This window comes from Sturnus vulgaris, chromosome 15 (genome assembly GCF_052056855.1).
Source record: "Sturnus vulgaris isolate bStuVul1 chromosome 15, bStuVul1.hap1, whole genome shotgun sequence".
Taxonomy (NCBI): domain Eukaryota; kingdom Metazoa; phylum Chordata; class Aves; order Passeriformes; family Sturnidae; genus Sturnus; species Sturnus vulgaris.
In genome coordinates, this window is record NC_142257.1 from 13,467,747 (window position 1) to 13,603,635 (window position 135,889).

A 135,889-nucleotide genomic window follows, 5' to 3' on the forward strand; every position below is an offset into this window, starting at 1 on the left:
ACAATTCTGTAAAAACTCTCTCCTGTACATCTCACTTTTAGATAATTTTGGGTGAAGCAGGTCTCCTTTAAACAGAGCCAGGGTGTGAGGAGGGGTCATCTGTAAAAGTGAAAGAAGTAGAACAAAAATTATATTAAATAGTGCAAATTAATCACAACAGAAGTATGCGATGAACTGCAGACTCATGAAAAGAGTTGTTAACACAGACCTGAAGTCTTTAAAAGGCTCACTGCTTTTGTCAAGCTAATGGCACACTTATTTTAAATAAAAGTGTTTTTAAAGCAATTAAACTTGCAGTTGTGTTATTCAGCTTTTTTTTTTTTTTTGAGAATCAATCAGAAAATTTGATCTTTGTTCATATGTCTAAACCGGTATAATTGCACTGCCCTTTATAAACCAAGCCCACCTCAATTAATTATTGCAGACATTTTTACTAAATTAAATGAGGAAAACTAGGCATTTGGTAGAAACCACGCTGCACAGAATCCTTTAGCAAAGATCCTTTGAGTCAAAATTTGAAGCTTTATTTCTACCGTATTGAAAACTGAAACTACGACCAGCCTGATTCAGGCCACTATTTATAAAATAGCACAGCAGTGACTTTTAGACATTAAATGTTATTTATTGTCATGCAGGAAGTTATTATGCAGCACATACCTCGTCTTGACACTTTTGTGAGAAAAGTGAGTTTATGAGAATTGGAAGATTTTGCTTGTCTCAGCTCCTTTTCAGTTGAATTCTATTCTTTAAAGAACAGAAAAGCCTAAAGTCAGTTCCTTTGCAATTAGGACACCCGTTGAGAAAAGATACCATCACCTACAGGGTGTACAGGAAAAGATCTTATTTTACTTCCAGAATGTTAGCTGTTGTTGGAATACTGATCAATAGCTATGTTTTCGCTGGATTGTGCAGTTCTTAATGCAAAGTCTGCAGTGATATTTGCAGAAAATCAGACATTTTGCCCCCAAATTATGCTTCAAGGATCTAAGAATCAGTTGTACAAGTGCTTTGAAAATGGAGAGATACAGTTAATGTTTGATGAAGAAGAACATGTCAAAGGGAGAACAAAGACACAAACAAATGAAAAGAGCAGACTAGAAATAGGTCCTTTACCCAAATAGAGAAGAGAATAGCATAAACTGTCCTAACAGGAAATTATAAAAAAATACCCCTTGCTTTTCTTGCTGCTCATTAGAAGATACCAAGTTCATAGGATGAACTGGAAACTGAGAAGCACATAGTAATTAAGTATTGATGGAAGTATGTAATTAGTTGGTCCTACTATATATGATTAGTTCAGAAATCAAAATAAGTCATCTACTGCATCATTCTAAAATTGGTTGAATTGACCCTTTTCAGTACTAGAATTGGACAAGTTAATTGTAGCAAACATTAGTTTAATTCATTCTTTTAAATTATTTTAACAGATTAATTGGACTGACATCTAAGCTATACAAATTTGCTCATTTAAAATTATTTAGTGAATGATTTATGCAATATAATTATCCTGAATAAAGGTAAATATTTAAGTTCATCATCTAGATACCTTGAACATATTGACTGTGTAAACAGAATGACAGAATGTATCCTGACTGTTGGAAGTGGCCTTCTCCTAAAACGACTAAAGAGAAAGATTATATATTTTTCAAATTGAGATAATTAAATAAATGAATTCTAAGACCCTCTCTCCATGAATGGATATTGAAGAATGAAGAACCTTTCTCTTTATAGACAGCAGCTATGAGATATAACAAGTTGTAAGACCTAAGATTTGGTATGAATAAACATCCAGGAAATGCATATTATTCAATGCCTATTCAATGCTTGAAAAATTATACTTCATGACTACCCCTTAACTAACTTCTGACTCAAATTGTGAAGATGCAATGCTCAAATGCAGATGAAGATGCAAAGACTCAAATGCAATGCTGTAGTCTGCCTGGTCTGGATTTAATCCCTTTCTCACATTGTCCTCTATTTATTTAACTATCAGACCATTAGAGATCCTAATACACTGCTGTAACTCAGTCAGTGTATTTCAAAGAAAACTGAAAATAGAATTGGGCCTACTGTGATTTAGCTCAAAATCACCAGCTGTCTTCAAATTCTGACGTTGGGAACATATGCCATTTTTATTTATCACAGCCACCCTTCTGGAATATGTTAAGAACCAAACATATATATACATTTTGGCCAGGAAATTAAAAACACTAATGGAAGAAGTTAGTGAACAAATTTGTGTTAAACCTGTTTTTTACCTTGCACTCCTCTCACTATGCAAATTAGATAGTGATTATCTAAATAATGATATACATTACAGGATTCCGAATGGGTGGAGAAATTCAATATATAGCCATACACAGCTCTTTTGTCAGCTTTCAGGAGAAAGACATCAGGTATGAACAGGCTTCTGATGGTGTCCATCTGTTAAATAGCCCCTCAGAGAGAATCACAGCTGGATGTGAAACAACAGTCACCAGGGAGCTCTTATTTACACATGTGATTGAAGTGCCCAGCAATAACATTGTGATAGAAAACAGCTTTTGCCATAACTGCCATCTGTTTCTTGGACAAATGTAGTCCCACTGATTCAAATGGCCCTAAAACTTACCACACTTTTGCACAAAATATGAGTCTTTAGTCACAGCTTGTAGAAATCACTGAATTCATTAGATTACAATAAATATTTATTTTAACAACATGTGATTATTTCAAATTTGTTTCAAGGTGACTGCTCTATATTAAAAAGGAATAAAACAAAGAAATAGAATAAAAGCCCAACAGTCTCTCCCTATCAACCTACTCCAGGCTGTTGTACCCAGCCAGCCCATTCTTTTGCTGACAACAGCTTGAATTAAAACATGCTCTCCATATTTGTGGAGAACATGTTATCCTCTTTACTCAGACCAGTGAGGCACACATTGAGCTAAAGTGAAAAAGCACTGCGATCTATAGGATTGGAATTTAGAAGTCTCTATTATAAGCCAAATATTCAATTTAGTCCAGCCATCTTTTCATTGTGTAAATGCTCCCTGCATACAGATTTGACTTTGCAAAAAGAGTAGCTTTGCACACAAGTTCCCGCATGTTAATGCGGGCAGAGAAAGGATGCATTTGTGATCAGCTTAGTACCACACTCAGTGTTTCCAGCGACACTCCCTCAAAAGAAAAATGCACCAGCTTTTGCACACACCTGAAGTGTATTAGAGCACTTTTTTTCCAGTATCTAAGTATGGATTTCACAGTAAAACAGTCCACAGAAGAAATGCATACTTCACTCTGAAACATTCCATACACCGTCTCAAAGGTATACCAAAGCCTTTCACTAACGTGGCGAGACTATTCAAATTAGGAAACACAGAGGAACAAATGCAGGAAAATTTTCCCATGTTGTTTTTCTAACATTTTTTTCCCTCTTTTTCCTTTTTCTCCCCCCTCCCCCCCCCCCCGCTCTTCTCTTCTCTTCTCTTCTCTTCTCTTCTCTTCTCTTCTCTTCTCTTCTCTTCTCTTCTCTTCTCTTCTCTTCTCTTCTCTTCTCTTCTCTTCTCTTCTCTTCTCTTCTCTTCTCTTCTCTTCTCTTCTCTTCTCTTCTCTTCTCTTCTCTTCCTCTGTTAGCTCCATTAGGAGGAGCTCTTGCAGTATTTGGCCTGGATGGGATTCTGGTTTATCTAGTACCATCCAAACAGATCTTCACCCAGTATGAAGGGACACAATGAGGTTTAAAATTCAGACAGAATACATTGCAAAAAGTATGACTTCAACCATACAGCTTTCATTAACATTACTTGCAGACAGTAGACTGGCCAGTAAAAAGCAAAATCCCACTATAACAAAATATTTTTGTGTTTCAGGGCATATGTACACCTTCAGATATTCCCACAACATATCAGCCTTAAAGCAGCATCACATATCTATTTACATATATTCTGGAAACATAGATAAATGCTAAGTCATCAAATACAGAAACGGTCACTGATAAAGCACGCCACACCCTTTGCATGACAACAGTGAAAATATATCTTCATAGAAAAGTAGCGAGACATTCTGGCATTGCTACAAATACTATGGCACTGTATGGTCCAATTTCTGGTATATTTGCTCACTGTTTTACTCCTTGATGGCACTGAATTGGCAAAGCTCAATGGACAATATTCTAAAGGTGGTTCTGAGAGATGAAATGGAATTCAACCAGCTCCTACCAAACAAAGACAAGGAACAAATCTGCAAACTAATTTCTGCACACATTAACCACAGCACATAGCATCTCTACATATTGATGGGTTGATGAGACAACATTCAGTTCCAAAAATGATTATTTCAGCACTACTGACTTCAGCAGACTTAAATTGTTAAATAATGGGTACTGCTACCCTGGGCATGTATTTCTACTTATTTGACTGACACTTCTTGAAGAAGCAAACACTTCCCTCCACAAAATATTCAGCTGCTGAACAAGTTGCTTCAGATGCAGAACTGTGTGTAAAGCAAAGGAGAAAGGATGAAAGGAGATATGTAAATGTCAAACCACATGCTTAGATGCTATTAAATATGTTACCAAAGAGGTGTAAACCTCTTTCTGAGTCCAATCTAGAAAACCTCTAGATGGAAGGGAACTTAAAGGTAAATTTAATATTTTAAAAACAATTTTCATAAAAATTTTAGCTTTGGCTGTGCTTACATTCAACCACATGTTGGTTCTTTTTATGTAACTCCACTTGACAGAAATGAACAAGTCAGCTTTTTCAGTAAATTAACATTTATTGTACTTTTTTGAGAAAGGTAGTATACAGTGTCATAAAACTGTCAGTCTGATGAAAATATTTAATAAGGGGGTGTTTCAGCTAGTGCTTGTTTTTTCAAGTATCTTATTTGAAGAAGCTTACATTTTAAGTTTGCCAAAATAAGGATTGATAGTAAGGAAGAATAGTGTGAAATAAACATTAGTCAGTATTGGGAAGCATTATGTAAGTCTAACTAAACAAGTTTTTCTTTTTTTTCTTTTAGGCAATAGACAGTTTAATTTCAGTCTCAGGATCAGGATTCTGTTTCCACATCATAAATAAGGAAACATGGACCTCAGCTAGATTAGCAGAATGCTGCATAAGTGAGGAAAACTGAGAGTTAAATTTGATTTAGCAGCTCTGTAGCCTTAATTTGAACGGCTCCCATTGGTAATATCTGATTCATTTTCACAATCCTTTTTGTTGTAATTCTGCAGAAAAGATTTCCAGTATTATTTTTACTTCTCCCTAATTGCAAAAGTATAATCTGATAAAGAAAGAACTGGCAGCTTATGAATGGAGAAATACCTAAAGCTACATGCTCTAGACATTTTCTTCTCAGAAGTTATTGGCTTAGACATTTCACAATATCACCTTGGGATGATAAAATCACATAAAATCCTTCTCTCTGTGCAATGCAGAAAGGTCTACCTTTATTCTTGCCAGCAGGCCTTCCACACCACCTCAAAATGATGTCGTACACAGTTACCAGGAAAGATCTACAGGCTAAGCTAGGGAAGGAAAAATTAGATAAGTTTTTACCTTCTTCAGCTCCTGCCATCTGCTGTATTATACAAAACCTCCACAGATCTCACAAATTCAATGCTTTAATTCAAAAAGGAATGTGATTGAGGGCAAAATTTGTGTCAACAGCTTCTCACAGTCTCTGACTGTATTGTTCTTTTTTTCTGATAGACATAGTAAGTAAATAGTGGGATTTTTTTTTTTTACTATATTTGCACCATGTAAAAAGAAATTTTAAACGCATTTCTTCATCTTCTACAGACCAAAGAGAAATTGACATTTACCTCAAGGAATTTGTAAAAACAAAGTCTGCGTTACTGAAGTAACTGCGTAACTTCAAAAGCAAGAGTTTTCATAGTTTATCTCAAATACCTATAAACAACCCTGCAAAATACATACCAAAATTTGAAAAACAATAAAACGAAATCTTTTCCAAAGGGCAAGAGCTTTTAGGCTAACAAGGACAAAGAATGATTTAAACTCTAGCCCTCCTAGTGAATTAATTTACTCCTGTTAGTTCAAAACAAATTTTTAATGTAGTTGTGTCATAAGTTTTTGTTACCTGATGTAACTAAATAACAACAATGTTAATTTTAGCTTTCCAGTGTCCCATTCATTTTAAAAAGCCCAAATATATCAGCTAGAAATATATATTAATATAATTCAATAATCTGAACATCATTTCTTATATGGCAAGTTACGAAGAAAAGGAATTAGCTAGGTGCTGTTTTTCTCATTGACTCAATACTGTTCTGAAAACCCAGAGTAATTTTATGCTTGATATTTTTCAGAGACACTGTTTTCATTAATTAAATAAACACAAAGAGAAATCTAATGAGAGATTGTATCCTGTGAGTCAAGCTTAAAGAACATTTCTGCTATCAGGGCTGTGACTGTTGGTAAATAGTTTATGGAGTGCCATTGTCAAGTACTATGGAATAAAAGCTCCAGTCATAGGGGGATTTGTATAGCAGTGCTTTGATTTACCAAAACCCCTCCAGAATGAAGAAGACAGTGATCCACTGCAACCTCTCAACAATTAAAAGCTTTTGAAAGAGAATGAAAAAATATGGTATCCTGAGAACCTCCACAAAGGCTTAGTGTAAAACAATTTCATAACTGTCTGGAAATATTAGGACAATTCCTGTCTCAAATAGCAAAACTGGAGATCGTTACAGACAATCTTCTGAAAATTAATTTAAAAAAAATTGACATAACTATGCATAATATTTCAGTGGGTCTGAGTGTGAAATGCTGGAAGACAAACGAACAATGAGATAATATTAACCTGCAAGTTCATCAGTAGTCATAGTGTTTTAGAAAACCATAATTGTGTTCCTGTTAACCATTTTCTGAAGTAAATTCAGAATATTTAGTCATGACAATTTAGTCTACAAGAGTTTTCATACCTCAAAGTTGATCTGGCAAAATTTAAAAATTGATATTATGACAGGTAAGTCTGTCACCACCATTATATGAAAGAATTTGAAAAATCATTCAAACAAAAATCTGAGCTTAGACAGAGGCATGAGATCCCCAGAAAGGTCTGCCTGGAGTACTTTTGAAAGTATGATCACACCTAACAATCAATAGAGCATTTCTTTGCTTGAACATGTAGATTACAGGCTGACATCACAAGTGCAGGATGTGATGACTGATCTCTTGGTTCTGACTGATTGCTTTTGGGAAAGTTGACTGTAAAATGAAAACAGAGATAAGTAACTTGTGTTTGATGAAAGAGGAAAGGAAGGGCATATCAATAAAGTTATAGGGTAAGGAAAAACATTTGTGAGGCAAATTACTTTTCACACTGGTATTCTGGATAACTTCATTAAGTATTTTAGGCCAATATAAATTACAGCAACTAGATGACAGGAGATTGGAAAAAAGCATTACTAATTGCATAAATAAGTGCTGCAGTGAGGTGGCTGTGACAAACCTCTAAGGTTCCCTGACTTCTGGTGAGGGTGGCAAAAATAAAGGAGTGGGAAAATTAGAGTTGCCCCAAAAAGAAACACTTTAATTGAAAACAAAACAGGGACCAGAAACGAAGTGCATTATAGGGACAAGCTCCAAACACCAGGAAATGGGGTAGGCACAGCAATATATAAGGTAGGTCTGGGGACGGGCTGAGAGGAAGAGACCAATCACAAACGGGGATTAGGACTATGTAAAACAATACGCAAATAGCCAATCAGGGAAGAGAACTGGGACTACTTAGCATAACAACCTCAAAGTCTTCTGGGAGAAAATCTCGGGGTTGCCCTGATTTTGACAAATTTCCCAGGGCTTTAAGTTAATGCCTGGCTTATTAAGGGTGAAATCCTGCTGACTCTGAGTCCCAGGCAGGCTGATTCCTGTAGCTGTGGGTTAGGGACTTAACCCTTTTGAAGCGGCAGAAATAAGACACACAGCTACATGGTCCCTCTTATGATAAGAAAGAGACAACTTTATTCTAAAACACACTGCTTAAGTAGAGCCTTTTGCAACTCTAAGGACAGTACTTCAGAATGAGTCCAGCTGTTGGCACCGGGTGTTAATCTAATGTTTATTAATTCTATTCTATTTTGACTAAATTATCATCCTGGGAGAAGGTCTCCCTACCGGAGCTGAATAAGCTGTCAGCTTGGGAATGGATCTGTGAGAGAACCAGGAGAAACTCCAGCTTGGGAATGATTTTCCTGGCTGTAGTTTTCCTAGGCCTCTAACAATGTGTCCACAGATTCCCACAGATAAGTAAAGCCTATCTTATAGATGTCACATTGTACATTGCCACTGGTCTAAAAGCTCCAGCCTGAAACTCAGCCAACCTGTAAGTAGGCAGGTACCTCAGTGAGAATGACAGGATGGATTTGAACAAAACAGAATATCCCAACCAATCCATTGAACCCTAAGTGCAGATGTATCATTGGCCAAGGAAATGAGTGACTGGGGCCATAACCAAGGAAATTCAGATCCTCTTTTTAAGGAGAATGCAGAACAATAAAGAGAGTTTTTTGTCACATGGATCACAGAGGGTTGTGCTGTGTCTGTCTCCAGCAACAATCCCAGTCAACGCTATATATAGATCTTGGTTCATGATAATCATGACAACTTAAATGCAAATGCCTTGATAAAAGCCTGAGCAAAAGAGCGATGCACAGGAGACAAAGAGCTGCTGTCTTTGAGAACGTATACAGCAAAAGGAAAACATGTATGTTTTTGTTGAAAGAGAGTTGTGTGTAAGGACAAGTCAGAAAAACATGCCATGATTTTCCATCGAGCAGGTGGAATCGTCACACTGTCATTCTAGAGGTGGGTTGAAACATCTGTGCTTGTAAATAAGAGCCTCCATAAATCTGGCATGAAGCTAGAAAATAAAAAGCAAAAGTTCTGAGAAATGTGAAAAAGATGCCGAGGAAATGAGTGGCAACAGATCAAAGGTCAAGAGAAGAGGACAATTACAAATAGCATAATACATTTTTACACATGGAAAACAAGAAACTAATAGAAATTTTTCTCTAACATTACTTTGCTAAACTACTGGGATGCTTACTTATGCTGGCTATAAGACAAGTTACTTCCTACCAAGTGACTTAATTTTTCCACACTCTTTAATTATTACTGAATGCCAGTACTTCCAAGGCAGATCATCCAATTTCTGCAAAAATCTAATTAAAGACATTCACTTGACCTTCTTTTGTGACATTAAATATTTTATGCTGTTCTTTTACAGAAATCAGTGATGTAAGATGCATCATCAGTCCCTGTGTGAACATTCACAGTATCAACATTTATTCTTGTAGCTGTGTGTAAAAGCTACCTAACACCTATATAAGATAAGCAGACGTATACATGAGAAATACACAAAAACCTTCAAACTGATTATTTTGAAACATTTTACTAATCCTAAACATTTATATGAAATAACTGTCTGATTATTCTATTAAGAGTTTGTCTTCAAGAAGAAGTGAAGGGACATTGCCCAAGAGGCATACATTGCAAATGAAATGGGAATGGCAGTGGCAGGCCAGGCTTTTAAGAAAAAAAACCTCCAAATCTCTTCACCCAAAGGGATATTCACAGAGGGTATTAACATATACTCATATTTAATGATTTCACATTCCTTAAAAAAACCCCAAACATCCCATATGACAACCTCAACATTTGGTAGAAAGGTTTCATTAGTCAAATTAGATGACAACTGAAGAACTGGTTTTCATGAAAGTCTGCTGGAACACTTAATCCCTTGAAAAATATTTTGACAGTCTAAGAGTTCTTTTTTTTTCCTTAAAAATAATGTTGGTAAATTCACTTGCCAAGTTAAGCTAAAATAAAAGACAAAACAATAATACTTCAAGAAATTCTTATGAATAATTGAATCCCATTATAAAATATGAAAACACAAATAAAGAAAAAGTATTTAAAACCACACAAAAACCTGAAATCTCCCAGCAATCCCATTTGTTACAATCTTAGAGCAATCCTATTTGAATTAGGTTGAAAGATGCTGATCTCACTCTTGCACATGAACACAGATGCCTCAGACACTGAGATAATTTTGCAAAAGGAGTCTTAAGTGTTCTAGTGGCGAAACACAATCCTTTATAAACCTAAAGGAGATGAATGGGATCAGATCAGATGCAGCCAAATTGCATCTGCTATGGACACTACTATCCTTAGACACCAGTAATTGATCAGCAGGAATTTGCTGACCCTGCCTGTATTATTTTGAATGTCCCTCTTGACTCTGGTAGCAACACAAAGCTTTAGCAAGTGCAATTCCATGACACTGTGTAGCTTGGAGACATAAATCTTACTGCAGAGTCCAGAAAGGACCATATAGATCCAGAGAAAGAAATTAAGAGTTATAGCAAAACCATAAGCAGAAAGCAGTCAAAAAGGAAAACAGGTGCAGTTCCACAGATTTTGAAGACAGCCATGATTAGCATTATATGGGAACCAAGTTTTCAATAACTATGGTTTCCAAATCTACGTAATTTACAAAATTAAAAAATTACCTACTCATCAGAAGATAAATTTTCTAAGTTTGCTTTTTTCTCAGATTTTCTTTAAAAGGATGGTTAGTTTGTGCTGTACAGAAAATTATTTTAGTTTTCTCAGTATTGAAGTAATGAGAGAGAAAAATCTCATACATGTCCTTCAAGCATCCAACTTCAGAGCCTATTGCAGTGAAAAGGCTGGACTCTAAACATGTCTTGATGAGATACCTACACTAAAGTAAGATATACTTGAAAGTGAGTGCACTTATAGGAATGGGAGCAGGAAAGCTGTTGTTTTAAAATAGAATCTCACCCATGGTGTTTACATTAAGAGTGACAGCAAAATTACAGAATGACTTCAACATCCATAAATTGGGTGCCTTCAGGGTAGTCAGCATAACAGCCACAGCACAAGTGCTAGACTGTTTACAGGCATTAGAGTTCAAGGGATTCCTAAAACTACAGCAGACCTGGTTTTTTTTCAGTAACTTTTTTCAAGTAGAAGACAAAAGATTTACAATATAATGCATTTCACAAAATCTGCAAAGGTCAATGAAACTAGAAATCACTATTCCTACAGCCATAACAAAAGCTATTTCAAACCAACCATGGAAAATCAATCACCTGTAAAACCCAGAAGTAAAATTTTGCTTACTTTGTGTTAAATTGTGCTGCTAAATCACTGAAGTAATACCATAAGTCTAATTTGCATTTTCTATTTCCCTTCTCTTTAACAAAAATGTTTGGCTATTCTGTTTTCAACCATGAAGTAAAGAATTCTCTAACATGATTTTCCTTTCTAAGCAGTCTTTGATTTACTATCTTGATGCTAAAGCTTCACTATTTTTCTTTTAAGCTTTATAAAGTTTAAAGAGAAAAGATTTTAAAGTAATTTCAGAGGAAGTTGTTATCCATTATTACCCAACTGGACATTCATTCCTGAGCCAAGACTTGCTATAAAAGAGCATCCTGACCTGAAAAGCCTCCATCTCCCAAAGGTGAGGGACACTAGGCATTTGGATAGACTCTAAGTGCCTCCATATGAAGTTGGAGGAGCAGAAGTCACAGTAGATTATAAACAGTAGGGAAAACTAAGAGAAAAAAGATATTTGAAAGAGCATTTTGAAAATTTTTTCAAGCATCTTCAGCAGATGAAACAAAGCTGGTTTTGCTTTCATATCAGATCAGATTTAAGTATAAAAAAGTCCCCATAATATATTAACCAAGACAGCAAGGACAGAATTGCGTCTAAAAACCTGTAATGAAGTTACTTAATCTTTAAAATGTGAGAATGCACTCGTGACTTCTATTAGTATAGTCAGTGGGTTTCTTTCCCTGTGATAGTAGCTTCAAGGAAATAATTTTGCCATAATTTAACATTGGTCATAGAGTTTTCATTTTACAAATGGCAGATATCTCTACTTTCTGCATATTATCTATATATAAAAAAAAATAGAGAAAAAGCAATCATAAGACTTAGTTTTTAGAGCTACAGCCAAACCTCTCATAAAACATAGAAGTGATTGGTTTCTATCACCTGCATCAGGTTTTTCCAACTAACACCTAAACTATAATGCTCAAGTGTTTTCTGGATGCATGGCGCTGGCAGGGTTTTTGACATGCACACTTACTGCTGGTACAGTGACAACTTCTGTTCAACAGACTGGCTATGCTCAGGTGAAGCTCTGAGTAGCCTCAGGTCCACACAAGAATGTGACGCTGGAGTAGTTTCTCAAACCCAAGAGGTACCAAACACCACATTTTGTAGATAATGCCAAAGAAACAGCAATTCTGCTGCCTATTTTTTTCCCCAGACATGCTGTTACTTAACCTTCTTTTATCAAGAAGCTACAGTAAACAAGACTATTAGAAAAAAAACTCATCCAGATTTTTGGAAAAACAGTGAGCCAGTCCAAATGAGAAGGATTAGCTACACTCTATATTAAAAGATAAAATAGACCTATATACCACCTAAAGAATAATAAAACATAAATAAAGCATGTCAACAAAATACTTTTTACCATATTTTTTTCTATTCCAGTGCTAGTGACAACCGAAATTTGAGCACTTGCTTTCTTTTAACAGCCCCCAACCAAGTCCCCCAAAGCCCCACACTGACTTTGCAACACTTTATAGCTTTCTCTCTCCTCTTAGCAACTAAATCCTGCTGCTGTACCAACCCTTTTGCCTTGGTAGACTCTGTAGTTCACCAAAGTGCCTGCACCTGAACTCACTTTCACTGAGGACACAATCAGCCATCTGCAGACATGACCTCCTGGATACAAACTACTCCTAAGGAGGCACTCTCAGCCTTTCCCACAAGTATTTCTATAAACCAAACCTCTACAGGAATTAGTTTTGTTGCAAATGACCAGAGGCTAGATTTCAAAGGTATTTAGGGGTCTGAACATAAATATACATTTAGTGCACTTTCCAAAGCACTACCCCTCACCTGGTGCACGATTACTTGAGCCATCAGCAAATTCAAGGACTGATGTGCAGCTAACTGCAGACAAGTGATAGTAATGAAAGGCAAGGCACTTTTCAGGCCCATAGAAGCAAAACCAGCTCATATTTATCTTATATTGACCTTATAATTCAATGTGAAGGAGCAGGTGATATATTTGTGGTATGGTTATTGCAGGTCTTTCAAAGGACTCAGATGCAGAAGAGAGTCCATGCAAAGAAGAAAGTTATGCCCAATGTGGTTGTCCAGAATAAGATTTCTCTCTTCCATGTGACTATCACAGCAATCATAACCACAAATTAACTTGTGTCATACCAGTCATGACTAGAACTGACCCTGCATTGAAACGCTAGAACACTGAAGAATAAATTTTCAAGACTAATTATTTTCTTTTTATAATACTTAATCATTTATCCCTCCCTAAAGTTCTGTATTATTAAACATTATTTATTAAATCAAATCCTTATCCATAAAAATATATTTATTGTTTCCCAGTCTTGTTGAACTTTTCCCTACCTTTGGATCATTTTCATGTTAAGTGACAGGTAAAAATATTTTTCCCCCAAGTCTTTTCATTAAGTTCAGTGAATAATTACATCCAAAGTATCCTAGAGGAGCACTTATGCAACTTGTCTTATAAATACGTAATATTTAATTAATAATTTAACTTTATGTTTATGTATTATGACAATTTTCTGGAAAAGACAAGAAAAATTCCAAAGGATAAGCTAGTCACTGGAAAAAAAACAATTCATCAGGAAGTGACCTTTAATACTTAGTGATGATGGCCCCCAAAGGAAGCTAAACTTCATTTTAAATGTTAAAGAAAAATGAATTAAAATTTAAAGAATTGTCTCATTGCATGCATAGTTTTATTCTACCAAGAATAACTTTTGCCAAAGGAATGAATGAATCAGGCAGACACAGAAATCAAAATAATTTTTTGGATGTCTATTATTTAATAACATGGAATGTTCTCTTGTCAAGGTCGCCTTACTGTTGTATATCATTGTTGAAGGGGAATATTAATCAAAATCACTGATGATGAATACTGCACCTTTAGATATTAATAAATGACGCTAAATGCTTGTTAGATTTCTCAGAATTCAATCACAGCTTTAAAATAAATATTACTCTAAATACCCGAAACAGGCAGAATGCTTTTCTAAGACCGGTATTAGAAAATAAATTAAACAGAATGGTACATTAATATATCATTCTGAGCTGATTTTTTAAACTTACTTTTCTTTATTCATTTGAATAACTTTAATATTTTTCCCTTTTATATAATAGACTGATCACCATTATCAATGTTTCCCATGAATCACATATCTAAAGAATGGTAGGTGCCTCTTAACCTTGGGCACAATACTGTCACATGGGATGTGATATTGTTATGGAATACCCTACAATTTCCATTTATGCCCTCTGGCCTTAGGAAAAAAAAAATAGAGCCAGTGCATTTTTTCCTCTTATCTTTTTCTATTAAAGTCAAGCTTGCAGGATTCTGCTTCTGGTTCCTTGTATTTTTCTTCCAAGATATGAAACATTCTGTGGATCTCATCAAATTCAACCATTCCACTTTTCACTCAGTTCTCAATTGTGCAAAGTAAGGATTAAATCTTCTAGAGCATAAGCAAGTTTCTTACCCTTGCTGCCACATGTGCAAGCCCAAGAGTCCCAGCCAATGACAACCCCACAGAAGAAAATAACAGGCTCTAAAATAAATAAACCACCAGAGTTGAATATTTAGAGGTTGTGTCTGTTCTCACTAACACTGTATAGCATCTTTCTTTCATGCTGCTTTCCTCCAGTGTCACTGTTTAGAATTCAGAGGAAGGAACTGGCAGTCAGGATATCAATTTATTACTTGAGGAGCCTGATCTCAACTACATTCTCTGCTACTGACTTGCTGGTGACTGAAGGCAACACATAGATGCCAAAACCCAGCCTGTTGTCTAGGTCCTATTGATTTCAACAGATTAATAGACTACCAGATGATGGTATCTCTAATTATATGGATTTACACTTAAAAATATCCCATTTTTCCTGTGACGGGCAGTCCCATTCAGACACATAATTTATTAGGGTTCTGGAGCCCTAGTGAATGTTGCAGATAGTTATTTTCTCAGTTCTTAATTTTTTCATGTTATATTAGTACTTGGGACTGAGAGTCAAATCTTAATCTCAAGTCCAAAGGAATGCATATCAAAAGACAAGTTCTGCCTTAACAGGAAGATATCATGCTCTGAAATGCTTTTACTAGGCTTTAAGAGCTTTAAGTGCCTCGAATTCTTAGATTTCCTAAGTAACTTCCAGTGCATCACTTTGTTCATCGAGGTTATTATGCAATGATATAAAAATAGTGTGAGATGTTATATAGTGATTCGTGTCATTATGAAAATACACCATGGAATTGTTATAAATGAGAGACAAAAGTCTCGCTATTTAGCAAAATTTAGATTGCTTTATTTGATATAGACAGAGCAAGCAGCATGCTAGGGAATGTGAGAGGTCACCGCCCACACCACGCTCCACTGAACCCCGGCCCATAACCCCTTCTTATACTATGGTTTCCCGCCATAATCAATAATTTTTGGTTTTTTAGCTGTCACAATTTTGACAGGTAAGCAGTGGTGGTCGAATAAACATCCTTATCCCAATTCACAAAATCTCCAGCGATAGTCAGTTTCACAGATAACCATCTGGTCTTTGTAGATAACCACCAGCGACATTCTGGAAGTCTTGTCCTTGAGATAGGCAGCATTGATCAGACAAAGGCAGGAAGGGCTATCGAGAAGTCTGATTTTGCAAGCTGGTAGTAGATGCAACTTATTTGGAAAACATAACCTAACATAGCATAATATAACATAACAAGGTGATTTTAAACAGAATGATCTTATCATATAATTTCCTTTATCTAGTGTCCATGCTTCACTTCGGAGCTTAGTATTCTGGTTTATACAAACCCCAACGTTTTTGTGATTAACAGGAATCTTTTATCAATTATCACAGGATCAATATAAACAAGAATGCTAAATCCAAAGTAAAGCATGGACAAGACACAGAAAAATCTAATGATTTCATTGTATTTGTTTAAATCACTTTGCTGCAAATTGTTGGCTTTTTGTTTTCATTTTTTAAAATTATTTTGTCACTATAATTATGAATTGTATACACTTTTTATCTATAAGGAAAAACGCGGGCTTGTGTGGACATGAACAGACTTGTTGTTACTGTTACCTGCTTGCTAGGAGTGTAGCCTGACAACATGTTCGAGCCTTGTCCAGACCTGGTGGGGGCTTGTAGCTACTGCTACCTGAATGGTAGCCAACATGTTTGGGCTTGCCCCCCAGCACAGTAAGCACGACACAACCCCACCAGAAACTGCCTATAAAAGGGGCAGTGACCAGGGGTAGGACGGACGTGTTGGCAGAATGCAGACTCCCTGCATCCCCAGCGGTGTTTGCCCATTCCTTATCAATGAATTAATAAACTGCCTTATTGATTCACCTACTCGATTGTTGTGAGTAAATTTGTAACAATAGGATCTATTTCTAATTTCCCTACCTCCCCAGCTGTAAATAATGGCTCTAAATCAATCAGGTTCACCTCCCTCATTAATGTGGCTTATCTCTTATCCCTTGACTATTCAGCCTTCCCTTTTGTTAGCTTTCTTTTTTTTTTTTTTTTTTTTTTTTGATAATACCATTTTAGTGTTTTCCTTTTTTCCACTTGTCAGGAAAATTAATCCCCAAACACCAGAGGTTTATGTCCAAAAAGGAGACAGAGGAGTCCTTTTTGCTTTATTCGAATAAAGGGAGAGGCCATGGGACATTCCCCTGGGATCTCTCAAATTTTCGGAGGACGCAGCCTCCTTTTTATCCTATTTTCCAGGCCGCATTTCTCTCTCTCTTTCCCCATTGGCTTAGGTACTTGAGAGGCACAGACTTCCCGGAACGCCTGATACCTGAAATTCCCCTCTAATGTATAACCCTCCCTTTTAATTTTTAATTCTTACAGAATTCATAGTTTCCCCCCCGTTGCTTCTTTCATCTTTCGATATCCAATTTCATTTATCAGCAGCCCTACAGTTTGTTTGTAAAGGCAAATATCTCTTTCCATTCATCAATCAGTGGAATCCATCCCATTGTTTCTTTTATCTCTCAGTGCTAGCCTTATCTACAGGCCGATCCACAACTCATTTGTAAAGACAAATTCAACATTCCTCTCACACTCCTCCTCCTCAAAATGAGAAAAAGAATTATTATTTACCCAGTGGTATCATAAGGCAAGCAGTTAATAGGAACTGTCTGCAATTTAAAGACCATTATCAAACACTACATTCGCCTTCCTTGTTCCAGCAAGATCATGTGAGTACAGTACAGTTGGGCAAGTTATTCAGGAAATTGTGAAGAGAGAGAAAAGCTGTGTAGGATATGATGAAATTACACTTTCTGCAGGCTGGACTTGCCTAAGAGCATTGTGAAAATAATTCCTATTTCCGTTTCAAAACCTCCAGTTAAAGGAATGCAATACCTCAGGATATTCAGGCGGAATATTTCACTCATGTTTATTACTGTAGAGTGGGATTTTTAAGAAAGAACTCGTGAGTAAACTCTTAAGCAATTAAAGTTAAGGAGTTTTGCCAGTTTTGTCACAGCTGTACACAAGTCTTCAAAGCTTATCCATAGTCCAGGATTTCAATTCTCAGCTATGTAAAATTTCCAAACTGCCACCTTTTACTACACTGTATCAGACCTCTGGCGTCTGTAGAATACTACTGGTCCCATAGTTAGTAATTAAACATTTTCAACAACAAGAGCTGTGAAATTACGGTAATAAAAGGGGGAAGCTGGGGAAGATGAAAATAAGTTCTCAGAGAGAGCGCCTTTGTCTCCTCCAGCCTTTACGTGGTCACCTGGACATTGTAAATGTCCTTGTGTTGAGGGTTGGTTTTGTTTTTTTCCTTTCCTCTCTGCCTGTGGAATTTCTTCCCATTGACATGCTAAGGGACATTGATGGCTGAGTCCTTGAGACCTTGAGATGGGGGGAAGGAGAGCCTCCCTGATTTTTTGGAAGTCTCTCTCCGAGGGTGGAGGGAAGAAGAGGTGTTAGAAGATTAGAAGCAGGTTAAAGGAGGCTGGGATGCAGCTGCTTGCACACTCGCTCTTCAAGTCAGAGGAGGGAGGCCGCAGGTGCTACCCCCACCCCAGCCATCCCAATGGTTCCCAGCATTCTGTTGTGGGACTCTGCACTTACTATCTCCAAGCATCCTGTTGGAGCACCGGGACCAACGCTGTGAGCAAAGTCTCTCCTCCATCGCTTTCCCATCTGGGACACTGCTGCCATCATCCCCAGCAGCCCTGCAGCTGCTCCTGTCCACTCGGGAACCTGCCAAACTCAATGCCAATGGTGACGGTAACTGCAGCGCACAGAAGGGCGCCTGCAGCTGAGAAGGACTGGAACTGGCTTACTGTTCTGTTCTCTGTTAATTTCATAGTTGTTGTTTTTGCTTGTCTTGTTAGATATACTAGCAAACAACTGTTATTTCTATCCCTGTATCTTTGCCTGAGAACCCCTTAATTCCAAAATTATACTAACTCAGAGGGATTTGTTAGCTCCATTTCGAGGGAAGGCCCCGCTCTTCCCTAGCACACCTGTTTTTGTCAAACCAGGACACCTTGCAAATAAGAACGTTTTCCTTAGTGAACTGCAAATGTGGGATCTTGTCAATACATGCTGAATGATGTGCTGTTGAATTTTGTACCAGCTGGCCTAGCTCTTTTTGCATACTCTCATCTAGACATCCTAATGACTCAAAACTGGAAAGGCATTGTGCATTTAAGGAATCTTGCACTGTCATCCAGGAGAAGCTCAAAATACCCCCATGAGTTCCTGCCTGAGGACAAGGCAAAGCAAGAAGGACATCTCAAATTTCTTCATTTCCTCACTCACTCCACAGGAAGAAAAATAGTAAGACAGAAAGACCACAAGTTGTTCCTAAATAAAATGTGATAGAAATGAATGAATGTCATTGTCGATAAATTATCTGAGCCCTCAGATAAGTCACTGACCATCTGGCAGCTGGCAATCAGTAACTCATGAAACTACTTTGGGGAAGCTGTGGATTGAAATAAGACAATCTTGATTTATTTTGCTTTTAACTGACACATAAAACTGAACATCTTACAAATTCTGTCACAACAACTTCAACAGTCCCTATCTTCTTCACCATCTTAAATTCATTTTTTAAGTAGTACTTTTCAGCAATCCACAGTGACATGCTGTAGGTGGGCTAGTGGCTCAGAATAACTTTTACATACTTTCTGATTTCATGAAGCATTTGAAATAGAAGCCTGTAGGAGGGAAAACCCTTTGCTGATACATTATTTGCAGGTCATACTGTATATACCCCTATATAATTGCAAGATGACAATGTTAACAGTGCTAAACTTAGGTATAGAAAAAATTTAGAAAAAAGATATGCATAAGAGGTTTAGCAGTTTCAGCTTTCCAGAATATCATGTGCTTGGCAGTTGATGCCAAGAATGCAGTAGATAATTTTAAACATGATCTAAAATTGAAATTGAGCTACAAAAAGAACCATCAAGTAACAGACTGCTGTGGACTTTTGAACAATAATACTATGTTTTCAGCCAACAGAACAGAATTTTTAATATGTATATGTTTCTCTAATTTTTTAAAAGAACTGATGAAGTTAGATATTGACTAGTCAGCTCTGAAAACACAGACATAACAAAGCACTTAAAATTGATAGAAATTTTCTCTGATTAGTATGACAGCATTTGTCATTTTAGAAAATCCTTCCATAATTTTTGGAGTTTTCCAGAAGCTTGTGTTGAATACATCACTAAAAATAAAATTGAATAGACTTTAAGGCAAAAAGCAACAAAGGCTGAGTAAGCAACAGAAATACAAACATATTGTAATTGAAATGTATAAACAGGAGCAAAGATATTCTGACTAATGCATAATTCAGGATTATGTGATGCAAAAGCAAAATCTCACTGATAAATTGAATAGATTACTTGTTTTCTTAAATTCATCAAATTTTATGTATTTACAGCATGATATACATTTCTTTCACTTCTTAGTCAGGGTCTCTGCACTGCTACATTGTGTGTAAGCCTTTGACTTGATAAAGCTGGAATTCCTCCTGACTGTACTTCTGGGCTGGAATTGCTCCACTCACAGACTGTTGGTCCCTTTGCTTACCCACTCTCCAGTATGACCAGAGACTAACAGGGAAGCATCTCATCCATCTTCCCTGAAGTATGCAGGAGCTGATATGTTGGAAACACATAAACCACATCAACCACAACTGCCTTCGTAAATGTTCTTGTAAGATGTAACTGGTGTGTCAGATATCTAGAAAAGGGGCAACAAAAGTGATCCAAGTCAGACTCCTGCTAGTGCAAAAAAGGCCAGAATTTTACTCCATGTGTTCCAGTGTAAGATTTCTTAGTAGGAATTTTAATTGAAGATTTGAAATAACTTCTTTTTATAAAACCAGAAATTCTAGCCTTTCCAGCTAGAACAAAATAAACTCATCCAAAATATAGAATATAGTGCTCAAATAATATAAAATGGACACAGATGCTGTTCTCTGTTTTCTGCTAATAAAATACGTCTGATTTCCTTCCTTCTATGATTAAATCTTACCTGTCAAATTAATAAAGAGCATTTATCATTGTAGCAGCTAGAGCTGTTTATTTGAAGAAAGTAAAATTCAACTCTCTTGCATCAGAGAAAAACAAATATATTTGTGCTTGAAATGTCCATAGTCTGAGTTGCTGCTATTTCTCACACGTCTGTTACTAAGAGGGTTAAGAAATCATATATTTTGTGTTTAATTAAAACTACTAATAAAAAGATTTGAGATGGCATAATATCAACTGCCTCATATTTTCATAAGATCTTCAATCAGATTGAACAAGAGGGATAACAAGATAGACTTTTCTTACACTGAATAGCATTTAAGTGTGAGAAACATCTGAGTCTGAGACCTGAACGAAAAACATTTCTACTGTTTGTTCATATGAGGCTTTTAGAATAAATTTTTTTAAATTTAGATATCACTTGATATCACAATGATGGTTGGTAATTCCAAAAGGAACCAATACCACCAACTTTCTCAGCACATTCACCTTCATGTTCTTCTGGTCTGACTTGCAAAAATAATTATTCACAGTTATTGTCAGAATTGCCTCTGGGAGCAAAATAATTCCTCACTACAAAATAAAACTACAGAGAAATACATACTACAAGTGATGGAAACATCTTTTTAGCAGATAAAGAAGGAAGTAAAACTCCAGACAAATTTTCTTACGCCTGGCATAACTGTGACAAGTAAAGAATATTATGTCTTGATTTGAAAGCTTCATGGAAAAAGAAAATTACGTGCTTGTTGTGAAGAACAGCTCATTTAATCATCAAAATTACTTTTAAGTGTCACTTAATAATGCAACCAAACTGATAGAGGAAATGGTGATTTGATTGTAAGTGGCAAATCTGAATACAGTAACTCCTGTCATGATGTCATGGTGTTATTAACAGGATCCAGCTTGATTTTGAGCTTAAGGGAGAGCCAGTGGGATCCAAAGCACAGGAGGAAAACTCAGATGGTTAACAAAGATTTCTATGGCATTTATAAGCCTAATCTTATTTAAATTCCTACTATTTAATTTATCTCTATTGCAATAGGACTCATGACTGAGAACAGAACTGGCACATGTAGTTCATGTGCATCACACACTGAATCACAAAATTACTAGGTTGGAAGAGACTTTCAAGATCATAGAGTCCAACCCATGCCCTAACATCTCAACTAGACCATGGCACTGGGTACCACATCCAGTCTTTTTATAAACACATCCAGGAATGATGACTCTACCACCTCCCCAGGCAGACTATTCCAGTACTTTCTTATTCTTTCCATGAAAAACTTTTTCCTAATATCCAACCTATATTTTCCCTTGGTGCAGCTTAAGACTGTGTCCTCTCGTTCTGTCAGTTGCTGCCTGGAGAAAGAGACCAACCCCATCTGACTACAACCACCTTTCAGGAAGTTGTAGAGAGTGATAAGATCACCCCTAAGTCTCCTTTTCTCCAGGCTAAACAACCCCTGCTCCCTCAGTCATTCCTCATAGGGCTTGTGTTCCAAACCCCTCACCAGCCTTGTTTCCTCTGGATGTGCTCAAGCATCTCAACATCCTTCCTAAACTGAGACTAAACAGAACTGGACACAGCACTCAAGGTGTGGCCTCACCAGTGCCAAGCACAGGGAAGAATGACCTCCCTGCTCCTACTGGCCACACTATTCCTGCTCCAGGCCAGGATGCTGCTGGCACATTGCTGGCTCACGTTCAGCTGGCTGTTCACCAGTACCTCCAGGTCTCTTTCCACCTGGGCACTGTCCAGCCACACCATCCCCAGACTATAATATTGCAGGGGGTTATTGTGGCCAAAATGCAGAACTCAGCACTTGGACTCATTAAACTTCATCTTACTGGACTCTGCCCATCCATCCAACCCTTCCAGGTCTCTCTGCACAGCCCTCCTCCCTTCCAACAGTTCGACATATGATCCCAGCTGTGTCATCTGCAAATTTACTAATGAAAGACTCAATATCCTCATCCATGTCATCAATAAAATTATTGAACAGAACTGGCCTCAGCACAGATCTCTGAGGGACACCACTAGTGACTGGCTGCCAGCTGGATGCAGCACCTTTCACCACCATTCTCTGGGCCCGTCCATCCAGGCAGTTCTTAACTGAGTGAAGAGTGCTGCTGTCCAAGCTGTGGGCAGCCAGCTATTCCAGGAGTTTACATTGTTAAAAGCCTTGCTGAAGTCCAAACAGACAACATCCACAGCCTTTCCCACATCCACCAGGTGGGTCACCTGGTCATAAAAGCAGACCAGGTTGGTAAGACACAACCTACCCCTCCTAAACCCATGCTGGCTGCGTCTGATACCCTGACTCTCCTGTAAGTTCTGCATGATGACACTCAGTATAAACTGTTCTATTACCTTACCAGGTACTGAGGTCAGACTAACTGGCCTATAATTACCTGGATCCTCCTTCCCACCCTTCCCTCTTTCCCACCCTGACACCGTCTACCAACCCAGGAGGACAGTTGTCCAGAGGACAAGCTGTCTTCCCACTAGAGACTGAGACAAAGAAGGCTTTAAGCACTTTTGCCTTCTCTTCATCTGCAGTTACTAAGTTCCCTCCCTCATCCAATAGGAACAAAGACTGGTCTTACCCTTCCTTTTACCATTAATATATTTGTAAAACCATTTTTTTGTTATCCTTTACAAAAATTGCCAATTTAGTTTGAACTGAGCTTTGGCATCCCTAATTTTTTTCTTACACTTCCTTAAATATTTCCTGAGAGATCTGACCCTCCTTCCAAAGATGATACATTCTCTTTTTATTCCTAAGTTCCTTCAAAACCTCATCGCCCATTCAGGCTGGATGTTTGCCTCATCAACTCATCTTTCAGCACACAGGGACAGTCTGTTCCTCTGCCCTCAAGATCTCTGTTTTGAAGCATGTCCATTTTTCCTGAAATCCTTTGGTTTTCAGGCTGCTTCCCAAGGAAGTCTATGAATAAGTCTCCTAAATAGGTCAAAGTCTGCCCTCTGAAAGTCAAATGTAGAAGTCTTATTGATGTTCCTCCTGATTTCACCAAATATTGAGAATTCTATCATTTCATGATCACTGTGGCCCAAGTGCCCTCCAACCACCACATCTCCCACCAGCCCATATCTATTTGCACACAACAGATCTAGCATAGTCTCTCTCCTGGTGGGCTCACTCACCAACTGCGACAAAAAGTTATCCTCCACACACTCTAAAAACTTCCTGGACTGCCTTTTTTCTGTTGTATTAAGTTCCCAGCAGATGTCTGATAGGTTGAAGTCATCTACAAGAACAAGGGGTAATGGTCCTGAAACATTCTCCAGCTGCTTATAGAAAAAGCTGTCTTCTTCCTGATTGAGTGGACAACAGACTTCCAGTAGGATGTCAGCCTTGTTGGCCTTCCCCTTATTTCTTACCCACAGGCATTCAACTCCAACATCATTAGTTTCAATACCTATGACATCAAAAGCCTCCCTAATATAAAGGGCAACCCCTCCAACTCAACTCTTCTCCATTTCCTGTTTCTTCTGAAGAGCTTGTAGCCATCCAGTGCAGCTCCAGTAGTCCCACCACATTTCCGTGATGGCAGCTACATCATAGCTCTGCTGTTGCACCATGGCTTCCAGATCTTCTTGTTTGTTACCTATGCTGTTTGCATTGGTGTACATGCACCTCAGCTGGGCTACTGATTTCACCCCTAGACCAGGCTTACCACCCTTGGGCCTGCTCCCAGACAGCCCAGCTGCATCCCCTTCCCCCTTCAAATCTAGTTTAGAGCCCTCTCAATGAGTTCTGCCAGTTCATGAGCTAAAATTCTTCTGCCCTTAACAGAGAGGTGCAGCCCATCCGGTTCCAGCAGGCCAGACGCCATAAAAGTTGCCCCATGATCAAAGAACCTGAAATTTTGCTGATGACACCAACCCTTGAGCCACTTGTTGATAATATGGGCTCTCCATATTACATATCTCTCACCATTTGCCATCAAAGAGACTGAGGAGAAGACTACCTACGCTCCTGCCCTATCAACCACTTGACCCAGTGTCCTAAAGTCCCTTTTAATTGCCCTGACACTCCTCTTTTCAGTCTCATCACTGTCACCCTGGAATATCAGCAGTGGGTAATAATCAGAAAGTCTCTCAGTGATATCCCGTACCTGGGCCCTAGGGAGGCAGAAACCTCTCTGTGGGATGGGTCTGGTCGACATATGGAACCCTCTGGTCCCCTCAGAAGTGAGTCACCCACTATGATTACTCTTCTTTTCTTTTTAATGTTAGAGGTGGTGATCTGTCCTACAGATGAAGCATGATTGGAAGGCCCAGTGGGCAGATAAATTTCTTCTAAATCATCTGGCTGACCCTCCAGTTCCAGGGTCTCATACCTATTCTGAAGTGGTGCCTAGTTATGTGATGGGCGTCGGGAGGAATTTTGATTATTACCTCCCCAAGTAGGGACCCATTTCCACTCCCTTTCATCCACCAGATGTTCTCTTATTGCCTAACAGTGGGAGGAATGGGAATCCTCTGGCTCCTGGTGGGCCTCCCTCAAGGATGGAAGGGTGGAACTACACCAATCTATTTCCCTTGCACTTCCCCTAATACTCCTTAGTGTTTCAGTTTCCTCTCTAAGCTCAGCCACCATTAAAAGGAGATCATTCAGCTCTTCACACTGCAATCAGGCTTCTTCTGCAATGGCCCCTGGAACCACTGATAAGCTCAAACACTCCATACAGGAATGGGTCAGGACAGACTCATCCTTTTTGGAAGGTTCTATTTGATTACATACACTTGTACTAACTGCAGTTTTCGGTCATGTAAAAACCATTACTAACAGAAACCTCAAAACCAACCAACCAACAGAAACACAGCAAACAACAAACTAAAAAAACTAAACTAAAAATCTTACTAGCAGGAAGGAACCTGCAGTCCTGCCTGCTTGCCCTGCCTGTGCAAACTGCCGTGCCTCACCCTCAGACACGTGGCACACCCCTGTTTGCCCCCTCCCGTTTGCCATGCTCCCTAGAGGCCTCTTGTGATCAGTCTGCTGCTCACCCCTGCCCTGCACCGGCCTAACTCCATGACCTCAATGAACTCAATGAACATATATCATCAACTGAATACTTCTTCCGAGATCTTAAAATGTACTTTGAAAAACAGAGAAACACATGATTTTTAGCTGTCTTTACAGAGAGGGAAATGAGACATACAAAATTGGTGGCAGAAGAGGTAACCCAAATTATCTCCCTACTTGTATCTCCCTCCTTCATCTTTTAAGCCTGAATCAAGCCTAGAAGTACAGCATCTTTGTTTTGATTGATTAATAGAATAAATATTAATAACAAACAAACAAATAATAAATACCTGATATTTACCAGATACTTTCATAGGAGGTAGATGCTCTATTAATTTTTCTAGTTTTATCTGTTTTAGAATGGGGATTAGAAGCAAAGAGCCTGATGGCAAGACTACAGATCTGTTCTTCCTTAGATCTTACTTTAAAAAAAAATAATTCCACAATCAGTAACATGACACAGGGGAAATGGTGAACATCTTTCTCTCTATGCCTTACAATATGCTACACAGAAGGCTTTGCAGGTGTCATAGGTTGAGGTCCTTGAGATCCACCTTTTTCTTATTTTAATTTAAAATTTTTTTTTATTTCCCCTTTTTTTTTCCCCACAAGAAAAGAGAAGAATCTTCCCTGTGTTTTTGTCAATTTGTTAATTGTTGCCTTGCTAATGCTTCAAGTGTTGGATAATTAAAGAAAAAAAAAGGAAACCTTTGGCTTATATGAATATTTGTGCTAATTCACATTTCCTTTTCTATTAAATAGCTGAACTGAAACCATAGTGTTTTATGCAATTTTAATAAAAAACCTGTATACGAAGTTCTCCATTCATTGCTGGAAAAAGTGGTGCTTAAAAAAACCATAAACATAATGTGAAAGTAGCATTGATGAACAGGGAAGAATGTACTGTAAATTATTTAACAGATGGATATTTCATATAAACTCAAATGTTCCCTTGTATTCATTGTGAATATTTCATGTTAATATTGATTTAGATTTGGCTCATAAAGTATTCTGATGCCTAAAATCATAACAATAGGTAGTAATATCTTTTCTTGAAACGTATGACTTGTCATGAAAATTTCTGTAGCAAATTTCTCTTCCCAATCACAAAAAAAAATTATTTGTTACAAGTTTATTCACATTGCAAGTTTATTCACATTACCAATTTTTTTAAATTGTGATTTAGTGTATTTTGAAATGTTCTGAAACTTTCCATTCTTACCCTCCTGCACAGAATCAGTCATTGGCATTGTAATTGCTAATGGAGTTCATGTGAGAATGGTAAGTAATCATGGGAAAAAATTATGTTATTGATAAGTTCCATTATAGTTGTCGAAAATGAAAAATCCTTGTAGTTAATTCATGTCTCCCTTGTTTTCATTATTGAAAAAAACTATTCAAAATAGTGGAAAAGAAGCTATTTCTAATAAACCTGAATTATTACCAAAAGAAATAAAAAATATGAGAGTGATAATAAAACTAAAATGTATGTAGGAATTCAAAAGCAACTAGAGAAGAAAAATGTAAATGCAAAGACTCAATACATCAGTCTCACTTTTTTTGCTGATGTGGCCTGATCATCAAATAATAGATATAGAGCTATCCATATTTGTTGTCACTGTATTTACAAACCCTTTAACCCATGACTGAAAAGAAGAAAGGAGTTGATTTGGCACAAGAGAGATTTGTAACTCCAGCAGCTATTTGATGGATTTGCACACAGCAAAAACTTTTAAAAGTTTCTAGGACCACAGGAACCAAATAAAAACTTCATAGCATGCTTTTTACTCTTTTTTACTTTTTTTTACTTTTTAGTTTTATGTCATCAGTTGTTTTGCAATGCCTATCCAATCAAAGAGAATAAACTGAAATAAAATTAAAGAATAGAGTGTATGGTTCCTAAACTATAAGAGAGTTTATAAAAGAACTTTGAATATTATTTTTAAAACATGATATGAATGGTCTATGGCAATGAAGCACTCTTTTCAAAAAGAAAAATACACCTACAATAACTAACACAATTCAGATGGCAACTCTATGGATGATAACTGACATGTTAAAGCTCGTTTGCTTCTCAGACCCACTACTGGATCAATAATATAATGGTAGATTCTTCACCTTGCCTTAAGGCTTGTTTATTGTATTTCCACAGGTATTTTTCTCCTTCTGACAGGATTAATATTTATTGCAGGCTCAGCAGAGCCTGAACAAAGTTTATGGGAACATTTAAATACAAATCAGTTATATTTAACAGACAGTGTTCAATTGCTATAGGAAAAATATTCTCTCTTGACTTCAGTTTTTCTCCTCTACCAGTAGCCTAAATAGGAATAATTTTGCAACAAAATAAAATGGGCCTCCCTGGAAATAAATCATCAGCATTATTATGGCCTTCTAGGAGGGGAGCATGTGTAGATAAAATAATAGTTGAAAACATATATATTTGTTTTAATTATGATATATTAGTGTTATAAAATGCTATCAATAATAAAATAAAATAAATAAGGCGCACAGCTAATAAATCAAGTAATGGTGTGCTGGATTCTACCTGGATGGCTACTTTTTACAGATTCTTGCCTGGTCTTGAGATAGTAGAATATTCAGATAAAGCTTTAGGGAGAAAATAAGAATTTATTGCAGAATTATAATCCAGAAAATCACTGGTGGAAGGGTAGCTCTTGCTCTGAACTTACCAGCAGAACTCTTTCAGTGAGTAGGCAAGAAGGCCAATGAAAAGTCTTCAAGAAAGATTATGAATACTGTGAAAGACAGCTAAAAACTGCTCAAAAATCTGAAATATCCTGCTCTTACTGGGCTAAAGCTTAGAAACACAAGGTTCAGCTGAAGCTAGGCCGTGGCTTTAGCCTGCTACAGTAAAGCTTTATTTTATAATGTATTTAATTTTAGTTCTTAATGTATCTACTAAATATACCAATGAATATATATACTTAATCTAGATAAACCCCTTTGTTTATGTTTTATCTGAATCATGCTCTTATCAATGTTTGCCTATGCATTACACAAATGGCATAAGTGGAAGCAAACGCAGAGCAAATAGTTTTAAATTTTTTTTTCCTGGTAGAGACAAAGCTTCTAAAAGAAGAGACGGTTTCTCCAGGCAGCAAGAAATGTTAATGATGAGCCTCATTCACAGCACTCATTAAAATCATGTTATCTTAAGAAATTATTTAATTTTATTACCCATTATCTATTTGAAAATACTTATTGGGAGATATATAATACAAGCATGATATTAAACATAATTCAAAAACAAAATATAAAATGACATAAATAAATAATATATGCATTCATTCTCATTGCACAGATGAACATGACCCAACAGAACTGCTCACAGAAGTACTTTGATTCCCATGATATTCTGACTATCGTTGCAAATGAAAAATTCTTGGAAAGGTAAAGACATCAAAAGGTAAAGGAAAATGACTTTTTATAATGTAGGAGAGCATTACTTTGTTCAAAGCCATGAATATAATGACACTATCTGATTTTTGATATGAAGTAGGTACAGCCATAAAGAGGATTATGGCTAAATTCTGACCAGCTATTCAGGTGTTATCTAACTGGAAAGATGCATTGTGGCCAAATGAAATGGTTCAGTGATATGTGTTTGATACTTGTATTAAAAATTGCTTTAGACAGGAGTAGAAAGGCAGGATGTCTTAGATTAATAAGTAGAAAAATGTCTCAATAAATTCTAATAAATTAGTGAAGAACATCTGACTTCAATACTAAGTTGACTTATAAGATTTAACTTATATTGTGTTTTGGGCCTTAATGGATTTACAACAATGTTCAACCATTGGTAGGTATTATGCTTATCATAGAACTATCCTTTTTAAATTTTACCTTTTCTTTGTCTTCTGTTCTCAATTATAACTTCTGTGTATTTTGCCAGACTTGTAACAGGATTCAAGGACCATGAAGGAGCATTGATTTTAGGTGGGAGCCTCTATGTTTTTGATAGTTGACAGCAGTCATTGTGCTCCTGTGTGACTGGGGTGGGGCCCAGATACTGTCAGCAAGAGATTCCTGATGCTTCTTCTGGTTCTGCTTTTCTCCCAGTGCCTATTTGGACCATGCTGACCAAGCAGTACCTGTTCTTCCTAAGCATCATCAGAAGCAGCACTTTATCTCCTGCTCCCAGTCTCATCCTGGGTAATCACACTGGTAAGTGAGTTTGGGGCACAAGTGGGGAAGGGTGTTTTGAGAAATCTCAGATACGGCTGATTTCTTCTCTAACATTAAAATACTCCAGCTTTAACAATTCATTTCTGCCACAGATTCAAGGCCTCTTATACCTAAATAAATTGAAATCGACATTGCATACTTCCAAAGATCATATCCTAACCTGTTGTCTAAATACTGAGTACTTAAAAATACCACAGGGTTTTGGATTGCTACTTTCTGAACAATGATGGGATAATTAATCACTCTCCCAGATCGTTTTCAGAAACATTGCATCTCTGGGACTCTCTTTTACACTTTCAGACACGACCTATATTCTTAAATCTTATATATATAGTTGTGTTCTAATATGATGCCAATGATAATTTAACAATCCCCTGAGGATGCATCCAGTTTCCACATACTCACACACATACAAAGAAAGTTTTTGTCTTGTCCCAGCCAGTATGTTGAACAACCTTCCTCTGTTAAAAAAAAAATCAAGTGAATATACTCTGCTTTTCTTTTCACACAATAAAATAAGAAGCACTGCCAGCATTCACCTGTAAGTTTCTTGGCAGTGTTACAAAAGTTTGGGTAGGAACTGAGCTCCTAAATAAAGAATCAAGCATAGGAGAATTCACACATGAAGCGTGGTAGACAGCTTCAAGCCAAAAACTGCAGACACTCCTTTGAAGATACATTGTGGCAGAAAGACTCTGAAGAATATTACTGTGCATTTAATTTGCAAATGTTTCCTTTCAAAGAAATGCAGAAGTCTTAATAAACCACAGAGATACTCATAATTGTTGTAGGTATCCTTACATTTCCAATTTAACCAATTAACCAGCTTAATATTGAAATTTGTATTATTTAGCAGTATGGTTTTCAGTTTTCATATCTATACAATACAGAGAGAGTATCAACAGAACGCTTCTACTATTAAAAAGGTTGGTATTTACCTTTTTAGTTTCCCTCCTACCACTTTATGTAATATAATATCTAAAAATGCTAACTTAGGCCATCTGTTCTTATTCCTGTTTCCAGCCCACTCCTTTTTTTTCTCTTTTTCTTTTTTTTTTTTTCCTTTTTTTTTTTTTTTTTTTCTTTTTCTGTTTCATTCCCCTAGTTAAACTGATTTTAGCAGCACAGGAGCTCGTTCTGTGACATTTTACTACAGGGGAAATCCATGTTTATTGCCATGAAATTTAATTGACCAGATCAAACAATGAATATGTAAAATCCAAAAATAGCAAGATTTTTGAAAAATAGCTGTGAAAAAAAGAGAAAACTGTCTACTTATAAAAACAGAACCAAAATGTTAGAGAGCAGTTGTAATGGATATTACATAGAACAAGCAGTGGCTCTAGACCCTATAAGAGTCACTGCTCAGATCAACAAATAGAATAAAGAAAATATGTTTTAGTTTCATTAAAAAAAAAAGTTTGAGAAAAGCACTAGAACTCTGTGAAGTTTTACATATTAATAGTTTGTTCACTGCCAAAAGGAGAACAGAAGTGATGAGATATATCTGCATATGTGGATGGTGTTGAAAGCAAGAAAAGGGAGAATTCTCTCAACATTTTACTTTCCATGTTGGTGAGAAGGACAACGAAAAGTGGCAAAAAACATGGCATCACCTTGGCTGCTATTGCCTTTGAGTTGCCAAGAATTCCCCAGCTGCTTAAGCAAATTTCTGCCCATACTTTGAAGCAGTGCAAAAGAACCAGGGCTGGGAATATTATCTGACAGAACCAATCTGAAAATTCAGCTAAACCATCCATTAAGAAAATGTAAGGAAGTAACTAAAAAAATTTTGCTGTGCATAAATAACTACAGGCAGTCATTTGCCTGTTTAGAAGAGCCTAATTTATTTGTTTTCCCAGGATTTCCTTTTACAGATGCTGCAGAGATTTTTTTCTCCTCCTTCTTTCTGCAGGAATGGCACTGCAATGTCCATTAGGGAAGATTATTTTCAGAAGCAGTCTCCCCATCTGTTGTCTCTTTTAAATGCTGTTAAGTAGTATTTTGCCTCCCTGGAAAAAAGCTGTCCACATATCCCATTCCTGCTGTTCAGCAGCAGCAGCCTGGAATGAACACCTAGGAAGTGCAACTGAGTGGTGCAGGTTCAAAGAACAACATTTGTTTAACTGAAGGTAAGAGTGGGCTTACATTACAGGACATAATACTCATAAGCCCAAAGAGTGAACTGTTCCCTGTGACTGCAATCCTGTCATACCCCAATGATGCACAAATGCTGGGGTAGGTGCATCTTTCCCTTCCTGAGCATTTCAAAGCCAAACTGCGCAGTGGAGTGAACTCATCTATTTCAAGATGGCCAGTAGTATAATCAGCTTTAAAACAAGTTAAAATTTCTGAATTTTTAATTTCCCGTATCTCCTCCGAGGTCTGTGAAATTTCAGTTTTGATTCTCAACACGTAATATTCATCAAACCTCTCTGTATTCCTATAACCTGTAACATAGATCCTGATGAATAACACGTAAGTAATGTTTTGCTTGTGATTATGCAAACTTATTAACTCAGAGGCATAAAAAGCTGATTCAGTTTTATTTTCCTCAGGATTGCTATGAAACAATATAAAACTTAGTTAAGTATCTCTTAACAACCCAACCGATTTAATCTCTATTTGACTTCTAACTTAAATGATGGAGCCATACTGCTCCAGGCAGAAAAGCAGCAGGTGGACCTGTATTTCTGGATTCACCCTGACGTTCACCGGTGTTTACATCATCTGACAAAGATCAAAGTGTGCAGTCCATCAGTTTCTTGGCTTGTTCTTTAGGAGAAGTATGAAAGATTAAATCAATATTTGTTGAAAGGAAGAAGATCAAAAGTTTCAGTAAAATAAATCTTGGTTTACAGCTCCTGAGACACTATTCTAAATTAAGAGGAATGTTTAACATCTAACCAATAATTAAAAAGCATTTGAAAGCCTGCTTTGAATGGTTGCTTTCTCTATCAATTCACTGGTGAATTCGCTGATATGTTAGAGTAGAGGATACTTAGTTTTCAAGTGGATACATTTTTGGATTATCCTAATTTAATTTCTACCTGGTTCTATATATCTGACTGTGACCATAGAGGAATATTCAAAATGAAGCTTTCTCATAGTATTTGGTTTAATTAAATTTTTCTTAATTTGCTTTGTTATTAATGTGGGAAATGCAGGAACAGAGAGGTCTCAGGACCTTGTGCATACAGGCTCAGAGATAGAGATGGATACAATATTTGACCTAAGACCTTGGAGAAGGCTTGGAGAATTAGAGCATTTAAAGTGAAACAGACATAAAACAAGAATATAAGTTTGTAGTTTAAGCAGAAATACATTTTAAGCAAACAGAAATATGGATTATGTATGCAAAGCAATATGTTAAGTAAGATAGAAAAATATTTTAAAGTTTAGCAACAGAATCTGTTAGAAAGTTAGTTAGAAGCTTAAGAAGTATCAGTGTAGGTTTGTGAAGTGTTACATGATTGGTTGAAAAATGATGCATTGTGGTAAAGCCACGAAAAGCAAAGCAATTAATGACTGGTGTAAAGAGACGCTAGCAAGCTTTGTAGAGGTATTTGATTGGCTAAAAAATGAACATAAGGCATTGTAACTAAGAATTAAGTGGCTTCTGATATTATGACATTGGATGTCACACCTTTAATGTCTCACCCTTCTATGAGACTGATGTCATGAGGCAATAAACCATCTTTTAAAATGTCTCTCAGTTGCCCCGTCTCTTGTAATTTTAACCCCCGATAATTAATATATAAAATAATAATTCAAGCCCCTAGAATGATAGCACACACATAATTTCAAACTAGACAATGCTGCCTCATTATGATTATCACATGATCAACTTTAATAATAGGACAATTTTTAAATAATTATCATTGCAATAATAATATGTAACTTTATCTGACTTTGTGTTCAATATTTTTTATATTTATTTTTCTTGGAACTTTTTTCAGTTATTTTTGCATCAAAATGCAATTTAATTTAGTGAAGTGTTAATTGGATTGTGTTGAAACATGAGCGTAATGCTATATGGTCTCATTAGTTGTAACAGCCCCTCTGATAATAAAGCCTTTAGTGTAAAAGAACAAGGAAACTAAATGAGCACTTTTTGAAAATAGAAGATTTTAAGATTAATTGTTTTAAATATTTTTTCCATGAGAAGATGTACAAACAGGTAGCATTCAAAGCAGGCAAAAATAAATAAACTAAAATATACTCTTGGGAAGCTCCCAATGATGGTATTTTACCGTAATTTTTTTACTTTTAATTTTTTAGTGTGAAAGGAAAATTAACATAGCTATTATCCATCTAGTTTAGCTAGAGCCTTTAGAATTTGCATTTTATTGTTTATAAAACTGTGCACTAAAGGAAACTGGATGCAGCCCCATCAAGTTTGTGGATGACTGCAGCTAGGGCATGGTGTCAATGAGTGAGTAGGGCTGCCATTCAGAGAGCTTTCATTTGGACGGAATAACATGAAATTCAGTATGAATAGCTATAAAGTTCTGCATATGGCATGAACTAATCCCTCCCCAAATAGTGCTGGGGACTGACTGACAGGGAAACAGGAGTCATGGCAGGGATGAAGGCAAACCTGAGGACATCGTCACTCACCTTTATCCGGCCTTCATCAGATCACATCTGGACCATTGTGTCCTTTTTGGGGGCTTCAAGACAAGAAATTGTATAGTTATTCAACTGATAAACATAAGTGAGCCCCCAGAGGACCATGGAAGTGGCTGCACACGGAGCAGCTCCCTGGGGTCAAGAGGAGGGGCAGAAAGTAGTGACAGAGATAAGGGCCATTAATCAAAGGGGGAGAACAAATGACTCACTGTCAGCACAATTAGAGATTAGAAAGAATGCACAGAGAGGTTGTGAAATTTCTAACCTTGACACTTTTCTAGACCTGAATAGCAAGGTCTGATTTAAATTCAATCAGCACTGACACCTCTTTTGAGTAGGAGCTGGATGAACGGATATCATGCCATCCCTTCCTGCCTGTCTAATTCCCTGTGTACATCCCAACAACAACGTACCCAGGCCTCAGGCTTCAGCCTGGTGATGCTACATTTTTCTATGACAGGTTTTTAGAGAGATTTTGTGTTCTCTGTCCCGGTTCTCAGAGCTTCATAGTACTGAAAAGAGTCAAAAGACCCTTTGGTATTTAGTGCTGACTGTGCACATGGTATTTCTTCCTTTCTTATTAGTAAATAGACAAAATATACAAGTTACACGCGGGTGAATATCCAAAACAAGCTAAAGAGACATAAAGTAGGTTGAATGGTCACGGGTAATAATCATATTTATGAACAACAGAATTCAACTTGTCCCACTGAAAGTGCAAATTATGTAAAAAGGGTTCCCTTGTTCCTTCATACAGAGATTCTGTCATCCCCCCAGAAAGAAGCCCAGCATTGCCCACCCTCTCTCAGCCTCAAGAGTGAGAGGTGGACAACTCCAGCATTCTTCTTTTCTCTTTGGCTGGTGCTTGAGTACAGGAAGCTGAGTCTGGCTTCCTGGAATGGTTTTGAAATGGTCTTAAACTTAGAGATTCAGCACAAGACAAGTATGAGGAGGAAGCTGTAATTTGAACACAGGGTTTAGATCTAAGCTCTTAGTATAAACCATGTGGAATATTGCACATGAGACTGATATATGTGAATACACATCAATGAATGACTCCTCAAAATCGTGCTTCTTCAAAATTCTTGTAAAGCAGAAACTTCTCCGAGGCATTAATAAAAACATTCAGAAAAAAATAATAAATAATATATTTCTCAGAAAGTACCTTAGCATTGGTTTCTTCACATAAGAATTTAGTGTGAAGGAACTGGGCCCTCTAGGTAATGTGAAAGGGTAAGGAAGCTTCATCAGGTCAGTAGCAGGAGGATAGGGAATGCAGTTTGCTCCAAGAGTTTTGTGATAACAAAAACTTAGATGTTTACAGTACAAAATAGCATTTGGTAAGTCTGTTCCTAGCAGAAGCCTGTAAATCTAAGCACACTGTTAGCTGTTAGCCAACAACTTGTTTTCTTTACTGTTTTATCACAAGATCAAAGCATGTAAGCAAACAGAGTATTTTAGGGCTGTGTTTCAGCTGTATTAGGCTACTAGAAGTTTTTCTTTTAAGTCAAATACTTGGAAAGCAATTGCTTTGAACAGAAACCTGGTTATACAGATTGAATAATATCTATCTGTAAAAATGTTCACTTTGTGTTAAATCCTGAAATATCACTGTATGTATGTCTGTCTTAAGAAACACTTCTCAATTTTAATCACTAAGCTTTAAAGTAATTCTTTGAAAATAATAATTTCCTAAGCAGCACAAGATTTTGGCTTTTTAACAAATGCAGGGGGTTGAATACTCTAAGAAGGTGGCTTCAGCTTGAAGGGTTTCTTGAAAGAATTTCTATTTTAACTTATTTAGTCTTTTCTTTTTCTTCTATTCTGACAGTTTAAGTGGCTCATCTTCCATATAAACAGATTGAAATAATGCTTAAACAATACTTTTTCAGTTAGATAATTAGATATATTTATCTTTGAGTCCTAATTTGAAATTCTGTGGCATCTATATTCTACACAATGATAGGCAATATTTCTGACTCCATGCAATATTTACCAGGGAAAAGTAGCAGTGAGATTCAATATTAAGATGGCACTGTTTTTTAATACTGTAACAGTTATATTTAGGGTACATTTGGCAAAATAGACAGGATTATATTTGGATACACTGTGCGCTATACTTTTGAGTTAATCTACTTGGTACAGACATGAATGTATGTTTTTATGTAGATGCAATAATGGCATTGGACTTGGTTTACAAAGCTCTTTGAAAGGTCCAGATTTCATGTTGATTCAGTCAATAATTATCTCTAAACTATGATTTTAGTCTAGCACTTACCTAGTACAGTTTTTGTTCAGCCCACCTCCATACAACTCCTTCACAGATTCACTGTATTTGGAGCACATGGATTAAAAGACAACTAGGTGTCTGGGTATTCTAAATTAAATCCTCCCATGCACAACCATGAACACACATGTACAGTAAAAAATGTGTAAAACCATGACCTACCTTTCTCCTAGAAGTGTTCATAGATTAATTTTTAGGTTTTCCATGTTATAATATACATCTATACATCTGTTCTTGACCAGAAAATGTGTTAGAAGATAGACCATGGGGAAAAAAAGGGAGATTATATCAATTCCTAGAATTCCATCCAAAAAGGGAGATTATATCAATTCCTAGAATTCCATCCAAAAAATGCTTTATATTGTATGCTATTTTTCTCAGGAACTCAGAATTAAGACATTTACCCAGGGCTAAAATATGCTACAAGAATCTTTGAAAAGGCAAAATGTTATCAAAGTTATAACTACTATTATAAAATATATATTTATATATAGCTTTATACAAGCTATTTTTATAAATATGTGGATTCATGCAGTTCAAAAGTATTTTTATTTATAACTAGGATATTTTATTTCAGAATAACTTGAAACAGTAGTTAATGTGTTTTTATAAGCATCAAAACAATACTTGATATGCAATAAATAGTCTCATAAAGCATAATTATAGAAAATTTAATTACCCAGATGTTTCCTTCTTATGGCTTTAAGAAAGCATCCTCAACATGACCCATATAAACCAGTTACCTCTACCCAAATCATGTGCCATTTCAGACAGAGTGTAATTAGCACTTTATTTTTGGTGGTTTTCTTGTTTTTTTCTAAAGTAGCACAAGGAACAACAAGCTGAAAGAGAAAGAACTTCTAGATAGGAACATGTGATAAAAGACAATCTGGCAAGATATTGACATTGAGAGTCCTTTTTTGACTTTATGCATATTTTGTAACACCTACTTTTGCATTTCCTTTATTACATGTATCTTTTTCTTCTTCCTTTCTGATGTGTGATCTAATATTTGACACACAGAAAATGAATAATTTTAGGATAAGGAAAAACCATGTTTTCCTTGGGCTTAAGGATACAGACACATAGGGAAATCACCACCCTTGTTAACGAACAAGGTGCCTGCGAAATTAACTAAGATACTCTTATTCTCGTCTGATACAGAATGCATTTTTTGGAACAATGACTTCTGTGTTTAATTATTCTTCATAAGACTTTTTTTTCAAAAACTTGAAATTATTTGTTGTGAAGATACCACATTTGTGCACAGGGACAAGTTACTATGGTTTATCACACAAAAGTATCAGGAAAACATTGCACACTAGACAGTGTCCTCATGTAAATTTGATCCTTTGTAATAATTTATTATGATGGAATCCTAAAGCATCAGTGTCTGATAGAGCTTGTGGGCACAGAAAGAGCACTGTACTTCAAGGACAATGTGTGTTCAGAGAGAAAAGAGTTTGGCACATTTTTGTTTTCTACAGCAGTTCTTCCTAGCAGAGGTTTTAAGTGCAATATAATAATGAAATTCTTTAAGCATAGAATGTGAATTTACTTTCCCTTCCTTCAGACCGAGGTTGCAAAGAATTGCAAGGACAAATTTACATTTAAAATTACTTAGAGCCAAAATTGGTATTGCTTCATTATTGGTGGATAAGTTTTATGTATTGGGGTCAAGTATTTTAACAGTGAAATGATCTTATCTAGGAGCACTCAGAAACCTGACCTGGCCATTGTGTGGTCCACTGACTGTATCAGAGGTCGAAGATCCTAATTACCACTACACCTAAGTAAATGCCTAAATGTCAATTGTAGGCAGCTGAAATTTAAAAAAAGGTCAAAGCGTCTGGGATGAAAAATTTATCATAATATGGTGATGCAAGTTTTAATATGCAGAAGAATCTACACAATCATCAGAGTATGCTTGTCTTCCAAAATCCACTGATATCCAATTAACAATGTGAATAGAAGTTATAGCTAATGAAGTACCTACAGGAATAATTTTTTCAATGGTCTCTACATCTTAATAATCTCTGAGCAATCAAGGATTAGTATTAAAGTATCCAATTCTCTTTGACATACCATCTATGTGATGGGAAGCCTGGAAAACTCTCTCAAGCTTTTACACCTGCAGACTTTTTTTCTATTGCAGACCTCTTGCCTCTGTTAGCAAGAAAAACAAGCTGACCCTCTGGAATGAAAGTGCATAAGAATTTTGTAGGAAGTACAGGAGCCCTTTTCAGGCATGAAGGTTTTGCTAATAGAACAAATTCTCAGTAAAAAGAGTGCAGAGTAAAGCTGACATGCTTGTGCAGACACATTTGCTGTAGCCAAGAGAATAAATAAGTGTTTGTACAGTTCAAATTCTTACCTAGCAACAATTTTGATTTCCTCACGAAATATACACAGCATTTTCATCCTTCAAAGGAATATTGTGATAACTGATGAGATAGCTTACAGTAATAAAATCACAGAAGTGTCATGTTTACAGGTAATGAATTGAACCATGAGCAAATGTTGATATTTAAACATGCATACATATATATATATATAAAATAAACACTAAGAGGAAAACAGATATGGGGAGAGTATTTAAAATATATTTTAACTTTCTATCACTGAAGAGACTGTATTTCACATGGTGGTGGAATGGATTAATTAACAATAAGACCATTGACTGGAAATATTAAGTAACAGGTTTGCAAGTTGTTACTTTGTAAACATGATAAAAATATAGTGACTGTGTTAGGTATTGGCTCCAATAATCATTGAACTATACAGGAACCAAAGGGTATTTAATTCAACTAATAATATTGATCTATTGATTATTGTTAAATGCATTTTTTTTTGGAAACAGAAAAAATTAACTTGATGGCTGAAGGCTCGATCTATGTTTTTAGAGACTCTGAGAAAGCAACTACTGTATGTAATTCTGATGGATAAATTTCATTCTGCTTTTGGACATTGGGAACTAACCAATTGTCCAGTGTATCAAAAGGTTTGAGCAGAATCCAAGGTAAAATTTGGTTCAAACTAGACTAAGTCCGGTGGGAAATTTCTATGCTTTTATTTTATTGGGAACATTTAACTTTCCCATCATTTAAGTTTTCTTTAGGATAATTATTTATTTGTTTCTCCCTTAAGTTTTAGAAAAGTGGGCTTGGGATAAAAAGAAAATGTTCCTGATGATTAAGTTTGCCTGATCTCCCAGTTCATAAATGAAATTGGGTAGGCTTGTTATTGTCTATATTTACTTCGATCTGGACATAAAAAATGGGGGAGGTAAAAAAGATGTTATTGTAGGTTGTAGTCCAAGTACCTATTTTAGACTGAATTGCTCTTACTTTAGGAAATCATGAGATTCCCTGGATTTTTTACTCCACTAGTTGTTACTAAATTGCATTTTTGGACAATGGAAATTGGGATTCTGGTTCCAAAATTTGGCAGTGTTCATATTTCATAGTCCTCTAGTGTTTCCCCTCTGGCCAGGAAGTGTTTCTTGTGTCTGTGTAGCCTCATTTTATTAGGGGGAGGGGAGATAAAAACCTTGCACATTCTCCCTAATCCTATCACACACTAAATCACCTCATTCATACTGACTCCACCAATGCTGCTTTCCCCATTTCCCGAGTTACTTAGCAACAACCCTCCCTCCCTTTTCCATTCTCCCATCCCACCTTTCATTTTTTTCCCCCTTTGCAATCACGATTTCCACACTGTTTAGAAAAATGAGGATGCTCAGCAGCATAGCGCAAGCTTTTCCTTCCAATCTCCTTTTTTATGCCTGCCAAATCCTTCTCAGCTCCAAAATGAAAATCCAGGCTGCCTGCATATGTGTAATCAGAGGTTAAAAAGCACCCTGGCTGACACCACGCATGTGTTAATCTGTGCTGCAGTAGAGTGCATCATTTCCACTTTGACCTCAGTTAATCTGCATTCACGCAGAATCTCCATTGCTTTATTCTTTCTTTTTTTTCTTTTTTTCTTCCCCCCCCCCCCCCATTTACTCTTTGTTGCTTTATTTTTGTTTGGATTTTGCTGCATGTGTGTCAGCAGTTTCGTAAGTGTGTATGTGCTCCTTTCCTTGACTGTTTTTATTCTGTGAGTGTCTGTGATTTTCGCTTTTTGTTTGGGTTTCATTTTTTTTCCTTTTCTCCCAATTATATTATTCCTCTAGATTTGGAAGCTGCTGCCTGCTGCCTGGGCTGACGTTTTCTGATTATATCTGCAAAGGGCTTGTGCAGATCTAATTTCTCTCCCCCTGCATATTAATTCCTGCAGCTGGGCGCAATGCCTCATCCCACTGACGGGACCTGGTAGGGAGGAGGGAGAACTACTACCAAAAAAAAAAAAAAAAAAAATAAGGAAGGGGACGGATCCATCTGCAACCGAGAGGAAAGGGGGAAAAAAGCTGGGGTGGGGGGTGGGGGGGCTGGAATAGAGATGATTCCTCCAAATCCAACAATCCTGGGGAGCACTGCATTCTTGAATCCTGCATTTTCTCTCAAAATGATGGTGTGGGCACTTCTCTTCCTCTCTCTCATCCAGTGGTAAGATGTTCTTTCTGATTCTGTTTGGGAGGGTGGGGGGAGAGGGAGGGCTGGGGGGTGAAGAATCTCCAAATTTGCTGAGCTGTCGTGAGAATGCCAGAGGTTTAGATAGTGGCATTGCATTCATCTACGCCTAGTAGCTGAGATCTTAGAATGTTTTATTTCTCCTACAATTATTGTCGCTCTGACATGGACAGGGAGGGTGAGCAGCGCGTGTGTGATGGTGGTACATGCCGGGGTGTTCATAGAATTTGGAGCCATATTAATGAAGCCTTTTATTTCTGAATTAATTTCTTGCTCCGGTGCATGGAGTTATACGGCAGCTGTGTTTTGTGGCAGAATGTCCGCTCAATCCTGCTTGTTTTCCCGGAGCGAGCAGCCCCATCATGGCTGTGCGGGGCTGCGCGGCGGCGAGCGCGGGCAGGGCTGAGCACCAAGGACAGGGATGCGGGTCCTGCCCAGCTACCCCGGCTCCGTGCAGCTCCCCGGGGGCCCTCACATCCCCCCGTGTCCCTCACAGCCCCCGGACCCGCACATCCCTCCCGTGCTGGCAGCCGCGGCTCTCCAGGGGCTGCGATAGTTTTCGGGTTCACATGAGCTGAATGTTTCCAACAGCATTTCCCCTCACGCCCGACGCGTTCTGCTGGCAGACACCCGGCGTGTGCTGCATATGTGCATCATGCACCGAAATGGAAAGGGGTAAAAATCCCAACAGCACAGGAAACATGAGTTCATATGTGGATGAGCAGAAAGTGGAGGGCGGGAGAATTGCTGCAGCGCCAGGCTTTGTGCTGGAGCAGACATTCCTGCAAAAATGTGTAGACTGTGCATTTAACAAATTAGATGAGAAGGTATCTCTGCACGGCAAAGTGTGTGGCCTTTCAACTGGCAATAGACTGCTCCCCACAGCTGCATAAGACATGTTGTCACTAATACCTTCGAGAAGTTAGTGCCCACTCTCTTTGCTACTACTAATGCTGGATTCACACAGGCTCCTCAAATTTACCTTCTTTCTCCTTCCTTCCTTTTACCTCGACACTACCATACCAACAAGTGGGTTCTTTCTGGGTTTTTTTTGTTGTTTGTTTCGTTGGTTTTTTTAATTTTTGTTTTTATTTAAGAAAAATCGGACTTTATACCTGCAATTATAGGATCTTAGTTCTAAGCCAAATAAAAGGCCAAAATGATTGGCTGGGGAAAAGAAAAATTGCTAGGTTTTCAAGTAACTTTTTTCACACAAAAAGAACATTATAAAGAATTCCTCTGAGAAGAAACTAAAAATGGTTGAAAATTGAGTTGAAAATGAGATAAAACTCTATGAGCCTATCATGAGGGTACTTTGATGTTCAGAGTAAGACAGGTGTGAGGTATTTTTGACCTTTATAGAATCAGTTATGGTTACTATCTGAATGCAGAAATAGAAAATTCAATTTTTACAGGATTTTATGACACGGGCTTTCATATTATTTTGACATAAAACTTCCACTAAAATAATCCCAGATACTTATTTTAGCACACTTACTTCTTTTCACTCATCTTTCAGAAAAGCATCGCCTGAGAGGAATTTTGCCAAATTTTTTTCATAAGCTTTAAAAGAAACTCTTCATAATACAACTTAAGATTTTTGTCAGAAAAAAAGTCCTATATTCTGTTCACAACTATCTGAAAGCCAAGATGGTTTTCTCTGACAGCTTCCTGACCTCATAATTTTAAAGACTAAATCATAGACTGAGAAATAATAGCCACAAGTAAAGGGAAAATTATTCTTGGTACTTTACAGAAACATTTTAAATGAGTCAATATGCATATATGATTTTAATTCTAACAATCAGGACATTTTCCTTCCTCTCATTTTGGAAGAAGCCTTGTTATTAGTTTTAGAAACTCAAGGACCAAGACAGAGTTATAAAAGTTAAACTTACATACCATTTATTTATAGCCAAGATGAAAAGTTCCCTCTGTTATAAACTCATCAAACACTTCAGAAGGAGGGTAATATTATTGTATTGTGTGTCAATTTTCTTGGACACTAAAATTCTGAAGGACCAACTGAACACTAACAAAGGTGCTCTATGTTAAACATCTGAATAAATGTGTTGCTATCAATCAGAATACACACAGAAGTTTAAGTATCTGAATCAAAGTAAATATTAGAATCAGAATCTGATCAAAGTAAATATTAATGTTACTGTGCAAAAGTTGAATTTTATTAATATAAAAAAAACTATATAGAGAAATTGTTGCAAAATCATTAATATTTATAAGATTGAAGCAAGAAGAGGAAAGTTAAGACACCACTCAGGCATTAATGGAAGTAGCTAAAATTCTACCATTGACTTCAGTAAATCATGAATGAATTCAGAAAAAATGTCATTTTATAACACTGAGGTATTTTACCTTTACAGAATTTCTATCAGTTTTATTAAATGCAGAAAACACATCCTTACAACTGGGCATGCTAGAGTTTTAGGAAGTGCCTTCTTCCAGTTGGTTTCTCAGCATTCATAACTAGATTTCAAACTTCTTGCATAAAGTTCCCTCCTCATCTTGCCCCTTAGATTAGTGTAACAGCAGTGTGCAGTCCATCACATGGACTTGGAGCTGTGTTCAGGGAAAATTAGTCAGAACAAGCTCCCAATTTCTGAAAATTGTACATTAAAAATCTTCGGATCAAGAGACAATTTAAAATTATTTTTAAAAAATATATTTGTACACATGATGTGGCTTAATTGGAACTAATTATTTGATTGTCCTTATTGAACATATAACATGTATTTAAAATAGTACATGTAATAGAACTCAACAGTAAAGTTTCAAAATTACTTAAAGCTGTACTCTGCACACTATTTATATATGGGGTTTAACAGTTATTTTTGCAGAGCTTTAACAAATTGCCAGCAAAAGCTACATAATACAGTGAAAATTAATGTTCAGATGGGAAATGTGAGTCTTCTTTTTTCACTTGTTTGTGCCCAAGTAGTTTCACAGAAAATTTTTTATGCTCAGCTACATGCCTAAAATTGAAGACTGTCAGGACTGATCAAAAAGACCCCATAAATAAAGCAATCATTTTAGCATCAAAATAGTCTAGTGCCTAAGTGAGTACATGTCTTTATATTGGTAAATTACTGAACATGGGTGTAAATAAGATTATTTTGCTCTTGTAAATGATGCAATATAAAAACAAGGATGAAAATAATATCCTTCAGATGGACAGTCACTTAGAATTACCGTAAAACTTGTTCATATCAGTTTGGTGTTAATCCTGCAGCTATAGTAATTCATACACTTCCAATGCTTTCACACAGTGTATAACACTAACACTAAGCCAGAGGTCCCATTACTGGAATAGGTAGTTGCTCAGCAAGAGACAATTCCTCATCTCACAAGGATTGGTCTCCTTTAAAGAAGATGATATAATAGATGTGGATCTAAGTGCTATTAAAAGATGACTTTACCCTTATCTATGATACCATGAAACTGAATATTTTATATACTCCAATGTTTGTATCAGCAGAGCTAAAGCTGTGTAGACACAGGACCTGCACTGCTTGAGCATGTCAGGGGAACAAGTTCTGCCTATGTGTTTTTCATAGCCATGCTGCATTCCTGACTGCTATGAGCTGTAATGCTGGCACATAAACTTAGAACAACTATTACTGTCATAAAAAGAGTACCAAAACTAATGACCTAAAGTAGATTTGAAAATTAGGTTAAATTCTATTATTAATAACATGATGAGGCAAAAAAAGACTACAATCACTGTTTCCCCACTTGAAAATATATGATTTAGGACTATGGATGCAATGCTTTAACTAACTGTAGTGATTAAACCACCTAAACATAACCTGCATGCCAAAACTCCTGTGTTCCAAAATATTCCAATGAGTATGGAAAGCAATGTTAGATGTCTTTCAGAAAGTTTGAATCTTTGAAAATACAAGAAGTGAAAGCTGGTAATAAAAAACTATAGAAACTAACTAAAGTAAAAATATATTAGGAAATTAATCTGCTCTTTTAATATAATATTTTCCATATTATTCGTATTATATGTCTTTTTCATGACCATCCAAATCACGCTTTAAGGTCCTTAGGGTTTAAAATGTTCATGACTAATGGTAATCTGGAAAAGGTATCTTGTTGTTTTGGATTGTGTTTGCATTGTTCATTTATGCTGCATTGGCTCTATTGACATACGTCACTAAATTCTGTAACAGTTGCACAAAAATTTAAAAGGGAAGAATAGGAGTGACTGGCTGAAACAGAAAGAAACAAGTATCTTGTCAAGGGGAAGTCTTTCCAAGTTTCAGTCCTAGTACAATTAAACTCCTATATGCTTAATGACGACCACTTTCTCCAATAAAGAATTGAATTGTGAATTGAATAATGAATTATTAAATTACTAGATAAAGCATTAGACATAGGTGACAAGTAACAGATGCACATACTTACGGGATGGTTGTTTTTTTACAGTACCGTGTAGACATACATTCAAGTAAGCTCTAAAGCAGAGACAGTTTTAAGGTCAATACCTCTGCCTGGAACTGTTCTGCAGAGAGAGATGCACTGCCTCATTTGAAGCTGGCTCAGTACCCTTTAGCCTTCCCCTTGTTACAGTGAACATCAGCTACTCCAGCTGTAAACATTATATGTATTCCTACATATATATTCCTACATTCTATTAGGGTGATCATTTGATTGCTTATTTTTTAGCATTCATCAGGATAACTGGAGTGTATTGAGGTTCTCTGTTGGTGCAGTCTGAACTGAAGCTTTGCAAACCATTGTATCTGCAGCCCCACTCACAGAAAACTTTAATGGAGAAAAAGAGGTTGCTTGTGTGAAACTGGCAGTGACTTGTAAAAGACTGCAAGTGAAGGACAAAGTGGAAGCTGGGGGCTTGACTAATGTGAATTCAAGCTCAGAAAATCACAGAATCACTGAAACATTATGGTTGTAAAGGACCTCTGGTGATCATCCAGTCCAACCCCCTTCCAAGGCAGGGTCACCTGGAGCAGGTGACACAGGAACATGTCCAGGTGGGTTTGGGATGTCTCCAGAGAGGGAGACTTCAGGAACCTCGCTGGTAAGCTGTTCCAGGGCTCTCCCACCCTTAACATAAAGAAGTTCTTGTGCATGTTGAGGTGGAACTTCTTGTGTTTCTGTTCACGGCCATAACTCCTGGGCACCACTGAAAAGAGACTGGACACCTAAATACAAAGATTAAGAAAACGCCCCCAAAACCTTATACAGGATGTCACAGCTGAAGAGGGTTTTTTTCATTGTCATGCTCCATACCCTATTTAGTGTTGTATTTTTTTGAAACAGATTTCTATTGCAATATAATTTTTTTTAACATGAATAAGATATAATTGTCCATTTTCCCAGTTTTGCCTACTAAGAAGCCAATATCCTATCCAACACCCAATGCTGAAAATCTCAGCAGTTCTGGGAATCTTCTGACATGACAGGCCACTTTTTATCCTTTCAGTAATCCCTGTTCCACTGAAGTCAGTCCACTGCTGAAGGAAAAGCCAGGGCATACTCAGTATAGATCCTTACAGGTAGTTTTGTGCTCATCTAAGAACTGGGAAATCACCCAAAGTTAAATTATAACTCAGTAAAGATCTTCAAAAAGTGTTTCCTACACTGCATAATGCTTTTGCAGAAAGCTCTCAGTCTACATTCCAGCTAACTGATTTACAGTATCTCTAAGTATTTTTTCTTTCATTTCTTCTTTTTTATTCTGTACAGATGATCAGCTAAAACTTTATACTCCAGTTCAGCCCACAGACTCTAATGTAAATTGATCTTAAGTAGCACATAAGTCCTTTCCTGGCCCTCTGGACAAAAAGAAATTTCTCCATTATAGAAAATGAGCTGTTTTCTGTGAATGAAAGTTCTGAACAAGCACCAGGGAGGTTTTTAGACAATATAGGAGAAAGAGATGTATTCATTTTCATTTTAAAAAATGGACATCCAGATAATTTCACTGGAAGCAGATATAAATTTTCTGGGCTCAAAGCACGAAGCTGTTTACTTAGAACAAGATATGTTCCTTATGCAATAATTAAAAAGACTGCAGAAAGTACAAGGAAAGAACCATACATTCCAGAAAAAAAGAGCCCATCACTATAGTCAGGTAACTATAACTATTATTTAGTAAGGAAGATCCTGTCTCATAGAATGGGACTAAAACTGATTGAGCACCAATGAAATTAGGGACTACAACTACCCCTAGGGAAAATATCCAATACAGAAAAAGTAGGGTAAAGAGATAGTTTAGGTGATGGAGAGATGAAAAAGGAACAGAAAAGTGTCCGTTCTAGATATACTGATCTTTTTAGAATCAGTTTGGTGAGTGACTTCTGATGACTTTAAACTTAGCATTCACTGCATGCTTCCTTGTAATAATGGATTATAGCCTAAATTGTCATGATGATGTAAAAAGCAGAGCGTGAGAGTCTGAATTCACCTAGAGTGTATACTCATGGAGGTGTAATGTTTTCATAGGCATTTTATTTAGGTGAGCACTTGCCTCAGAAGAGCTCTAGGTGAAGTAAGTAGGGGTTTTGCTGTTTGAATTGGGTCTGGTTTCCTATTTTAATGCCCAGAAGCAGCCTGCTTATTTGATTCTTCCAATTAAGAAGAAATGTAGCTTTGCATTAACCTAAAAAGTGAAGAAAACAGCAAAACAGAAAATAATATTACTTGTTTTTAACTTTTTCTTATGAAGTGGTTAGAATCTAATTTATATCAGAATGTGTAACCATCTCCTTGAATGTGGGAAATTTACAAAAGGACTATATTTTTTTTCGTCCATATGAAAAAAGAGTGGGTAGAGGGAGATACATATATTCACAAGTTCCAACACCTGCCAACTGCCTCAGACAAATTGAGGTAAAAGAGGGGTGATGGTAGTAGGTTGAAGAACGCTATTGAGAGAATAGTGAGGATTACATCTAGTGTGACTCTGGGGTATTTGTATAGTTGTGACAGAAAATTAATATGTGAGTCTTGTCAGATTGAATATTGGGTATTCAGTCTGAGACACAGTGATATCCTCTTATTTATATAACAGTAATATTTTTAACACAACACTGCTGTCAAAAAAGGAGGCTTTAATGCTGATGAAAACCACCAGTGACTGCGTAAGAAGAGAAATGTAACAAATATGAAGGTATTCCCATGTAAATGACTACTTCAGCTGCATAATCTTTTTTCATGTGATGTCCTAAGCAACAGGGAAATAGTTGACTACAGCAGCTTTACTTGTTCTCTCTTATATAAAGGGCATAGAGCATGCAACCATATTATCCCTGGCCGAAAACTTATGAAAATGTTTTTTCTTTTTAATAAGTGAGGTGATGCAGAGCCAAATATTTATATAGATTCAAAGAGAAGAAAAATATTTTAAAATCAAGTAAACTCAGTGATAGCATTTCATTATAGGAAATCTCTAGCTGTATATTTCTGGAAGAAGAGAGATTTTATCAGGGATATTTCTGTCCTTATCTTTTGCTCTTATCCTCTGCTATTGGCAGCTTCCAGATGCAAAGTACCACCAATTTGACCCAGAGTAATGACTATGTTATGGTTACTGCAAAGTGATAGCAGGCAATAGAAATTCAGTAAATCATACAAGAACCTTAGTGCAACAGATCACCACTAATAAAGAAAATAACTATTGTTTAAAACAGATTTTCATATCTTGAGGATCAGTTCTATTTTTTTCAGATCTAGTGGAAGGACATTTTCACACATATTCAGTAAAGAAAACCACAATGTGTAGGCCTAGCTGTGAAATCTGACCATTGTGTATGAAACTAAATATTAGTGTTGCAAGATAGAACTTAATCTGTTTGCAGACAGCCAGCAAAACATTAACATTATGGTAAAAAACCATAACATTATGGTAAAAAAACATTTTTACCATACCTAAACCATCATACACAAATTATTATCAGAAATAAAAGGTCAATATATGTAAAAAAGCTATTTAAAATAAATGAAAGATAATAATGATCTTTTGGGCAGAATGGAATAAGAAGTTATTTACTTTTTATGCTTGCATTAACTCTTTCCAAATGATGCAGGTAGTTATGTATGAAATTGTATTTTTTGCTGAGTGTCATCTTGGACTTTAATATGAACCCTTGAGATTAAAGGCTACCTTTCTTTCTGAGCTATTTATCTTCGTCAACTTTTTGAATGCTCTATGTTCCGCTGAAAAATACTTCTGGTTCTATACATTGATGAGAAATGCTTAAGGGGTATCTCATACATAGCCATAATAATCTTCTGCCAGAATTCCTCCCCCCAACAAAGAAGTGGATGATATGAGAAAATGAGGATTTTCCTTCACTAGTGACTCAATGTAATATTGTGTAACACAAATAGCATGTTCTGGTCATATGAAGCTTTTGTTAATCTGCAGCAAGATATCTTCAGATTCAAATAGAACTCTGCCTGCTGCAACAGATTGAGGATTATCCACTAAATTCCACTTTCATTTAATTCCCTTAGATTATTTTTCAAGAGAGAGTAAAAGAGATAGCAGGAGAAAGAAGGAGAAAGAGAACCATTAAGAGCAATTAATCAGATAATGCTAGAAAGCCTTACTAAACTAATCAATGTATTAGTCAATATGTTAAGTGATGCACTTCTGGGACCTACTGAACCATGCATATATTTGCTAAAGGTGGAGAAGCGTGTCATCAAAGCAGAATGAGATGCGCCCATGATAATCAGACACAATGATCAGTTATCTCCTGGACATTTTGTGTACATCCATGGAAGGATAGTAGAGTTTGTACTCTGCTTCTCCTCTTCAAAAACTGAAGACACAAAAGACTTCACACTACAAATTAACACTAAAAGGGCTTAAATCAAGTGCACAGCAGATACTGAAGCAGGCAAGAGAAAACAGTTTAGCAAGGAGTTTACAACAGCTTTTCCCCTCTGCTACCCCGGTCATTGCCTCTACCCTGAGAGCCATTCTTCCAAAATTTAAGCTTTTGAACTGACTTTCTGTTCAGAAAAAGAATCACCTGACCCTCCAAAAATCAACAACATAATTCTATATGTAAATCATTAGCTCATTCTTATTTTTGGGAATGGACAATATTTTCAAGACAACTGTGATACCATGGCCCAAAAAGATAAAACAAAGGAAAGGCAAACAAGCACACAAATGTCAGTGAATGAAGAATGCCACAAAATAATTGATATATAATTAAAATTACAGTCAGCTTGACCTTCTTAGATGAATTACTGATAGCCCTTAGAGTTACTTAATTCAAGGAGTAAGCACTTCAGCTATGAGTCCAGGAAGGCTGTACCCTTGCTATGAATAAGAGGCAGCACTGAATGTGGTCTGGAAGCGAATTATGAAGACTGGAATTATACATTATTAACATAGTGACAAGAAGCCTTTCTATGCTATAGAAAACAAGTGAAGGGATTGGGAAGATGAGTTATTATGTTCAAATTAAGAAAGATGAGAAATGCAAGGAACCATTTGCATGAAGTGAAGACAACCTGGGTATATGTTTTGGGAGTCAGAGACCAGAGACATTCTGCACCTGAAGAAGAACACAAGTGAGAAAGTTGGTCGTGGCTTCAGAAAGAAGATGGGGTGTGTGACCCTTGTAATAATATTTACACTGCCAAGAACTGTCTTAGTAGCTGAATTTGAATAATGAAAAGACACATTTTGGCTTCTTTATATGTAACTTAAAGGATGCATTCTGCTCCTCTGCCCTGTTAGGCCTCAAACGTGTTTGAGTATTAAAATTTTGTTTCGTAATGGAGTAAAGAAGTCACTATTTTCTGGGAAGGTGAGAATTTGGAAGAGGGGAAGGTTACCAGCAGTGAAATACTTGGAGGTCCTTAGAATGCAATTACAAATATTGTTACTGTTTTACTGAAGCCAGATAATTAACCAGTATCACAGACCACGTTGTATTGAATAAACATATTGGATATTTGTAAGCTCTTTGGGGCAAAATCAACAATACATTAACAATGTCTTTTCTCATTTTATTTCCTGTTTTCTAAAGGAAATGTTAAAAAACCTCACTAAGCTGATTTAAAGACTTATAGCATGCACTTTAAATTACTTAAAACCTTAATAAAGTTCTAATGTAGCACATGAGATTAAAGTCATGACAAATCCTTTGGGCCAAATTAATAAATTCCTTGTCCAGCACTACTAACAAGGCTCCAAAAATCGTATTTAAGAATCAATAGTGAACAACATGAAAATACTCTTCTCTGCACTGGTTATTGTGATCCAGATCCACAGCTCTGCCTCCTTGATGTCAAAAGGTTACAAATCTAAGGTACTGCTATTTTGTCCAAGTGAGGATGGTGTATCTTTCCTCTCAGCACATGCCACCAGCACCTCCAGGGAGAGTTCATTGCTCTGAAATTAAATTAAGCAATTCCAAATTACCTGCTATTAATATTCAACCACTTTCAACCACTAGTTTTACCCATTTAATGCATTTTAACCACTTAATAGACAACGACTTTTAACTCTGGTATACCTCTTGATAAGGATTATTTCTATAATGAGTTCTAAAATTTACTATTCTGTCATCTAGGGAATATATGTGTGAATACAAGCCATATATAGATTTGATATTTAAAGGGAATAGGAATAATTTTAGCCTTACTGATTTCGAAGAGTGGATTTTATTTAAGGCTTTGAAATAAAATTAATCTTTGGCCAGAAACCAAGAAATTCAGCTCTTATGCTAACTTTGAAAAAGTTCTGAATGAAGGCTCTTGGAGAATACTAGAAGGGAAAATTGTTACCAGCTTTAATTATGCAATTTGTTAAGGAAGGCAAAAAAAAATAGAGAAAAGATACTATATTTGTGAAATAAATTCTTCTATTACTATCCTCAAGGCTCTGTCTTCATCTCTCCATAGTAGATAAGCACAGATGTGAGTAAATTCAATGCAGCATATATTCAGACTAAAAAAATGAGAAACATTTGTTATCTGCAATCATTACTTGGATATGTAATGAGCTCCTCAATAAAATAGTTATGAAAGAATTTAATGAAAAACCTAGAAGCTTAATAGTCAAATGGCCTCCAATCATAAATAACGCATATTTTAAATAGGACCTTTCATTTTAGTTAACGAGCAACAGTTCCAAATGGTATGTAAACAATGTGTTTCTTTAACAAAAATGTCATGTCTGCAAAGACACCTTGGAAAACAGGCTGAGGCAGCTAAGCTGGGCTTCGGTTTTGCAAAGTTTTAAGCATTCAAGCCTTTATCCAGGAAAATACTTTCATTTGTGTTTAAATGTTTACCAACATGGTTTTCTGCACAAGGATCAAAATACTGAGCAGCTGGCACTATGGAAAGCATAATCCTGGAAAATCTGACAGATATAAGATAAAAAATGCAACATTTGCCAGCAAATGTATTCCATTTATGTCCTCTCTTCTAAATTATTTCTTTGGTAATCTGTCCTGGAAAACTGTAGAGCTTAGAATAGCACCTGTTTTTTATTAAACAAATTATACTGAGGTGTGTTTGCCAAATTCCCCAGGATCTCAGGGGGATAAATTGTAAACAAAGTTTTACTTCAGTAGCTTCCAGTGGAATTTCTTCTTATCAATACCCTGTCAGTTATTCTGCATAAGTCTGTAGCTCATAAAAAGCTGCTGGATCTGTAGCAAGGGAAAACTGAAGATGGATTTATCCATGTGGTCGGTATGCCATGATTAGTAAAACGTTTTCATCCTTAGCTTCTGCTCATCTCCCATTAATTTTAGGGGTTTGAAGGTGCCCATTCTCACCTGATAGTCCCATTGACATCTGCTGAAGTCATGAAAAGACTTGTTTTTAAAGAGTTCCTGAATATGTAGTTTGGGTAAGATCCATAAAGGAGCAACAAAATCTCTGAAGCTTCATGGTGCCTCCTCTGTATTATAGAAAATGGGGTCTGAAACTGTCTGCATTTTGCCAATGAGCCTCTTCTAAGTTGCCATAATGCTTTGTACACCTACCCTAAATTCCTTTGTAGGCCTTGCTTCAACACTCACAACAAATGCAATCTCCATAAATGACACCACAGGTAGCTGGTGCTTACATGTCTTCCAAGGAGACCCCACAGCTGGCCATGGATTAATCCAAGATGACTTAGTAATGCCAGATGGAAATATCTGCCTATCCCTGCTTGGTCTTATATTGATTCACCTTTAAGGCTCCTTGCTGTTGTGCCATAGTGGGTGCTTTTCAGAGTTCTGATGGAGCCAAGGAAACCTGATGAGGAACTGGACATTGTGGCCTGAATATATGGACAATTAGGTTTTCCACCGAAACAGTCTCTGCAGCACATTTAGTGGATCCTTTGACTTAGCCACAGAACAGAGCTGCAGGAGATAAGGACACAAGGAGAAAAGAAAATCCTCTTATATAATCTTATATAATGAACTGAAGGGAACATTTTTACCAGTGTATGTCTTTCTGGACTTTGTATCATTCTCTGTGGCATCTTCAGCATCCTCTATTATTCCATTGCTAAACATATTTTGACACTCTAGTCACACGAGCCTACATCTCTTAGACCTTAATATGGTTTCTTCTCTCCAGAAATTTCAGAAATAAATTGGTAATAGTGCTGGATAAACTTGACTCCCAAAGCAGTGTTTCAAAATAATGCTTTTGGAATATGTCTGCAGTTACATCCATACTACTTCTGACCCTTGTAGACAGTTATGCACGATAATCAAACCCACTCATAGCTTCTGCTTGTACTTGGTTATTGTTCTTATTCTTGGTCTCTTTTACAGTCATGAGGCATCCAGCCTCTAGCCCTGAATAACATCTACTTATAAAAGAAGTTTCTAGTATCTTTCTCTGTAAAATTTTCATTCCTTTTACAAGGAAAAACTTCTCTGACCATAATCAGAACAATGAAAATTTATAAAGTAAAATTCTATAATGTTGATGAGAGTAAAAAAAGGTATGCCAAAATATTTGTGGAGGAAAAAGAGAATTCTGGGAGATGTATGTTTGTATTTGTACAGAATAGAAATTGCTCCTACTTTCCTGGTGTTTTGACGAGCCTTAATAGTCACATTCAAATGCAGGGGATGGGAAGATAGGCTTTGCAGTGATCATTATTCCTAGCCCACTCAAGTGTCAAAAACTTCAGAGCTAGGTAGAATTTGCGTGTTATGTGCCTTACATTTTACTTCTTGAAGACTGACAGAAAAAGAAAAAAGATAAGACACGGAGTGAGCCCATACATAGTTTTTTTCTCACTAAAATGAAGTTACAGGGTCACCATATTATTTATTAGTTAGGACCTTTAAAACAATTGACCATTTTTTCAGAAAAAAGATTCTGAAATTCTTTCATATAAAGCTGAATATAGTAAGATAACTGAATCTAGTTGAACGGTGAGATTTTCTTTCTATGGACTACATATCCAAAGTAAGCTTTTTAGAAAATGTTCAAGACCTCAGCATTTCTTTTTGAAATTGTCTTTGGAAAAGTGGGGCATAAATAGGCAAGTAAGATGTAGCAGCTTTGCATCACAATTTATGTCATGATTTTTGGAAGCACCATGTGTGAACTGCAGCTGCAGCCCAGCAACCCCCCACAGCCACTGTTTTGTACTGAGCCTGCATGGCCTCAGGACAGAGGTTTGTCAGGGTCTGAACTCCTCTTGACCTGTCCACAGCTTCGTTTTACTTGGTTTAGCTGTCACAGCCATTTATCTAATTGACCAGACATCTATGGCTAATTTATTTGACTTCCTGTATGGTACAACCAGAGTTTTATTTAGAAAATAGTAACAAGCCATGACTCCGTGGAGAATGAGTTACCTATATCACTGTGCAGTGCAGAGAAATACAAGGCTACTACAACAGCAGAGGCATTGATAAGTAGACTTAGAATACAGCATAGGAGGGTAAAGGCACAGAATCATGGAATCATTAAGGTTGGAAAAGGCTTCTAAAATCATTGAGTTCTATCATTAACCCCACACTGCCACATTCACCACTAAACTATGTCCCCAAGTATCCACATGGCTTGAATACTTTCAGGCTGGTGACTGGGCAGTCTGTTCCAACGCCTGACAACCCTTGCAATGAAGATTCCTAACATCCAACCTAAACTTCCCCTGGTGCAACCTGAGGCTGTATCCTCTTGTGCTATCCCTTGTTATCTGGCAGAAGAGATTGACCCCCACCTGGTTACAACCTCCTGTCAGGGAGATGTAGGGAGCAATAAGGTCTCCCCTGAGCCTCCTTTTCTCCAGGTTAAACAGTCATGGGGTGAGTTGAGAAATCCTGCCTGGGTGCATTTTAGAGTAGAGGTGCTGACAGTCGTTACCCAGAAGCTCGCATGCTTATATGGATTAAGCATATACCCTGACACGTAGCCATCCTGATAGTACCAATCACCAAAGAAAATCCATCAAAACAAATAAATTCCATAGGGGAATTGCAGAACATTTGTTGACGATTTTCCTACTCAGCTGACATAGAGACTTTAGTTTGCCACTTACATTCTTAATGTATCATACATCTACCCTGTTATCAGAACTAAATTCCACATCCACCTCTGCACAGTCTGTTCTATGAGCATGAGTGCAAACAGCGTCTTGCATGATATAAGTTGGTTTATGCAGGAACACATGGGTTACTATTGGTTACCATGCATTAAAAATAAAGTTAAATCAGAAGCATTGTTTAAAAAAGAAACAACAAAAAAAGTTTCATTTTCTCCATTTGCTTACTCTTATTTTGTGAATGATTTAGCTGCATAATCATGTAATTAAAGACGTGTATTGAGCAGCTATTTTCTGTTCATTCTGCTCTTTTTTCAGATGCCTTTCTATGCACGTTCCAGTAATGATACTTCCATGATCTGAAAGAAGTAAGAATTATTAATACACTCAGAATAAACCTATACTGGTTTCACATTTATTTTTGATTGGCTCTCTAAACATTGAGGATTTACCCGACCCATTTTCTTTATCAACATTACGGGCTTTAATGTTGCTGATAAGCACAATGCAAAGTCTAAGGAATGGCTAGGGATTGTTTCCTCCTCCATCATAAGGTGGTTTAGCATCATACCCAGTCTGCATCAACACAAATAATAACAGACATTTATGTGCTTATTAATAATGGTTGTAAAAATGGTTTACACTTACATGCAGAGAAGATATCACTTGGTTTAGCATAGCAAGTAGGACACTAGTCCCTTAGCTGGGGCAAGCATTCCATGTTCCTGGCTCCTGGCCCAACACCAGGAACACTTCATTATAGAGCTCTTCTGTGTACTGAGATGTAGAAGATGAGAATGAAAACATTCCTTGATATGTTTACTTCTAATAAGGATTTATATTCAGCTTAACTTGAATTTATGTTCAGCCTAACTTGAATTTATAGCTCATGCTGGTAGATCCATTAAAAAAATGTATTTTAAATTTCAAAAGAATGCTCAGGAGTGTTACTCAATAAGCAAAACTGCTGACATTTCTAGCACCTCACATGTTTGTTTTTAAACATTGACAGATAGTGATGAGAAGATGACTATATCATGAGTGATTCATTCCAGAAGTGACTTCCTTCTGGGTGAAATTACCATGCAGACAAAATACAGAAAAAGATTTTGCAAGAATTTTGAAAAATCACAAATATGAGTGCCTCATAGGGTATTACAAAACAAGAGCCTATTTCTTCATTTCTCAAGTCTAATTGAGCAATAGGATTGGAGGTTTTGAGTTAATGTTGTTTAAATAGAGCGCTGGAGGGCATCCATGTTTTCCTAATCTTTCTCACTGAGAAGAGAATTGAACTTTTTTATTTATCATGAGATTTTAAAGCAATCATTTATAAAAGCAATGCACATCATTGAGGAAGAGAGATCATACGGAATACTAACAGATGACAATTATAGACAATAAAACACAGCCGGAAAAAATGAAGTGAGCTCAAGCTAAAACCTACCTAGTCAAATCACATTTCAGTAATGATTGTTTACACCTTCTCTTGAGATTTGCTAGCTATAGTGGACATCTGCAGGAGCAGAGTAATAGCAACAGGCAAAAATCATGCTCCAAGTGCCTTAGATTTCACATTCAGAGATTCAAAGAAAGCTTAAATTTTTTTTTTTAAATGAAAGAAGGGGATGGGAGGGGAGAGGAGTGACAAAAAGAAGACTGCAAAGCAAAATAGAATCCTTCTGAGGTTTGCATAATTCCAAGATTAAACCTTTTACACTTAGATATAGCTAGATACATTCAAATAAAGTAGATCAACTCAAGCTAACCCTATGATTGATGCAGAATAGCTGTAGCTGTTACTCCCTTTTCTGTTTGTTTCTAATGCTTTTGCTCACTGCTAACACAAATATCCATAACCACAGTGAAAACAGATACAGAAGTAGTTTATATAACCTCCAGTAAGCAAAATATAAAGAAACACAGTCATACCAAATTCCAGCTCAAAAAAAAAAATGAAATCATTATCTCAAATTATGGAACCTTATATGAATCACCTGATCACATCTTAGACTCCTCTAGAGCTCTAGTAACTATAAATGCTGCACTTCAAGCTCAGACTGTTCAAAATTAATGATGTGTGCTTGTTTCTATAATTATCTCTCTATTCCTTACTGGCCTAAAGTTTCCTTCATCTCTTTACACTTTGCTATCCTCCCTCGGGGGGATACAATTCCTCTCCATACCCACAAGTTTTATATTGTGGTGAAGCCTTGTAAAGGTAAAGGCCTTGTCAATCCTCTGAAGGGGGGAAATGATGCCTTGGGTTTTAGCTTGTATATTTTTCAGATTCTCTGCTGCTTGGTTTGTAACTCCTACACTCCATATTAGGTGTTAGTAAGTTCTCTTCACAGGGTAGTTAGGCAAAACAATCCCTTCCCAGCTAGAGAATCAAGGACAACCTTTACCCTAAAAGCATAAACAACGTCGAAGGGAAGGGGGCAAGCCAGGGGGTTGAGACTTCATAATCTGGGGCTATGGTCAGAAAATTGACCCCAATATGTAGATGAACCAAAACTTATAAAAGTGTAAAAATTTGTGACTAGGATCCATCTTGGTTCAACCTGAGTGTAGCTCCAGCCAGGCTCTTGTACTGCCCAAAGTGTATCCTTTTAAGGCCTTTCAGTAAATACCTATTTTATTCCTTTTAACTCTGTCTAGTCTCTGTTCCACATCAGCCTTTCTAGGCATCAGTTCTGTAATTCAGTTTTGGTTAATAATGCCAATGTGTTCTGATTGACCTGGAGTTGTATATCCCTTACCAACTTATTTAACAATATATCTCAGTGTTCTGCTGAAGAAACAGATTCTAAACTGGGTGCTTTTCAGCTTTTGGTTCTTTGCCAGAGCTGCTAACACTGGTCTCTGTTTCTGGTAATTTTTGTGGCAACTGGCTATGAGCCCATTTTGTTGCAACTAGAAATATTTTAAGAGGGACAATAACCCTCATGGTCACTCACGACTTGAATCCAATCAGTTATGCAATGCAAAAATGGCACTACAATTTTTCAGCACACTGAGCTAGAAAACACTGTAAATACTGCAAATGAGAAGTTTTATTGTTTATTGTCTCAATAAATGCACTCAAAAGGGCTTTTTAAAAAGTGTTTTCATGGACTGACAGGAATGAAAAAAACCCATAAACCATGTTAAATCTTTCATTTTATACCTTTCTTTATAAACACTTGCTGTAGCCAAATTCAGTTGAATCTGAAAATATGGAAAATAAATGCTTTAACAATAGTTACAAAGAGCTAAAACTTCCTACAACTGAAGTGCAGTAGTTAATGTGAGTGTATGTCTTGGGCAAGATGTAGAAGGACTGTAAATAAACCAGTCTGCTATGATTGACAGTTTTATAGACACTAATACAAAACCACCACTGCCATATAATATTTTAGAAGTCTGTCTGCAAAGAGGTTTAAGAACTGGACTGCTTTACTCAAAATGGCTGACAAACACCAGTGAGGGTGCTGGCAGTTGCTGAATGACTACAAGAAAGCTTTTAAAATCCATAGCACGATCCATAGGTGCTGTGCTGCCAGGTATCATCCCTTCAGGGGAACAGAGTGTAAATGTTCACAGGAATCCAGACAGCCTTTAAATCTCAGGGTAGGCACAGTTTTCAGAAATAACTGATTGCTGGTAGTGTGGGGCCTTCATGTTCAGTAAAGACGACTGAGAAGTCATTGCTATGAGCATTCATTTGTGCTCCCCTAGTAATTTTTGCCTCTTAAAGAACCATTTTGAAACTTGTGTGCTCAGTCCCATAATCTGTTTCAGCTGTACATATTTCTTTATGAGAACTGTAATATTATTTTAAAAATTATTTTCATATACACTTCAGTCCCTCTGTAACTTAGGAATGACAGAAAAATTTAGCTTTGCTTTGTTTTAAATAATCATTTCATGCCAAGATTTTAACTACATTACATAATTTGAGTAGTACATGGAATGATAGCTGCAGCAGAAGCAGTGCCTAGGAAATAATCTTCTACAGGTAACCTACCTAAAATTCACCCCACCCAAACCACTGAATAGAGGTCAAAACTATTTGCTTTCGTCCTATGAATTTCCTCAGTCTCCCTTACTACATGACTATAACAAATGGCCAAAATACAGCTTATACACCCTTGTGGCCACATGAAATCCAAGCTTTGCTGAAAACTCTGTGAATCCAGGATTTCAAGCTCTTCTGGAACCTTATAGCGTCCTCTAGAATTGTAGTTACAGCAGCACCACAACTCTAGGTGAAGGGAGTAGGACTACAAGACAGTTTCTCAGTGATGTCTTAGTCCAAAATTTTTAACTTTATTTTCTATTATGGAACTTCTGATAACTGATTGGATCTTTTTCTCCTTAAGGAAAGTATCAGAGTTCCTATCTTTGATGTGGGAAATTATTTGGGAAGAGATTAATATTTGCATTACAGGATTTGCAGTCCTAATAAAATTGAAGGTTGAGTATTTGTGATGAACATTTAGTAGTAAAAGAGAAAATCGGTGCCATTTTTATGGCAAGAACAGAAACTCAGTCCTGTGCATAGCCTTAGGATTTAAATAACACAAATGCACAGAACAGAAACAAAAACACAAATAGGACAAAAGAATCCATGGCACAGCTTTGTGAAAACATTTTCTGCTTCAATCAAGATACCTTTACTTAAAATGTGAGTCAACATGGGAGAATTTAGACACTTAGATTTCCAGAGACACTGTATTCTCTTCCACATCTGCTATCTCCACGTATTCATAAGTCATATCTGCATACAGCATCTCTGTATCCACAGTGGGAGCCTGGAATACATCTTTCCTTCCCACTGACCTTATTATCACCATGAATAATGTATGACCTATAGATTATGGTAATTTTTTATGCACATCAGAGAATGAATCGAACTTGACTCTTCATTAAATTAAACAGTGCTACTTAAACTGTTAGGTGAACTGGCAAGCCTCATTTCAGTTCTTTCCTGAGAGGTAGAAAATATTGGTGCTTTCAATGGAAAACTCAGTTTATGTTCAAGTAGTTTTATTAAATCTTTGCTGAAACCTCTATAGCTACTTTGTATAAAAGATGAAATTGCCCAAATTTTTGATAAATAAACTTTAGATTTTAATTAGATTTAAATTATTTAGTCATTAGCTGTTCAATACTGATAGAAGTCTTTCCCTTTAGGCACTTAGTGGCTACTCTGGTTCTGCTTGTAAACAGCAATGAAATATTAGCAATTCACTCTTAGGTGAAGTTTCACAACAAAATTCTTGGTAGTAGTTAAAATTAATTTTGTATATTTAGAAAAATTAGAGGACAGAGCCACAGCAGGTACAAACTGGCATAAATCATTTAAAGTCTCCGGAACTACAGAGATTTTGACAAATTAATATATGACCTCATATCTGAAGCCTGAAAGACTGACCAGCCATGGAAGGTTTTTGCCAGAGAAGAGTATTCTTTCCCTTCTACTCCTTGTAACAAGTTGTGAAAATCATGTTATTGTGGATTAGGAAATAATACCTTATTTCAAAGGGATATCCTTTGTGAGTTACTGCTCACTACTTAAAAAAGATGTGCCCAATCTGTCCCCCACTTTAGACTGTAAAATTACTGCTGCTGTCTGTGATATTAAATAATGCATGGCCTATCTCTACCAACACATGGTAGCATCTTTCCAAGAAGCATTACATATGATTCTCCTGGAAATCACATTACAATGTCTCTGATACAGAGATGACAGCAGAGATCATCCAAAGTTATAGTATTGACTTCATGTTAGCAATTAACTAAAACACAGTAGTTTTGAAACAGGTGGCCTATGCTTTATATTAATCTTTGAACTAAAGAACTTTAGCCAAAAGGCTTGAAAGCATAACAGTGAGGTTTGTGTCCCCACTGCTCAACACATACTGGGTTGCATCTGGCAGCGGAGCTAAAACTCCCGCTCGTGAAAGCACGGTACCAAACATGAGGCACCAAACGTGAGGTTTTGTGGACCTCCGGGTGCTCTGAGGCACCCACACTATTGGGTTAGGCTCTTCTTTAAAAAGCGAGGCAGCTAATAGTTGCTATAAAGCTATTTATTGTAGAAGCACATATATTTTAAAGGCAAAAACAAAGCAAAGCAATGGCATAAAGGTAAGTGACAGAAAGCAATGGCAAAAACAGTGGCAAAATGCAATGGCAAAATGCACATGGCATAAAGCCATGGCATAGAGCATCAGCTCTCCCTGATGCATGTTCTTTTATAGAAACTTTCCAACTAGCTAAGACACAAACTCGGACCACCACCTATTAGAATTTTAGTTTCTTAGCACGCTAGGCTACGTATAAACTACGTACATGGCTTATGTTGTTTTAACTGAAAAATGTAAGCAATATTCTTAACTCTAACTATATTATGTCTGAAGCTAGATTCTTAGAGCCTCTAAGGAAACACTACTATGTTTTCAACCTTCACTAGAATATGTATTACTTCTCAAGCATCTAAGACCTTTTTTTACACACTAAAAGCACTTAAAACTTACTCCATTTACTTACTTACTTATTCACTCCATCAATTCACTTACTCATTCCATCCAAAGACTTTAATTCAATCCCTGCACTCTGATTTCTCTCAGAATAGATCAGAGAGACTCCTGACTTACTGACTCCAACACATAACAATGTAAGGCAATTATATACCGTTAATATAATTATTTATTAAGTTTTACTGAAGTGCAGATTATTTTTACATAGGCATCAAACTAACTTCTAGGGAAATTAAAGCACAAAAGAAAAGAAATCATGTTGAATCTATTAAAAAAATATATATATTCCCGAACCATAATGTGGACTTCTGTGTCTTTGGGCTGCTAAGAGAATGGTGTATCAGCACATTAATGAAAAATTAAGTAACTCATTAAGTAATGAGTTTGACCATATCTTCTGAAGGATCAGTAAGCTGGAAAAAAATTTCCTAATGCAGCAGTGATTTCCCAGCAGAGATATCCTTTTCAACAATTGTAATTGTATTTCCAGTATAAATATAATGTCTTTAGTGCTAAGGGGCCCATATAGGAGACTATAACGATAAAGTGAGTATCGTTTCATTAATCCTTTTTCCCTTGGTTGGTCACCCCAGCTCCACCTGCAGTGGGTACCTCTGCCCACAAGGATTATACCTGCACCAAGAATGATTAAATGTTGCCTAGAGAGCATTGCAAAGAAATGTATGGATCAAATGCACTGGCAAAGATTTGAAGAATAAGTTCCTGAACACTTAGTTTGCATCAACCTCCATTTGTGCTAAAGTTACTCCTCACCAACAAGCATTTAAAAGAGCTCTATAAATGTTATAAATTAAGTAACAACTTCAATGCAGGATTAGGATTAGTATGTGTTTGTTTTAGGAAGGAAGATAAAAAACATTCGTTCAACCCTGTTTAGCCTGACATGGTAAAAATCTCATTGGCAGAATGAAGTTTCTAGGTAATTGTAGAGTGAGATACCATTTTATAGATCTTTGCATATATTATTAAGAAAATCACATTTAAATTAATAAATGCTTATTAGGACCAGAAATTTCTGCCCTCTTCCTGCTTTGTGAAGATGTATTTCAAATAAATAAACATCCCTCTGAATGTTAAACACTTGTGGTTACATATATATGTACCTGCCTTTATAAGTGATTACCATCAGAGCCACCACATGCAGACTCCACTGGCAAGCTGAGTAGGGATTGGGCCAGATGACCTCCAAAAGTGCCTTCTAACTGTAATTACTCTATGGTTTGAAGTTTCAAGCTTGGGTTCTGATCCTCTTAAGTAATCTCTTTTCCAGCTAGGGAAATGTATGGATTTATGTAAAGCAGTGTTGCAGACATCTTGCAGTGGCATTAATACCACAGTGGGAATATCTCAAATGGTGAGATCTTTTAGTCAGTGTCTGAACGATGAACCTTCAAAACATTATGGTTTAATCTGCAGATAGGTAAAAATATATTTCTTTTCATATCTATATTACTAGATTTGAAAATTTCTAGCAGTCAGAAAAATAAAAATAGATTTCAAGATGCATTTGGGTATAATCTAGGCTTTAATAAATTTGGGTTGGACATTAAAAGCACTTGCAAAATTTCAGCCATATAATCTGAAGGACTGATCTGAAAGTCTTAAGGAGACGAAAAGGGCTTTGTCGTTATAATTTTCATTGTATTAATGGCATTGCATGACTAAAACTCTGCTCATTTGGATAGAGAAGCATCTTTGATTTTTCTGGCTGGAATGCAGGTTTACACAGACAGACAATTGCATACCCATGCTAATTTATGATCCTTGTGGAATTCTTATAAAAGCTGGACTTCAGTAACATTTTTCCCCAGCTACATTGGCTGTGTTTTCTCTCCTCTGTCTCCCACTCATTTCATAAAGCATTTGCTGGTTTGGAGATGTGGAGTGCCAAAATGGCTTGAGATGAGAGATGAACAAACAAACAGCTATTTCTGTCATACAAACAATTTCCAAGAAGGAGTGGAAGTTTCAGTTACTATAGGCTGCTGTTCAATAAGGTTGTTCTAGATCTGAGAAAACTTCTAGACAAACATACTTCTAATCTTGCACCGTCTAGTAAACCAGACTCTACTAATTAGCTGGTTTGAGTTTTGAAGTTTTCTCACTGTGCTGACACTCACTAACATATTGCCTTTGTGAAAAATGCGTTTGATTTTATTTTCGTTTTCCATTCAGCAAAAGATATTTTTTCAGAGGATGGTTGTTGAATTGGCTATAAAGCAGGAATAAGGTTTTTTTAAAAATAGTTATTTTCCTTCATTCACTTTGCATAGTTTGAAAACATATAATCTAGTGCCTTCTGTTTGCAAAGATTTTATTTAGAAGTATTTCCTTTCCTTCAGGGGAAAGAATTTTGTTTCAATTATTTTTCTTTGAATTACAATTAGATCTTTGAACTGATAACTGAATTTAAAAAAAAAAATTCTCCCAATTTAATTAAATTGGCTTGTTTGTCAGTACCAGCAGAATACTATGGACCATATTGCTAATTAAAACTTTGCTTTTGATTCCGAATAAAACACTACAGGTCCAGGCTTGTGCAGCCAGAATGAAGAGGTCGGGTTGCAATTCTTGATCTGGGAAGTTGAAGCTCCCAGATACCCACAGCTGGTGCAGAGCAGATGAGGTAGTGCCTGGAGGCTGCAGTCGGTGGCTGTTATCCAGGACATGTAACAAGGGTGCAGATCAGATTCATTAGCAGCTTCCAAGCTCAACTCAGAGCAAGACTAGCTCTCTCTCCATGCTACTCATTCCTAGTTGCTACAGCCCTATGCAATCTCGGGCTTCAAATGTCCTTCAGCACCTCCTGGGAAGCAGCATCCTATGAGCTACGGCTCTTTCCTGTTAGGCTGTGCCCAGGGGAAGAAATAACCCAAAGCCTCTTTCCTAGTGAGATTGTATTTGTGCAGTTGGCTTACAGCTCCCAAACACCCAACACAGGAAAGCCTTTGGGCCATGCACTCTGAGTAGGTACAACCTGGATGCAGCAGGAGAGCACTGAAGGGAAGAGTGAGCACGACATCAGTTGGGTGAAGATTGCTGTTAATGAAATGGTGCTCTTGGGCTCTGGGATGAGTCGTCCCTTCACTACTGCACCCACCACCATGACCAGCTGTGCCTCTTTCAATCTTGTGTGCCATGCAGAAGATCCAGCCCCCATGAGAATCTGCTTCTCTGTGCTCTTTCCCACTCCTTTTCAGATTCTGGTTGAAACTGGAAAGTAATTAATTTTTCTGCTTTTCACCCATTTGTATCCAAACTCTATCCACTGGCTTAAGACATTTGTAGTATCATCAAGATTTTCCATATCTAGCCAGCAGGGTTCAAACTTTGTCACAGAAGCAGGACAGGAAAGAAGAACACTGGCATATTATGCAAAAAAACATACAGTTGCTTAGCACTGCTCAGCTGATTACAACTAAGAGTCTGAAATGAAAATATCTGATTATGTCATATTCTAAAGTAGTTTCAATGTTCTCCTCTAGAACTGGAGGCACTTATTTTGAGAAAACAACACATCCATTAAGACTAGTCTGCACATTTCTGACTCCGAACTTGCTTTTTTTTACTGTGCTAAGCAGGTTGAATTAGATCTGCTGTCGCTTCTGAGTAGCAGAATAACCCCAGTAGACAAACTTTTTATCTTCTGTGGGTTCTGGTTAGCAAAAGTGAAAAGGAAAACCCTTGGCAAAAATTTGTGCTCAACTTTCCAAATGCACAATAAATTCAAGTTCATCAGAGTGGAGATAAACTGCATGAGAAGTTTGTCTGAATAAATCTAATTATTGGTCTTGTCAGTAGTGTGTTTCATCAAATCATTCTCTCCAATAGAAGTAAAGAAACAACAATGTGTACACAATAAATGATATTTTGGTGGAGAGTTGCATAAGCTAAGTGACAGATTTGTTTCATAACAGGTCCCACCTGAGTCAATGAGAGAAAAAATAGCCATGACAAAGGTGATAAGCACTGATGTTCCTCTGAAAAGACAGAATGTGATCTCAACCGTATTAAAAGGAAATGCTGATAAAGTGAACTGTAACCTCAACTGTTATTTGGCATCTTACTGGGGGTCTAATTTTGAAAATGGAAAATTTTAAGAATGTTTTTACAGTATTATTAAAATCTAAAATGTGTGTGTGTTGTATTCCAGAGAAGTTACCTCCAAATTTGTATTTTTCAAAGCTTTTTTCTTCATTTTTGTTTCCTTAATAGTTCCACCCAAAAGGGAGATGATGATTATGAAGATTACACTTCAAATAAGACTTGGGTTTTGACTCCCAAAGTCCATGAGAGTGATGTGACTCTTATTTTAAATGGCTTGCTGGAAGGATATGACAACAAATTGAGACCTGATATAGGAGGTATGTTGATTTTGTTTTTATACCACTTTTGATTAAACAGTGAAGAGAAAGAATTGTCATGTCATATTATCTTACTCAGGAAGCAGAATCCATTCAAAGTAGTTACGAGAATAAAATGCAATGCAGGAAAACATCAGAGGCATGTAATATAGTCATGATTTTGGAAGCTGACATAAATTAAGATTGCTGAATTTATCCAAAGACATCTAATAAGAGTGATAAAATTTGCTGAATAACGCAGCTTCTGATAATTTACCTGCATAAGACATTCAGAATATAACTTCTGAGGAATGAAAAAGCGAGTTTTTGTCTTCTTTTTGTACCTAAGAGATGTTGTTAGAGAATCACAAATAACGTGTTGATAAAAAAGGCCCAAAAGAGGCTAATACAGCCTAATCCTTGTATGATGTGATGGATACAGAGCCTCCAACACCAGCATGTCTGCACAGACTGATGCAGCCTGGGCCCTCACTTACACAGCAGTGCAGGAAGTGACAAACTAGGGCACAGAGGAAGAGGTTCACAAAAGATAACTGCAGTCAAGCAAAGCCAATCTGCCCAGATGATTCCCACAGCCAACGTAAGTATATAGAGCCAAACCTGGACTCAGAATAGAAGTCTTATTTGATGGAATCACATTTTGGAGGAATCTTCCTCTCCACTGATTACTGAGGTAACTTGAAGGAAAAAAACCTCCCTGAATTGCTGCAAGTCAGTCTGAGAAGCCCCATAAGTGCACAGAGCAGGCAGACAAGGATACAGAAGTAATAAGATTATAAAAAAAGGCACAGATTTCATGGATGAGGCAGACAGAGGAAAGCAGAGAGCAGTAAGGTTAATAAAGGAAGCTTGTTCCTTCAAGTTTATAGAGGCTTATAAACTAAGAAAATTTTCACAGTGAAGGATAACATGAGTCATTAATCTTCAGTATATGTATGCAGTGTAAATTAGCAGAGGAATTTGTCTTGACTTAAACCAAGATTTTAAAAACAGAAGGAAGTAAGGCATTCTTAAATCATTTGGGGAAAAAACAATCATGCTGTAGCCAAGATATCTAAGAAGAATAAAGTTGAAATAGAGTAATTTCAAAATGAAATTACGTTAGTTAGAAATTAGTTAACCTTACAACTATTCTTAATTTCTGCCTTAGAGCCTTAAGTATTTTGTCTTTGGGATCAAGAAATTGTTACCTATCTACAGCACCTATGCAAGCAACAGTAGTCATGTTGCATTTGGCATTATAATGTAAATCAAGTGATGTAAGGCATCGTAAGAGAAATGTTTGTTTTTGTTGATAGTGTTTTGTTTTGACGTGTTGCTGTGGCCTGACAAAAATGTAGATCCTCTCAGTCAGACAAGTCTCTCTAAGCTATCAACACCGGTTTCAGTACTTGTTCTCATAGCATAAGGGAATTTGTTTTGATAGAATAAATGATGTAAGAATTTGTCTCAAAGTGTCTCCAACTGATTTCAAACTGAAGACATTGCAAATTTGTATTTATTTTATATGCACATTTAAATGTAGGGCAACCACAGAGGAGAGATGCCATAGTAACATGCTTGTGCTTGACTTTCATGTAGTTGATTTTGACCTTCATTGGTTACTGATTCTTGTTGTTTCTCTTGCAGTTAAACCGACAATAATTCACACTGACATGTACGTAAATAGCATTGGCCCTGTGAATGCTATCAATATGGTAGGTAAAGGATTGCCCATTTTCCTTGTTACAAAGTCTCCATCATTTCGACATTACAAAGTTTTCATTAGTTCTTAATGTTGTGGCATAGCTATATTATTTTTAAAATCTCATTTTAATTGTGGATGGGAGGACTCTATGAGCTATAAATCTGTACAAGTCAGAAAACTGAGCTACATGCTGAAAAAAATGTGAAAATTATAGTTTTAAGATATCCTCACATTTTAACGTGCTCTGCTTTCGAATGCTTTGCAACAGTTTAACTCCAGTAAAACCAAGCTTCCAGATTGCTACAAAATCAGGAAAACCATTCATGAGTGATACTACCACTCTTGCCACCAAGAGATAATGAATAAAATGCCTAGAATTTCTCCAGAGACTTCACCATTTCTTAGATTAACCAAGGGGCAAAGGCAATTAAGTCAGCTAAAGCTTTTCTTGTCCTAGATCCAAGGAAGTAAGTACTTGTTGTCTGACCTGAGCAGGTGCAGGTGAGGTATAGGAATACAGAAATAGAAAGGTGCATATAACACTCACTTGTATCTTAGTTTTATCCTCAATGGTAAAACAGTAAATTGTTTTAAAGCAATAACCTTTGGTAAAACATGCCTCAAAACTTTACCAAAAGAGATTGGTTTTATCAGTTCTAGTATCACCTTCTGTAGCCCACAGTTTTTTCATATGAAATTAAGGAAAGCCTGTCAGGAGTTACGTGGAATGCTGAGTGCTATGTTTTCATCAGTATTTCTGGTTAACACAACAGGAATATACAATTGATATATTTTTCGCCCAAACGTGGTATGACAGACGTCTGAAGTTCAACAGCACTATAAAAGTGCTCAGATTAAACAGCAACATGGTTGGGAAGATCTGGATACCAGACACATTTTTCCGAAATTCCAAGAAGGCTGATGCTCACTGGATAACAACTCCTAATAGGATGCTCAGAATCTGGAATGATGGCAGAGTCTTGTACACATTGAGGTATTTATACTTAACTTTAGTTTCATTTTCTCTAAGGAAAACCAAAGAGAAAAACCCTGTGAATTCAGGTCATTTGACATTAACCTAAAGGAAAGAAACTGGGTTTTCCTACATATTTATGTAAACAACTCTGAAAAAGGGTTGAGAATTTAGAATTTAGAAGATATCAATTGTATGACATTTATTTTATATTGGCACAATAAGAAGTTTTATTTCTTCTTACAGATTGTACTGTCTTGCTCCACAATATTCACCTTCCTATATTAACATTAACATTAATAACATTAATATAGGCATTTTTAGTAATTAGTCTTCATTTTCAGATATGTTTTATTGTTTTCCTTTGGTTTGGTCTCTAACTTTTTTATTGTGTTAAACTGATAAATGTAAAATATCCATGAATTAAGTAGATGGTATAAAAGGAGTTATTACATACATCAAAAGCCTCTTATATTCTGAATTGGTTACATTTTAACCAGATGAAATTCCACCCTGAAAAAGCAATTTATTCCTCAAATATCTTAGGCAAATAAGATTTTGCCATCCCAGCATTGAATATTTAACTCAAACCTATGGATATGCCCCATTACACCAAAATTTTCATGGATCTGAACTTGATATGCTCAACCTGTCAAGGTTCCTCAGTCATGTGTATAGTTTTTCTTTTAAGACAAATAACCTTTTCGATAATTAAGTTATGCATATGCCGTATGTAACAACTCAAATATCATATTCCAAATTATCATAAAATACTTCCTAAATGTGAAAATCCTGTGGAGGTTTCTTTATATTTTTTCTTGAATGTGATGTGATATAATATTCTGGTTTATGTAAAATATAGATAAACACAGCATTTTTTCAAGAGAATTTATAATTTAAAATAAGAGTATAAATTCAAAGATGATAGACGGAAGATAATCTGAGTTTTAAACTGTATTTTCACAAAGTTCTTTTTGCTTTTACTTTATTGGGTGCCAAAAATAAAGTTTTGAAGAAAAGTACACATAATTTTAACGCATAGATGTGAAGCTTTGGTTAAGAAAACCTTTTAATGTTGCAACTGTCTGAATCACAAATAGGAATTTTATTTCATAGTTATTTTAAATTTATTGCATATTGCATTTCCAGAAGAGATAATAGAATAATCAGAATTGAAATCCAATGCAAATCAAAATCAGTCTGATAAAGATGAGCCTAGATCCACTTTTTAAATGTTCAATTTGGACTTGGCTACACTACTGTCTGGATTTTATTACCTTTCTCTTCAAATTCCTCGGTTTCTCTTACTAGAAAGTGATGTATCTGGTAAAACTTGGAAACAAGTATCTGCTATGAATGTATATTTAGTTATGTGATGAGCCACAGCAAGGGCCAAGGATTCAACCTCCATTAACCCAGAAATGAAATATGACAGTATCACACAGCTGGGATTCTGTCCTGAAGAGGGATCTGGAAGGACTGGTTGATTTTTCTCAGTCACCTTCCCCAGGTTTAAGAACCACCCTGCCCAGCAGGAAATCAATTATCTGTGGTACTGAAGAAGAAGAGAAACAGGGAAATTAGATTTCTTCCTAAATCCTTAATGCAGAAAGTTTGCCTTTGGACTGCATTACCTTAGTGGTCCCAGTATTCCTCTGCATCCCACAGGATGAAACTCAGGGTCATTTGCCCATGATACCTCCATTCAGGAACTTGGAGACAAACCAGGGGTCATCATTTAGATGCCCCAGAATCAGCAAAGACCAGAAACCTACAGCTTTCCTAGAGACACCTTGTGGAACATTTTACCCCACCCTTTTCCATTTTCCATCTCTCACCCCACCTCTTCCCTTTCTTCCAAAGTCCAAGTATCCAGCAGCTCACATTTGGGCTGGGAGTGAATGAAAAATGGTAGAGGTTTTAGCAGGAACACCAGAAGGTACATTTCATCTTACTTGGGATTTCTAACCTGAGCTTAGCACCTACACTACTAATAATCAGTGGAGACAAACTCCTTTTGGTACATTTTTCTTCTGATTAAATTTAAATGTCTTATTTTGGAGTGAGAGGAAGCGTATCCTCAGAGCGCCTCTGCACTAGCTGTGAAAGGAGTCTAGATGGCTGTCTTGGATGCAGATGCCTAAATTTGGACTCCTATCCATCATTTCTGAAATAGAATCTTTGTCACATAGAATACATTTAGTGCATTAAGGCATGTTGTGATACAAAGATTTGTTACTGCTCATGAGATGACCTGTATGTCTACCTACCTACCCATGGATTTGTCAGTCATGAGTAAAGCTGCCATTTCAGATGCACAGGAACAGAACTTTAATACCTTCTTCCATTACATACACAGTCCAGAAAGTAAATGATCAGGGTCTGTGGAACCAAAAAAGATAGCAGTAGTTTACTTTATATAAATATATATATTTATATATATATATTTTACTAAGAATCTTGCTTTGCTTGCCATGATGCAGCTTTCAGGACAAACTTTTCAAGTGCATTCCCTATATACTGATCTCTTTCTTCTCAGGCTGACAATTGATGCTGAGTGTCAATTACAGTTACATAACTTCCCAATGGATGTCCATTCCTGCCCACTGGAATTTTCGAGCTGTAAGTAACATGCTTAAAAAGATTCCTTTTTCTGACCCACACTGAATTTCTTATTATAAATTTACTTGTACATACTTAGAGTCAGTGAAGGTTATGTTCTTAATTAGACATACCCCACTGGTTTTTACTTTTATTTTGATAATTTTTTTTGGTACATGAATTATATATGCTCACAAATATCATTAAGGACCACTATTTAAAGAAAAAAAAAAAAAAAGAAAAATATCTGGACCCTATGTGATAAATTTATGCTTATATCTGACCAAAACCGAAGAAATTTTTGCTTTCAGCATCAAGGTGTCCTCGCCTTCCACTTTCTCTCTGTGCAAGGGTGTTTTACTATTACACTAGTTGGAGTCAAGAGTTTGACATTCTGAGGTTAGATCAAGGTGTGAATTCCTGGTCCAGCTGCAGATATATCTGGAGGATGGGCAAAATTGCATCCTATTAGGTCAACAAAACTGGAAAAGCTATTTTTGAAAAAATTCCCTCAATTGCTATTATAATATATATTTAATAAAATTTGACATTACATAAAAGGTACTAGTAAATAACTTGAGAAAAATGTATCTATAATTTACTTGCAATATGCTTCTCCAGTTTTTTTCCAGAAACAGATAGTAGTATTTTTTACTCCCCAAAGCACCCTAAACCCTAGCAGTGACTATGAAACAAAGCATTCTGTATTTTCCATTGCAATAAGATGGTTACCCCAGAGAAGAGATAATTTACCAGTGGAAGCGCAGCTCGGTGGAGGTGGGGGACACCCGGTCCTGGAGGCTTTACCAGTTCGCCTTTACAGGACTAAGAAATACAACCGAGGTGGTGAAGACTACTTCAGGTAAGACAACTGAAGGGTTTATCTCCAGGTTCAGTTACGATTTTATTAACAGAATTAAACCAAGAAAGATATCGCTGATTAGAACTTAGCATTTACACTACACTGAACAATTACAGGCTTTTCAATATCTATGCAGACTTTGGCATTTCTGAACTCCACACGGGAAGAAAATCTAATTGTTGTCTACTGTCCGTTCTTGTCCTCCAAAAAAAAAAACCTCTGACTGTCAGGAGAAAGCCACTACATGTGGCATCTAATCGGGGAAAAAAACCCAACAACATAGTGGCTGACATGAATCTGGTCTATTTCCTACAAGTATTTTCTTAAAGCCAGCAGAGTCTAAAGGGTCTTCATGGCTTCCTTAAGTGACTTATTAGCATGCTGGAAACTACATTAAGTCCAGTATTCCTCAGCCAGACCCACACTCTACCTATAATTACTCTTAGCATTTTCAATAGTTTCATGAATAGCAAAGACAAAAAAAAACTATTCCAAGTTTATTAGCAACCTAGGTGCAGCCTGAGTATTCCAGTTAAATGTTTGAACACCCATACAGCTAAAATAATCTTGATACTTCATGCAATTACTTTCAGTGCAGAATTTCAGAACAAACTAATACCAATGCTTTGGTGGAGATAAAATCTAAGGTACAGTGGAGGAGGCAATGGAAAAATTAATGAGATGTTGGAAAGAGGCCTACAAACTCCCACAAACTCTTCCCCAAAATTAAATTTAGGAAAAAAAAAAAAACCCAGAGAAACCAGAACACAAGAAGAGGTGTTAGAGAATATAAAATTGAACAATTAGAGAACAGAAGGATTTTGGGGCTAGTGTTAAGGCATTTGAAACTGGGATAAAGTTTCAGTGTCTTGATTTACTAAATTTCAAAACAAATTCTTGTTTCCTGCTTTATACCTCCCAGCAACCAACACCTTCTCATCCTTGAGGGCTATGCTTGCTTTATGTCTGGAGAAAGAATCAGGATGGCTGAGATTTGGCTATTACAAACTCCACTTCTCTCTTTCTGTCATGTCAAAGCTGAACATTTGAGCTGTGGGCTGGGTTATGGGCAGAGAAGGACAAGGTTTGTTTCAGTGTAAGCTTCCTAAGACCTGAGGGTCTTGCTGAAATGAATACATTTATCTACTGCTCTTCCTCTGCACACACTGCAGAAATATGAGATTAACTCAAAGGGCCATATGTCAGAATTCTCTCCCTTAGTTAGCAAATCCCAGCAACAGCTGAAAAAAACCAACCGGAATATTACAAATCATTTCTCTTATCTGAAGTAAGTAATCCTGAATTACCAGCTTGTTTCTTGTTCTCCAAACTGAACATTTACATGCAACTACAATTTTCTTCATAAGTCACTGACTAAGCAGTAAGAAATAATGTAGCAAATGGAATCCACTGTTCAGTAATAGTGAGGACTCTTAAAAAAAGTTAACTATAAAACTTCTGTCCTATGGACATTTCATTAAAATAACTAAATAGTCCAATCTGAGTTGTATAAACTATTGCAGTTGGCTTCACACTGAGATGGGTTTAAGATATTTTGTATTATTGATCTATGTCAATAATCACTGCTCAAAGAGTGCATATCTTATTAAGAAATTATCATTTCTTGTTTGTGACCTTTTTACTCACAGTATAAGGCTCCTTTCACTGAATGGCAATGAGATTCTCCAATAAAAAAGGGATGAACTTATGGAAAAGTCTTGAGAACAAAAGCTCACCAACTTGCAAAATTTGGATGCACATTGATATGAGTAGTACTTACAAAGAAAGCAATAAGTGATACAGAAGGATAAGATTTGCGAAATATAATGCAAACATGGATTATATCAAGAAGGACATGTCGCACTTTGGGAACAGGAAAGTAGGACATTTCAAAATTTGTAATTAGTTACTTTAATTTAAGAGGGAAAGATTGTAGGAAGGAAATAATCAATTGCACAAATATAAAAACATCAGTTGTTTAAAAAAAAAAATAAAAATGGGGGATTGTAATATTCCACCAAGGACATAGAACATGATATTATTGCAAAAACCTGCCTCTGGGATGTATTACTCAGCGTTGTGTATAAACTTGAGAGAAATATTCACTGTGCTGCTCTGTGAAAAAATTATGTCAAATGGTTATTGCATTCTGCTTGATTAATAAAAAAATCACTTTTAAGTGCAATGTTTTGAGAAAGGCAGGGTAGTGCAGAGGAATATAACAAGTAAAGTGTTTAGAAAACATGACTTACAGAAATACTTGGAAATATGGAATGAATCTGGAAGAAAATATTAATGATGATCAAGGGAGTAAAATTATACTGCTTTTAAATCATAACAATGATCAACACTCATAGAGAGTATTTAGGAAAATAAAATCAGAGAGTTTATGAAATCATACCACAGACCATGAGGAAAGGAGTAACTTAAATCTCGAAATTCTTTCTATCAATAGTTTTCCATGAATTTCATACAGCTCCTAGATAGATTGCACTCCTACTCACTATTCCAGTTGTTTTGAATATACAAAATATTGTACTATGCAAAACAGTTCGTGATTTTGTAATTATTCAGGACAGATGGAGTTTCTAGTATTCCCAGTTCATTTCTATGACTGGGTAGTTCCTTTTCTTAGACCAGACATTGTCTACTGCTTATTTACAAAGCCTGTCCTGAATTTTTAATTAAATACAAAGGCATTACCAGACTAATAAATAGCAATTCAACAAGCTGCATAGGACTAGTCAGGCAATATTTATAAATACTTTTTATTTTCTTCTTTTCCTATGTTTTAGGGAGCTAATTGGAGCTGTGCAATAGAGACAGTGCATTGCTCATAATTGATAAACAAATTGGTAATTAAATATTCATCTTACTATACATTTATTAAACCACATAAGTAAATCTGGGTCTGGTTTCTGTTTTATCAGGAAAACATGGTCAGGGCTATTATTTTGTAGAAGAGGATGTATTTTCAGGCTTTTATACTTTATTTCAATGTTGTATCCTAATGAATTGAACAGTTGGCAGATATGCAGTCTCCAGAGGTTTCATAATGCTCAAAACTCCCAGGAGTCTTCTTCTACTTCTTTATTAAGGCAAAATATGACAGCTGAAAATCAGATTTGTAGATCTGCATTGGAAAATAGTCCTGACATTAAAAATGGGCATAAGTGGATTGCCACTGCACCTAGAAATCCCTGCCAGCCCCATACACAGCCTCAGGTTCTAAGATGGGTTGACTATAGCATATGGCATTTTCAGGGAGATCTGTCTGACAACTCAAAACATTTCCTGTCTGAAGATTTTGATCTAGTGAATGGGTACAAGGTACTACTACCTGCATCTTGCTTTTGGCAGAATTTAAACACACTTGTATCCAGTTTACAGAGGAGCAAATAATAATGTAAGCTGTAAGTCAGAAAACCCAGATGACTATTAAAGTGTTGTGTGGTGTTACTGTTCTCTTTATGGTATGGGAAAATATTTATCTCAATATCCTTATTTTTGAAAAAGCTATATTAAATTATTGCCTTAAACATGTTTGCTAAAAGAATACTGTCTCTGTAGGACAGTGAAACATTTAAAGCAGAAGGCAGACACAATAGATTAAAAGGCCTATTTTTCTGTTTGCTGCCTCAATGGAAATCCTCAATTCTAAGCCAATATCCTTAAGATAGCCCTAAAACACTTTAATAACTACACCTTAAGATTTTACTCCCATTATGAATAGCCACCTATCCTAGTAAGAGAGTCAACGGGATATTTTTGCTTATAAATTATTTTTTTGTTTTTTATTAAAACTCTTCCTTATTTCAACTTGCATGAACCATCACATTACTGCATCCAAATATCATAATTTGAAAGAAAACACAGGAGTTGAATTATTTGACTTTCATATAATACCATTAAAAAGAGTTACAGACACTTTGTGTGAGCAGGAATTCAGCTATGGTGGCAACTTGCAACAGATTGATATTGCTTTTATTGTATAAAAACCAGTCTAAGGTAACTACACTTGTATATTCTTTTGGAGAATAATGGATAAGTGATATTTCTAAAATGTGAACAACAAATTTTTCCTAAAATAATCCACATACTCCTACTGGTCAGTCATGCATCAAACTATAGTAATGAATGAATATTTCCTAAAGTTTAACTGTTGAATAATTGGTTCACTGAAAAGAATCTACATTTCAGGATCATGTCTTCCAAGAGTAAAACTGAAGTACAGTTCCATTACTTCCCTACCTTTTGTATATTGTACATTTTTTTCAGTTGGTTAGTTGTGTGGCAGATAAGAATTTGCATAAAAATGTATATGTTTGAATAAGCAAACTAATTCAGTATACAAGCATTTTGAATCCTCCCTGTCATGCAGACTTCCAAGATCTATGTACGTGTACTTTTTTAGAACTAAAAAATCAGAACTCCTCAGTACCATTTATCCTTATATAATCCCTGTAGAGACAGACAAGACTAGAAGGACAAACCAAAGGCTTCCCGGGACACTTAACAATGAAGAGAAGACAAGGACAGAGGCCTGACCTGGAATGGCTGGGAAGAACTCAGGGCAGATACATTTGAGTGTCTTCTGTACTGACTGCTTCAGCCCTTGGCTAAAAATCTACAGAGTTGCTTTCTCACTTCTTTAGTCATTCGAATACTTTTCTGTTCATCCTCTGCTCTGTAGTTTCCTCTGCTCTGTAGTTTCTTTTCAAATCACTATGGACCCATCCTGTGGCAGCAGAGTAATAGGACAACCAAGGTGATCTTAACACAACAGGCCAAAGCCATGGAATTTAACACAAATGCCATATTCAACCAAAAAAGCCTGTGTATCCAAGCAATACAGATAATTGATAGCTAGGATTTGCCTGTTTTCAGCTCTATGTTCAGTTATGACCACAATAAAAATGGTCTTGCCACTTTCTGTGGCAGGGGTAGTTGCACATACACTCCCATCACCCTGCTGGCTTGACTCCTTGAAAAGATCTGGATGGCAAGCAGGGAGAGCCACCCAGCCATGGCAGCAGCCTTGGAGCCACAACTGACACTGGAGGGACATCATCCTTTGGAGTTAGTGCAAAAAGCACCTGGAGAAGAAAGTCCTTCACTTTGCAATCTCTTTCACAGTGATGGGTTAGATCCTTTTGGTTCAATAAGCGAGAATAAAAACCAAACACTATTCCTAGAGAATCGTTATGTTTAAAATTCTCACAGACTGAGAGAATCTGACTTTTCTGTTCAGGTTTGTATCTATAGAGATTCAGGGTTAGGCATTCAAATCCGCCTGCTTCTGCCTAATCATATAAAGAGTTGAAAGGCTCTTTGATGATTACTTTTCATCTTTTGAGATTGGTTAAAGACTTTCTTCAAATTCCAGTGACATTAATTCAGCCTCTTTTTTTCTCTCAGTTTTTCCTAGACTCAATGCCAACTAACTCACCTCAGCAAAACAAGATCATGATTGTCCCTGAGGAAAAGGGTTGTTGGGGCCTGAAAGCCTCCTCATAAAGACTCCCCATTGAACAAAGATTCGTGAGGGTCAAGGTTTTTTTCTGAGTCTGTCTTTTGTAAGGTTTTCTATATCTAAAAGCATGGCTTGCTAGAGCTGAAACTGAGCTTCAGAAAGGTCAGATAAGGATAAAAAGAATTAATAAACAAGTAACCAGAGAATAAGGGATAATGTGGGATCTTACAAGCATTTTCACTGAACTTATTGCTAGGTAATTACAAAAGCACAGATGTTACAAGCAAGATTGTTTTTGCATTAAATATACTTGTGTAGATATGATAGAACAATGCCATTACATAATATTTGTTCATTTAATGAAACAAGCAAAAAAATAATTAGATCTTTTAGAATATCTGACTTATTAATAAGAAAGAAAAAACAGAATTTTGATGGTTTCTAATTTTATGATAAAATCAGCAAGTTAGGAGGGTGAGTCTGTATCTTAAAACACTTTCTGCACATAACTAAGCATAAAAATTTTTATGATGTCTTTTATGCCCCTATGAAGATATTTCATAAGTAGTGGTGACTCATTGGGAAAATATTATCCCAAATCTCTTTTATAATTCCTGTTTGGCAATGAAATCATCCTGCTCCAACCACTGAGTGACTTTCAGAAACATCACAAGAGAAAATAATTGTGATGTCACTCTTGCCAGTAGCAGCTAGATTTAATTATAATGAATTGCAGGGGGAAATCATTGGTTCAAAAGGATCAGACCAGGTGACATAGCAGTGGAAGAACAATGTATAGTCACAATTACTTTAGAATTTAAATAAATCTGAACATTAAGCATTTTTACAATAGGTAATAAGCATGTTTAAATAACTGCTATAAATAAATATTTTTTTTAGTGCACTGTTCAAATAACAAAAGTTTAAGCAATCCTGTGATAAATTGGAAGGTCCCTGAGCACTTCATCCTTTCATCTGCAGTGTACACTAGATAATCTCTGTAGCCTGTAAACTGATCAGTGGAGGACTGACAGTCGATTTCTGTACTGATGTTTCACTTCCAGACACTTTTTATGTCAAAAAACATGTTTGCAGTACAATGATTATAATTCCCTTGGCATTATTTTGTTATTCACGACCTTCTTCCTTTCTCAGTGGAGGAAAATTAATTCATTAGGACGTTTGAAGATGAGGACATCTTACTGTTCATAATGTGTTTTGAGTAGGGATAGTTCACTTGAAATAGATTTAGTTTTGCCTGAGGCACATATATGTCCTAAGTAATAAACATATTCCTCTAAGGCTGTTCTTACACAGTTAAATCCCTTCACTTTCCAAGTGCAATTTCTAGTTTCTCAAATCCCTGTCATTACACTGCGTTTTTAGTAACCTACTTACCTAAGATCCTGTTTTGTTGTTGTCACTGTATTTGAATAGATATAATTGAAAGGCTTGTTGGACATAAGACATACAAGTCTGTGTCACGTTTAGCAAGAGCCAGGCAGCATCCATGGGAGCTAATAATACTCAAATCCAGCCATATGTTTAAAAAGACATGTAAGAAGGAAATAAAACTAAATTAATGTCACTAACTTTGAAGAGACCTTCACAGTGAGCCTTAATTCTTAATTATTTTTATCAAATAAAACGGGAGAAACAAAAAGAAAATACATTAGGGTATTAAATGAAAATGTGTACATGACATACAAACTAGTGAAGCTCGCTGCTGTAACTTGTGATGACAAATATTCTACTTACATTTTTAGATACATGTTACCTACAATTCCAAATCCCATCCTACAATGCTGACAACACATTCTCACAGTGGAATATAGTAGCCTAACACTAAGCTTGGTAATGTTCAAATAGTTGTCACCATCATTGTATATTTCTCAAACATTAACTCCCTCGTTTTGTATTGTTAAAACAAAATCTGAATTGTAAATAGTGTGTTTTCACATTGCCTTTTGAAACAAGGCATAATTGCCCTCATTTCAATGTACATTACAGATGCTAAAAATAAGCCACTTATCTCAAAAAGTGATAGAGTCTATTAAGTGAATTCTTTGCTACTCTCAAGAAGATTGCATAATTAAGGCTAAAGAGCTGCAGGATAAAATTTATGTAATAATACTTTCTTGTACCATGCCCTACATATGAGAATTTGAAAATATTTTTCAAGATTTAATGCATAAAGTGCCACAGCACCCTTTGTGTGTCTTAATGCTAGAGACTATAAATGTTTATTAAACTAGTCAATAATTGCTATTTTTTCTTTCGTCTGTTGTTCCAAGAATTGAGAAAATTATTAAAAATATTGACTAAAGCAAATAATGTATTCTTGTTGATGGTTGTTGACCCATTCAAATTACAAAGACTATTTGACCTTACTTAACACTCCTCTACTTATGCAAAATGCAAAAACACACAGTCAACAAAGACTAAGCATTGATTTTATTATCTTCTGCTGCTACTCTGTAATACTTATGCAAAACCAGAAGAAAACAAGTTTGAATGCTTTCAACCATCCTTGCAGTTCATCAAAATTTCCTTTATCTTACCGTAGCAAAAGTCTGGCCTGAAACAGAGCTAGTACCTTGTTTCTGCTACAAAATCCTGAAGTGAAACAGCAAGATTGTCTAACTGCGAATGTTTACTTTGGTTATACAAACGCAAGAGCAATAACCAGGGTGTTCATGACAGCATACTGTTACTCCAGTTTGCTCTAGTGCTAAGGCTTGAGTAATTCTATTATTTTATTATATCCTGGAAAAAACAAAAATATTATTAAATATGAAGAAAATTAATTAATTTTCTTCCCAATATTATTTTGAAAAACAAGGACTGTTTCAACAACTCTATGACAATATTTAGAGAAAAATTAGCATACTTTCAAGTATAGGTATAGGAAAACCTTTGGATATCCTTCCATTCTAAAAGAAAAAATGTACCTCTTCTGACAAGAAAAGTAAAAAATTTAATCAAAAGTATTTGTTATTAGAGAATAGTGCAAAGAGTAAAAACCTAAAATCAAAAATAAATGCATGATAATCCTTAGTATGCCTGTCTGAATGCAGTGCTGCAAAGATTCATTAAAAAAAACCAACTTACAATATATTATAAAAATCAATTTAAAGGAAAAAGTAGCTTTTCAGAAAAGAACAATGAGGAGTATTAATTTTCTGACATTTAATTAATTTACTCTGAAAATATAAACTTAGGAGATACAAAATCTTTTTTATTTGAGATAAAATACCTATGAGAGTGGATTTATATTCCAAAATCAAGGTTTCTAGCTCAAGGTAATACAAATGAACAACAAAGAAATTGTTTTGTGTTTAGAGCTGCTTGAAGAACATTGTTTACGCATGTATTCATGTTTCCCAACATTCATTTAGCTTAAAAATATGTTCACATAGAGATGTTAGGATCAAGAAACTAGGAGGAAACTACATCAGTAAAACATGCATTTTTCAAAAGCTACCATCAGTCATTGTAGGAGGATGGTTTGTAAGGATAGTGCAGAAGGCAATTTTCCCTCAATGAATTACAGCTGTACTGATTGCCGAGGAGTGGAAGCAGCCTTGCCTGTCCAATGAAGATGGGCGTTTTAAGAGTGGGTTAGCTGGCCATCAGTTAGTTGGAGCTGGATCTGCTGGTTGTGTTGTAAGGAGAAAGGGACATGCAGTTGTGCAAGGGACAGATAAGGTAAGAAGATGTTGTGTGAGGGACAGATAGGGTTAGGTGGCTGGGTAAGGGAAAGGTTGGGGTTAGCTGGTCATGCAGAACAAAGAAGGAAACTTGCAGAGAGAAGGAGTCAGTGCTGTGTGGAGCAGCTAATAAGGAAAGGAGTCAGTGCTGTGTGGAGCTGCTGGTGAGAAGTCCACTGAGAGAGGGCACGAGAAGGTTTTTAACAAGGGACTGGTGATGGTGCCAGTCATGTCCGTCTTGATAACTGCAACAAGTCATCTTCTTTTGAACTTCTAGAAATAATAAAGTGTTTAAAATTGATCTGCCTTGGAGCTGCTGGGATGCAATTTGAAAACACTATCATTGACACATTAAAAACTGAAAATCGTGTTTAAAATTAAGCCTCTGAGTTCAGCAGAGTAAAAGAGAGTAAAGCAGTATTTTAAATGCTCTTTTGACTACTCTCTCCCACCTGCAGTATGTGCACATGAACAGCAAAGTGCTTCCTAGGGAATGTGGCCAGCAGGGCTAACCAGGAACAGACCATGCTGCTGCACATGGCACCGTGGAGGAGCAGTGCTGCATTTGCCTGGTGGGAATCTTGCTCTCCTGAAGGAAACTGGATAGAATTTCCATACCTACATCACTTCCAGGGAACTCATGAGCCCCTTCAAAGCAAATATTTTGTTGGGTGTGAGAAGTTGATGTTTGCAATTTTATTGCTTTGCCCCTTGGGCTTTGAGTATCCTTCTTTCTTTATGGCATCTGAGGTAACATCATGACTGTCTCAGAGAGAGTGAATGACCACTGCATCATTTCTGCGTCCAACCTGTCACCCCACCCTGATGTCTGCAACCTTTGTAGAAAGATAAATGCAAAACACTTTGAAAGACATTTGGGCATATCAGCCTTTTCTGATACCTGCCACTTGTTGCAGGCTTACCTCTCTTTTACAAACACAGCACCCAAATATCTAAAAAAATAATACAAGACACCCCATGGAGATCTGGCTTCCAGTGAAATCACATTACATTTTGATATGTAGGATGTACGCCAGCCTACATGGTACAGCTCAATCCACAGCTCCCTCACCAGAGTCCTGTGGGAGTCAAAATGCATCCTTCTGTGTATGTCACACGGCGCTTTGGATGCAGAATTGCCAGTTCATTTTTAAAAGCTTTCCAGGACATAACATTTTCAAATGTTAAAACAAAAAAATCCTAAAAATACATTACCCATGCAATTTACATTGTTGTAACCTGACTTTTAAGAAGATATTAAGAGGTTTTGGGCCTGAAAACATACAATGTGATGGCAATATGCATGGAATGGGGACTCCCAGGAGAATCTGTTTTTTAATAGCTGTGAATTTTTATCCTGAATATGTCCATTTAAGAATTAAATAGTTCTTCAAAGGTCACCTCTTGAAAAGAGTGAACCATTTAAATTCCTTGTAGGATTTGGACTAGTGTGATTACATGCACTTAGAAGCTCTACCTCTACCTGTGAAGCTGATAACTGAAGCTTCAAGATGGTTATCTGTAGTCTTTAAAGATTTTTTTTCACTTCCTAAGCTTGATCTGTTTGACTTCAAATGGCAATACTGGGTATAAATTATTCAGGATTCATAGCTGTCTCTTTTGAGGCATGATCTTCAAACCAAGCATCCTCTATCTCTGTTACTCCCTTCAGGCCTGTTGCATGCAGGTCTGTGGCCTTACTCTTGGTATTAAGCACAGTTTTAGAACATGATCTCATTGTTTGTCATTTTTCATAGTTTCTTACTCTTTCTTTTTTAGTTTCTTCTATATTTTTTTAACTCTACATTTATTTACTATTTTAATAATAACCTAGTTCCTTTTTCTTCAGTGTCTTTATTTCTTCTCTGATTTTAAAAATCCATTATTTCCCCCTTCTAATAGCTAAAGAGAGTGGTTTAAAAGGCTTTTTCTTTCCTTCAACACTCTTACTTTCTACCTGATGTCAACAATATTCTCCTAAAAAGCTCGAGAGGTTAAAAGCACACCCATACACATTTGTGATCTCCTTTCTTAGTGTATAAATAACTGTTCTATTTGATCTAGGTTTTTTTCCATTTCATTTCCTCACCTTAGACAATTTTGCAACACCTACTCTTTTCAGTGGATGCTTCTGCTGCTACCTGTGATTGTGAACAAGATTAATTTGCACATTGCTGAAGGTTTGCACCTGGCTTCTGCAACACAAAATACTTGATAAACCAGAAACAATTTGGAATCTGCACACAGAGCAGGCCTTGTCTTCAGGCAATCTGATAGCAGAAGAATGAAAATTATGTTTGCCTCTCAAATACTAGTCCACAACAGCCTCTTCTAGAAGAATGTCTCAAATTGAAAAATAAATATATTTATCATATTTTTATCAAAAATTGTTCTAAGTAGTTCTAAACACCAACAATAAGAATCCCATATTTTTAATAGTCAGAGATGTGAACTCTTCCAGGGAAATTGGTAATTTCTTTGTACGTTATGGTTTTAAAGTATGGTTTTAGCAGATTATAGATGCTTACAAAATGTTGACAATAAATGAGTAACCCTCAAACAAGTCAACCTAAACAAGATCCAGATGCTTCGAGTGAAAATATTTTCCTTTCATTCTGAGCTTTTGTATGTAGGATTTGTGGTATTTTAAAAGCAGAAGTCGTGTGTATGGCTGTATGTAATATAGTAATAAATGTAACACATCACTTATTTCTGTAACACAAATTACTTCATAAAACATATATTCCTTTTCTTAAGCTGAGTTAACGGAAAAATGTAACTACAGCTCAAAACCCTACAAGGCAGGCACCCTTCTTGAAACATGCCCATTAATGGGAGCAGCCTGCTCCTGTATAGTCTTTCACATGTCCAGCAGTAGAAAAGCACAGCTCACGTGGGAGGAGTGAATACACTTGTGTGAGACAGCATGTTTGCTTACAAAGGAGGTAGTCAACAGCTATGCCATCACTGAGAAAGAAGGTTGTTCTTCATATGCCTTGAACAGACCATGTTGAAGCAAATAGTTTTGCAAATAGTTTTGTTCTTTTTAGCACTGTGGACCTCTCACTCTGTTACAGCTAAAAATTATCACAGTTATCTTGGTATCAATTTTAGGCAGCCATATATTAATAATCAGAGGAAAACAAGTGCATTTTCATCCACCTTTAAAAAGACACTAAGGTCATCTGCACAGACCTATCTACACAGACGTATCACAGACCTGTCAGCAGAAAGCATCTGGGGAGGAACTCAAAACTGAAGCAGCAGTATAGGCTGCAGACATAGGTGGGAAGCTTCCCTGTACTTGATAGTCCAAGAAATCGGAACTTTTGTCAAGCAAATGTTTCTAAGGGTCATTCTATCAGAGTCTGTGTCTGAAGAAAAGTCATCATTCACTTCCTAAACAGTCCCATGTCATTATACGTAAGCAGAGAAGAAAGATAACCCGGTCTGTAAGTGCACAGTAGTGATGTTGAGAACACTGATAGGAGCTCCACTGGGCTGTGCATTCAGAAAGGTGTCAGGTAATATCTTTCCTGGTATTCAAAGGGACCATACATTGTTATACACAGGTACTGAGATTACCATGGTAACGAAAATCATATTTAAAAACTAACAAACAAAACAACAGCAACACAAGACCACCTTAACAAAACTATGAATACTGAAACTTCACAAAAAATGTATTATTCTTCTCCCTTCTTTCCCCTTACATGAAATATATATACACAGAAATGTTTAAGACTCATTCAAACAGCAACTCCTCCTGATGTACTCAATTCCCATGTCCACTTGCTAACAAAGATGAACACCAAGATATGCACTGGAATTCCTACACAAGAAATTAGCATTAAAACTCAGAAAGGTGTGTGAACATACTCCCTTCCTACCTGTGTATCTGGGTAAATCACTGGTTTCTGAAGAACTTAATACATCAACAAGTAGCCATGGAAAATTAATTGGGAAAATTCCTTGCAGATTCCTGCAAGCTTTTCATCATTGAAAGCCTTTATGATAAATCCATGAATTTTTAAGCAACCAAATTATCTTTGCTATGTAATTTTGTTTTAAGTCAAGATTCAACAGAGGCAAGTAAAAGAAGTTAAAAATGCAGTTATGTTTTGCTGCCAGCTGTATCTGCCACTGATAAAAGAAACAAAAAACTGTGGCTGTCTCTCTCAATGGCATAATCACTACCTGGTTTATGCACTTACTCAGATGTAATTAACTAGTAAATGTAACATTTGGTTACTCTTCAACTACATAAATACCCTGTAAGAATCAAGGATATCAGGAAGTTCAGAATTACCAAAGTAATTTGATAAGACATATCACTAAGTGTTTTGTCATATTCTGAATAGGGAAACATTTTTTTAGTGAAAGGGGCAGGAATCCAATCCCACACATCAATGACATAATAAAACACTCATTCACTTTTCACCTTTATTACTCCTATTTTTTTGCAAGGCCCAGTGTATGGCAATTTTTATTACTTAAAAGAATTATATTTGCTGAAGTTTCTTATGATTGATAGACATCAGCTTGTTTCCATGTACGAAAACTTTTCCAAAACATACAGTCTGGCTTTTTTCTGGCATCTAGAACCATGACAAGGCATGAACATAAAACTGAATGAAGTTTGGATTTTCCTTGCTATTATAAGAAAAATGTCTTTGGAAAACAGCAGAAAATTTCAGACCCACTTTATAGAACTGAATACAAGCTCTGGGTTTCAATAGGAATATTTGTGAGTATATCTTAGTTTGCTTCTTTGGATGAATAGGCATACATTGCTACTTTTTCATATCAAAGGAAACAAAGTAATAGTAAGCAAACATTTTGGAGTTGTCTTTCATGTGAAAAGGCAAACAAAAATTATCATATAAGTATAAAAATTCATAAATGTGATGTAATTACATAATTTTCTTGTTTTCCCATTTTCATCTATTCATGTTAAATTTTCCCACTTAAGTTTAGAACAGAATCTCCAGATGTTGTTGGAACACAGCGTGCATGTGTTCCAAATGGCTTTCATGGGCTAAGAGAAACAGCTGTCCTACAGCTGGTCCATCAGAGAAGTGGGACTAGACCTGAGATCTCTTGCCTTGCTTCAGTGTCCTGATTAATAATCCACACTGATTCTTTGACATGTTTTTGGCCACGGTATTTTCCAACAGGACAATTTACATTTTACCATGTATCTTTGTTGGGTTCTTGTGCACAAAGACAATTTCTTTCCTTACTGAGCTCTCTGAAGCCCACAGCATTTGGTAGGTGGCCACACTGCATTGGGTCTGATCTATATAACTTTTGCTCTTTGATGTTTTGCCTCCCAGGGTCTGATACTCAAGTGAAATTTAGTCTTTTTTTTGTTAGTTGAATTGGTTTCCTGGGGGTTTAAAACTAAATATCCACTGATGAAATATCCTAAAATATTTAACAGAAGCTAAAATTATATGGAATTGAAACACTAAAAAAAGATTTTTAAAAAAAGTCTATCTAATGCTGGAAGCTGAGCAATAAAGGCGGATGTATGCCTCCCTCCCTCCCAATGCCCCTTGGGCTCTTTATTTACGGTACTCTCTTCCCAGCTGTCTCCCTGTACACCCACTGGAAGGGAGATGCTGGTGTTTGAGTGGTACTCCTTTGTATAAATATTTCTTCTGCTGGGGCGTTCAGACAGAATGAATCTGTGAAATCTGTAGCTTCCCTGCAGAACATTGCCTCCACGCAGTCATGCCTTCTTTCCTCTGGAGAGGAGGTAGAAGGAAACATCAAGTTTTATTGCAGCCTCAGGTTATGTACTACTGGCCCTGAAAATAACTGGAAACATCAAAACCAAAGATTAAATTGTACTGTATCATCAAATTTCTCCAAATGAAAGGCATTCAGAGGAATTCAAGAATTACCTCTGCCATGCAAGACAATTCATAAAGATATAAAAGCAAATCTGAGAAGGGGTGTTTATGAACGACATTAGTCATGTGCAATTATTTCAGCAACTGGGACTTGCACAAAGCTCATGAAATGATATTAATTTCAAGGGAGTTCTCCAACACATCTGTAAGACTGTTGTTATTTAGACCAAAATTATTAAATACTTTTTTTTTTCTCATTACATTCAACAAATAGGACTGTATCTAATTTTTATAAGCAATTTTTAACCTAGACCTCAAAGTGTCGTATTTATTTAATTCCCGTTTTAACATCTTACATTTCTCTTATTACCCCTGGACTTGCCCAGACTCTCTTTTCAGACAAATCTTTTGCAGAGCTGCCTAGAAAGCCCAAATATGTTGACCCATGTTATGGTATCAATGTTGTGTTTTGCCATCCCATAAAACAAAAACATTCACCATTTTGTGCTTTCTTTCTCAGACACAAACTGCAGAAAATTTCAACATGATAAAATTTACATAGTTTTGACAATCCTCATTCCATGCCTTTTCATAAATCTGATAGTGTGTTTGATCTAAAGTACCAGGGATGTGCTGTACTTCATACTTTGAAGTGCAGAAACAGAAGTTATTTCCAGTTCTCCCTGCAGCAGGCAGGTTTGAATGCTGTCAGAAAGTGGTTATACCATCTGGTTACCTTGAAATTAATGAAATATAATAAAATATATTTCTTAGTTGCTTACATTGGTGATTGCATTATATCAAAACCTGGATTATTATGGCAATAGGTTAAATAATCAAAATTAAGCAAGTCATTATTTTAAATATGCACAAAGTCCTGCTATAGGTCCATAATTTTCTTGAAGCAGACAGCTTTTCTTGAGGTATTCACATAATAACCAGATATCCAAAACAGCCAAGGACACAGGATGTGTCAGGCACAGAAAAATTCCTGAGAGAACAGCACCCCAGCTGGTGCTGCTGCCTGGAAATTATGACTCTCTACTTTCTCGCCTTACATGAGATTTCCTGTCATCCTCACATTTTCTCATCTCTGATCTGGATGGATTTTTTATCACAGTGAATCAAACAGGTTCTTTCGAACTAGAATGACTCCTGGGCCTTCAGAGGTGAGACACTGAGCTCTCATCCTTGGCTGATGCTTCCTAGGCAAGGGGGGAATGGGAAAGAGAGCAGAAGCCACTATAATCTGAAGATTATTTGCATACTGGAGCATAATAGTTGCTCACAGAAGTTGCAACCTATTGCTGCTGTCACATCCGAATACTAATCCTGCACAATTAAAACCCTCCTGTGCTTACTAATGCCAATGCAATAGCTTATTCACCTTCACAGACAAGCAAAAAATAGTTGTTTGTAATTGTGTCGTAAACCAGGAAAAATCATATAAAGGGCAAATATATGGGGTCAGTAATGTTCATTTTCCTTTTAGACTTCTGGCACTCACAGATGAAACCTTAGAAACAAACACACCTAAGTTTATATTCAATCCTTCAATTCATTTCCACATACTGACACTTTTCAGCAACAAAAAATTCTCAGGCTAAATCTTGTCTCTGTGATTTCAAAGAGAAGGTGCAGACAACAGTAATAAATTTTAATTACTGCCTAGTGTCATTACATTCTTTCCTCCTATAATTAGAAACTAATGAGAAATGGAACACATTCTGTCAAATGAACTGAGAAAACAGCACTTCAAGTGCAATGAGTGGCCAAGGACCAAACAAAATTCAGAACTGTTGGGCAGAAAGTCATGTCATGCATAAATAAATTTCATTTGCTAGGATGAGTGTAATGATTCATTTCATTTTGCAGAAGTTTCATCAGTCGAGATTGTCATTTCACAAACATAAACTAATTGCAGCTCTCTTCTGCCTAGTCCCACAGGAAATCAAGGTGTTTAATGTCTGACATATTAACACACAGACATACACCTTACTTCCTTACTTTTTAAAAATTGCACCAAAAAAAAAAAAAAAAAGGCAGATCTCCTCCCATCCGTCCATCCAGCTGTGCAATGTAGTTAGGAATGTAAATTGAAAACCAGGCTTGCAGCTACCTGAACCCCAGAGATAATCTTATATAAATGGACTATAGTGAAAACTTTGTAAAAATCTTAATATTGTTTTACCTTGTTGCATAATCGAACTACAATGACAGGTTAGAGATGGACATTAAGAATTTATATTATATATTTTAGGAAAATCACTCGGTACTGTGTTGCTGTGCTGTACCAGCAATGACCATAGCTCAGCCCATTCTTTATGTAATGCCAGCAGTAAGGTAGGAAATGGCACTGCTTCCATGTGCAAGTCTGTTAAAAGCAAATACCTCCAATGCCATGGCATATTTTCTTTCTTTGTCCTAAGGGCTAAATATTTATGCCATTTTATTTCACATCATGACTTCTCTATGACACAATTAGTGGTATCTTGCAACTAAACCTCAGAGGGAATGAGATTATTGAGCATTTTTGGAAAGGAAGAGACTTGATTTTTTTTTTTTAACCGTCTGGCCCTTATGCAGTCTAAAAATATGTCAATGAAAGAACAAAAAGCTGTGAGGGACAGAATAAATGAAAAGGGCATTTGGAAAAGAATGAGATCAGGAGAAGGTCTCATGGTCAGATACTAAGGGAACAGTGCTCCCTCTGGTTTTACCTTTTCCCTGGACTTTTCATTTCTGGCTATGGGAATAAATATATCACATACATATCAGCTTATGATGAGTACTGTGATCAAATTACTGTCCTGTCTTTAAGAAAATGAATTCAGTCATGTACCTAGTGATCAAATTCTTCAGCCAAAATTATTTTTCTGCCATATATATAAAAACATTGCACTGTAAGAGGAAATATAATTTTTAGAAGTACATTGGTACTGAACTTGACAGACTTACGAACTTTCTGATCTGTTGGAAAATGAAAAAAAAAATAGGTCACTTTAGGTTTCACACAAGATAATTATTGGAATAGGTTAAATCTGAATCCTCATAGAAGACTGTGTGTTTAGAACAAATATAATATTTTCTTTATGCCACTGTAACAGTGTAAGACATCTCACTGAACCATATCTGCAGGCTGAGTCAGTACCCTCACCAAGACAGTAAATGCCAGCAAAACTCCAAATATAGACACTGTCAAGACAAGAAAAGAGATGGACACAAAAGCCAGATAAAGATGCATCAGGACAAATTCACCAATCTTAAGCTCTTTACTTGATTTTTCCTCCTAGATTAGAGTTGCACTGTACAATGTAATCGACAGTCTGATACTTGTTTGATTTGGTAGAGGGGCTTGATTCCTGTCTCCCATTCTCCCCTTTTCCTGCCTTTTCTGGGATCTGCCTCCAGCCAGTGCTGAGCAGAAGATACACCAGAGCTCTGGTACCAACAGCTGATTTGACATGAAAGAGAAAATGCTTTGCCGTTATTCTTTTCTTTTTCTTTCATTTTCTCTCCACTTGCAGCACCTTTTGGGTAACCTTGCTGCCCTCCAGCATTCCAGGAGGGCACACAGTGGGAAGAAAATCAGCTGCTTTACAGGCAATGCCCCACCAGTCTACCAATTAGTTATTTTCTATTATTGCAGAATATCTGTCTAGAATATCTGTCTAGAATATCTGTCTAGAAATGGCACAAGCTTGACTCTTTTATGAAGAAGGATGCAAAAAGGATTCAAAAGAATCCTTTTGGTCCCATTTACTATTATTTTTATAGTCTGTATTAACGAGCAACTTTTCAAGAACTAGATAGATTTAGAGGCTCCTTTAGATGTTCACAGACATAATACACCACTGTTTTAATGGTATTTACATGTACCATGACTAAATCCAAGAAAACACATCTATTCCATCAAACTACCATTTACTTACTCCTTCTTTTAAAATAAACCAAGAGTACTAGCTGTGTTCTCTGCCTAACAGAAAAGAAGACTGCTGGCCATGCTAACAGTAAAAGAGAGAGAGAGAGAACAAGGATGTATCTATTAGTTATTTATGAGGGAAAGAAGATAAATTCTGCTAAAAATTGTTCTTCATTAACAATTTATGAAGTTTATATTAATTACTTGTAACACAAAGGTGATACTACTTTGGGGATATTTCTATCACACAAGAGTTGGTTTAGTCTTTAAAAGTGCTCCTCTAATAACAGACCCACACAAGTCTGTTTTGCCATTTCAGTGTTTGTATAAACACTAAATGGCAAGAATAATTAGAAATTTTTAAGATTTGATTTTCCACTGGCAGACTTGCAAGCTTTTCTTATCTCTGCTCTGAGGTGACAGTGCCCTCCTGTGGCACGAGGTTTTTTAATTTGCTTTTTCCCCTAGGTATACTCCATCCAGAAAGATGAATTGAATAGGGTTTCCCATCTAGACGCATGTCATTTATTTATATATTGTTTACATGAAATAGTTTTGAGAAGCAGTTCCATTTCTATCTATATTTTCACATGTCTTTTAAAAAAATATTTTTAAAAGTGCTTGCTCTTCTCTGTATGGTTTCTGTGTAAACTTAGGGGATAAAACCCTATTAGGAATCTGGACAGCTGGTGCATCTCTGTCTCTGTAGAATGTGGTTGGTAACAACCATGTGGTTGTTATTTGCTGCACTAACAAAACTGTACCTATTACATACCATATAACTTGTAACCTACATTAATCCTAGTTTCTAGTAATTTGTCCTTAAGGAGCAAATGATGGTTAGAAATTCTGGGACAGTTTGGATAATGCATTACTCTTCTCCTATCTGATTTTTTTTGGCTGTTCAACAAAGTGGAACGTAGTGGAGAATAACTATAAATGTTAAAAGAATACAATAAAGATACATGGTAGCTTTTGCTGGCAATTATTGATTCATTACCAACGTTCTCCTACATAATTTATTTTCTCCACAGATTTTAAAATTTTAAGCACAAAATGCTCTACATTATAAACATTATCAGAATTACTAAAGCAGACCTTGATTTTTATAATACTAAACATTGACAAAAATATTTAAGGTAACTAAATACTCAAAGAAAATCCTGTTCAGACTCTGGGATAGAAGGCTTGTCATTACTCGGGGAGAAGAGCCCCACAGTGAAACTCCTGACACCATGGAGTCAGCATGAGGTGATATGCTCATGTGCTATAAACTCTCAGCAACACAGAGAAATCCTGGAGATTCTAGGTAGTGGAATATATAAAGAAACAAACACAGTTTGAGAATAAGAGAGCCATTTCTACTGTTCATCCGTTTCTCCAGTGCCATTCAGAGTGGTGCGTAGCTTTGTAAGAAACAGAGAGAGAAATAAAGTCTTATAAACTCTCAAAAACCTTATTAATATGGACATGTCTATGCACACATTCACTGTTTTCCAAAGCTTTTAAGTTAGCCATGAATGACTAATAATGTGAACCCAAAACAAGGCCAGCCCTCCACCTAATTGAATTTCCCTGTTCAAAACTCCATATCCTTAACAGATATGAAAAACTGAATTTTCCCACTCAAAAACCATCAGAGAATGAAGCAACACATACAAGTAACTTGACCATCTGGCCAATATACGATTTTTGAAGCTCTTCTGCAGTTCTTTCAATAATTTAAATCCAGCAGTGTTTTAAACAACTGAAAGAATCTCATGGTACTAAGTGTGAGACAATCTTAGCTCTAGGTGTTGCTACCTGAACTATGACACCAATTTCTTCTGGTGTTATCAGTCCGTTCTTTACTCTCTCATTTGCACTAGCTTCCAAATCACTTCTGAGTAGAAATTAGAGGGTGTTTCCCCCCAGTACCTTATTCTTTGCACAGTCACTTAAACATGCATAAAGAGAGCACTCAGGGGTATAATTCCCCATTCAATTCGCACAGGTAAACGACTCTTCAACCAGGAAGCAATGAAGGATCACACCCACTGTGCTGATTAAATCACTTAAGTACAGTGTACATTTCCCCTGGCTATGCTTCCTGGCACGACTAATTCTTCTATTGAACCTTTGGGACCTGGGCCAGCACATATGCACAGATGGTTCCTCAAATCAGGAATTCACTTCCCCTACTGTCTAACAGAGCCTGAATCCTGGTATTCAAACCACTATGTCATACAAGTGTAGGGTAGGAGGAAGACCATAATTTCCAAAGTTCATACAGACTGCTATGAGTCTGTGCAAGTTAGGATGGAACAGGACTGTTGAAAATAAAACCTTTTTCAAGGGTTTACTAAGGTCACAAGCACCGAATAATGATGCATAAATCTAATTTTCAAATTATCTCCTACTCTGGAAATGACTTAAGATCCATGCACTTCTTCTGTGTGCCCCAAGAGAAGTACTCAACTTCCCATTCAGTGTGGCAGCTCAGAGATGCGATGTCTCAAGTCAGAATACTGCTCTGCATCTCTTGATCTTTCTCTTGATCTTCCAAACATAACTGGAAGGAATATGCACTTAGTAGAAAATATGATATGAGCATTTATGCATGAGGATAAATATGACCTGGATACCATTTTCTTGAGGGACTGCGTTCTGATTTAAATATATGGCATTGAAGAAACTTGCTATTGTATCTTCAGATGAAAGACTATGTCTGTCTATATGTAGATAGAAACACAGCTGGCTACTGAGGAATAGGAGAAATGTGTATATTCAGACAAAGAGAAGAAGGTCTAAATATATGAAGGGTCGATTATTATGCTCCTAAGTGTAATAAAATTATTTTTGCCAGGGAAAATTTGTATTTCTTTAAAAATTGAAAATTATTGAGGTGTTGTTTTCTAGACACATGTAGTAGAAATTTACCTCAGAATGGACGATATGAATATAAGGTCTCTGATGAAAGGCTATCTTCTAATCTTCTAATTAGAAGAAATCTTCTAATTAGGATGCCAAATGTTGAATACTTAAGTATGTTATCTTACAAAGATACTGCCAGGTTGTACTACCATTCATTTCTAGATAACTCCAAAAGTGTATTAGCTCCAAACAGCAATCTGGCAGTCTGAGAAGCTTTCTTGCTGCAGCAGACAATATTGGACAAACAAGAGCCAGAGCTCAGGGAAAGAGGATGAATAATGAAAAGATTATCCATTTGCCAAGTGAGGACTAATTAATGACATTGTGCTGAGGATCAAGTCTAGCCATTTTTTACCAAACTAAATGCTTCACATTATAGCTTCACATGCAGGCAACACACCAGGAGTGAAACAACACTGGAGGCACAGATATTATCTGAAAATAACAGAGTATTTAAGCTGGTCTCAGCTAAAGAGCTGAGAAGTGCATAAATATAGTCAGAAAATAAACCAAATCTGGATAAAAACAAGGCTGGGGTGAGATTCCATCATGAAAGGTGTGATTAAAGCAAAGTACTGTCAAGTCCATATTCCAAAGGAACATGCATCTGACGTTTCGGATGTATGTGTGTTGACAACTGAGACTAAGTCCTAAACTTCACATCTTAGGTCTCACATTATTTTGTATGTTCAGAGTACTTTTGTTATTCAAAATCTCAGAAGACCTGCTGTTATATCATTCCAACATCACTTAAGTAAATTTGGCAATCTCAGCAAGATATTTCTCTGGAGCACTTAGTCCTGTTTTCCTTATCTCATTATTGTCACAGTTTTCCCTGGCTGGCAATTGAATACAGGTGGCTTTTCACTCACTCCCTACCCAGAAACCCTCCCCAGTGGGGAAGAGAATCAGAAAGAAAAGGTAAACCTCATAGGCTGAGATAGGAACAACTCAATAATTGAAACAAAATATTACTATTATTAGAAATATGCAATAACACTAACTATAACTGTAACAATAATAGAACCCAAGGGAAGCAGGTGATGCACAATTCAGTTGGTCATAACCAAAGACTGATATGCTGCACCCATCCCCAAACAGTGACTGGCAGCTCCCAGCCCACTCCCCCAGTTTATGTACTGAGCAAGTCATCCTCGAGTATGGAACATCCCTTTGGCTAGTTTGGGTCAGATGTCCTGGCTATGAACTCTCCCAACTTTTCCTGCAACTACTCACCTGCAGAGCCTGAGACAGAAAACTCCTTAACTTAGATTAAGAACAACTTGGTAAAAACAAAAATCAGTGTGGCATCAACATCATTCTCATGCTAAATGAAAACACAGACCTGTTACTCAGAATACACACTGCCCCAGACAAAACCAGAACATATTACTTCAAGGCTAGAAGAGATATTGAGTACATTACAGAATTATTGACTTGCTTGGTCTTGGCAATTCCTAAATTCCATTTGTTTTTCTTACTTTTACCTTGAAAAAAAAGTCATCTGCACATCTCACTTCCCAAAACCCCAAGAAAGCAAGGTAAAATATTAACATTATTCCTTTCTTTTCTAAGGATCTGAAATGTTCCATAACACAACAGTATCTGCAGCATCAGCAGGCTCTCAGATTAGAAAGTAATACGTAATTTAAAAGAATTTACATATCCTTGAATGACTCTTCATATTGGTCAATTCCAGACTGCCTGGCAAGTTATAGCTGACACTGAAGTTTTTCCTTCCCCTGATTTAACTTCTCAATTAGTAGAAACTCATATAATATACATAAATATGTATGTATATATATATATATATATGTGTGTATATATGTATATGAGATATATCTTATTTCTTATCTCTCATATAAAGATAAAGAGATAGATAGATAGATAGATAGATAGAGAGATAGAGATAGATAGATAGATAGATAGATAGATAGATAGATAGATAGATAGAAATAATTTCCTTGAGCTTTCAGTAAAACATTTCCAATTCTACAATGAATGAGAAATAAGGTCTGCCAGAACAACGTTGCAGACTTTTAAATATCAGAAACTGATAAAGTTTCCTACAAATATAATTCTGGAGTAGTTTGGATTCTTTGAATGCAAGTATCAGTAAAGGAAGAAAGTCTTTGCGTAAAGGCATGTGCAATAATATCTGTGAGGGCTGAAAAATCCTACAACAATTACATAACTTTTCAGCTTTTGGAACCTATTAGCAGGGAGATGTTCTTTCTAAACATAATTTCTTACGAAGTCATGCATAAAAAGAAAAAATAAAAAAAAAAAGAAGAAGAAGGAAAAGTAAAAGAAAAAAGAAAAGCAGAGAGAGTTGTGTTTGATTAGATGAAACACTTGCAACTAGAGAGTCTCCAGTTTGTGTAGCAAATGTCCTGTGGACTCTGCTAATGCTCTACGGGAATGAATTGTGCTCTGAAGTACATTTTCAAGATGACAGAAAATTCAAAGTTCTGTTTCACTGCCAGTGACTGGAATAAGGCCTTTACAAATTGGTTTATGTTTTAAAAGGTCTTCTATGGATTACATTATGAACAGTACCAAAAAATTAAAAGAATGCATACAATATTGTAAAAATATTACTGTAATAATTTACTGTATAAAAAGCCTTCCTTGGATTAAGGGAAAAATTCAGACAAGTCTCCATGGACAACAGGGGAGCACCACTTAAAAAAAAAAAAAAAAAAAAGAGTATTTGGAAATGGTCTATAAAATGGAAGGACTGAGGATGCGCTCCCTCTACACACATGGATGTATATTTATATGTTATCTACAGCACCCTTGGACTGGGTTTGCACACACAGCTCTTGAACAAGGAGAGTATGTGAAGGAGGCCTTGCACTATGCTTTAGTGTAGGTCATCTCTATTTAGATTTTTCCTGGGAGTGCTGTAATCTGAAGCAAAGATAAGAACTAGGTTTTTTTTTAATTTAGATAAAAAGACCTCCCACAACCAAAAACAACAGCAACAAAAAAACCCCAAGAAAAATAAAAACAAAAAACCTCACAAAAACTACCAACCAACCAACCAACCAACCAACCAACCAAAAAAAAACCAAACAACCCAAAAAACTAAAAACAAAACAAAACAAAACAAAAAAACCCCAAACCCATAACAGCAAAAAAGAAACCACATCAAAAACTGAAGCTTTGCTGTGTCCCTGAACCCAGGTGGAATTTATTTAATAATTTGAAAGGGGAGAAGAACCTGAAAAGACAATCACAAATTACTGAATAAGAATGTGTTATGTACACTTGAGTAACTTCTAGCCCAGCTTTTGAGGTCACTTAGGAAATGTAGGTTCAAATCATTTTAGGGGAGAAAATACAACAGAAGATCTGCAGGAAAATAAAAAAATGAACTATTGACACAGCATAGCCCTGAAGAACACTTAAGAACATGAAAAATTTAGGAAGTACATCTGAAAGCTTGCAATATTTGAGAGTGGAACTAGGAGCACACTAATGGGGACACAGAGACTGGAGGAAGACTGGACCGTCACCACACCCTGGGCTGCTGCAAACAGATCCTACCAGGCAGGTCTGGTTATGAGGAATGACTTGGGTAGAAGTCATGCTATGCAAGGCAGGTTACCCTAGAAATCATACAGCAGTTACCTGAGTGAATCTGCACGACTGTTAATTTTCCTAGTGTAGAAAGTCCAACGGTTCTTGAGCTACAGCTGAGTTGAAGATGTATGCATGTATTTGTCATCAGTGTATCTGGTGAATCAGCTTAATAATTATGCACACACCCTCCAGATGCACACACCCCTACCTCTTACGTACAAATTTTTAAGTTGGTTTTGTAACATATTGTTCTGCTTTTGTTTTACAGGAGACTATGTAGTCATGTCTGTCTTCTTTAACCTGAGCAGGAGAATGGGTTATTTCACTATTCAGACCTACATTCCCTGCACACTTATTGTTGTCTTGTCCTGGGTCTCTTTCTGGATTAATAAGGATGCAGTTCCAGCCAGAACATCACTGGGTAAGTTTATCTTTCCTGTTGTCTTCACGTATTATGATATTTAATTGACATCTCTGCAGATCACCAGTTTATAGATATGAGAACAGACAATGTCGCATGAACTCTCCTCATTTCGAGGAATGCAGAAATTTCCAAGGAATAACACAGACTAAGCTATATCTGCATCTCTTCCTTTTTACGATGTCAGATTCTGACTATTGAAGATTGTCAACAATAAAAGCTTTCGCATTTTTTCTGATTACAGCAGTATTTTTTTATAAACATCAAGACGATGGGGACACACGACTGGATTAGAGGCAGAATGCATTAATTTTGCTTGTTCTACTTCCATATCACAGTGATTGGCGACACAAATTAAATAATTATCAAGAAGGAATCCACCTTTCTGGTTGTGTGTCCAAGTGGTAACAAGGGGAGAATGTACCACCATTATCACTTTAGAGACCAACAATCAAATGTAGACTTCAGGAAAAAAAATCAACTGAATTTGCTGGTATCCAAAACCTTATACATGAAAATGTGACATGCAATTAATCAGAATTAGAATTTTTTACACATTTAGCAACTGCTGCACAAGCAACAGCTCCACAAACAAAGAGTGCAAATTAATCTTGCTTGTACAAAGCAGCTGTAACAGTAAGAAATAAAGCAGAAACATTCAGCTAGTGAAACTTTAACACATTTTCTACTTCTACATTAAATCCACTCAAGTGAGAATTATTTCAGTTTTTCCTTCTGCATTTTCATTTCTTCACAGAACCATAGCACAGAGCACTGGAGTGCAAAATAGGGGACACATTTTTCATTACAGACTAACTAGAAAGAATGTAACAGCAGTGGACTAGTGGCTTCCATAAGAGAAAGCTTTAAGCATTTAATTGTTTTTTTGGTTTTTTCACATCTTTTTTAAAAAAGAGGTTATAATATCTGCTTTAAAGAAGTACAAAATTTAATTAAAGGCATTCAGCTGTTATTTTACATTTTACCTAGATACACAAAACAGACTTGTCCCTCTGCTGAGAATTAGTCTATTTGCACCACTAAGGTGGTAAAATCAATGGTATGAGATTTGCCATAAAAAATGTTCTGATGCATTTTTAACATTTTTCACACCACAGTACATGCAATAATGTTCTGAAATGGAAGGGATGGTGAGGCATGTCACAGTACTTTTTTGTAGAATTTTCAATAAAAATAAAGCCTCCTCAGAAGTAAACTACAAAACCAAAACTTTAAATTAAATTTCGTAGAATTTATCTAACCAAAGTATTCTACTGAGCAGCATGGGCAGTGACCATGCAAAAATGTCGCATACCCCTCTTAGTCCTCTAAGCTCCCACTGAATTGGGATTTCACTGCTAGAATATGCTACTGAATATCTCTGCTGTATGTTTAAAGTCCAGGTATACTTCAAAACCAATCAGAGAGAGATAACTGGCAAAATCAGTTTGCTACTTGAAGTAATATAATTTCTGTTGTTTTCTATCTATCTACTAGGAATTACAACTGTCCTGACAATGACCACCCTAAGTACAATTGCTCGTAAATCTCTTCCCAAAGTCTCCTATGTGACAGCAATGGATCTTTTTGTGTCAGTCTGCTTTATTTTTGTGTTCTCTGCACTGGTGGAATATGGAACTTTGCATTACTTTGTCAGTAACAGAAAACCAAGCAAGGATAAAGACAAAAAGAAGAAAAACCCAGTATGTATCTTTTTGTCAGCAAGGCCTAAAATTTAATTAGTTTTTCTGAGAGAGTATTTAAGTCCCTCTTTATAACTGTCCCTTTTGTTCATAATTTTCTATTATATATATACACCCATCCTTCATAACAATGGGAATGCAAACATTCACTTTGAGTATCAAAAGCTCATCTATTACAGTTTTCTGGATGCCAGATAAACTAATTTCTTAGGATAAAGATCTTTTTAACCAAAGTGTTCTGCAAACCACAACTATCAAAGCTATTATTTATGCTATATATAGATCTCTTTATAGAAAAGATCTGTTTCTCTGTCTTAGCAATATGCTATGTCATTAACTTATGTCCACATTATTGACATGACTCTCTTGCTTATTAGGACAACAGTTAAACTTTTATATTCAAACTTTGGTGTGTGCTTTTTCCAACTTCCCCTTAAGTATCTGTTTCTTTTCAGTTGTTTTCTTAAATTATTTTTTTTTATATTTCTTACTTTATTTACCTACTTCTCTGTCTTAGAAAATGATTTTATAGTAGTTTATAATGATAGTTATGGATATGTACTACCCAATAGTAAAAATAATGTATATAATAGCAGCAATAAAAAAATTCTGGAAATACCCTCAGTAGTGATTTGGGCTATTGCCCACACAGGGAAAGAATTTGATGCTTATTTTGTACAGGACAGATTTTTCCTTGCCTTTGTCAAGTAAGCTGACAAATGTGTCGTCTAGAATCTCTAAAACATTAGCCTAATCATCTACCAAAAAAACCTCAAAAACACCCAACCCCAAAACACCCCCATGAACAAAAAACCCTGCAAACAAACAAACAAACAAAAAAAATCACAAAAACATCCTTAAACCAACCAACCAAACAAACAAAAAAAAAAGTGAAAAATGTGAAGGAAAAATTAATTTTACATTAATAAAGAGTATTTTCATCTCCATTTCAGGCATCTAACAAAGAATAAAGTAATTTGGATTTGCTCTGCTAAAATATTCAAGGACTTTTGAAGATATTCTCTTTTAGCTTTAAAATACATCACAAAAATTGATATAGAAAAAATAGCAATTAAGGAACCTTTCACTACATACTAGTCCTATAATTTCAAGTTTGAAAGCTGCTAAGAGTAGACTTAAAACACAAAGTAAAATGCTAAAGTGATGTGTCCTGTATTAGATGGAAATAAAAGTGTCTGTGTGTATGTGTGTCTTATGCAGTCAGGTAAAGAAGCAAAACTAAATGCACCTAATTGTTTCACTTTAAGGTATCCCTATAAGGACAAATAAATTGTTCTTTACATTGCTCATCTGCTCATTGAGCATCTGGGAAGAAACAGAACTATAAATGTTTGCCTGAATCCTAATCACAGAGTCTAAAAAACCTTAAAATTAGAGTGTTCAGGGCACAGTCTGCAGGTAAAAAGTCTTCTTTCTAAAAAGTGCTTCTATAAATTGTGAATGGTCTCTTTCAAAACAGTTCAGCATAAAAGACTAGAATCCCCTCAGGATATGAAAATCTAACAGGAGTTTGATATCTTTGTCTTTGGCCTAAATGTAAACAAGACAGTGACAAGTTGAAAATGTGGGGGATTTTGTGTTACAGATACTTGTTTCAATTGCTGTAATCGCAATCTTTCTATAAATTTAGTTATTTTTGACTTACCGTGTTTTAGAAACATATTTTTAATTTACATTATTTTTGTCTCTTTCTTTCCTTTCTTTAATTTAAAACAAAACCCTCTGATTCTCTTTTCTGTCTACAAAATGAAAGCTTCTTCGGATGTTTTCCTTCAAGGTATAATGTTTTTTGGAATGGAAATTCACTGCATGCGACTGCTGAATTTAACTATTAGAGCTTAGATGAGAGTGGTGTTTTGTTTGGTCTTTTAATTAATGAGACAGCTACTCAAGCTACTTCCTAATTAAGTAGAATGGTTACAAATTTCTAAACAATTTGTAGAGTTGATTCAGCAGCCCAAATACCAATGCACTGTGGTTCTGAACTTACCTAAGTTCAAGAGTGACCAACATTATTGGATCACATGAATTAAGAGAGTTTAATGTTAAAACACTTCTGCTCCTCTCTCTCAATTTACCATGGGATCCAATAGCACCAGCCATCCTAAAAACCTCCAATACACCCTTTTAGAACTCAGCTCTGACCCTGGATTTTTAACCTTTGTGATTTCACTCCTAATAGTAAAACCAAATCTATTCTGATGGTGACCTGAAAAATAACTCAGTGTCACCATCAATTAATAAAATGCTGTTCATTAAGAACAAAAAAATTTTAAAATCAGAGTTTTGAAAGGGTTTAAGATGTATATAGATTTTTAATGTTGTCACTGGATCAACACACTTAGAAAATTACGAAATATATCTAGCTGTGTTCCACATCAAAACCTTATCTCCATTCAGAAATGCAGAGATTTTATTTAAAAAATTTTAAAGGGGCAATGGGTAGAGGGGAAGAAATCACACAAAATAAATTACATTGAATTTATATATTTATGGAATGGAATTGTTATGTTTCCCTAATAACTAATAGCATGAAATTTCAATGCCTATCTTCCCAACATTCACCCAGTGCTCAAATGTGTTTTAAATGCTCAACTTGCTTGATTCATTCTAAATATATGCATGTATATATACATGTACAGCTACTATATAAAATTTGGAACATGTTGAACCTTCTAGCTGGTGAACATCAGTAGGTGGTGAGCTGCATATATTCAAATAATTGGAGAGTCTTATAGAGATTCTCCTAATCTTATTCAAAAGACCTAGTTTCTTCCTTTTTCCTGTGTATACATATTTGCATTTTTCTCAACATTAACTACCCCTTTTAAAATCCTGCATTTACAATTGATGCAGTTCCTTTCATGTGCAATACACAAATTGCCTTCAGATATCAAGCAGCTATGTAAACTATAAAATAAAAATTCATAATACCATCAATTACATTCCTGGGTGTTTCATTTAACCTCTCATGTTTACTCAGTTTATCTTTGAAGCTAATTGCCTATAGCTGTTAACTTTAGATTGATTTGTGTTGCTTTCCTCTAAAGGCTATGATGCAACTGATTTTCATAAGTTCAAGGTAATATCGCCATTAGAACACCTTAGCAATTTCCTATGTACCCCCCCACAGAACCATCATTCACATGTTGACCATCATCCCCCAGCTGGTCTGGTGATAATAAAAAAGCTTCTCCCTCTACCATCTTTTTCTTTTTTGCTACTCCACCTTAGGCACCTACTATTGACATCCGCCCCCGATCAGCTACTATTCAAATGAACAATGCTACACACCTCCAAGAAAGGGATGAAGAATATGGGTATGAGTGTCTTGATGGCAAGGACTGTGCCAGTTTTTTTTGCTGCTTTGAGGATTGTCGGACGGGAGCGTGGAGGCATGGCAGAATACACATCCGCATTGCCAAAATGGACTCCTATGCCCGCATCTTCTTCCCAACCGCCTTCTGCTTGTTTAACCTGGTGTATTGGGTATCATATCTGTACCTTTAAAAGCAGTAGAAAATCAGTGATACGAGCCTTACTCACTGAATTTCTTAGAGAGATGGTTTCCTAAATCCACTTGAAGTATTTATGATGCGCTTTTTAGTGATCTGAATTCTTTAGTGCCATAATCCCGTAAATATCAGTCATATCATTTGTCCAAAAATTGCCATCAGGTTATTGTGAATTACATGTCCATTCCACATGCCAAAATAATTTAAAAATAAAATAATGTCAATAGGTAAGATACACCTATACCTGCTGGAATAGAGAGAAACAGGGCAGAAAGGGCAAGGGGAGCATAGCAACATCACTTATTAGTTGATATTTGGAATCAATCCTGTGATTCCAAACAGGAGTGAGAGAGAGGAGAATTCCCAGGTAAAGTGCTGTACAGTTTGTTAATATTGGCTATAATTATGCCATAGCTTTATTCTCTGTGGGCTTTTCTTTCTGGAAGAGTCATCTCTCACTTTGAATAGGTATTATTAAGCAAGGAAAATTACTTCTATTCCCACCAAGATGGAAATAGACCTTACCCTTTGCCATCCCTTTAAGAGCTGTAACATGTACAATGCTGTAAATATTATAATACCTTATAGTACATAAAGCCTAGTGCATGCATCTTTTGGGGGCCAAAATAATGAAAAAAGGTACCATAAAGTTTTGTCTTTTATTTTGTGTCTCTGGATGTGCTATTGTAATTGAAATGTGGACAAACCTAATTTTCTTTTTTCTTGAAAAATTGCCCTTCTCCCTCATGCATGGAAGATCCAAGCAGACAGCACTGTCATGCAAGATATTAGAGAAGCCTTAAGGATTCAACTAAATAACATAGACAAATCTGTATGGCCAATATAATAGCTCATAAAGTGTAATGTATGTGTCCTCTGCAGTTGTAACCTTCATTTCCCATTAATAGTGTTGCTATATTTCAATTGAATCTCCAGAAATTATACACTGCAAGATCAGCTTCTGAATTTAATCCATGTGCTTCTACTATTGTTCTTTTCCCATGTTGAGCTCCACTTTTTTCCTTACACAAGTGTTTGTGGGGACTTTTATTCTTCAATCCAGTACAGGAAATAGCTTTTATTCTAGACATTATTTTTACAAAAGAGCTTCAAGTTAATTTTGAAACATTAGTCCTTCTATTGCATATATACACACAGTTCTCTGCCCATTCATGTCCTTGATCAGTAATAGCTGTTGTCAGTGCTACTTTCACTCAGTGAGTACCTTTACTAAAACCTTTGCCATGGCTAGCACAGAGTTGATAGATAGCCTTGAAAATAAAAGGGAGCAGAGGGTGTCTTGGCTACTAAATCACATGTATGCAGTTATGTATTTAAAACCTTCAACCCACCTGGGTGAGTCTTGAAAACCACTGGTTTTCAGAACCTGTATGATGGTCAATTATGCAACCTTAAGCACATGTAAATATGACTGATTTTTTTTTTAATTGTCAAAGATGCAAAATGTCACCTCCAGAAAAGTGGGCTTGCAGCTTGAAAAGGGAGACCTATAACTTATCACTACAGAATTATTATTAATTGAAATGGAGGAAAAGAAAAGTTTTCCAATGTTTGTATAATTTTGGAAATAAAAATGTTTAAAAAAGGAATATCTCTTGATCATCAGTTGCTCCTATTCCAATGTATTTGGAAACATTTTAATAAAGGAATTGCACACACCTGTGGACTTTTTCAATAAAACTGCCGCACTCAACCCCAGTTTTTCTGTGATGAGTTTGTCAAAAGCCTGCTTTGAGAACTAGACTGCTTGACCAGTTGGATTTATCAGCTGCCTAAATATAAGTGATTATAATCCTTATAACCCTCTGCTTTGTCTCATTTTGTAGTCAAATGACTCACACATAACTTTCAAGAATGGAGACTAACTCTTTTGAAGGTTATCTTATTCTTAAAAAAAAAAAAAAGTTTTAAAAATCACTGAACTGGAAGCATTCTAAAGAGAAATAACCTTCTTTTATCTAGTTAGAGAGTCTCCACTGAATTAGTGCCAATCACCTTTCACATGGGAAGGTGTTTCAACTGGTACCAGACTGATCTCTATTTTTTTTTTCCCAGTAGTCAATGATTTAAGAGCTTTCTTTTATTTTCTTGCAATTAATAAGGGTGACCAATGTTAGACATTTAAAGTTTCAATTTTTCCTTGCTCTCATATATGTTTTATACATATCGCTATGAAACTCAGTCCAAACCAGCCGTTTAATGCCCTCATTCCAAGCGCATTTTGGTTAACATGCACAGAATGTTTTTGGTCATGATCTGTGGGATTAATGTGACACTAAGCACTTTACCCTCGTTCAGCCATCAGGTTACCTGTGCCTAAGAAAACCTGAAGTACTGATGAATCAGATATAACAATGAGGAAATGAGGAACAAATGATCCCATCCCTCACTTGTGCAAGTTTGGCTTCTCCTTCCAGCAAGGGAGAAGTTAAGAATTTATATATTCCCATCTCAATAATGCAAACCACACAAATTGGAAAAGTGTGCCACATCTGCCTCAAGGAGGTGAATGAACTTTGCTCACCATATATCACGACACAAAGTAAAGAAAATAAGACCCTAATCAGTCATTACCCATAACCTCGCTCCTGCCATGCATACTGAGTGGATTTCTAATTTCCTCCTGGGGAAAATGGAATGGTTCATGAAGAAACACATAATTCCCAGTAAGAAATTGACACCAAACTGCAATCTAGTGCTACGTGTTGCTCTAACATGGATTATTTTAGCTATTCAGTAGAGAAACAAACCTTTGTGTTGTAAAGCCAGATTGCCACCACAGTAAACAAAACAGTAGGCAAAATTACATATGCATGTGATAAGTGCTATTATTCAGAAGAAAACGGCCCAGAAACCTATCTATATAGACACATTCATGTATACATAGTATAGAAAACATTATACTAATATATACATTATACATACTAACTCTCCCAGTTGTATTTCAGGGTAGAAACTCTCTCTTGATACACCAGGCTTGCTGAGATGTTTTCAAGCTCATCACAATGCAAATAAATATTACTGCTCTGGGATGTGTCTGAGGATGTTCCGATTGGCATTGGAAGTTTTATCAAGTATACTCTAGTGGCACAATTATTTACTTGCTATTTATATTCCAAAAGTATGTAATATTCTGACCAAGACAAGACACTGTTGTCCCAGGGATTATACTAAAACAGAACACCTTCAAAGCATTTATAAATCTTTACACATTTATAACATTTACAAACCCAGACTGTAAATAAAGAGCTGGTATTCAGGAAGATTATGTGACTCAACAATAGTTCTCCTATTTTTTGTGTTATCCAGCCTCAAAAATATGTATTTTGCCAAGCAAGTATGGAATAATTTTAGCCTCTGTACAATTAAAAAAATGCTAAAGATACACACACACACACGAAAAAGGGGACAAGGAGTCTTTTTTAAAATCCACTCCTCCACCTCATTTCCACCTTATTTTCCCACAGTTACATAAATTATGTATGCTACATTTTATAGCAAGGCTGGACTGGCCCAATAACAATGGGTGTCAGTTTCAATGACACAGCTATTGCAACAACTATTGGAGGTCCAAATATTTAGACCTCCTTCCACCTGTGCCCCCAAAGCCCTTCATTATTAAAACATGTAGAAAAAGAAAGAAGAATACTTATAAAATAATGAGGCAAGTGAATAATGTCAGAAAAGGAACAAGAAAGCTCTATTAGCCGCATAAATTTTAGTGGATAGCATTGTTTTATATGGAACAAAAAATATTTTGGAAAATACAGTTTTGGATTATCTGCCTTACCACCAAATCTGGGTTTTGTAGGACCATGGTAGAGATGAGCTGCAAAAAAGGATTGGAAGTGGATAAACATGGACTTTTCCAGGTTTGCTAAAGAGTTTCTCATGCTTCAGAGAAAAGGCAGGACAAAGTGGAAAAAGAATTTGTGGGAGAATTTGGTAGTTAAGGAGAGAAACTGAGGTTTTATTAAGCTGATCTGCTCTATCCAGGCTGCAGCTGAGAACCAAATTAGACAAGCAAGCAAAAGAATTTGTTATTAATGGACTAAAGTGGCAGGCCAGAACAACAAGCTAAGAAGGCAAATTAAAGGCAAAGTGATCTACAGAAAATAATTTTCAAGGCTAAAATAATGAAGGTTGCAGTTCTCTGAGCTTTTAATAGAGTACCTTTGGGATTCAGGCTTCATCTACATGCATGAAGGATCAGATTTTAGTGATGCCATGGTAGAAAGTTAATATTATTTTGAAATTAAAAACTACAAGATGAGGTCTTCATGAAAAATAAAGGCTGTTTGTGGGCTTCTGCAGTTGAGGGACTAAAGCCTGTTATTTTAAACTAAGGCATCATCCAAGGCAGAACCCAGTAGTAAGAGTGAAGAAAAGAAGAAAAGCAAAACATGAGGAATCCATCTAAGCACAGCCTAATTACAGCCCAGGGGACAAAATAGTATTTTAAAAATAAGTATTGTCTTTCAAACAAAATTTCAGTCTCTTTTGCTGAGAATTTAATTAAATCTTATTAAAAGCTTCACAGATGAATTGGTTTATACCCATGAGAGATCTATTGTTCCATTTATAAAAATTGAAAGCCAGTGCACTTTCCTCTCCTTATTTATAAGGATTCTGCAGATGAAAAGATTTAGACTTCCTACTTACACATTACTGTGGGGCTTTTTTTTAAAGTCAAGATTTACAATGAAAAACATACCTGTTGAATATGTAAAAGAAAGCTCATGACCTTTAAAAGATCTTGAATAACAGACATTAACTAAAAGCTTGCTTACAAGTCAGAAAACAGATTTGAATAATTAATTCTAGAATGTCAAATTACTACACAAAAATACATTTAAAAAGGTTATCTTTCTTGTGGGAAAAGTACCCAGACCACAGTATGTTAGACTGGATTAGGCATTCTCATTTGGATTCACATAAAATTCATATTGATTATCAAAATGAGAAAAGTAAATAAGAAAATATTAATGTAGCTTTAATTCAGCCAGTATGAAAAACATCAGAAATATTGATCTTTCCACCCAATAAATGCTTTTTAATACTGGCATATTGAAACCTATATCTGAAGAGATTTAATCTGCTATCACTCTCTTTAGAATTTTCAACCATATGCTATAAGCCTAACTATAGATTCAGTTATTTTGCTGTGAGAAGCCTAATCTTAATTTACCCATAGGAAAAAAAAGGAACAAAACCCAAAACCCCACAAAAACACCACCAATCTTCCTCAAAAAGGCTCCACATCAAGACTTATTTCATTCCTAAAATGAGATACAAGCACAGAGACATCCACACAGCTAATATATTTATAAGATGTCTAGAAAAATAGCAAATCGGGCTATAAACTGCTTGAAAGCCAGACAGACCTGCTAGGGATGATTTAGCATAGCTGGATACTTTGCTGTATTAAAGAACAAAAAAATCCCATGTAAATTTACCATGCTTTTATGAAGATTTTGGTTTCTTAAGTCTCCATGTTTGTATTGATAAAACTATGCATATCCATAAACTCTAAGGATTCATTTCAGTGCTTCCCTTAGGATTAGAAGGGAAAGACTAGACAGATGGTTTTAGCACTTCTACAATCTCATAAACCTATTCCAATTTCAAAAGTTTTTCTGCTTCTCATTCTTGTTCTACGTATATCCCAAGTCTTAATCTGCTGCCACAGTGAGATTTGTTATACAAGAGAGCACTCTCCTTGTTGTCTTTCCAATTCCTTTGCCCTCAGTTACATTCACCTGAATTTGATGGCTTCCAGCTGATTTAGCAGTTCTGGATCTTTCTTGCACAAATGCTTCTGTCCCAAAAATCACCACCACAGTTTCACCTGAATCAGTGACTCCATTTCAACACTGAAAAATTATTGTAATTTGAAAACTGTTACTTCTAAAAAAGCTATAAGTGAAATCATAAAATTAATGGACTTGATATCAGGAAACAAAAAAGAGGTAAGACAGAACAACTGCTAACTATAAGCTCACTTTTATTTTACTTGCTTTCAGGAGAGCTGATGACAGTTCTTGTTAAGGCCCATCCCTCTATGCTGAATTGCATATAGAAGAAATAAGCCTAAAAATGAGTACACTCCACAATATGACTGTAGCAAAACCCACTTAAGAAATGGTCATGTAGTTATATAAAAGCGTTTTTCCCCCCTCTTTTATCCCTACAGATTGTTTTGCAAATATACCATAGCAAAAAAACCCCAAAACAACAACAACAAAAAACCCAAACCAAACAAAAAAAACAAAAACAAAAACAAAAACAAAAAAAACCAAAAAACACCCCCCTAAAACAAAACAAAAAACAGAAAAACAAAACAAAACAAAAACCTAACCCAAATTTATGAAAACAAACTACAAACAATTTAAAGTACACCTCCAATTGTGATTTGTTAAAATAATTTGCTTACTTCTAAATTTACTGTGGAAACATCCTAAATCAGGCTTTGTTACAAAGGGGAATGAGCATCAGAGAGTGTGACTATATTTGTTCTGCTCCCCTCCAGGTCCTACAGAGCATTTGCACAGACAGGTCCAAAACACCTCATGGGTGGTTACCTGAAGAGAATGTAGCATGGGAAACACATTATCTCAAGCCACAAATGTATAAAAAATCTGTAAAACAGAAAGCAAAATTATGCTAAGAAAACACTTCGCAAATTCATAGTATACATGAAGGGATTTGTTTCAAACTACTCAGCATGATCTGCCATAACTGATGAGAACTCCCTATATTTGAAGAGTCATCTCGTTCTAGAATATTTGTCTGTGCTTTAATAAAATAACATTTTTAGGCACTGGAAAGTTTTTCTGTCCTTTGGAACACTCACTCTCAAGAAGAGGAAGGGCAGTTCCTCCTTCAAGCTGTTGTCAACCTCACACCTAGCACTTGCAAAGAAACAAATCTGAGTTCCAAATACATCTGAAAGTAGAACTAAACAGAATTCAGAAAATAGAGATTTTTTTAAACCAAAATCATGGCTTCCTTCCAAAACCCTCTAAAGAGCCTTCTTACCTGCCCATGAAGGAATTGGGTGTGCTACAGCCTGAGCAAGCTGGAGGTCCCAGCCACTGCCAGACTGAGTTATTACTTGAGTGCTACTGGTACCTCCTCCTTCATCTCTTCTGGCCCAGTGCTCTAAACCAGTACACTAACACAAGTCCTAAGCAGCATGAGAAAGCACAATGTGGAAAAGGTAATATGATTTGAAAGATTCAGCATCAATGAATATTGATAACGGAAATTTATTAGCTATTCAGTGTTATTATTATATAATAGGTAACCATAAAGGGATGTTTCTACATATAATTTTTTAGGAACCAGAAGTTTTTTCCTTTTCTCTACATGGTTTCTGACTGCTTCTTTTAGCATTGGTATCAGCAGTTGGGACCAAATATTGCCCAAGTATAAATGACACATTTATTCTGTAATTGCATAACTTAGAGCTATTGAGAAGTGAACAAAACTACAGTATGCCTGTCTGGTAAAGTAGTGAAGTGGTTGGTCCTGTTCAAAATCTCTGAAATTTGAAAATAATCTGATCAGCTTTTTATTTTCTGCCTTGGTGACTTTGTCCTTTACAGGGAATTTAAAGATAAAACGGTAATTTAAGAATAAAATCCATCCCAAACCTGAAATAAGATTTGCTATGGTAATATTTCCTAGGGGATAAGCTGAATACAAGCGCACTGCATGAACATGCAGTTTAATCGCCAATGGATGTTTCTCCTACCTGTACAAAGAGGAAGAGCCAATAATGCTGAGTTAATGCAGACACATGGGTTTTGATTATGTAAACAGGCTGAAGTTCACACCTCATGTACATCTGAGATAATTGTAAAAATTCTTCTGGGGATTTTGCCAAATAAATGCTAAGTACTCTGTTATTGCTCCTTCTACCTTCCCTCCCACTCTCCCTGGCATCCAGGCACAGAAGAAATGAGATCTCAGTACTCTTGAATTCATACATGGTGGAAAGGGAAAGTACAAGGGGAGAAGATGCTCCTTTTCAAGATGCCCTTATTTTACCCTGTCATCCAAAAAACCCCTGAGAAAAACCCATAAAACTGAAAAGTAGTATTTGGGAGGAAGTTTTAAAAAATAAAAACTCTAAATTACTTTGCAATTAATTTTTCTAGGTAAAGAAAAAGACAAGTATTGTCAGCTTATTTTTTGTTCTCTTTTTGTCTTTCTAATCATCTTAGAAAAATTCAAACCATAGTTATTTAATAAATTATTCTTGGTAGACTAAGACCATCATGGCCATTCCTGTAAGAAGTACTACCAGATCCCCACACCAATTTTATTACTAGTACAATTAAATAATTCTATCCCATCTGAATCACTTACCACAGTCCCAATAAATGGATTGACATTGTGTCTAGAAAATTTATTCAATGAACGTTTTGAAACAGAAAAGGAAAGTACCCCTGTCTCAGGTTTAGTAATAAAAATCTAACTAACTTGAAAAGTTCTGTTTAATTCATAGGTAGCAGGCAAAATATTAATCAGAATGCTAATCAAATCATTCATGCCACAGTATAACAGAATGAATTTTATTCTAAACAGCAACAGTTTCTAAAGATGTTCTGCAACTATTACCAGTTATAAGGAACATGCTTTTCAAAGAGTTAAAATACAAAAGGAATACTTTATTTATTAAGAAAAAAATTAAAATAATTCCATAGGAAATGAAAGTAAAAAGAAAGCAGTCAAAAGAACTATATATCTGAAAATACGGTAAAATAATGGAAACCATAAATTAAAAATTCAATAGATACATTTTAAGAATTAGCATTCTAAAGCTAAAACTTTTCCACTAATTTGGAATACATTATTATTCAAAAATCAGAACCACTGGATAGTTATGTCCCAACTAGCAATGAATACATCCCCACCTGAAAGTAAAGTTACCATGTGCAAATAACTCTGTAATCTGCATTTTAACTTCATTTCCTCTTGTTCAGCACAAGATACCAATTTTCTTTAAAAAGCCTTCTTTGCACAATTAAAAAAAAAAAAATCTCAGGTCATCTGTCCTTAGTATACTTAGACAATCAAATCCTAAGGAGAGAAGTTCACCAAAAAAAATAACTTGGCAAGTTACCACTTAGTCATCTATAGGAGCTTCAGAATTCATATCTTCACTTTTTCTTCATTTCTTGTACAGAGAAAAAACTGACATTTCATTGGTGTATGTTGTAAAACACAGGGGAAATGGCCTTTAAACTGACACAGGACAGAGCTGCTTCCTGTGACATGTCCATGCTCGTAAGGAGCCATCAATCCCACCTTGTAAGGTGGAGGAACCAAGGAGGGACCAAAGAAATCCCTGCTGAGATCTCCCACACAAGCTCACAACTGCAGAACAATGTTCTAACCTGTGTTATCAAAAATGCCCCCCAAAACTGTAGAACCATCTCTTAGGTGTGACTTGTTACATTTTGTCAGGGATTTTGCTGAGTCCACCCAAACTCACAGAGATGTATAGACGGCAACTAAGATCCACAGATTAGCATAAAAAAAGATAAACATAGGAGACAGGTACAAGGTTCTTCACACATTAACAAACATTTTTTTCCATCAAATTGTTGGACAGGTACATACAGAATTTTTAAAAGTTATCACTTCAGTGATACATCGTCTCTTTGTAACACTTATATAAAGCTAAATATTAGGGTGCATAAAGAGTTAATAACATTCATTACTGTGTTTCTCACTCATACCTTTAATATGTTTGCTCTACCACTAAATGTTTAAAGTACCAGCCGGGGATACCATCTTCATAGGTAATCTTCAGTTTAACCATACTACATATTTTACAGTAAATATTGAAAACAAGAAAGTGAGCCATTTTATGATATTCATAATTATTACCCAAATATTCTTCCTGAAATATCACTCTGCCTGGAGAGTAGGTGAAGTGTTGCTTTGCATTATTAAGCTGTCTAGCAAACTGCCCAACCCCATTAAGGAGGGAAGCACTATGAATGTCACCTCTAGACAGAAGCAGACCCATTTGTCTCAAGATATTTTTGGTTTGGGTGTTTTTGTAGGTTGGAGAATGACATATAAAGATATACTGCATTATTCCTTCTATTTTGAATCTAAAATGTCTCTTTACATCAGGTTAACAAAACCTATAGCAACCTATAGCCAACATTCAGGCTCTTTCAGCTTATTTATTAACCTTATGAAATTATTCACCTTAGTTCCTTACCAGCAGCAGGCAAATACAATCTTACGTCAGAACATGACACTCATGGGCAGTGTAAATCCCAGGATTTAGTTTCTCTGTCCCCATACTGATTCCCTAATCATTGACTAATAATGTTACATAAAATTAAGATTTTCCAGTTTCAAGAAACCAGAATCCTCCTCTAGGTGATCACCCTACAATTGTACCTGATTGTACTCATCAAGGCAGTCTTGGAATAAATTCCATTTGCTACCATAGAAACCAAGGATGTGGATTCTACACCCATCTCTTGAGTTTAATCCATTTAAGACTGAAGTACGTATTTGGAGGCAATGAGGAACAGAAAATGTATTTCTGAAAGCTGTCTTTGAAGAAGAATAAAAGGAGGAAATGAATGTACATCTACTGGATAGTTTCTGCATTGACTAGGACAAAATGACAAAAGTCACAGGGAGACAGAGACTGCAGCAATCCTGGACACCTGCACAGAAATTTCCACCTATAGTGCTCTATCTCCATGATCTGCAAGCAAAACCAGGATAAATTGGCTCACACTGCCAAGCAATTATTCCTAACAAGAACTTTTCTGATGATACTGCTATTGGGAGAAGTGGCAAATGCAAATGATACTTGTCCTCCTTGACCTATTTTACAGACTGTGGAAAAAGTGAGAATACACCTAGAGACACAATTTGCCTTTCTTGTAAATATCAAAATTGTAAGCAAAGGACATCAGATGGCTCTCAAGGAGCCATTTAAGGTTTCTTACTGTGCAATTAAAAAACAACTTTCTAGTTTCACTAATTGGAAAAGAAATGTTTTGTTTGACAAAGTGTCACAAATTAATTTCTTTTGTTGGTGCAGAAATCTTTGCTTGATTAATACTGTAAGTCTAAATGATTGAATATGATATGAGGGGGTCACACAGCTTCCCAGTGCACAAAACTTAGGCTAAAATAAAACAAGGCATGTTACTCTCAGCTGAAGAGGAATCTGATTTCATGACAAGATGAACAGCATAAAAGATGAGATATAAACCCACAACAACTATATATGAACATCAAAATATATTGTCTTTATATCAGACAACATGATTACAAAGTAATAGGTTCCAATAAGAGTGTTTTAAAATGCTGATTTGCATTTCAGACTCCACTGAAGCTGCCCTTTAAATATCTGCTGCTATCTGCGCACCACCAAAAAGATGAATATTCATTTTTGCTTCGGCAGGGTTAGCAATACACTGAGATATAAACTCCCAACACTGAAATTTGCTGAATGTTTGTACTATGCAAATTTCATATTGCTAATAGATGCATTGTTTGGTACATTGAATTGTTTGGTTCATTTCATTGAATGTGTTCCTTTTCTCAGCATCAGGTGAAGAGACACACTGAATACACAGTCTGACTTCCCACAGGGATTAGGCACATGCACAACTGCATCCCTGAACTGGAGGCCTAAATTTCAGATTACAGCAAAGTTTAGAGTTCCACTGCAAAAGACAACATTTTTGGTACTATGACATCTAGGTAGACAGAGGACTGCTATCCATACAGAGAAAAGGAAAAAAAGATACAGGCAATGTGAAGTCTAAACTGACACCCATACAAAGTTTATATCAAAAGATGTAAACTGAACTAGAATCCTTTGAGACCCAACCTATGCCTTAATCACAAATCTGTCCTTTCTATGCCATAAAATGGAAAATCTCCCCACCTGCCTGTCAGCCAGTGACAGCATTATAATAGGATTAAACATAAAAGGTTTATACAGTTTTATAAACTGCAGATCTTACAGATTCTTTGCTTTCTCTCTCATGAAGATTTTATATTTGTTCTCACTGTGTATTTCAGCTTTCCTAATCTAAAATGAAAGCCATTGAGACTGAAGTGTACGTTTTGCTCTTTATGCACTGAAAACACAGCAAAGCAAGCTGTCAGAGAAAATACAACTGTGAACAACAACAAACTGCTTAGAGCAAAGAGAAGGTGAAAAGGATTTTTGCATAAGAAATAGAAATAATTAAAAATAGCAAACCAGTATGCAACCAAGCAAGCAAAGCAGACTATTATGCAAACATAGAATTTTACAGTTTAATTAGAAATATATGAAAAATCTCACTATCCCTCACAGAGGATCAGTAAACATTTTCTTCAAATACTCCTGAATAAATTAGTTGTTTTTAACAAATTCTTCAGCCCTTGTAATTTTTCCTGGGACTACTCATAGAACAAAGAATGACACAGTGCAAGTCCTAAAGTTAATCACAATTATATCAACTAGGCAAATTCATTGGCCCTTTCTTAAAGTCATACAGAACTCTTAATAAATTTTGCAGGAGAGAAGAAGAGGGGTTGTATTGTGGATAAAAGTGCATTAGGACTTCAATGTCTGAATGTGCAAATCTGGAGAGGAAGTATCTTAATGACAATGTGATACAGAGCCTTGCACCCCAACTGATGAACTCACAAACTATGAACATCTTCCATATCTCTTAGACTCCAACAGCAGTCTGTCACAGCGCATGGAAACCCAAGTGTCCCCACTTCCACTGTACCAAATCTGCTGATAGTGCATTGCAGCCCTGCATATTCCCCAGATCAGAACAGAACCATAACAGTGTCTCACTAACAGTCGAAAACTAATCAGATTATACTGTATGTACACCAGCCAAAATCCCTGTTTTCTTCTCAAAATCACTTTGCAACTTGGAAGATGCAGCAGAGCACTGGAACTTGTGTGCTGTGACCACACAATATAAAAGGTGAGCTTTTGCAAGCCAACATTTTCTGTCTACAGTGAATTTAATTCATCAGTTCCCAAGCAGTGGGTCTTTCAGGTTGTTTCTTCACTTTAAAAGAAAACTCCAGGAGTGATGAGAGGTGGCAAGGCTGACTGTTTTGATTCTACTGCATCCCATGGCTATATTTTCTTAATAAAGTATAGCTGTTACCTGGGATTCCATGGAACACTCCCTCTTGTTTCTTCCACAGGAATTTAGAAAACATGTTGCACTATGGTGTCCATTTGCTTGGGGTGACAAAACCCTGTTAGCCATCACTGTCTCAAATACTGCTTCTTTTTTTAGGAATACAAAGGATCACTTTGAAAGTGACACTTCTAAAGATCCCAAGATCACACTGTGGTTTTGTTTTACATCTTTCTCTCTTATTGTACTTCTGCAGCTCCCTAAAGTTTTGACATCAGTTTCTAACAGCACAGACATATTTGATTTCAGTTTTCTCTTGAGCAAAATGTCAGCAAGTCACAATCATTCCTCCATTATATTTTATTTTGACAGCAATAAATGTAGAGTGGCTTGACTTCACACGCCTTTGTATCTCACTGTCTCTGGTTGAAACAGTATCCTGAACCATCACCCTGCACACAGGGCATTCTCTAACAGTCCAAAACATCCTAAATTTACAATGGGATAATTTGAATCAGACTAAAAGACCATATATATCTCAAAGTTCTTAGCATGGGCAGTAATCTGATCTATTAGTTGAAACATGTGAATTTTCAAACCTTTTTTGACTTCCTATTTTGGAGCATTAGTGGACTGCGCTTTGCCTGCTTCTCCTTTTTGAGCCTCCAGCTCTGCTATTATGAGCCTAAACCTCTGAGTCTCTTGCAACCAAGTGGCATCAGTTGCCACTTTAAATATAAATCAATAAAATTATTTTATACATTATTATTAATTATTTTGTTAACTTTTAATATCCAGTACCAACAAGAAATATTCTAGCAGCAAACTCACATTAAAATATCCATATTGCTTATTCTGGCATCTGGAAACATTCTACTCCGTATTTAACTTCTCTCAATTTCTTGATTAACCTTGAAATTTGCATGTATTACACATCAGTGGATTGCTCTGAACTCTTAAATAAGTTAATTTACTAAAATCATGACAGCTTTTTTCTCCTAGCTTCTATAATCTTGATGGAGCAACATCTAAAAATCAAAATTGGAAAAAAAAAAACTTTCCTAAAATACACCTCATTATTTACTAATGAAAGAAATTCCATACTTATAATATGAACAGAACAGTCATACACAAACATTGTGGTGACAATTGATTTGATTTACCCTTTTTCTCACTCAAAACTATCTATACTTTATCAATCAAATAAGTTATGCATTTCAGCCTATAGAGAATTCTCAATATGTGTTTTGGTTTATTCAAGTGTTCAGTCTTTGTCTAATCTTTCAAGCTCAGATTAAATTAATTCTGTTCCTGATTGTTTGATTTTAACTTAGTAAACTATTTCTAGTTGTTAAAATTAGGTTTTGATTATACAAATATTAGTACTACATAAAAAATTGTGTTTAAAAAGCATTTGCACAACAGAAATCACATTTCAAATGAAAGTTATGCTGACAGAGCACATGAGGGGTATTATAGTTAAAAGTCAAAATATTTAGAAATTAATTTACCCCTCTACATTTCAGCTGCACTGATGAAGCTCCAAGTATCCTTTTTCTGAAAAGGGAAATGCACACCAAGTAACCCCATTGTTTCCCTCCTCGGAGGTTTGTGCCTCTTTCAGGACAGCAGCAACTGTGCCAGAGAAAAGAAGGCAGGCAATTGATATGTTCCATTTCTCTCTACCCTACATACAAGTTAATTTTTTTAGAAACTTCTGAAATACTAGAAGTTACCTAGACTGGAGAAATACAGAAATACAAAACCTATTCAATTGTAGGACTTCATTATCAATCCCCGAACTGTAATTCTTTCCTAGTCTCCCACCGTAACAGCTGTTCAGAAATTTAAGAACAAGAGTTGTAAAGCTGTGGGGACTCTAAACAGTTGTGAAACAAAAAACCTCCTGATTTTTAACATGTAATTTTTAAAGAACAAGAACAACAAACAAACACTTTTCTAAAAGCCAAGAGGTAATATTTTCCAACTTTTGTAATGAAGTAATTTGTCCAAATCCCAAAGATGAATATTTCCTTATGATTATTCAGGCTGAAATTGTGCAAATTATATTGATAGCCAAATGTTAACATGTAGATCACTATAGTCTCTGCCTGTGAACTATTTAGAGTAGGTTCTTTTATGCAATGTGTAAGTTTAGACCTCCAATAAGTGTGACTATTAAACATTTTGTATACACATTTTTATCTGTTCTGAAGCACTAAAACATTAATAAATAACCCCAAATCTTCAAGCACATTTCAGTTTTCCTCTGGAAAAAAATAGTAATGTTTCATTTTAAAACTCATTATGTTTTTCTATTTTCTCTTTATTTTTAGTTTCCTTAAGACAGAAAATGAGGACATCTTTTCCTTTCTTTTGAAAAAAATTATCTCAAATTTATTCGTGAATTAATCTAGGAAAAGCATCTGATCTCATTCGCAGGTTTTCTGTAATCTATTCTTCTCTGAGAGTCTCCTGATTGTTAATTAATTGGGAAAAATGAAATATCAGGGACTTATTTAGAGTGGAAAAGTTCAAGACATGGATCTACTGAGAATTCATAATTCGTTGCTTGATAGCAGCAGCATTGACTTCCACTAAAATCATAAGGTTATTCATGGATTACACTCATCAGTGGTGAACAGTTTATCCTGGAAAAATCTGCTTTCTGGCTCCCTCTGCAAATTACTTGCTCCCACTGCAGAGACTTTTCGGGTGCTAATGAAACACCTGGTGGTCTGGGAATAGCCAATTTGGTCTTCTATCTCTAAAACAGTTACTATGAAATTAAAAACAATTGAATATGAACTTATTATTATTTTCTTCTCAATTTTCAAGACAAAAATTATATTTTAAAGGGTTTTAACCATGTACTCTCCTTGATTCATACTACAGATTGTTTTGCTGACACAAGATGCCTCTGTAGTATTAACTCTGCCTTACCAAAGTTGCCTCACAGAGTGCGAATATTTCAAACTCAAAGGCAACTTTTCACTGGAAAATTGAAAAAAAAATTGGTCTAGCTGAATAGCAGAATCTGACTCCAGAATGTCTGAAAGATAATGTCTGAAAGATAAGGGATATATTTGGTAAGTATTGCTGTAGGCAGTAGCTTTATTTGAATTTGCAGTGAGACTAAATCAGCACCATCGTTACAAAAAGTAGGAATCCATAGCATAAGACATTTAATTAACGCATCACTCCAAATGACTGACCTCCCACACCCGGGTTCATATAAGCTCCTCCTATAGACATTGGCACTGCCACCATGTGCTCTGTGCATGAACAGCAAACTTCACAGTTCTCACCTTTGGGAAGCAAGAAGTTCAGGTACTTGCAGAAAAGTGATTTTCAGAAAGCTTTAAACTCTGGCTGTAATCCAGGAAAATGGCCCTTTGTATTTAACTGTGTATGAATCCATTAGAGAGGGACTGAAAATCACAAGTTCCTGGGCTGTCAGTGAGCTAGAAAAGGCAGGAGAGTATTGAAAGCTCTGCTGGTTCTGCCTGGAACTCACATTGCAAAACAGACCATAGTCAGAAAGATCAGTCACTGCAGTGCTCTTCAGATGCAAAACTGAAATTTTTTTGCAACTGAAAGAACAAGACAGCAATGTTCAAGTTACCTAATTTTGTCTTAGCTTAGAAGCGCCACAGCTTCTATTGCCTTCAGATTTGAAATTCAGGTCATTAGAAGTGACCAAAATCAGTTTTGGGCCAAGTGCCCAGTACCAGTTAGGTATTATATATTATTGCTGAGGCAGGACAGAAGAAGGAGCATGCTGGAGAAATTTTGACTAATAAGCACTGCCAAATAAACCCAAAAGGTCTCTGGAAAGTTGCCTACAATACTTTTAAAATGTAATGGATATGGCTGAAAAACAATTGTATTAAAAGAATAGGGTGTGATTTTGGGAGAACAAGAAAAGAAGCAATGAGGATATTTAATGAAAAGAGTTTTTAAATGGCAGAAGATTGGGTTCAAATTGTGTTGCCTAAACGAAATACAATGCCCTTAAAAATCAGCACAAACAAGCAAAACACTACACACTGCTGACAAAAAAGGGCTTGTAGATCTAAATGGAAGCTGAAAAAAATATACTGAACTAGCAAAGAGAGTTCTCCTGTTTGCTTCTCCACAGTCAGAACAACTGCAAAAAACATAGCAAGTCAATTTTCTAACTTGTTTTCAAATTCTCCAGAGCCAGCACAAGCAAATGAAACAGATTTAAATCCAGATCATGTGGAGTACACAATTCCTAAAGCTTGACTTTGAAGAGGGAGGCATATTTAGATGTCTTCCTCCATGCACTGCTATAGTTGGAGTATTTTCAATTCAAGCATCGCTTCTTATTTCTGCTCTCATAGACAAAAATGCACTGACATTACTCAAAAAATTCTACTAAATTCCAAACCTCTGATTATTTTACTGGAGCTATTTTCTCAAAAAGTACAGTTTGCTGCTCTGGACCTCTTCCTTCTTGTTTCCTTGCTCACTTATATCTGCTCTGGTTTTTAGGTGTCCTAAGAAAACAAATAAGAAAAAATATGCCAGTCTTCCAAATCCAACCCTTCATCCTTTTATTACTTTTCCTGACTTATGAAAAGATTTTATTCTCTTTAAGGTGACAAACTACAAAACCCAATCTAATTCTCAAAAGGTATTTTTTAAGAGGGTAATTCGAACCAGAAATAAATGAAGTGGCAGCTGTGTAGGAGGAATTGTTGACAGAAAATATCTGAAATCTCTCTAAGTGAAATATTCAGCAGTGATATCAGAAATCTAGGAAGAGGTGTCCATTCTCAAATATTTTTTGGACATTATCCTATGGGATTGTCCTAAGGGACTTTAATTCCCTTCTATGTTTGCCACATAGAAGGGTGCCAAGACCTATTTCAAATCATTTGACAGAGATTTAGGTTCTTTGATGTGCCTGGCTTGTTTTTAGTCCAGATAACTCCTCAGAAAGGCATTTTCTGAGCTGTTACAATTCATTACTGTAAGAGAAAACTTTCTGCCAGCGTACTCACACACCACCCCACCTTGTGCAAAGGTGACCACAGCTGCTACAGAGTATGGACAGACAGAGTCAGCTGCCAACTGCAGAGCAGTTGTGTTTGCATTGAAATGCACTTAGTGGCAACACACAGATCAATAAGAAAGCCTAAGCATCTTTTTTCCCATTGTCTTATCCATTTCATAGAAAGAGGGTGTTGGGGAATACTATTTGTCTCTTTTCAAACCATCTACATCTTCATACAGTATAGAACTGTTCAATGGCAGGCATTTGAAAACTTTATTGTTTGAACAAACACATATTTTCATAACCCTTTTTGTAGTTATAGTTTGATATTAGAGCACTTCTACTGACAGATACCAAGAGTCTGTTAAATTTGAATAGAAATATGCCTCTTTTCACAAACAGAAAGCATCTGATAGTTTAGATTAAGCATAAACAGAATAAAGTAGAAAATGTTCCAGTGTCTTTCCTCTCATTCAGGCTGACCAAAACAAAGACAACAATGAATAAATCAACATTAGACTAATGACAAATTTTTTTAAGAGTCAGGGAAGAAGGTATTCCTTTAAGTTAAATGATCTATTCTCTGGCCTCAAAGCAGCTTCAGATATGCCTAGCTACATATTCCCATGATTTTTTAATCTAATTTTTCCTAAATATTTGCATTGATGCAGAATCTGCATCCATTGATACAGAGCTGATTTTGAACTATATAGTCAGTTACCTTTTCTTCTTTTCATTCTCAGGCTCCCTGTTGTTCCCTTTATCAATTGAAATGTTCAATCCTATCCCTTAGCAGACAATTCTGAATCCATGAATATCATTTGGAGTAGTTATCACAAGTGCTTCATGTTCAAAATATGTATGAGGTGTTAATAAACTAAGTAATGCAATGCAATTTAAAAAAAATTTCTGATTAGGTGATTCATATAAATAACCAATACTGCTTCAAGTGAGAGCATTCTCTTTGAGGCAAATTACATTTCAATTGCAAATGTATTTCTGTGAACTTCTGCCTTAGCCTTTTAATCTAACAAGAATACAGTAAGTTTCTTACTTTGAATATTAGAGAAAAGCTAACAGAAAGAAAGAGCATATAAAAATTTAAAATATGAGAGAGTATTTCTGGGTTTGTTTCTCTTACAAGGTAAGTTTTCAGTTGCTCTTATTCAAGAATACAAAATGGTTAAAATCCAATAGTTTGTTGCTTAATATTTATTTAGCTTCCTTACAGGGCTAGGGTGGCTTACACAGTTCTTCCTTCCCACCCCTGTTCTGCTACCTTCAGCTTAATGAAAAAAAACCCCAAGTTTCCCAGGCGTTCTTCATCTCCAAATATTTCACTACAATAGGAGGTTCTTAACCTGTGTATTTGAAGAATTCGAGGAAATTACTTCATGAGGGCCTATATAAAAATAGATATCTTTTCTATAAAACAACCCAATTAAATGAAATAAAACAAAAATAAGCATTTATAATACACAACACTGTCACTGGAATAAACTCAAGTAGAAAAAAATAGGAAAAAAACCATTAAAAATAGGAGCTTCCTGGAAAGTTGCTAACTTTTCTGCTAGTGTAACTATTCCAGTTAAGAACGTATTTTTTTTTTTCCTAATTGAGATAATAACAGCAGTATAATCCCTAATTCCAGACAGAGTTGCACTATTATAACATGTAATATGATTTATTCTTCTTCCTGTTATTTATAGCTGCTGGGTTTTGTGCTTTTCCTGCAGTGAAAATGCTTCTCACCAAAACAACTGATTTGTGTGTGTTTTCTTGCCTATTGATGCTCACAGATCCGATTTCTACCTTAGCTGGCAGAAGCAGCATAATGTTACTTCAAAATAATAACATTTCCTATTTCTCCTATCTATATATGTCAGTAAGAGATTCCAATCCCTCTCTGTGCCTTCTTTAGGATGCAGTTTGGGGTTTTGGTTTTTTGTTTGTTTGTTTTCTCAGAAACCTACTTTCACTTGAACTCCAGCGGTACAGCTGCCCTGCAGACTCGTACTGCACATCATGCTGTCCTATTTATTCTCTTCGCTTGACTACTTATCTTATGCTCTATAGTTTATGATTCAGCTCAAGATTTGAAAATGAGGAAAAAATGAGTCTCTATGTATGCTTAGGAATAATTTTCAGTGCTGTGACATGAAAATTCTAGGCTTTGCCACTGTTACTGATACCCATCATGAAAATATTACAGGCGACTTCTTCACTCACCAAATATTTACTCTAATATGAAGTTGCTAAGTTTCTAATTCCCTTTGTACACAGGAGGGTCATGGTAGACCAGCATTAGTATAAACCTTACAAGATCATAAAATTATCAAATAATATTTTATAACAACATTAAAGTATCTAGTATGTCTAGATATTATTATCTTCATAAAATGCATGTTCTTGGGAACTGTTTTAGAGTTAAATAGATTCATGCTGATATTAAGGACTTACAGGAAAAAATGCCCTAAATAATGTCTGCAGGATCCAAAACACAACAGACGTTTAGTTACAAGATATATAGAGCGCAAAAAATTAAGATATAAAAATATTTTTCTGTAACTTTTTCTGACATTTTGGTCAGGTCAAACCATAATACTCTGGTGTTTTCATGTACTGTCCCCTATTTAGTAAAAATTAGGATGGAAAACTTATAATGGATTAGCACTTCTTATATATAAGTAGGTTTTGTCCAAATCTACTTAATGTTATGCATTCATTTCACATGAAGACTCCTGGGATATTCTTTGTATATGTGTTTACTTCTGAGCTGCTTTGCAATGATCTAGCCTATGTAACTCAATAAGCTGCATTGCTCAAAATCCTGTATTTTTTTCGGTGTTATTTGGGAAAATAACATTAGAAAAGTATTTATTTCATTTTATTTTTAGTATTTTAATATATGAAAGTTTATCCTTCGTCAGTACCATCACTTTTAGTTCACTATTTCTACCTGTATTTCTTCCTCTCTGCTTTACTGAAGGGTGGAAAAATTGTTTGCTGAATACTGGGAGAAAGTACAGTTCTTCAAAACTTATAAATGTATAATTATTCCTGCTTTAACAGGAATACTAGTAGAGATGAAACTCTCTTTGTAGAAATATTCTTCTACCTTTTTCCTTTTTTTTCTCAACTTAATTACTGAGCTGCAGTTTTTATCACATGACAAATCAAGGTTCCTGATCCATAACCAGAACAGCAACTCATACTGTAATTGTGAATAGAAGCAGATTTTTAATATTGCTAACGAGGAACAGACAAACAAATGTTCTGTCACACATTGTAATTGGAAAACAGATCAGTAAAATTCAAATTACAATTGTCTTGCAGTTTATGGGTCACAAGCCTTAAATATTGCATTTTGTTGAACCTATGTGGTACCAATCTCTCATAAAATAAGAAAATAAGCAAGTAAAATTGTGCAAGTTAAGAGGTATCTACCTTGTATTAGGCAGGATCCAATGTTTATATCTTTTGAAAACAATGCTAAAATGTTAACATTGTTAAAACTGGCATGTACTCTGACCATATCAATTTTTATTATTCTCTCTAAGTTTTCACACCGTTTGCACGTAAGCCAGATAAAGAAGTTTGCAGTCTGTTTTCTTATGAGTAAAAATGTAAAACTAAACACTAAAATCCCCTCAATCTTTGAGATAACAGACAACCTCCCTCTGAAAGACACTTTTTACAAACAAATATTGTTCAACTGTTTAGTTCTTGAAGCTTTGACCATTTAAAGAGTATAGTCAGAAAATGAGCCAGATACGAGCTAAGTCACACAGCACCAGCAGCCCTGATGGTTCCAGGTGATGATTTGATTCTTACTTTACACTAGTAGTTTAAGGATGTTTCTGAACTGCTGTGCAATAGCATCCCTTGTGAAGATGCATAATTTCTTTAGTTTTATGCTGCTTATTCAACAGTATTTATTTAATAAAATATTGAGATGTATTACTAGCTGAATATCTGGAGTCTTGGAGTCTTTTTCTAAATGAAAAGAACCTATTTCCAGTGTTTATAAAAGCGACATCAAGTACAAGTACAGAAGTCCTTGCTTGTTTTTCTTTAGATTATGCATAATAGGCAGCAGCTCTGTTGTCATTCCAGTGCCCTTACTGAGGTGTTGTATTGCGTTATTTTATTGTTATTAGATGGTTTGTTCTATTGTTTGTACCCCACCTCCCCCGTTATAATTCAGTTGCCCTAATTCCTGCCTTCCCTTGATCAATCAACCCAAGTCCCAATCCACCTTCCAGAACCTTCCCTGTCCCTCACTCTAGTCCCTGCCCCGGAGATTGTCAATCCCTCCTAGCCCCTCCTATCCTTCTAGTATCTTCTGTATCAGTCATCCCCTTCTTAGCATATGATTTGATGTTACATGTATTTCCCCGCCTATGTTTCCCCTATTGGTTGTATGTATAATCAGCCCTGCCTTATGTTACACCCCCAAACTGTAGCAATTGGTTGCTGTATTGTACCCTCCCTTGGGGGAGGGCCCCTAGTTAAGTTGCTGCACAGCTGTGTTCCCTGCCTTTTGTGGTTCCCTTCCCTCCATTCCAGTTGTCCTTCCTCCCTCAATAAATCCTGCTTCCCCGGAACCTCAGAAGGACTCTCTCAATCCTTTGCTCCTCCCCGGACGCGTGTACGGCCGTTAGGGTTCAGAGCCCTACCCACATTCCGGGTTCCCCTGAATCCTGGAAGTGGGCTACTCTCGGCGCTGGTCTCGCCTTCAGGAGCTAGCTGGGCGAGTTGGTGCAGGGTGGAGAAGGCGGGCCGCGTCACTGAGGCGCTATTAGACACTGAGCAGCTACTAGATCTAGCAGAATAACACATGATGTAGTGGTATTTTAATATCTCCCTTACTTGTCCTGTTTGTAAAAAATATTGGGAAAATTCCAGGAGGACCATCACTTTTTCTGTATGAGCTGATATTAAGCATCATTATTTTTCACAATCATAAAAAAAATTCTGTGAAAGCCCCCGGTCCTAGCCCAGACAGTCTTACTGGTGGTTTCCCTGAGAAATGGCTCTACTGACTTCTATGGAGAAAGACAGCTTTGATCCAATTGTTCAGAAAAAGATTTTTAATGAGGTAAAAACAAACAGGAACATGTGTGCTATACTAGGGATGAACTGGAAAAAAGCAGGGTCCAGGGTAGAGCAGGGATATTTATACACTTGGGTGCAGGGAAAGGTTAAGGCAGGGTCTGAGGGAGAGATCCAATGGGAAGGAGGGATTAAGAATATTATAATTTCTACAGTGAAAAGTAACCAATAGTAACAAAGAGAACTGAGAACTTTCTAGTAACAATCTACAAAACTGAACAGGGGGATCTTGTAAGTGGGACTTTTGCTCACCATGACTACAAAGGGTTTTCCCACAGCTTTAGGCCAAGGTTTTCTTCTTCTGCTGATCCAACCCCAACAATTCTGTCTTTAAATTCAGCCTCTTGTTTTTTTTCCTCTTTTTTTTTCCAAATGGAAAAAGAAGGTCACTGTGTTCTATGCTTACAAGACTGCTAGGTTACACCTGAGTAGTTCAGATTCTGTTTTCAGATGTCTAATTTAAGTACAGTGGGACTCCCTGGAAGTCCAAGCAGATTTGGCTGCCAAAAGCTGCAGCATGATGTGCCTGCTGCTAGACTGAATGTCATGATAGCTCCTCTGGTTACTACCAGCAGGAGGACACAGAAAAGCTCTCAGTATTCCAAGGAAAACCTGCACAGTACAGCTCCCTGCATAATTGTTGCAGTTTAATCCAGCCAGCAACCAAGGACCACACAGCAGTGGGACAGGGGGAACAACTGGGAGTCTAAAAGTGAAAAAACTCAGTGGCTGAAGAGGAGAAAAAGCCCTGATGCTGTACATGCACTGCTTAGCAGTATCTAAAACATCCCTGTGCTACAACACTGCTTTCAACACAAATCCAAAACACAGCTAAAATTAACTCCATCCCAGTCAAAGCTAGTATAACAATGCACATTCTTTCTGATCCATAAGGGGCAGTCGTGGCAGAAAAAGTTTCAGCAAAGTAATTTGCCAAAAGAAGCAAAGCAGAGTATCCTGCACTTCCTTAGCTGCTTTCTGGGGATGTATAATGAAGCCACTGTGAAGATAAGCAGATAATATCTGGACATGCCAGATTAATTTTATGGGGTTGGAAATATCTCATGATTTAACAATATGCAGATTAGTTGCCATTCTCAGATACCAGTGATGCCCTGAGTTAGAATATCTGGGTGCTTCTTGCTTATAGAAACAGCCACTTGCAGGTCCTTTTAGAAGCATATGCAAATTCATATTTCAATCAATCAGTCAGATAAGTCATTTGATGTTGATTTTCTTTAACTAAACTGCTTAGGGCAACTAGAAGCTGTGGTTGCTTGGGAGAAACCTGGCTGCCAACAAGGCTATCAATTGCAAACACATTATAAAACACTCTCAAACAAATCAATGCATTTTTTGCCCTCCTGGTCTTCCCACTTTCTGGAAAAAGTGTAACTTCTTAATCTGTATTGGGACTGATGAGGAAGGAAGTTCTAGAATCTTCAATACTGATCTTGTAATAGCTTTACACCTCTATTAACAACAATAAAATAACTTACGAGGTAATGTGTGTTGCCATTTATAATCTATGTGGAAGTCAGAGCAATCTAGATAAGCACAATAAACTTCAAATGAGAAAGAAACTATTACAACATTTGCTGACCTTCACAGCCATAAATTCTGCTTGGTCAAGACCATCCCTATTTTGCAATATATCTGTCACATGAAAACTCTGCTGTGCAGTTAGCGGCCATTTATGTCCCAGATCATTACTCCTGTAAAGAATTTTTAGAATTTTATTCAGACAAATATAAGGTAATGATATTTTTTAAATAAAATACTTTTGTAAAAGTAAGGATTTGTCTATTCCTGTATATAATTAACTTCCTAACAGAACTGCTCTCACTGCCAAATCATATCTACGTTTTCTTTCTCAGCTGCCTTATAGAGTGAAGTTTATTTTTGACGTCGCAAGCTAAAAAGGCTTTATTTTTCTTTTAATGTTCTATAAAGAAACAAAATATTCACTCTCCTCTCTAGCCCCTTACATGAACACAACTTGAAAGACTATGTTTATGTCATTTCTCATTTAGCTTATACATCCATCATTCTTTACCCTGTGATGGTACAGATGGAATGGAGTTGGTCTAAATCTATGCCTCTCCATAGAGATCACAAATTGGAAAGTAACCTACCTTATGGTAAGTCTCACTTATAAGACTCATCTGTGTTAAAGGCTGGTTAAATTCAAACACTTCACAATCAAATTAAAATTAAAAACCATTCACACTTGAGAAATAGAATGGAATCATCTAATTTGAAATGTGTAAATATTCCTGGGTATACCTTACACTAACACACAAGTTTTTCTACTTAAAAACTTATTTTGACTTACTTTCTTTAAAAGCCTTTCACTAAATCTGGGAGCCAGCGCTATAGTCAACACATTTTGATTTAATTGCAGGGCCAAGTTCTCATTTTCTCAGTAAGGCAACGGAACTTTGTCACTACAAAAATCTCACTCTGGAGCTTACAGTTTTTCTGCTTAATGGAATATTCCTTGTAACAAGTTTGTGTACCAAGATGATTATTAAGAGGAAGTGTTTCATAAAAATGTTGAAGGCTTCCAGCCCACTGTATTTTATCTTGAATTCAAAAAAATCTCATTGTTTAAAACTGACAGATGTTTTAGAATATTTTGATTTATACTTTTTTTACCTCATCTACTCATTTATATCTATGAAGCGTGTAGGACTGTATCTATGTAGTTGTAGGACTTCTTACAAGTTACTTCATGATGTCCACAGGAGAAAGCAGAGATGTGTCACTCACAGATGATGCTGTCCACACCAAGACAGCACAGTTCCTGATGGTACATTTTCTCACCAATACAAAGTTTACATTTTCAAAAGTACTATCAATGTCAGATCTCAGTATTTGACTATTTAGGTGAGTCAGTAGACATTCCAATTTGTGTTCCTCCTTATTTGCAAGCACACTTTACCCTGTTCTTTGTCAAGAACTTTCAGATTAAAAAAAAATCTACCAAAAAATGATAGAAAACATACAAATAAAAAAACACACTCAGACTCTTAATTGGGAATACAATTTCACATAGATGCCATGTTGGTATCTGTATTCTATTTATTAAATTATAAGGTCAAATTCATTCTGTTTTGGGCTGCCCTTTATGTCAAATGTCTTACTTCACCACATGTAACAAGTAACCATAAAGGTTACAGACCAGGAAACAAAATTTGACAGGACATGTTACAGTCTTTCTCAAATCAAACAACTGTGAATTTTTGTAACACTGCAAATATAAATTGGCCAGTGAATTATACTACACAGTATTCCTTTAAAAACAGAAAAAAGGAAAAGCATAAAATGTTGTAAAGAGAACATTGCCAACTGTGGGCCTGGAAAGGCTTTCTAAAATGCCTTTTACAGGGATGAAATAAATATGCTAATTCATCAGTTATGCCGTGCTATTCATCATCATATGAGTATGATCTTAACGTACTTCTGGGTTTGTATCACAAGTAAGATTGATTACTCAACCACTACATCCAGTAATGCCAATGCCAGCTTGGTCAAACCCCACATACAAATAGACACTTGGACTCCAACAGGAAATTTTTCCAACCATTAAGAATGTACAGTGTGTTTTCCATGCCCACATGAACTTTGGTTTTATGGGGGTTCTCTATTAATTCATCACTAAAAAACCAAACAAAAAAAAATTAAATTTTTTAAAATTCCATAGGCAACTATTTTTAGCAATAAATACAGGAATAAAAAGCAATTAAGGACAAATTGTAAAAAAAGGTCATAAACACATCCTAGGAATTACCTGAAATAAAAGCTAATTCTGTAGATATATCAGAAATCAGGAACAGCAGTCTATATTGTAAGAAGGAATTTTGGGCACTTAATTTCTTTTCATTCAAATATTGAGTACTGGCAGGCAGATATGAGTATACGTGGTTCAGGTGCACCTGAAGCCACGTACTTTGGAAGCCAGTGAATGCCCATTTTTCAGTCATTGCATCATAAAACAGCTGAAACATTTGCAGATATCCCAGACATTAAAAGCAAATAAAGATTGTAACTTGCAGATATCTTCAAAAGAGAAAATCTAGTTGTCTTCACAAATCAAATAATAATTTTTAAAAATCCCTATTCCTAAACACACTTTCCTGCATAAGCTAATGAAGTTTTCAATGCATTATTGGCTCTTTGAAGAGACTCTAGTGAAATAAACACACAACTGTAAAGTTTAGTCACCAGTCCTCCAGCTAAAAATCTGAATTTCTTTGGGAGTAAGCACAGACAAAGGAGTCGAAAGATCTAGTTGCAAATTTGTTCAGTAGAGGGGAATTGTCACAGAATATCAGAGTGCTTCCTTGAAAAACAAACTGTAGACTCCTGCATAGATGACTATGTATTCGGAAAGCCTTAAGTCAATTTTCTCAAAGTTGTGTAACAAACTGTGAAAAAAGGTCATGAATTGCTAACATAGTGAGATTATTAATATTGTGAATTAAATATTTAGTTGAAAAGGTCAAGGTTAGAGTGAAAGAAGATGAAAAAAATATGTAATGGAATTTTGCTTCATAGGAAAGGAATCATGCCTTAGAAATAGGAGCTCTCTCTCTTCTCTATTCTTAGGATTATTCAGAATTAACCAAGACATCCAAAGTACGCATTTTTCAATGAGACAGTGAGAAATGAAGTCAATACTGATTCAAGGCTGTTACAGTACGTACAAACTGAGCTGCCTCTGCCTTAACTTTGCAATTAACCTTACAGTATTTCTAAAGTGAAAAATGCCAATAGTGGATATATGTTACAAGAATATGCTGAAATACTCTAGGAAGGAAAGAATTCTGGGCAACTATTTGACTATTTAAAGGCATTTTCAAGGGGCTAAATTTTTTCTTTAGGAAAGACTAGGATGCTTTCAAATATGTATTGATTGAAACACTATTACTTAAGAAAGTGAATCACAAAGTACAATGAAACTCCGACCAGCAGGTGCTGATATGTGATCTGAGATTGCCACTTATACACTCACCAGAAGATGACTGCTTTCAGGACCTGATTTTTTTTTTCAATTAAAATCACCCATTTATAGAGACTCAGCTATATTTGACAGTACAGAAGGCAGCAACCAGCCAGAAGTAAACACAACAGCAGTAATAGCAGTGGAAACAATAAATACTGAAAGAAGTGTCAGTCATTGTTAGAGCAAAGTAAAAATATTTCCAGTCCTCCGAAACAGCGTTCAATGTGAGTGCATGGCTTCCTTCTCAAAGGCACAGCTGTGTATCCAAGGTTCAGTTGAACACCTTTCCAGACAGAGTCATTCCATAGTCAAGAATCTGGCCTCATGCTTTTCGAATTTGAAGAGTTTAATAAAACTACGAGGATCTGCACAGTCCTTACTCTATGCATGATCTTACTTTTGTATGCATTGTTTTAGTTCCTGTCTCCGAGGCATTACAAACATGAGGTCTTGCCTCCAGGATGCAAAAAGTTTCTACCTATAGTTGACTCTACAAAGAAGGGTTCCAGTGTTCACTCTGACCCTTTCCTCATTTCCATTCTGTAGCTCTTTTCCTCAGTACTTGGGTATAAACTTAGGACATACTCAGCATATCAATTGCCAGGCTCAAAACCTATTGAAGAGCACACCAATATAGGTTGCATTAGGGGTTTCTTTACATGTTAGGATAAAAAAACCAAGGATTGTTTCTCATGGCCTAAAATTAAATTTGAATTACTGGCAAGTATCTTTCTGGAAAAAGATAAAGTGTGTAACACATTTTGTACACTCACAAAGGCCTTTGAACTATTACCTTTTATTCTAGCAATTGTACCTGTTTTTGACCTGGCATAAGATGAGAGCTAAAAGTTCAGCCTTCTCATACTTGTAGAGCTTCAAAAAGGAGTCATATACATTAACATGTTCTTTAAAAGCACATTCGTTGTATTTAAAAAAAATATATATTTTGGCTGGAAAATAATTTAAAGTTCAAATAAAGTAAACCCCTTTTATAACAAAACCCAGGAAATTAATATGGGAAATAGCAGTGAAACCGGGATAATTTTAAGGAAGGTCAAATGAGCATGCACACTGACAGTTACTTTTTCATGTACACAAGTTAACAGTTATTTTCTTGCAGAGTTTGAAAGAATAATTATGCCACTTATAGGTAATGGTAAATCCTCAACTTTGACAGATTCTTGTCAGACCAAATCATATACTGAAGTTTTTATGTATTGCATTATTAAAGATTTCCTGCATTATTCTCTTCTATCTTACCTCCTGCAAGCCTGAAATTATCTTTCAAGTACACTCCTGTTCCAAGAAGTCTACCTGCAGTTTTTCCCAGGGCTCTGCACAGCTGAGGTTTTTTGATCACAGCCTGCTCAAAGATAGCTGAAGAAACAGAACCTAGATTGTGAATGGTTACAGAGCAAAATCCTCCAGCTCTGGGAAGAAGCTCTTGGTCTGGCTCTGTCCTGCAGCACCACGACATGAGCAGTAGCTGGACATTGTTTGGGCAGGTGACACTGCTGGAAAAGTCAGGTTCATTCTCCATGGAAAACCATCTTCTCTGGCAGACTGCGACTCTCAATAGCCAGTGGCTTTATCCAGCCTTCCCTTTCCTTAAATCCTACACTGGAAGCTAAGCTAAAGGTGCACATTTTGAGAGGCAAGAATTCAGTTTGCAAAGGACTGTGCATTCTACCTGCATGATTCAAGCTGAAAGGGTCACATGATTACATTTTTTCTGTTCACTGGAATCTTTCCCAATAAATAAGACAATACAAAGTGACTCTCTAGCTTCATGATAGTATGGTATAATTCGATTTTTTGCATTTTTTTGCTTGAAATAGGCCACCATTCTATGACTGAGACCTACACTTTTCCTAAATTCATAGCAGCTTTTGAAAGAAAGACAGTGAAAGGAGTTAAATGGATTGGATTTTTCCCCTAGTTATGTTCAGTAAATTCCTGAAGCTCCAACATTAAATAAAATTCTCTATTAATGAATTTTGTGTGTAGGTGGCCAATTGCATTTGGTATTATGTTAAAAAATTCACAAGCAAACATGTCTCTCCTTTAAGCTCTCACCATCTTTTTCTCCTCTAATCAACATATAAGTGATCGCAGCTTTACAATGCAACAGTCTAGAGCATGGAATGTTTCTCAGGTGCTGAAGTTACTACAGCCTTTTTCTTATGCCAAACATTAAAAACAGACTTATTTTTTCCCCCTTCATTCCCCAAGAAGAGTAGAAATCTCATATTCTGATAACTCTTCTGGAAGACTGAATACAGGATTTTGGAAGGCTCATCAACTCTAAGCAGTAACACTGAATCAGAACAGCTGAAGAGTTTGCAGTATATCTGTCTCTTAGCAGTAATCATTTATTCCAGCTGAATGCTAACAGCAATCATTTACCCTAACTAACTGCTAACAATCCTTTCTTGAGTCACAGTGCTGTTACCTGCTACCTATTGCCTGCAGCAAAGTCAATACAGTATTTCTAAAAATAACAGTAAGAGCGATAAATCTTTCTTTTAAAAAAAATTACATGCTGCAAGCTAGTTTAAACTTCGACATCTTGAGAGGAAATTTATTATATGAAGGGCCATGTACTTCCAGTCACATGATTCTGAGTCTGAGCTAATACCCCTGAGCACAGCTCAGTGGCCTCTGTCCCTGGCAAACCCGGGTCTCTACTGCATCACTACTTGATGGATATAGTTGGCTTCTGACTTTATTATGCCAGTGTCTTTTGCTACCTCTCTGGCTTTTTAGGAAGATATGTTCTCAAGAAGACTGCTCTAGGCTATATCAAGCTCTGGTGTCTTGTTGGTTGAAACTGAGATCCCAGGAAGTTTTCATGGATGGGGCTTGGAGCAACCTGATCTAGTCGAAGAAGTCCCAGCCCACAGCAGGGGATTTAAAACTGGGTGATCCTAAAGGTCCCTTGCAATCCAAGCCATTTTGATCTCAAAGCTTCAGTGTATGCCAACTATACCAACTCATCAAATTTGATTTTCATTTCTTTTACTTCTTTTTTTTTCGTCTCAAAAAGTCTTTAGATAGAAACTTTATATTAATTTGTTTTAAGAAGTAAGTCGATCAGGACAAACACAGGAAATTCCCGTGACTATCAAAGGATATTATCAGTTTAAATGATGTATTTAATTACGCATTTTTAGTCCCAGGTACTTCTGAAAATTCATGAAATGAGTATATTAACAAAATATTTCTTAGTCACCATCACTACCCAGTAAAATACAAATTAGAGATGCAACTGTAAAAACAGTCAAACCATCAAAGAAGCAAAGGAATAATTTCACATGATGTTGGGAGTTGAATGTTTCCCTTTTCTTTCTGTGGAATTTCTCCCATTGTTATGCTAAGTGGCTACACCTTAAGAACGGTAATGTTCTCTCGAAGGAAGGTGGGGGGGTGGGGAGAGACCGGAAAAGGAAAGGTGGGACTCTCTCTCG

At 36.2% G+C, this 135,889-nt stretch overlaps 1 protein-coding gene across 2 annotated transcripts; it reads left to right on the top strand.

Moving 5' to 3' along the window:
- Window positions 1–40,565: 40,565 nt before the first annotated feature.
- On the top strand, window positions 40,566–105,820 carry GABRG2 (gamma-aminobutyric acid type A receptor subunit gamma2). 2 transcript variants are annotated; one of them, XM_088173824.1, is made up of 10 exons: window positions 40,566–41,394; window positions 66,706–66,854; window positions 68,484–68,551; window positions 69,315–69,535; window positions 72,054–72,136; window positions 72,840–72,977; window positions 98,710–98,862; window positions 100,360–100,565; window positions 102,340–102,363; window positions 103,821–105,820. In XM_088173824.1, the coding sequence occupies exons 1-10, from the start codon at window positions 41,288–41,290 to the stop codon at window positions 104,094–104,096; spliced, it is 1,425 nt and encodes a 474-aa protein (XP_088029950.1). In that variant the 5' UTR covers window positions 40,566–41,287; the 3' UTR covers window positions 104,097–105,820. The 2 variants fall into 2 exon arrangements, with proteins under 2 accessions (XP_088029950.1, XP_014732823.1); XM_014877337.2 differs by lacking the exon at window positions 102,340–102,363.
- Window positions 105,821–135,889: the final 30,069 nt, after the last annotated feature.

Coding starts and splice junctions, on each gene's coding strand:
- GABRG2 (XM_088173824.1), top strand. CDS start 41,288: ATGATTCCTCCAAATCCAACAATCCTGGGGAGCACTGCATTCTTGAAT. Junction 41,395..66,705: donor TTCCTCTCTCTCATCCAGTG/GTAAGATGTTCT, acceptor TTTCCTTAATAG/TTCCACCCAAAAGGGAGATG. Junction 100,566..102,339: donor ACAAAAAGAAGAAAAACCCA/GTATGTATCTTT, acceptor ACAAAATGAAAG/CTTCTTCGGATGTTTTCCTT.